This window comes from Populus alba, chromosome 16 (assembly GCF_005239225.2).
Source record: "Populus alba chromosome 16, ASM523922v2, whole genome shotgun sequence".
Classification (NCBI taxonomy): domain Eukaryota; kingdom Viridiplantae; phylum Streptophyta; class Magnoliopsida; order Malpighiales; family Salicaceae; genus Populus; species Populus alba.
Window position 1 is genome coordinate 4,568,601 of NC_133299.1, and position 119,580 is coordinate 4,688,180.

Here is a 119,580-nt window from a genome sequence, read left to right on the forward strand (position 1 = left end):
AACCCAAGTTGCGTGCATATATACCATAATCAAAACTAAAGTTGCAATAATATTAATCTCACATTATTTTATCTTATGGGCTCGTCACATACCACGTGGAGTGAACCCGCGTGCTGGCTACCCATATATACCTACCTGTTTAAGCTTTTAAATAATTTGAATCTCTCCGATCTTTGTTCACTTCACTTGTGCCTTCATGAAGATCAATGGCAGAACTCTGGCTGCTCTCTTCGTTTTGATTCTTGCTCACATCCTTGCATCATCCTCGCCATGTTTTTTCCATGAAGAGAGTAGTCTAATCCCAAGCGAAAGAAGCTCGTCGAGGAAGCTGCTCGCAACTCCATTAATGAAGTCAATATCTACGAGTGTTTCAAGAGAGAGCAAGTCGGGTGATGGAACAACGAAAGAGGCCAAGAAAGCTGTGGAGCAAAGCCTAAGGAAAGCGCCGCCAAGTGTCTCTAATCCTATACAAAACTAGTGATCTTCTTAAGACAAGCAAGAGGACTAGATCGATCTTGGCAAGAATGGAGAATTAATTTCTTGTTAGTTTCATTTTGTTTTTGTAGAATATTAATATTTGTTATAACATTTTGTGTTCTATAGTACTTTTTAATCAACATGTCTAGCTCTTTGATCTAAGTCTCAATTTTGTGTTTTGGAAAGAGAGTGCATGTGGAGAATTAATGGCTGTAGATAAAGGGTAGTGTTAGGCAGCATTAGAAGTTCCAATTTTTAATTATGTTTCTAGAAATTGTTCATGTAACTTTTGTTCCGCACTCTACACTAATGTCAAGAAATATTACTAATTGTGAATTGCATTTCCTGTCTTTTTGTTTCTTTCATCTGCACTTTTTAATTGTACCAAAAGATTAGGATAAATATTGTTCTTTTCAGCGTGCGGTAAATATTATATTTTAAAGTGTTTTTTATTTAAAAATTTATTTTTAAATTTTAATTTTTTTTTTGACAATAACATATCAAAACAATATAAAATTATCAAAAAATAATTTGAAGTTAAAAAATTAAAAATTTTAAAAATTATAATTATATTGTAATACCAAACAGTATCATAAAAAGTAGTAATTCATGAGTCGAATAGAGATACAAACTCACAAAATGGTACAATTTTCAAGTTTTCTTCTTTTTTGGGTGTGGATTTAAGGGGGTGTTGATTCTTGTGATTGAATTGAAAAGACGCTTTCCTGCATCTAAAATTATGTATAGTATTGACTAAAACAATAAGAAATTACTCCATCTTCAATTTATGAATTATAACGAATGTGGCATATTGGAAGAATCATTCCCCCTAAAGGGTTGAGCTGCAAGCTTGACCTTGCCTGCAGAAATCAGAATCCAAGTGAAAATCCATCATCTTTTGTGACAACCTTGATTTTAGCATCGAGAGTTTGAAGATCAAACCTAGGGTGAAATTATGATTCATGACCTAGAACAGCATCTTTTAAAATGCTAGCTATACAATGGATTTGTCCCCGTCGAGAGCCATGATTGAATGGAAAGTGACCTCAATTTCGGAGAAGGGCGTCCCGGTGCAACCGTGGGCAAGAAAAGCCTAGCAGCCACATGCATAGTTTGCTTTTTAAAATTAGTTTAATGCATTTCTTGGCTTTACACACCTTGTCTCAGGGCAAGCTTCTTGACTATGCGAGCCATGGACAGATGGAAAGTGAGAGCCGCACGTTCAACAGTCTTCTTACATGGTGTGGATTGCTAGCCATGAACCTTTTAGGTACAAGGGTTTGTCTTTACAGCGTTATATACCATAGTTATCATACCCCATAAATGATTGATCTGCTCAAAGAACTAGATTTCAAGTTATATAGATCCACCTGACTCAACCTGAATTAATTTAAAAAAAATTAAATTAGTTAAAACAATTTTAAAATTAATATTTTATATAAAAAAAAATCCATGTGAATATAGGTTAGACATATTATAAATAATGAAGTTTAAAAAATTATTTTAAAAGATTTTTTTATTTCATATTAAAAAGATACTATGTGAGCATGTTATCTTTTTAAATTGAAATATTTAAATCAAAAAAGTTTTTTTTATTCCACATTAAACAAACATAATTATTTTTTTTATGAACATAAAATATATATATGAAAAGGTTTCATATCTCACATTGAAAAAATAATTTTTTTCTTGTGAATACAGAGTACATATACTAAAAGGGTTTCAAATATTATATTAAAAAAAATAAAATATTTTTTTAGTATTTATACAATGAACTTCGAAAAGAGTTAATAATTAACTAAAAAAATATAAAAAAAGATGGGTTTTTGGTTAGGAAAAAAAACACATTTGAAAAAAAAAATATCAAGTTTCAACCGGGTTTTGCTGAGTCACCCAAATCATAGGTCAATTTGACAGATTAACCTGGTTTTACCGGATTTTTTTCTTATCCCAATTTTTTATCTTATAACCAAAAAGACTTTTTTTTTTTAATCTTTTATATATATATTATGAACATAGAGTATATATACTAAAAGACTTCATATTTTTGGCTGAAAAAAAAAACACATTTTAAAAAAAAATATATCAGATTTCAACTAGATTTTACCGAATCACCCGAATCATAGGTTAATCCAACATATTACCCTGACTTTACTGGATTTTTGTTTTATCTCGATTTTTTATCTTATACAAATTAGTTATGCCACCAAGTTAACTGTATCTCGAATGAACTTGTTATATCAGATAATTATGCTATAAACAGGGCGTGATATGTTTTTTCCTTCGCATCTTAAATGTTTTTTTTTCTAGTACGAGATTTTGTCTTTGTGAATGGATGCATGCAAGGTTGCGAGTTATTATAGCCAATTAGCTATGATGAACATAATTAAATATTTTTATATAATAACCACGAACAATTTACAATAATTTAATTTCTTCAATTTATTCTAGCTTTATTTATTCTTGTTTTTTTTTCCTTGTTTAAATGATAACTTAAGATAGTTGTGATGGACTGAAAATATTTTCTTATTAAAAAGGAAAAAGACTACAATATTTTTTCTTCTTCTAGAGGCTTAGTTCTACTCTAGGCTGGTTAAGCCCAATGAGAGCAAAAGCCCAAACCTTTATAACCAAGCGAATGTTCCAGAATAACTAGGCCAATCTGTGAGAAGAAACCAGGCCCCTTAGGATTGATACACAGACAAAACTGAGCCAATTGTAAACTCCAAAGATGACAAATGACAGGTCGTCTGTTAAGGAGCGGACGAAGCTTTCCATGATGAGAGCGGCTCTAATCACAGGCAATCGACTTGCAGTCTCCCAGGAGCAAACGACATGCATTTACTGTGAATTAAAATCAATTCATAGAATTAAATTATCTTTCGTGTTTGAAATCAGTATTCATTTAAATTTCAAATAGAATTTAAATTATTAAAAATATATCCAAAAGCAAATCAGAGAAGAAATCTCTGATTTGCTATAGTAATTTTAAATAAAAAATAACATTCTAAAAATACCTTTCTTTCTTTGCTCGTTGAAACCCTAAAAAGAAATTAGCTTCTTTCTATCTTTCCACTAAAATACCAGTTCTCTGATCAGATTAATGATGATCATTGATCAACACGGGTTTCAGCGCTGAAATCTCCAGGCTATTCTTAGATTTTTATTGGCCAGTACCACCAACTTGGCTCAAGAAGAATCCATGAACTCTCCTCGCTTATGTTAATTAATGGAAGCATGAATGATGCTTATGCGAAAAGTTTTTTTTTTTTTTTTTTAAAAAAAAGAGTTATTTTTCATTGTTTGAATGCATTAAAAAGGAAATATTTTCTTGTATAATAAATTAATTTGTATTTTTTTTTTTGAATGATTGTAATGAAGATTTGAATTAATGATAGAGGAGGTGATTATGAAAATAGTAGTTTTTATGTTGTTTTTACTGTGATTGTGAAAATAGTAGATGATTATAATGTGGGGACAAATGGTAATTATAGGATGATTATTGTGACAATAATGATGAGGATAATAATAAAAGTTATTATCATAGATATTTTGATAATAATATGGTTATACTAGTGGTTGTGAGTAATGGTGATAATTATCGTAGTAGTTATATTGTTGGAGTAATAATAAAAAGAAATAATAAAGTGATTGTTACTCTGGATGAGATAGTTGTTGTAATGGTAATATTAAACTGAATAAACTTTCTTCATTACGACACCGTATTTCCAAATTGATAATGTGTAATCCATCTCAATTGATAATGTCATGATCTATCACTAAAACTGTCCACTAAAAATCTAATTTTAAAAAAAAATCCATTAAGCTAAAATTGTCAACGCTTGGAAAAAAAAAATTTCTTCTTTAATTTTCTTTATCATTACTAAATATACTAAATTTTATTTTGCCAAAGTTTTTATTTTTTCTTTTTTCGTGAGGATGAGAGAAAAGAATTGGCTGCCCATATATCACTGGCATGGATGGGATAAGAATTAAGGAATATATTTTCCTTATTATTTTTTTTAAATATTAATCGGAGGACAACAATCGCTGCCATGCTGAACAACATGTCAAACTTAACTGACAAGATCCATGGAAGTCTAGTTGTTGCTAAGATTGTTTAATTATTCATGCTTTCACTTTCAACATGGGGATGATCTTTTTTTTTGATATACCAAATCCAAGTGTTCCCACACTCTTTATCAGCTTGTTACATTATAAAAATCTAATATTTAAAATTTTTTTTTTTTTTATTTCAAATATTTTTTTCTCTACTTTTTTAGATCATTTTAATATATTGTTATCAAAAATAAAATTTTAAAAATAAAAAATATATAATTTCAAATATATTTTTAAGAATAAAAATATTTTAAAAAGTTTCAGAATTTAAACTGATTTCATAGATTGGAAGGATTTCATAGAGTGTTAAAGGTGGATTAAAGTTATTAAACAGCCAAGGATAGCTGGTCAACAAAGTTAATAATACATTGTAAGGGTTTAAGAATGCTACGAAGAACATGTAAACTCTGGTTATTGATGAGGATTCACGTGGCTAATCACATGATTCTTTGTTTTTTAATCCATGTTTCGGGATTGCAGTGAGCTGATCAGTAACGGTAATAGAAACAATAGTCAACTCAGCATCACATGATTAGCGGCTTCCAAGCCCTGCACAGCTGCACTAGCTCCCGAGGAATATTAGATGAACCATAAATATTTCTACAATCATTGTTTTATATATATATATAAGAAAAATTCTTCAATTGGTTCCATCTTAACATAAATCTTGAATTAAATCCCTCTGCCTAGATCTATTGTAGTTTTTTTATAGAAGCGTTTCTTGATTGCATAAAATAAATATTTTAGACAGAAAGCTTTGACGATTGGATGGAAGAGCCATGCATTAAGGACTCAATTGTGAAAAAGCTTCCTTTGAAACCCAATTAATTAATAGTTAATGTATGGTTGTGAACTTATATAAGGTAACCTTCTCCTATAAGCAAAAATAATAATAATAAAAAAATCTATTACACCTCGTGCTTTACGATAGATGTAATTGTTCGAAATTGCACCTCTTGATTTAATTTTACGTGAGCATTTTAGATATGAAAACACTTTAATCATTAATAGTTTGAAATAATAATTAAAAAAACTCGAGCCAACCGATATAATTTTTCAAACTCATATTTTAGATTATAAAATTTAAATAACCTGACCTCATAAAAGTAAATTAAAAAAAATTATAAATTTTAATTTTTAATAAATATAATATTAAATAATAAAATTGAAATTGAACAAACAATATAGTTAGAAAAATAACCAAAAGAGATACAAAAAAGAAAAAAAAATACTATTTCTTGTTTCTTTTTCACTAACAGTGATGTGGTTCTTTTTTTTACTATTTCTTATTTAACTTTTTTGTATTTTTTTAATTTATTTTTTTTAATTTTATTATTCAATATTAAATTAGTTGGAAATTGAGTTATGTAATTTTTTTAATTTGTTTTGCATAAGGTTATATCGGTCTCATAACTCGAATCACAGGTATAGCAGGTTAACCTAAGTTGACCCGAATTGTTTTTTAAATTGATTTTTTTATTTCATCATTTAATATTAGGTTTATTGAGAATTACATTTCATAATTTATTTTAATTTGCTTTATATGAGGTTATCATAGTTTTATTTTCTAATTTTGAATTTAAAAGATTAATTTGAGTTAACTCAAGTAAATTTAATATGAAATTCTCTTAATATTTAAATAAAAAAATATTTAATATATCTTTGTTTTAATATTTAAAACGATATAGTTAATTATACATCATATTTTAGTTCATAATTAAAGGTTTGTTTTATTTAACTAGAAAACACTTAGCAACACATGATTTTTTTTCATGAATTAATGATTTATTAGTCTTCAACTATCCAACCAAAGATGTTGCTTCTCCTTCTCTATATTACTTCTTTCATCTCTAATGTGATCGGCAAGGGGGAATCGCACCCATAATTTTTTTATCTTTCCACTTTAATCCTTATATTGTTTTGTCTCTTTCATATAAATCCAAATAATAATACATTATTTTTTTTCTCATATTCTTTTCTTGTATATAAAAAAATATTCCCCCATTTACAAATATTCATGGAATGCAAACTCCCATAGCTCATGTACTACGTAGTTGAAGTAGCCAGCTAGGTAATTAACACTCATAGAATCAAATTGTTCCTCACAAGAAATTAGTCAATGTAAATAGTCTAATTTTCTTAAGAAATAATTTATTTTCTAAGTTTTTTTTTTTCCGGCATGAGTTCTGAGTGAAATTAAGGTTTTTCTTGTGTTTTGAGCCGTGCGATCTATTTTCAGGTCCCATGAATTTTCCAAGTACAAACTAAACAATTTTCTATAAGCAGTTGGAGATCAACCGTAGCTACCCAATCGATTATCACATTAATTGAAATCCCAAACATTTTCAAATGATAAGAAGCTGGAATGAAGCTACTCTTGATTATCATAATTTAAATAAAAATGAAAATTATCTTAACCATCCTATAGCTATTTTTTTTCTAATTTTTTTAAAACTACACTTTCTATCGCAAAAAAAAAAAAAAAAAAAAAACTAATAATATAATTTTACATCTTCTTCTCTCTTTTCATGTCAGCATCTCATCTTCCTCCTCCATCTTAGACCGAACCAACACAAACTACCAACTTAACCCCCCTCTTTCCTCATCAACAGTACTGCCTCTTTCTCCATCAACCCACCACCTTCTCTCTGCCGTTCCATAACCTAAAAATACAGCCGCTAGCCATCACAAACCGTAGAATTTATTAACTGAAGTGTCCTTTAATGTACTATGCATATCATGCTTAGACACCGTTTGGCATTGCGTTCCAAACGGTGTTTTGCCCAAATTTAATTTTTTTTTTTTTTTGCTAAAATTGAGTTCGGTTTGTATTTTTTGGATCGTTTTGATGTGCTGATGTAAAAAATGATTTTTAAAAAATGAAAAAACATCATTAACATGTATTTCAGCACGAAAAGCTATTTAAAAAGCAATCGCTATCACACTGCCAAACACGCTATTAGTGTTTAGAAGCTCGCCACCATTTTTTAACGGCAAAAGTTGATTCCCCCATAAACTTCTCTTCCCTGCTAGTTTTCTTGGTTAATTTGAATGAGAATTGAATTTATTGTGTCTGCACATGTGGGGCAGGCTATTAATGAGAAGAAACTTTCGCTTGGATTTGGTCAAGTCATGGTATAAATTGTTACATTTAATTCACAAGGAACTTGGTGGCAATTGTTTTTAGGTTTTAATAGCTTTTTAGTCTTTATTTAAAATATAATAGAAGTTTTGTAAAAAAATAGATATATTTATTGATTTTTTTTCGTCAACTTTCGAGAATGTAAAATATTATTTGTCTTCAAAGTTCCGAATGATGAAAAGCATCGTTTTTGAAAAATTAATTGTAAAGTGAAATAAAAAACTAATTACATAAATAAAATTAATTACGGCATCAACTTTTTTTTTTTTTTTTTTAAAAGGTGGTCGATAAACAAGAAAACAAAGAGACCAAGGGAACCGATTTTGATCTGCTAAAGCCTAAAAGCTTGCCTATCCATAGCCCCCTCGTATCTCTTTTCCTCACCTTAAAGCAGCAAAGGAAGTTTCCGAATAAAGAAACTTACAGGAGGGAGAAAAGAAAACATTATTGATGCCTAACCCAGCTTCGCTAATTAAAAACTCTATAAACAAAAGCTTGAAAACAGACCGGTCCTGGCTTGTCTAGCTACTTCTACTCTTAATTAAAGACCCCTGCCGCATTGACCTCAGATTATGGATCATCATCAATTCTAAAAACAAAAAAAAAATTATTAATTTACAACTTGTAAGGTAAGCACGCAGTTAGGTAGAATCTATGTCATGGGGATGTGTGTTGGAGGATGTATTTGCTTTGGTAGCTTATTTAACGTCAGGTACTCTGCGCTCTTGTCATTTGCATGTTCTTGAATGATCATACAAGATTCATCAAGATTTTCCCTTTATGTACTGGGCGGTAGCTATATTAATTTATGCCGGAGAAACCTATAATTAAACCAGGGTCAAAATAAAAGATTTATCAGCAGGGTTTCTCAATTAGGTCCATCGTCCACATCTGATGCATAAAGAAGGCATCGTCTTGAAGACAACTTGACAGGGAATGCTAACAAACATGGACAATTGATAATTGTTTTTGTTTTGGGATGAAATTGAAAGTTTCCCCGTTAATTGATTACCCATGACTATCTTATTCTAATCTTTCACGCATGTCCTTTCTTAAAGAAATTGAAGTAATTAAGCTCGGTTTATGCTGTCATCAATTTGTGACAGTGGGCTTATAAAGCAATTTGAATAAGGAATCTCACTGTCTGGCATACAATTTTAGCAGTGAGAGCATCTCCAAGGGGAGATGCTAGCTGCTACGTAGAAGAACCAACTTCCATGAAATTCTATAGTGGGAAACGAATAAATATTCCAGTATCCAAGGCATCAGCTGCTATGAAATTCAGTGTGCTGTTGGGAGTAGATGACTATTTGGCAATACATGTGTTAACAAATACACGTTTAATAGTCAAAAGATCTGGAAAAAAAGAAGATCCAGTATGCTTTTGCACAATCACAACTGTCACGACGTTTAATAGACAAATACACGTTTAAAAATCATCATCAGTAAACTTAATAATTTGGAAGTCATCACTGAGATCTTTCTTTATTATTTGTTTTGGTCTAAATTACTGATCTTGTACTAGATTCTGTAAGGTATCACATTTGGCTCCTCTTTGATATATATGCTGTGTTAATATATAGCTTAATTAGATCATCGTGATGGCTAGAACAGGAAGAGAGGGGAGCCCGAGAGATTGACCCTGTCCAAAACAAGGCTAAGCTAAGCACTGCAAAATGATCTGGCACGATTATCAACGCAGATAGTTACCTCTACTGATCTGAGATCATAAAGTGACACGTTACCCCAACATCTGCCATAGCAGGAGACATACTTGTGGTTAAAAAACTTAACCATCACTCTCATGACTAATGGGAACTGGATAAGCGCGCTTACTTTGACTTTTAAGATGATAATTATAAGCAGCAGCTTGGAGTCCTGGGCAAGCAAACAAGCCCTGGCCCGGGGTGGTTTTCGAATCGATAGATCATCAGTCACTTCGTCAACCAAACCGAATTTAATAATTGCAAGGCCTGTTTGAGATGCCATGTCTTCATATATTGAAGTTTGAAAGGGAAAAACTCTCCATTTACTCCCTAATCCCATCAATTCTAATGACGAGTTTCTCAACTAGGTTTCTCAAGTATGATACATTTCTCAATCGAGTCCCACAGTTTTACTCTAATCTGTTAGTATTTTATTTTTCTTTATTCTGTGCAATTATACTTAAAACTACGTACGTACGTACACCAAGAGGATTTGATGCTTGTCGTCGTGCATAAGAGGTTGCTGCAGTTCTTGATAAAATGAACTAATTGATTACAAATGCACGACCTGTTCAAGATGAACATGAAATTTATAGTTTCAAGTCAAAATGAACAATCACCCACTATATTATTGGCGACAATTAGGTTCCAACAGTTTTTAACTTTTCTCGAGGATACATGCATCACTATAGAAATTAAACCCTTTTATGAAAAATGCTTCTCAAATAGTCATTGGTTACTATCACGATTATAATCCTAAAAAATCCTCGTCTGATAAGACTTAATTTAACCTAAATTTACAAATTTCCTCTTATTTTTTTCTTAAGAAAATTTTTGTAGCCAGAACGCATTAAAGTCTTGACATCGCACAAGGATTCAGAAAATATAAGTTGGTAGGAGTATACCTTACTAAACTGTAGCATATCTGCATCACTAAATGACTATAGAGTACTCTGGACACTTTTTTCACCCCACAAAGAACTTTAAGCGTATGCTTCGACTCTTATGTTCAGGGATTTCCACGAGAAAAATCTCATATTTAAACCTTTGAGATGAACGGAGCTTCCAAAGAGTGGGGATTTAAAATCACAAGAGCACTATTTTTATCGTATAACATAAAATCCGTTGTTGGATTTTATGTTAAATTAAAAGGTTAGATGCTGGAGCCTACACTAAATTTCAAGAGCATAATCCTTTTCCAAGCTCAATGTGCATCCCATGATACGAGGACAATGAAAATTATGTCTTTTGAGATCGGACATAGAAATTCCAAAAATAAAAGAAAAAATCAGAAAAAATATTGCAATGATAGATTAAACAAAACACACTTCCACCCCTGCAACCTAAAAGTTGCCAGCATTATCATATACTTTGAATCGATCAGGAATTTCACAATTACTCCCTCCCCCTCCCCTTCTCCATATCATGTACAACTCTCTAGGCCTCCACCATTACAAAATAAAGCACAATATCGAAAGGAAGAAAGAAGAACCCAAAAAGAAAAACCCCTTGCACCCCAATATGGCCATTATGTACTTTCCTCACCCCACCAATGTTCTAGCATAGAAGAATGGGAAAGCAAAAGAAGAACTACAACAAGAAACAAAAAGACCCCTACATTCACATGCTTCTAGCCATCATCGCTTGGAATCTCCTGTAGGACTCTTGCTTCTCCAATATAAACTTTTCATGGCAGTTTGCAATGAACAAATCCGCTAGCCGATTGATATCTTTCTCGGTACCATTAGGACCCTCATCGCCAACTTTCTCGTCTAGCCAATGAAGGTACCCTGAAAGCTGAGACTCCGTGTTGTCCTCGCACTGCTCATTTGTAATTTTCGAGTTCCACGTAGAGTCATAGTAGAAATGGGAAGAAGAGAACCCATCAAGAACTGGTTCTGGCACTGGTAGCACATGTGAAGAGCACCAGTTATAGTGCAGCCTAAATGAGCCAAGGAATATCTTCCTATGCATCTGCTTCTTCTTTGAGTTCTTCGTAGGGGAAATGAAGAAGTGTAAATGCTGGTTCTCTTTAAGAATCTCAATGACAACGGATTTTGCTTTGGATAGAGCTCGAACGATGCGGCACACGTGTGAGATGATAAGGGTGTGGATAAGGGTTTTGATCTTCATGGAGCTTAAGGTAGAAGATGGGGGCTTTTTAGAGAAAACTTGAAGAGGGTGCAAGTTTCTTAGATAGGATGGAGAGCTAACCATTTTTCTCGAGGTCTTTAGGTGTGGTGGGGTTAATTTCTTGGGCATTGTTCGATGGCGTATATAAAGAGTCTTGATTACCTATTTGCCACCATGCTTTTATCATATTTAAAAGGAATGCCACCCACTTTGCAGATTTCGTAGGCAATTTCTCCTTTCTCCTTTTTCTCAGTCATGCAATCGATAAAGACTTGAAATCCTGTAGCTATCTGAAGTTCCCGCACTACATATCATGACCCGCTTACATTTTTCAAAATATCGTGGCACCTTCTGATATTGATCACTGTATCGAGGTCATGCCTATGACAGTAGAATTTAGAGTGCTAAGAACTAGAGATCCATGCCTCATCAAGCTAAGGTCATAGCGCGATTTTTTTAAGTTCGGTAAGAGACTCGAGAACGACGACCGAGGCTTAATCTTCGCCGAAACCACCAGCCCAATAAAATAATATAATGCGAGAATATGCTCTTCTCAAGCTAAACCATCAACTGCTCGAGCACTATGCGCATATTTTGGTTTATTACTGACGTAATTGTTGTATTTCTTTAACAGGGCTTAGCTTGTTTTCACATAGAAGAGGTCAAGCAGGTTAATTAGAACAGCCCTGAAATATGGGAGCCTTCAATATGAAGGTCCCACTGAGACCAATAAATTAGAGGTATATTTATGGAGAAATTAATTAATAGCATGTAGAGAGGGTGAGGCAAATGGTGAAATAGCATAGGAGCAAAATCAATAATATAACCTTGTAGATTTATTTAGATCTTAATTGGCCCATCGAGCACTGAACTAATATTTAAGTAAATTTTCTCAGAATTTAATTTAATGGCTTTTTCTGCGTACCACATGTTTTAATTAGGAATTGATTGAATTATAAATATACATAAAAACAAAAACTTAACTCTCCATGGAGTGCATTATGTCCAAGCAATTTAGTTAATTTGTCATACACTTTTGTACAAAAAGGACTTTTTAAGCAAGATAATGATTTCTAATGAAGATAGATGGCAATGGTAGAAAAATACAAGAATCAAGATTCAACAGCATTTCCTAAAATATAACAAAATATGAATAATGCATTTAATTGTTTTAGCATTTTAAAAAATTGTTTTTGAAAAAAAATTAAATTTTTTTTTATTTTAAATCAATATTTTTTATATTTTCATATCGTTTAGACTTGTGGATGTTTAAAAAAAATTAAATATAAAAAATATTATTTTAATATATTTTAAAATAAAAATAAAACAAAACGAGATTTGTTGTAGGTTTGAACAAATTAAAGAAAAAGAAAATGCCAGTTGAATGATTAACACACGAAAATAAAGAAACGTGATCCAATTAATCAATTAAAGTGAAAGATTAAAATATTAGGATGTCAGTTTCCTAGAAACTAGGTTTTAACCACTTCCGATCGAACACCTCTTTTCCTAAGAGATATGCTTGTCGGGTCTACTCTCCCATGGTTTTAGTTCCCCATTCTCTGTAACCTGTTCTCAAATTTAATATATATGAAAGAAAAACTTGCACTCTTCAACATAGACTAAGATTATCCATGGAGCTTTCTTTCTTAAGTTGCTGGTAAAGAATTAAGCAAATACGTTTTTCTATGATTGCTCAATCAATTTAATAACCGCCCCTCCAATGGTTTTGATCTCCTCATCAAAGGGAGGAAGAAGACACAGAGAGGAGGGAAAGGGAGAGGGAGAGGGAGAGGAGCCCGTCAATTAATTATCCTAATGTTTTCTATATTTGGATATGAATTAACGACTTACCATTAGGATTTTTTTCTTCCTTCCTATAATTAAATCAATTTGATGAGGCCATCAAGCCAACTGGCTTGGTAGAAATCTTTGATTAATCTCTATAGAATACCATGAGAAAATAATGGCAGAGTAATTGATGAAGCCAACTACACCTAAATAATAATAAATGATGAAGCCAACTTGCTTGGTAGAAATTTTTTATGCTCTAGATATTATTATGAGTTAATGATTTTATATTAAAGTATCCCCTCTGAGCACACAAGACTATCCCATAGTAAGATAGAAAGTGAGCAAAGATTATCAAGGTATATATAGCCTAATTAGACACTACAAGAAAGAAGAAGAAGAAGGAGTCATGTTTATCTGGTTGCAAATTTATGACTAATATTCAGTCACAAATTTATTTATTTTTTCAACTTAATTTGTGACCGATTTGTGATGGAATGTTACAATTACAAATTAAATCAAGCAAATTTGGTCACAACTTTTTTTTAATTTTATTTTTCTTATGACATCTGTGATCAATGCTGGTGTCATGAATTTTGCGGTCACAAATTTTTCACAAATCGGTTTACAAAACTTTAAATTTAAAAAATCTCAACTTTCCTTTTTGATTTTTAGATTTACACCAATTTTTTTTTCTTATTTTTTTTGTTTATTTTTTCTCTCATTTACTATCTATTTATACCTTTCCATTATTTAAATTAACTAAGAATTAATTTACAATTTTTACTTCATTATTTAAATTAAACATGATGATGGAGTTAATCTCCAAAGAAATTAAAATTTATAATGTTGTTAACAATTAATATTAATAGAAATTATTTATTCTATTTATTAAGATCAATTATTTTGGACTATACAATTTTTTTTAATTTTATAAATGTTTTAATATTTTTTGTCAATTAGTGACTGCAAATTCGGTCTTAAATTACCTTCAAAACTAAGATTTTAAATTCCCTTCAACATTCAGAATTTAAATTTACACCAAAAACAAAATCCAAATTTATGATTGAAAATCTGGTCACGATCTTTTTTTGAAAAAATAAAATAAATAATTTTGTGATCGAAATCAATCACAAAATTGAATTGTGAAGCACTTTTTGCAATTTGGTCACAAAATAAATTTGTGCATGATTTTAGACCTTTTATGACTGAAAACTTGATCATAAAAAACCTTTTTTTTTTCTTTTTTCTCTCAATATAGTTTCATCTTTCTTCTCGAGAAAATATTACAAGTTTGAAATATATCATCCCTCCATTAAGCAAAAAGAAACATTTAATTCAAATATTGTTTAGAACACTTGAATTGTAAGAAAAGTTGGGGATCTAATTATAATATATATACAAAATGACTGAAAAGATTTAGTAGAAGGAAAAAGTAAATGTAATTAATTTAGGCAAGTGACTGAGTTTTTTTTCAGTTTTGGAAATAGAAAATACCCTTGTGAGCACTCATTTTACCTCCTATTTCAATCACAATTTCAAAAAAATAAAAAAATTGTTTTAAATGCAATTTGATCAATTTATGATCAATTTATATTTTTTGACCATTTTGATATCATCTACATATTAACTAATTTTCAAAAACAAAAACTCAAAGAAAAATAAATATAAAATCAATGAAAAAAAACAAAAAAAAAAAACATTTAACGAGCATAGTGATAATTGAAAGAGGGGTGAGGGGCTAATGCGAACATTTCAAACCTCTTATCCAATCAAATTAAAATCATAAGATAAGAGAGAATAAAGAATAAAAGAGGAAATATTAGGTATTATAAATAGGGAACCCCATCACAAAAAGGATAGATCAAGAAAAAACAGATTTTTTAAAAAAATATAGAGACAAAAAAAGTGAGAAATAGAAAAATAGAGTGAAAGAAAAGAAAGAAAATTTGTTGGGAGAGAAAAATCAAGAGAGAAAAAGTTAAGAACAAATTCAATAAAAAAAAAGAGAGAATCAAATCTATGAAGGAGAAAAAAAAAAAGAAAGGGAGAAAAGGGAGAAAAACAAAAAAAAAATAAAAGCAAAATTAAAAGAAAGGAAAAAAAAGAAAAAGAAAGATCACTATCTTCATCATCTCTCCTACAAAAAACTAAGCCAAACCCTGGCCACCATTTCTATCCACCTTTACCACCATCCAACACCAATATAGCCTTTCATAAATGGCAGCCAACATCCCTCTTCCACCATAAACGAGCCAACCCATAGACCCCATCAATACCAATAAATCCCAAACTACTTGAAGCGGCCTCCTTTATGATGAGCAACCCTACTATGAACTCGAGCCTTCCTCTCTCTTCCACGACAATCATTTCCTTCATTTTAGCTACACAACCAACTGGAAAAAAAGAATGAGAGAGAGAAAAAGAAGAGAATCAATGGTTGAACCAATGGAGAAAGAAATTAGATTGAGACTTCCATAGCTTGATCTCTCTGCATAAGTGTCGGTGGATGACACCACCTTTATAGGAAGAAAGACTAAGAAATTGTGCACCTAACATAGTCACTCACACACCTTCTAGCCTTACCAGTACGTGAAACGATGAGCCAACATCATTGATAGCCTACCTACATGTGGCTTGCGTGCATCGCCACTTTCTCCTACTGTTTCAACTACTTTCAATCCACCACAACTACTCTACAAGATTGATTTCAAGCTTTAAACATTTTTTGAATAATAATTTTGATTTATTGTTGATTTTGTAGATGTATCGTAATGAGATTTTGGATTGAATAAATTTTAATGTGTTATTATTGATGTTTTATTGCAATTGTTTGTGATATTTGAAATGTTGAGATCTACACTATATTGTGGCAACCCTAAAGGTATGATGTCACTAATAAATTTATTTTGATGGTGGAAGGATGGAATCAATATCTAGCAATAAAGTTGAAAGGATTAGGTTACAATAGGTTTATTCAAAATGTAATAGTTTGGTCTCGGTGTAAAATTTGATCGGTATTGATATGTATTTTTAATATATAATTATTATATTTTATGAATGTTGTTTTCATGGTGTGGTGATGTTGTCTTGATTTTTCATGTTGATGTTTGTTTTTTATGATGTTATTGTTGACTTGTGTTGTGTGTTGATATTTTTATATGCAATTGTGTGTTTTAATAGTTTTATTATTAACAAATCGGTCTAGAATAATAAAAATTGTCATTAGTTGTTATCTTAGAGTGTTAATTGGTGGGTAATGAAATTACCTGATACATTAAATTATTGTATTCAAAATGTCCTAAAATATTTCTTGTTTTGCAATATTGTGATGTATTAATGGTTTTATTATGTACAAAGTAGCCAAGAATAAATGAATTGTCACTTGTCATTGTCCTAGAGTTTTGATCGGTGGATAATAATATCACTTAATATATTACTTTATTGTATTCAAACTATCTTTTAGATATCTTTCATTTTACAATATTGTGATGTATTAATGATTTTATTATTCACAAATCAACCTAGGATAAATAAACAATATTGTGATACATTGACTTTATTAATCACATACTAGTTTAGGATAAATGAATAGTTATTGGTCATTATCTTAGAGTTTTGATCAATGAGGAATGAAACTGCTTAGTACATTACTACATTATGTTCCACATATCTTTGAAATGTCTTCTTTCTTTTTTTTACAATATTATGATGTTTTAATGGTTTTGTAATTCATAGACTCATCTAAGATAAATGGATCGTCTCTAGGTGTTATCCTAGTGTGTTGATCAATGGATAATGAGATTGTTTAATATGTCATATTATTGTGTTTAGAATATCTTTTTAAGATGTTCTATATATATAGACTTTATTATTTACATACTAGTCTAGGATAAATAAATAGTCATTAAGTGGTCGTTGTCTTAGAGTTTTGATCGATAAGGAATGAAACTGCGTAATACATTACTATATTATATTCCAACTATCTTTGAAATATATTTTTTACAATATTATGATGTATTAATAGTTTTATTATTCATAAACCTGCCTTTGATAAATGGACATCTCTAGCCATTATCCTAGTGTGTTCATCAATGGATAATAAAATTGCTTAATTTATTATGTTTCAAAATATTTTTAAAAAATATTTTGTTTTTATAAAAATATATATTCTAAAAAAATATAATAATAATCTCTTTGTTTCCTAGTGTTGAATTTATGTTTATGTTCTTGTTTTGGGATATTTTGCTGAGTGTGATGAGAAAATTTAAGTCAGATTGGTGTGATTCCACTAAGTGTGAGTGGTGATATTTAGGCTTATAAATGTCATTTTCTCACCATCCATGCTAGTCCGAAGTTTATATTTTAAAAGTGAAGATTGAGCCTTGTTGTCATGCACATGTTCCAAGATATTTATCAGTTTAGGCCAATTCTTAGTATGTAATCACAACATTTATCTGTATCATTAAAAATAAATATGAAGCAACTTACTTCAAGTTTATTGTATGTGGTGATTGTCATCTTTTATATCAGATAATTAGTTTTTATTTAAAATATTTAAAAAACCAGTTAGGATTTTTTGTTACTATAAAACTAAATGATGTGTGTGTGTGTGTATAGTTCTCCTTGGTATCTCATATGAAAGTCATTACATCAATTTCAAAATCAATTAAGATTAAGTCCCTTTTTTTAGTCCATTTAAAAAGCATATCTCATATATCATTTTAATGCCCTTTGAAAAATAAAGTAATTTAGATTCTAGTTTCAATGTTCGAATTTAGTAAACAAAAAAAACGAGCAAACCTCCTTTACTACCACACCAGGCTTGCAGGTTTGATAGTGAGCATATTATATACATAAATGTTTATTGTCCCAACTTTACAAATCATAAATCCAAGTAAACAGTTTATAGGTACATGAAAACTGTGGTGAAATTATAGAAATAGGCATCGTATTCTTCAAAAAGTGGTCTACTGGAATGCGCAAAAGGAAACGTCGTCCTGCGTTGATATGTTTCTAAAACCAAGTCCTGGAAAGAATTGAAATCAAGTACAAGGCAAGATGATGCTGTAGCGAGTTTGCCTGACTGTAGCTGGTGTGAAGAGAATCTACAGAGCTAAGAAATAAAGCAAAGGCCAAAGGGAGAGAGGAAGGAGCAGGAAAATCTTAGCTCAACTTTAGTCATGTACCAAAAAGATACATTCAATGACGTTGAGAAGTTGGAATACATTATCTCCCCCTTTAATATATTCCCTCAGAATCACTTGTCAGCATCAGAGAAAGTCCCATGTAATTCAACATTTCAACTTTCTATATGCTCTGTGCAGGTTTTGAATTTCTGTTTTTGATTTTGTTCTCTACTGTCTGGCTGAGAGAAACTTCCTAGCCCTTGCTGACTCGGTACAAATCACCTACAGCCCCCAGAATCTTTATGCTATGCGTAGCCCCGGCCTGATTATTATCAATTGAGATTATTGAATATAGCTGCTGCATGCCATTTTTTCTTCAATATCTGTGTAATACTAAAATCCTTGCTCTTTTATAACAAAGCAAATTGGCTCTATAATGCTTACTAAATCACTGGCATCTTCTTTACTTCTTCTGAGAATCTTTGATGATGCATTTTGGTTTAGAAAGCAAGTTCCCTCTGCCAATTTTGCAAAATTAACAATGCTTCCAGAATTCGCAACATACTTAGCCTAGAGATTTATTCACATTTGAACCCCATGTTGCTAATTGCAAGAGCTAGGTACTTGTATACTTAGGCTTCAATTTGGACACGCCAACTCGTATACCTCTCTAGAGATAATTAACAGTGTTTTCATTGAAGCCTTCTCGATGAGTTTTCAACAGAAACAACATATTATCTTCAAAAGGCATCATGCTATTGTACAAAGGATACATTGATGGAAGGATCCAATTGAGGAATGTTTGATATGTTGACGTGAGGTGCCAAATTGAAAAAGTTTTAGTTCGAGGACCCATTTGACAATTGGCAAATACGTTAGGAACTAATTGAGGTTTCCCGAAAAAACATTTTGGAGTTGTGGGACAACGGGTTCAAATTTCAAAGAGCAGGAGCAAACTCGATCGAAAAATTCAGAGATGCTACTAGCTCGGTGCGCTAAATTATGCATGGATAAAAGGAGTCACCATCGATCCTCGATAGACTCTGAACTTTCTTCTGCATGTTTCGGTTTCAGGCTTCTGGCATCAACATGAGAATCACGAAATTTGAAAGCTACACGTATACGATGATGGGTTAACTTTCTTTCTGCCTGCTACAATGGCAGCGATGGCCCCAGCAGTGCTGATCATGGTCTTCAGCTCTTTAACTTTCATATATTCCTTTTTCTTTTTGCAAAGTTGGTAAGTTATTCCAAACCTACATATCAACACCTGTAACTCAGCCTCAAGAAAGCTATAATAACTTGTTAAATTTCAACTTCTTCAGCATGTAGTTATTCTGGAAGATTATTTGCTGTGAAGCACTTTAAGTAACAAGGTGGAGAATAAAGTTAATCACTCAAAAGTGAAAACTGTATAAAGGATGATTTGATTAATTAGTAGCACCAATAACTTCTAATTAATTCACAAAATTGTAAAAAGAATGATTTGATTCGAATAAGTCAATGATTTGATTCGAATAAGCCTAGAAGATACATGGGACCTTAAAAGATTATCTCTAAATTTTTCATTATATATATTTTGCATCAGGTTTTCTCAATCAGCTCAAAAATCAAACTCCTTGTATTATAAAATTGATTTTGACTTACTTGTTTAAGCCTTAAATGTAGATGATTTTTTGACCAGTAATTAATAAATAGAGTAGTTAGGTTACTACAATGACCATAAACACAATTTATAAGATCTTACATCGATGAGTGAGAAGTTGATAACTAGTCTTATTAATAGTGCTGATTACTAACTTGTTATATGTGTTTTTAGAGCGTCAGGCTCAAAAATAGACTCGTGTCTCAAAAAAAAAAAAACCGTGAGGGCAAGAAGGCCCAAAACAAACAATATATAGTAAGTTGGGCCGAACTGTTATATTTGGTATCAGAATCGACTACATTGGCTGTCCGGTTGCGCCGACGGAGTTGTCTGCTCCTTAAAAGGAGGTGGATTGTAAGATCTTACATCGGCGGGTAAAGAGTTGGTAACTGGCTTTATTAGTATTGTTGATTACTAATTTATCATACGTGTCTTGAGACATTAGACTAAAAAATAAATCCGTGTCACCAAGAACAAAACCGTGAGAATAGTAAAGCCAAAACAAACAATATATGGCAAGTTGTACCATAGTATTAGACAATCTCACTCTATCAGAAGTTTGTTGATACCTTGGACAGAGAATCCTTAATCATTGACAGAACTCCATGATTTCATTTTGAACAATCATTTGCACATGGCTGGGAAAGTTAAGGAGTAAGGACAACCTTCGATGATATAATCCAAATCGCAAGTTGTTCGCCTGTATAGATTTGATGGTTTCGTTCATAGAATGTGTGAGTGGAAAGAATATGCTTCTGCATCAGCATATATGAACTACTACTCCTACGTAAATTTCGAGTGCACGCAATGATTTTTCGTTTTCTGATTTATTGTTGAGGAAACTTTTAGCCAACTTTTGTATATCAACACTAATCGTATCTTTAATCCGAACAATGATAGATTATTTATTTGAAAATTAAGAGATTCATGATAATTTCACTTTTTATATTTTAAAATAAAGTTTGAACTGGCTCTAATAGTCAAGAAAACATCATGTGCTCTTAAACATCACGTTAATAGTGTTGATTTCACTATGGAATTTCAATAGTAACTCATAACTCGATTAACTCACAACTTGAAATATAAAAACAGGATAACTTTATTGAAATAATAAAATTAAAAAATAATAATTTAATAACAAAACTAAACAAAAAAATCAAAGTCAAATCAGATTTATTTTTAAAATTCATGCTCCATGTCATGATATCAGATTACCCTATAAAAAACAAACCTAAAAAAATCATCAAATAAAATTTTCAATCATTCAAAATTAAAAAACAAAATAAATAATAATTGAAAAAATAAAAATCAAATATAATAAATAAAAAAATTAAAATGGGATGAAAAAATCCTTACATTAGTTTAATGCTCGATTATAAAATAAAAAATTTACAACAAAAATTAAATTACAAGAATCAAAATTGACAAGAGACAAATATACAGGTTTTTTCCTTAACTTTTCATTCAGCGCAATTACTAAGAATTTTCTCCTTTTTTTTTGGACCCTTTAGTTTGAAATTTTTTTATTTTAATCTAAAAAAATATTTTATTTATATTTTATTTTCAAATTTTTTAAAGTGATGAGAGAGAAAGAGTCGTCAAAAATTATAGATGAGAAAGAAATGATCAATTAGCAAGGTTTCGCTAACAAATACGCTAAATTTGGAGCATTATATTCCTCTCTTAACAAAAAGAGTGTCATTGAAGTTTTCTTGAGCTTCCATTATCTTGAAAAAAGTAAACCAAGATTAATAAATATTGTTTTGGATTAATTTTGTGTTTTGAATGGTGACTTCAAATCATCTAGATTTTTTTTATGTTTATTCTAATTGCTTTTGATTTTTATCAAAAACATGTGACAAAAGAAAATATTTTTTCTTGAAAAGAAATATTAATAAGAAAATAAGAAATTGTACTAGAAAATCATTTTTTTCAATGGAGTTGAAATTGTTACTTTTCTTATGAAAAATAATTTTATTGTTTTGTATATATATATATAAAACTCTTATGTCATGAGATCAAGTATCTTAATATTTATCTTTCTCTCAACCTAATGACTTAATTTTTAATTGGTGTTAATATCTATTTTTTAAAATATTTATTAATATGTGTAATTCTTGATTGATTTTATTAAATACATGTACTAACTTTTTGGTTCATATTTAAATTTTAAAATATTTAATGAGGTTACGAGGGATTAAGGTGAACAAATATTCAAACATTTTATTGAAAGACACATTTTGTATATCTGCATTTGTTCATAGAACTTTTTTTTTTTAGATCCCACTCCATTGCAGCAATGTCACCTTCAAACCCAGAAAGTTGTTAAAAGGGGTGAAATTGCATGGAATTTGATAGGTTAAGGGTAACATCAACGCAATGTGATGGAGAGGGACCCAAATGAAATCTTCCCAACAAGTGGAGGGTATATCCTTAGTTTGTCTTTTCTCTATGCTATTTATGGGAGAGTTTTCTTTTTTCTTTTTTCCTCAATCTCTAGGATTTAGGGGTAATTAGAATTCTACTTGGACAACCATATTGAGATAATTATAATGTAATTCTTATAGTTTATCAAATTAAATTAATTAATCCCTGTAGAATAAAAAATAATTAAATATCTCTTTGAATTGTGTTGACTCTTCAGGTTAATTGTATTTTCTTCCAAAACAATGTTTTCTTTTCTTAAGTTTATCGGTTTTTTACCTTTTGTATTTATTAGAATAAAATAAATTGAAAAATAATATGAAATGGAAAAAAAAATATTAAGTTATATGTGGATTTAAAAATACAAATATTAAATATATATTTTAATAAAACACAAGGACTAATAAACTATTTTGTCTAAACTACAGGGGCTAAGTTATAATTAACTCAATCTACTTCTTCCTTGAAGGGGTGGGCCGGGTGGCTCTGCTGAGCCCATATCCACGGACGCTTTAATAGGTTAAGCCTTAGAAAGCTGGACGTAGTAGCCTGCCTAGCTTAATAGGCCAGGCAAGAGCAATCAGCCCACGGACGCTTCTCTTTTTTTTTTTTAGCGTAAAACCAAATAAATAAGTGCATTCGAGGAAGGAATTCATAAAATAAATTATGATGCATTTTCATATTAAATTTTTTCAATATCAAAACATAATACAAAGTATATGTTCATAATTATTAAAAAAAAATCTAAAAGCCAACAGAAAAACACTATAACACGAAACACAAAACACTATAAATTAAAAAAGCATTTTGACTTTTTTGCTCTACATAAAAAACCAATAACTTTTGCGAGTAAAGTTGTCTTTTTTATATGACCCATTTTTTATTCAATTTGATTTGGACAAATCAATTATTTTGTATTTTTTAATACAATATAATTACTTAATTACCTTTAAAATAAAATAAAAAATTAAACTAGCATCCAAAGGTTTATTTGTCTTTTTCTCTTTCTCAGCCTAATAAAATGACATAATTATCCTTAGAATCAACAATCATTAAACTGGCATGCATGGGTTTTGTTGTCTTTTAAGCTTGGTTGATTGGATGTTATCAAGTTGAAAGAGGGGTGCTTTGGTATTTTAAAAAATATAAAATTATTTGATGCATGTCACATGTTAGCTAGTGCGAGGGCATCCACACCATTTAAGTGGCACATGATGCATCCTACAACGGCCTAACAATGGCTTCCAAGGCATAATTCAATTCTTTTCAGTGACCTCTCCCATCCTAAGGCGGTGCATGTAGCCAAAAAATCTTTGTTTTGGTTTAGTGGTTTTCTTTCTCTTTTTTCTTCTTTTCTCTACCCTTATTGATTTTCCCACTCGCCCTCTAATTTTTCAAGGAAACCCTTGATTTATTTATTCATATTCTTTTTATTACTATTTGCTTTTATTTAAAATAATTCATGAATTTTTTTTTTCAATTTCATTCTATTTTAATTTTGTCATTTATTATATTTGGTTCTCTTTTTTTATATATATGTTTTGTTTTTTAATTTTGAATAATTAAAAATTAAGCTTCGTGATTTTTTTAGGTTTACCTTCTATAGGGTAACCTAGTATCATAACATGGGACACAAGTTTTAAAGATTAACCTGGTTTGACTTTTATTTTTTTTTAAGGTTTTGTTTTTAAATTGATTTTTTTTTAATTTCATCATTTTAATATAGTTATCTCGTTCTCATATTCCGAGTTTTAAGTTAGTCGAGTTAACTCAAGTTGACTTGAGTTTTTTTTCAATGTTTTTTTTTTGTTTTATGTTTCACCTTTTATTATTTAATTTTATTAAGAGTTGACCTTTATTGTTTTATTTAATTTTTTTTGTACAGGTTTATCTTGACCTCGTAAACAAGTTGTAAATTTAACATGTTGACTCAAATCAAGTTTTTTTATTTTTTTAAAAAATTAATTTTGTTTTTCAGTTCATCTTTCATCGTTTAATATGTTGCTAGTAACTAAGCTTTTGGCTTCTTTTTTTTTTTCTCTTTTTCTAAGGTTATTTAATTTTTATTTAATTTTTGTTTTGTTATAAAATGAGTTTTTTGAGACCTTTTAAAAATATTTAAAGGGATATTTCATCCATGAAGTCACATGTTTCCCAAACAAAAGAGCAAAGAGGAAACCAAAAACTTCATGTTCATAGAATAAAAAGAGAAAAAAAAAAAAAAAGCAGTCAAGATCCTCAGGCCAATACAAATCAAGAAGATTATACTAAATGAATGGAGAAAAGAACACAATTTAAACACTCCTTGGGCCTAATATTGAACCCCTTTGGATTTTCTCCTATATAAGTACTTAGTATCCATCGATCTCTTACCCATTTGATCAACTATACGAACTCAACCACCACTCTTCTTCTTGAAGTTAGGGCTGTGATGGAGCCATGTCCTGCAAATTGGCACCCTAACAATCCCATCAAACTTAATCGTAGCCTTGTTCCCTTCCTATATATATAATCTTTAGTACATGCTTGGAATGTTATCTTTGGTGCATTAATTCCCCCCTCAATTATTATAGAATAAAAAGATAGATTAATTATCGACTTTAAGGGAGAATATATATATATAGTTCTTCTCCGTGAAGCATGGAAACTGTACCGATGAAAGACCATCACTATTATTCATCTTCATCGTGATTAGTTTCCAAAGGTTATGCTTGCTTTTAGTGGGCACAATCTGAGGTCTTTGTCACACACGCATGGCTTACAAATACTGGCTGCTGGCTCAGTTTCAAGTTTCAACAGTTCATAAGCAATTAGTGCTTGGACTACAAAAAAAAAAAAAAAAAAAAGAGGGTAAAAATGATTATATATATATATCTTCTTTTATGAGTGAAAAGTTTAGAAGGTCAAATTTTTCCTTTTTAAAAAAAAAAGAAAAAAAACAAGAAAACTAAACCTATGACCTCGTATTTCATAAGTAGGGATGGTAACAGAAGTTCATGAGATCAGAAGATTATATTTTATATGTATCAAATAAAATTATATTAAATATATTTTAGATTAAATAAAGTATATCGTATTTTCAAAAAATATATATTTTATATGTATCAAATAAAATTATATTAAAAAACCTAAACAAGTCATTTTACAAATATGAGGAAAAATTGTAAATACAATAAATTATTTATATATAATTTTGGATAATATAGAGATCTATCGATTGAGAGATATCCCATTCATTTCCATACCCAAAATACTTTAGGGTATTTTTACCACTTTTTACCACCTCCAAGATAACAAAAGTCCCTCTAATTTTATTTTATTTTTGTCTATTTACTAGTTTAATTCTTCATGCTAGCTGTGGGATATAACAATTTTTTCTTAACGCAAATATATATATTTTTGTGTGTGTGTGTGTGTGTTTTGGGCATTGTTATTGGTTTTTTCACCATCAAGAATAAATTTAATTGCAAAACTGAAAAGTTTATAATTATATTTAATAAAATAAATTGAGAATTAAATATATCAATAAATAATAACAAATTTATTGATTCCAACCAAATATTAAGATGTGAAGTTAAGAAAAAAAAATTCTATTTTTTAAGGGGAAAAAAAGGTTAAATATTTGTTTCAATTTGAAATTGAGTCCTTAAAATTTTAATTGATTTGAATCAATAAAAATAAATTTTATTTTTATAAATTAAATATTAATTCAACATCAAGACTTGTTTTTAATATTGTGAGACCTCTTATAAGACTAATTAACATAAAATGTCAAATTCAATCCCAAATTAACTTAGTATGAAAGAATTAAATTGAAAATAAAAAAATCAAGTGGCAAAAAAAAAATTAAAAGAAAAAACTATGGATATCTATTGCACCCACAATGAATTATGTTTTATTTTCTATGCTATATTTCCATTGTTTTGTTTTAAATATTTTTTCTATCTTATATTATTTTGTGTTTTCCAAATACTATTTCATAATTTTTTTTATAATCAATTTTGTGAAAGAAAACTATAATTATTTGAAAAAAAAAACTCAATAAAAAAAAGACATGAAAGCAAAAAAAAAAAAAAAAAAAAAAAAAAAACGATGTATAGAGTTGTGCATCCATGTCCAACAAATTCTGACATGTTTTTCTCTGGGCCGAACTCTTGGCTCTTTCTCTTTAACTACAGGAACAAGATATGACCTATTTTCGTGAACAAAACAAGAGGGAATATGACCCCATCTTCCAAATACGTATATATCTACCCCCATAGAGAAGTATATAAAAATTTCTTCGAAATACGTATATATCTACCCTTATAGAGAAGTATATAAAAATGAAAATACACCCTTTCCAAGAACAGTTAGGGGAGCCTGCCATGGAGACGCAGAAGCTGAAATGTCTCTCCGAAGCCGCAAGGGTCAGTTTTAATTTCTTGTTTCACACAAAGATATGGGCGCCAGGAAATAATTCCTTTTTCTTTATTCATTAAACCATAGTTATTAAACCCGGCCCGGAGGTTGACCCGGCCAAGGGGCCGGGTCTCGGGTTTCATGGGTCAACCCGGGTTAACCCGGGTCAACCCGGATTATCCGGGTTGATTAAAAAAAATTAATATTTTATATGAAAAAATCCATGTAAAATATGGGATAAAAAAATTGGTTTAAATATTTCAACTTAAAATGATAACATAGTATCTTTTCAAAGTGGGGTTTAAAGCCCTTTCATATATATACTCTATGTTTACATGAAAAAATCATGTTTTTTCAATGTGGGATTTGAAACCCATTAGTATATATACTCTATGTTCCCAAGGAAAAAATCATGTTTTTTCAATGTGGGATAAAAAACCTTTTGGTTTAAATACTTCAACTTAAAGGGATAACATAGTATCTTTTCAATGTGGGATTTGAAGCCCTTTCATATATATACTCTATGTTCCCATGAAAAAAGTTATGTTTTTTCAATGTGGGATTTGAAACTCATTGGTATATATACTCTATGTTCCCAAGGAAAAAATCATGTTTTTTCAATGTGGGATAAAAAACCTTTTGGTTTAAATACTTCAACTTAAAAGGATAACATATTATCTTTTCAATGTGGGATTTGAAGCCCTTTCATATATATACTCTATGTTTTTTATCCCACATTGAAAAAACATAACTTTTTTCATGGGAACATAGAGTATATATAATAATGGGTTTCAAATCCCACATTGAAAAAACATGATTTTTTTCATGTAAACATAGAGTATATATATGAAAGGGCTTTAAACCCCACTTTGAAAAGATATTATGTTATCCCTTGAAGTTGAAGTATTTAAACTAAAAGGTTTTTTATCCCACATTGAAAAAACATGATTTTTTCCTTGGGAACATAGAGTATATATACTAATGGGTTTCAAATCCCACATTGAAAAAACATAACTTTTTTCATGGGAACATAGAGTATATATATGAAAGGGCTTCAAATCCCACATTGAAAAGATACTATGTTATCCCTTTAAGTTGAAGTATTTAAACCAAAAGGTTTTTTATCCCACATTGAAAAAACATGATTTTTTCCTTGGGAACATAGAGTATATATACTAATGGGTTTCAAATCCCACATTGAAAAAACATGATTTTTTCATGTAAACATAGAGTATATATATGAAAGGGCTTTAAACCCCACTTTGAAAAGATACTATGTTATCATTTTAAGTTGAAATATTTAAACCAATTTTTTTTATCCCATATTTAAAAAAAAAAAAAAACCCGGGTCTCGTCCGGGTCTCGTCCGGGTCACCCGGGTCCCGGGTCGACCCGCCGGGTCGCCCGGGTTTGGCCGGGCTGTTGCCACAGCCGGTCTTTTATTAAACCCGAACCGGTCCAGCCACCGGGTCGACCGGGTCCCGGGTTGACCCGCCGGGCCGGGCCGGGTTTAATAACTATGCATTAAACATGCACTTTGTTGTGTTGCGACTGTCGCTATTGTATTCTTCGTTAACACCTGTTAATTAGGAGATTACTTTATTTAGACATGCTAATCTGTTTGTAGCCCATTAAATAATTATCATAAATAAATCTTGTCTTTCCCTAATTTCTAATTTATTCTTTAGGTCCCAATGGTCAGATAAAAGAGTTATTGCATGCTGTCATTTTATCTCGAATTCGAACTGTCAGGAAATCAATTCAACTCAAAAGTTTAAACTATTAGGTGAGGTTTTAAGATATGATTTATATTATTCTCTAACACATCCCCTTAAATGAAAGCCCTTTTAGACTTGAAACTTGCATATGCTCATGTTCTCTCGTGTTTAATTTTTTTATCAAATAAATAAGGATGATAAGATTTGAATTCGTGACCTCTTGATCATCAAAGCTCTGATACTATGTCAAAGAATCATCTTAACCCAATAATTTAAGCTATTAAATGAGATTTTAAGATATAATTTATATTATTCTTTAACACGAACTGCATTTACAAAATGTTATTTCTATTTATGCAATTATATTTTTTTTATAGCATTGGATAATCAGATTGTTAATTAATTAAATATGCAAATAACAAATACTAAATTTGTCCGAGTCCGAATTAAAAAAAAAAAAAAAATTGGTGATTTCTTCATAGATTATTATCATTTTGGAAGTTAGCTGATTATTTTATGTATTGAAAGTAATTGTATCATTCGCTAAATTTAATGTTCATCAATATGCTAGCAGCACCAAAAGGTTAAATCAATGGTTACGTTAGGAAAGAGTAGCGTTCGGATTGGTTCTGCATGCCTTTGCCTTCCCAGATTTTTAAGAACAGAAAAGTACTTCTTAATTACATGAATCAATTATATGAAAGGTTTTTAACCGGATTAATTGAATCATTTTCTTTTTTAATTTTTCTACGAGATTAGATTCTAATTAATCCGTCAGGTCGATCTGGATTTTTTTGTTTTTATATTAAATCTAACCTTTAACCTACCTTAAACATGGTGGTAGAAATGGTTTTTTTTTTTTTTTTTTTGCGCTCTGAATGCATCTATTCCCTAACAATAAGTAGATGAGCATCAAACCATGATAATATTTTGTAAATGTTAGATAAAAAGGTGGTCGATTGAATGGATGGAAAGGATTGTCCCAGCATATCTATGGTGCCTCCATTTACAAAGACCAGAAAAAAAAAAAAAAAAAAAAAAAAAAAAAAAAAAAAACGTGTCTGCTTTTCATGCCTTGGCACTTCTATCTGATTGAGACATGGAACAAGGTTCCCAACTGTCATCTTGCACCATTCCCCTGCGACCTGCTTATGTCTGAACAAGTGCGAATTTTCTTAATGCAAACTTTGGCTTTTTGGGTGCAGTTCTATTCACTTACCTCAAATGCTGCACGTAAAGGTGAAAGCTTTATAAATGGTTCATGAACAAGACGGAATTTGTGCACTTTTTGACTAAATAAACCAATAATTTTTCTTTGAATATCTTTGTATATTAACCAATCCTTTTAACTGCTTTAACGCATATGACTTGGATATTTCTCTTGACAATGAAACCTGCAGACAGAATACATATATATTTGATATATAAAAATAATAATAATTAATAACTTCGTGACAAAATTAATATTTTTCACCGTAATGATTCTAACGATCCAAGAGCTCAAAGATAAATCGGGAATTCCCAAGAAGAAATTATGACTAATTGCTGGCTTTTAATAAATTAAAAGCCAGGCAATCTGTTCTAATTGGTTGCTTGTTTCATTGTTAGTAATCGTTTATTATTTCGTTGGTTTCGTCATAAAATATTTTACTATTAAATCGACAATATTCTTGCAATGAATAGAAATGTTTGAACAAGGCTTGAGGGATTGAGATGGATTAACTATCTTTCATGTGAAAAGCCATTTGCAGGTATTATAGCTTAACCAAATAGTATATATGTAAAAACAATAGATATATTTTTTTATTTTTCTAGTAAGTTTGTTTCAAGTAGTTCCATCCACTTTAATTAAATTATTTCAGTTTAGTCTTGTAAACTACATCTTTTTTAAAAAAAAAATTTATTTTATTTTCTGAGGTATTTTATTTATTTATTTATTTATTTTCTTGTATTTTAGAATTTTTGTTTAAATTAGATCTGTTTTAGCACCTATTTAAACAGTTTGTAAATATTCTTACAATAATTTTAAGAATTATTAAATTTCAAAATATATCAAAACAAGGTTTTATCGGGTTGTAAGCTTGAGAAGCTCTTTGTTTCATAATCAGTGCGCCAACAATAATATTTAACACTAGGGAAATATTAATGTGAGTAAAAAAATCCCAAAGAAAAATCAAGACTTCTTTTATTCTGATTTTTTATACTGCTGACCTTTCATTTTCTTGAATGAGACATGATATTCTTTTTGAAACCATTTGTTTTATATGAAGATAAATCTGTATCAACTTGTTTGTTAATTTATTGCTAAGAGTTCTGTTTCCTGTCGTGTATAAAATTCATCCTTCGTCCCTATCCATTTTAGGAATAACTATAAAGGCATGCGCAGTGCTTGGGAGATATATTTATATAATCATATATTATGCAAGAAATGTTTTAGAAGAATATCAGAAGAGAATTTCTTTTGCATTATGCATTTGAATTCAAATTTGCAGTGGATCATACCACTTATCTGCATCTTTCTTTTTCCAGATTTATCGTGTACTTTGCGTGGCTTGTAGTCTTTATATACTTCACAGAAGTACGAAACTCGATACACGTTTTGATGCTTGCCAAGAAACCTGAACAGGGACAGTATCTGCTCTATCTTGTTAGGAAACTTTGTGATTGGTGAGTTTGCTCATCTATCCTCACAATATCTCTTCAACCAACAGATTCGAAACATGGCATCTCGTTTGCAGCCGGCCGCTGTGGAGGCAGGATGCCAACAGCAGAATATTAGTCTTGAAAGATCACCCGGTAGCATGATGAGCCGGTTTGAATCTCCGGCTACGGCCTTTTATGCGACAGAAAGATACATGAGATTTCCGCAGTATGATTGTCAAGTTGGTAATTATTTCTGCTCCCAATACTCCAACTCCTACGATTCACATGTTTCTTCACATCAATCTTCTGGGGCAGACTATATTAACTCAGGAGAGCAAGCTGACCACAACTTTGGATTGAGGAGAACTTCGGAATCGGTTGTAAAACCCCAATTCTCTTGCCATAAATCCTTTGACAAGTCCGATAAAGGTCTAAGCAGTTCTTCAGGAAACAAGCTTCCTTCAGAACACCACAATAAGTTTCTGGATAATCCTGGTGTCTCCCTAGGGAATCACTTTTTAGTTCCTTTCCAAGGAAATCAAAATCGTCAAGTAAGTGTTCTCCAAGTTGGTAATTTAGTTTTACTACTTTTAGCCTCTTAACAAAAATTCATTTTGACCATGTCATGTTGTCTCTGTGCAGGTTGATTACAATCCATATAATTCTCCATTTTCAGAGCTGGGCCGCTTCAATTCTAGAGAAGAAAAGCGATCTCCAAGATTTTCTATGGGAGGTTTTCCTGTATCTTCTGGCAAAGATCTGTCTAATACACTGTCAAGTAAAACTAGGATAAGATGGACCCAAGATCTGCATAAAAAGTTTGTTGAGTGTGTAAATCGCCTTGGAGGTGCTGAGAGTAAGTGATTTCATTGTGAGCTTTCTATCCATTTGAGAAGAAAAATTTGTTCTTATATGTACCTATTGATTAATCAAATACAGAGGCAACACCTAAAGCAATACTAAAGTTGATGGATTCAGATGGATTGACTATCTTTCATGTGAAAAGTCATTTGCAGGTATTATTGCTTAACCAAATAGTATGGATTTTATATATATATTTTTGTAATCCATATGGGATATTCTTTCTAAGATCTCTTTTTTATTTCCTTTCTATTTGCTCTTGCAGAAATATAGAAGTGCAAGATACATGCCAGACTCTTCAGAAGGTAAACCTTCGTAATTATTTCTTATGATAAACGGTTCAATCCCCTCATCCCTTAAGTGCTTGAAAGTTGAAATTGATCGCATAGTTACTATTAGAACAAAATAATGCCATGAGGTGATTATGTGTTGAATTTGAATATGAATACATGCAGAGAGCACTTCATGGAACCTTTGAGGTTTTAATTCAGACCATCACTGCCATGTTAGCACCACCCTTTAAACACTTGAAGAGAGGAGAGAATTCTGTGGGCTTTCAGTTCCTGTCAAGTTCTTGCTGCAAGGAATATATCTGTATTATTTTTCTCAGTGCTTTAAATAGTGAAATGATGAGCAATATTTTTTACTTCCCCTGTGTCAACGGGTGTTGATGACCGAATTGAGAATAGTTTTCATTAACAGAAAGGTTTCTTAGCGTGACATAAGATGCAATCTTAGGTTTACATTTATCTTTTCAGTAACTCATTTACTCTGTACATAGTAATTGTGATGATGTTTACTGATATGTAATAATTTGCTATATTATTTTTTGGTGGTTTTGTCTGTGATTTGCTAGAAGTCCAGCTTGCCTGTAAAACACAACAGCAGAAATTATTATAAAACAAACTAGTTCTTGAATTTTCTGTTTGATGATGCAGTATGCATGTTTAACTTTTGAAGGACTCTTGCGTGCTTTCTTTCACTGTTCTTAAAATTCTGATTCAAATACCAATTCTATGGCAGGAAAGGCTGAGAAAAGAACTAGCATAGATGATGTATCACAGATCGATGTCAAAACGTAATCCCACAATGAATCCTTCTTCCTTGGTTATTATACTAATCGTATCCTAACAAGCGTTCAAGTTTCTGAAATTTGAAGTTGCCTTTCTTGTCTTCTTTGCTGTTTCTTCTTCTTAATGATGTGTGCCTATCCTCTCAGACAATCATTTGATCTTATGACAAATTGTTGACCATGTCTAGCAGTGGGTTTCAAATCAGGGAGGCACTGGAAGTGCAATTAGATGTCCAGAGGCGTCTGCACGAGCAGCTGGAGGTACTTCCAAATGATCTTTCACTGATGCCAACTGTTATTTCGTTTTTTGTCGATATTGGTTGGGTTGATTCCTGATGACCTCCAGAAAGGAGTGGTTCGGTTCATTCAAGACTTTTGAATGGCCTAGCCTTCAGTTTCACCTACCAATAATTACTAATTTCGCTTACATTTTCTTATGGCAGATTCAAAAAATTCTACAATTACGCATTGAAGAACAAGGCAAGCAGCTTAAGATGATGTTTGATCAGCAACAGAAAAAAACAAATAGTCTCTTGAATAATCAGAACTTGAACATTACTTCTCCGGATGAGTCAACATTTAGCCTCGAAGATATTGATGTTTCTATTGTAGAAGGCTCTAATAATAATACCCATTTCCCATCCAAGATAATTTAGATCTTCAAAGCACACAGGACTCATTTTCATGTGCAAGCACTCATGGCTTCAAGCGAAAGTGATTTCTAATCCCCAGCTACAACAGAATCGCAAATGATCTCTGCTCCTCTGTAAAGAAAGTGAAAGCGTTTGATTGTGCCTACACAGGAAGGGTAAATACATAGGAATACGATGTGTGTTCACAGCATAGCACTCTTTAGAGCTTGGAAGTTGGGATTCTTTGCAAAACAGAAAGTAATGTCGTTCTTGTACTGTTAATTCTTCCGAGTTCAGCATCAGCTTTAGAAAAATAGCCTTGCGTTATTATGTACTTCAAGTTCATCCTAATAAAAATGCACCAGAGTTTTGATGTCTTCTCTGTTAGCCTGGTGATATGAACCATCCTGTTAGCTCTGTGTGCTGCACTCAATCAGAAGGCAACCAAAAATCATAAAGCGTACAAGTTTTTCCATTTCATTCTGCTATCAGCAGAACATTTGGCTAATTAGAAAAAAACAATCTGGCCATTTTCTGGCGACTAGCTTCCAAAACCAATTGTCCATAAGATCCACTATCTGAGCTGGCATGTATAATGCTGTCTCGAAACCTTCACTTACGATGGTGGGACGATCTGACCATCACGGAAGGGTTTATACTGAAGTTTCCCAGAAGGCGATCCATTGGTTAAGAATCCTAGCCTTTTCTGTCTAATAAATAAATAAGCAGTTGAGCAGGGTAGAATCCTTGGCATGTTAGTGTTTCGTCATTCATTACCATCCTTTCCCCTAGACCTTGTAAGAATGTCGTCATTCTTTTCATTACCATCCTTACCCATAGACCTTGCAAGAATGTCGTCATTCTTTTCATTACCATCCTTACGGACCGTACCCATAGACCTTGTAAGAATGTCGTCATTCTTTTCAATGTTTTTGATGGTTGTGCTAGAGAGGTCAATACAAGGAAGATACAGATCCTGCAGAAAGGTGTACATGAACAAATTATCTTTGAATGTGCCTTTGACTCCTGATCATTTGACAAAAACATTAAACTATAGATTGAGTGAACTCTTTCTTATTTACAAGAGTTATTAAACCCAACTCAAAAGTTGACCCAGCACAAGGTTGGGTTACGGATTTAACCGGGTCAACCTAAAATTTTTATTGGGTCATAACTATTAAGGAAACTAAAGAAATCACAACAGTCACAGCAGTGCCGCCTCCAGTCTAGTTGTCACCATTTACGTCAATACCAAATCTTGTGTATTCCATGATTTTTGGATCAATTTTCTTTTTATTACATATCTTTGATTGCCTAAACTTATGCTCTTGGGTTATATAAAGATACAGAGTATATACAAAGACATATGTGTGTTTTTATAATAAAAACAATCATAACAGTTTGCATCCTCTATATGGTATCAAAGCTATAATCTCTAACAAGTATTTTTTTTTCTCTTCTACAACATGGTCGCCATCTTTACATCTACCCATCATCACCCTCAATATCGCCACCACCATCAAAGAAAAACTCACCCCTTCCACCTTTCCTTAGTGGAGGGCTTAATTTGAGACATTACTCATTGGTTATGATCTCATTGGCTTTGTCACTAGTGCAAAAGAATGTCCAATTATTGATACAACCAACTCTGCTACCTCTAAGGCCACAAACTCCTACTAGGTTCGCGAAGACAAACTAATCCTCCATGCTATTCTTGCCTCCACCTCCACAACTATCACCCCACTTCTTACTTCATACAAAACATCTCATGAAGCATGGACAGCACTAACTCGTCTCTATACAGGAAAATCAAGAACACGAACGATGCAGCTCAAGGAAGATTTAACCTTGAGCACTTTTAGAAATCGCACAGTTACTGAGTTCCTTGAAGCAATTAAAATGCTTGTTGACGAACTTGCAATCATCAATCATCCGATTTCAGATGATGATTTAACCCTCTACATCCTTAATGGATTGGGTCCTGAATTCAGAGAAATTACGGCACCCATTCGCATTCGTGAGACTTCTCTGAAATTTGAAGATTTGCATGACCTTCTTGTAGGTCATGAAAATTATCTTCGACAGTTGGAGAATCAATCGGCAACAACCTTTATTTCCACTGCAAATTACTCTCATCAGCAAAGTGGCGCCACTAGACAATATAAACCAAGCACTAAGCCTTTCTTTCACAAGACTCGTATCACAAATAGGTACAACAAAAATTGGCCCTCACCTTCATGCTATAGGAAATTTAAGCCTAAGTGCTAGTGGTGTGAACAAGTGTGCCATACAACAAAAAATTGCCCAAAAATGCCTTCTGCTAAATTCACTGTAAACTATGCAGTATCCTCTCAAGAGAAGAAACAAAAGTGGCTGGTTGACTCAGCGACATCTTATAATATGACCACTGATCTCTCTAAATTGACGATTAATTCTAAATATGATGGTACTAATGAGGTGGTTATTGGTGATAGAACATGTTTGCCCGTGGCTCATATTGGTTCATTATCTCTTGCATCATCTAAATGTGTTTTTCAATTACGTAATACCCTTTGTGTTCCTATAATTCAAAAAATCTTATTTCTGTTTATTATTTCACCAAACATAATAATGTATATCTTGAACTTATTTTCTGGTGAAGGATTGGATCACGGAGGCGACACTATTCAAAGGCGATTGTGAAAATGATGTGTACCCATTTCTAGAAGATTTACCTTCAAAAATTGTTCTTGCCTATGTCCATGAATGTACCACCACTAATGGATGGCACAAAAGACTTGGTCATCCATCGTCAAAATTGGTCCATCATTTAATTCACACTTTTTCTTTACTCACAAATAAGAACAAATCCTTATCTATATGTTCTTTATGTTCTTAAAATAAAGCCCATCGTCAGACTTTTAATAATCATGGTCTCACTAACACTACTCCATTGGATTTGATTTATACAGATGTTTGGGGTCCATCACATGCAGTTGGTATTGATGGCTCTAAATATTATTTTATTTTTGTTGATCATTATACCAAATACACTTGGCTATATCTTATAACTCATAAATCAACAGTTCAAATAATTTTTCCACAATTCAAAAATCTTGTGGAAAATAAGTTTAACAATAAAATAAAAGGTCTTTATTCTAACAATGGTAGAGAATATATTGGTCTCAAATCCTACCTTTCAATTCATGGAATTAGTCATTATACGACCGCTCTTCATACCCCACTGCAAAATGGTATGTCTGAAAGACGTCATTGACATATTGTTAATACTGGTCTCACCTTACTCACAGATGCTTACATGCCTCTCTCATACTGGCCATATGCTTTTCAAGTTGTGGCCTACCTTATAAATCGAATGCCCACCTCTACCTTAAACAATAAATCTCTGTTTGAAAAATTATTCAAACAACTTCCAAACTATCTCAAACTCAAGTAATTTGGCTGTCTATGTTATCCATTAACCAGACCTTATAATAAACACAAGCTGGAACCCAAGGCCACACCATGCACATTTGTGGGTTACTCGCTCTCTCAAAATGTTTATCTCTATCTTGAGCCCAAAACTTGAAGTTGTTTCACTCCCGACATGTCATCTTCCATGAAGGGACTTTCCCTTTTCAGACATCATCCTCTACCACCTCCATGCTCATCTTATCTTCATTAGCAATTAAAGACTCATCTGTTCAAATCTCTTTGTTGTAAGTTCCCCTGCCTTATCCTCATCCAACAGAATCTCTAGAATTAGATGATGTTACCTCACCATCGTCTGCGAATAGATCACCCCCTTAATCTCTTCCTCGCCAGGTAAGTACTCCATGCTCTCTTACTTTACTTTCCAACTAAATTCCTTTATTAGAAGTGCATGCCCTTGTTGTTTTTTAGCATATTGACGTGCGCACCTACAAAATGACCACTTGATCTATGAATGATATTTACAAACCAAAAAAATCCTTTGTAGTCACTAAACACCCTCTTCCACCCTTCTTAAAACCTACGAATGTCTCTGAAGCACTCACTGATTCCAACTAGTGCACTGTTATGTCCTCTGAATTGACTGCGTTAATATCTCACATTACATGGCACCTCATTCCACCTCCCCCTAATTGTAATATTATTGGTTATAAATAGGTGTTCCGGATTAAAAGATATGTAGATGGTTCAATTGATTGATTTAAGGCCAGACTAGTAGCTAAAAGGTTCAATCAGAGATCAAGATTGGATTATAAAAAGACATTCAATCCTATTGTAAAACCAGTGACCATTCATGATGTCTTAACCATTATCATTATGCAAGGTTGGTCTCTCCAGCAATTAGATGTAAATAATGCCTTTTTTCATAGGCATCTTACTAAAAAAGTTTAGATGCAGCAACCGTTTGGTTTGAAGAGTCTGGAAAATCCACATCATATTTGTTGTCTTACAAAGGCAATACATGGGCTAAAACAAGCACCTCATGCTTGGTATTATACTCTCAAACTAGCACTCTTAGAATTTGGTTTCATCAATTCCAAATCTGACTCTTCTCATTTTGTGCTTTCTGATGGTTTAATACTTGCATATTGCCTAGTTTATGTTGATGATTTGATCCTTACTGGAAACAATACGCCATTTTTTACAAGCATTATTGCCCAGCTTAGACAAAAATTCTCCAACAAGGACTTAGGGCCCTTACATTTTTTTTCCTTGGCATTGAAGTCATCCCTATTGTAGATGGCTTGTTTCTAAATCAGCATAAATATATTCGAGACTTGCTTGCTAAAACCAATATGAATGGCGCTAAGGATGTCACAACTCCCCTCTTTGTCTCGATTCCTTTAAAGCTAGCAGATGGTTCCTCAACAGTTGATCCCACAGAATATCAACGAGTGATTGGTGCATTGCAATACCTCACCTTAACTTGTCCTGATATCAGTTTTGTAATCAATAAACTTCACAATTTATGCATCGTCTAGCACAGATTCATTGGACCGCCACTAAACGATTGCTGCATTATCTAAAAAACACTATATTTCATGGCAATATTAGGAACACATCAAACCCAGCATTGACATGTTTCTCGGATGTTGATTGGGCTGGTAGCTTGGATGATAGAAAATTAACTTCAGCTTATATTATCTTCTTTGGTCCCACACCTATCTCATAGAGCTCAAAAAAGCAACATACCATTGCTCAGTCATCCACCAAAGATGAATACAGAGCTTTAGCCACAGCTACAACTGAGTCCATATGGCTACTCTCCCTACTTCATGAAATGAAGTTTTCCTTACTACACTCAACTACATTTTTCTGTGATAATTTGGGAGCCACTTAGTTAAGCTGTAATCCTATCCAGCACTCAAGAATGAAGCACATTCAAATAGACCTTCACTTTGTGCGAGATTTGGTTGAAAAAAAGCTTCTTCATGTTCGCCATGTTCACACTAATAACCAGCTTGCTAATTTACTCACCAAGCCGCTTTTTAGACAACGAACGGAATTTCTACGAGACAAGATCGGGCTAGCTGATGGTAGCTCGTTCTTATGGGGGCATATTAAGGAAACTAAAGAAATCACAACAATCACGGCAATGTCACCTCCAATCTAATTGTCACCATTTATGTCAATACCAGATCTTGTGTATTTCATGATTTTAGGATCAATTTTCTTTTTGTTATATATCTTTGATTGTCTAAACTTATGCTCTTAAGTTGTATAAAGATACAGAGTCACAGACAAGTGTGTGTTTTATAATAAAAACAATCATAATAGTTTGCATCCTCTTTAATAACGGGTCAATTTCTCTTTATTTTTAATGAAACCTGGCTTGGATCAGGTCCCAATTGACCTGTTTGGCTAGTTCGAGTTGCGTGATAATGATTATTAGTCAAATAAAAAATCTATATGCAAGATGGTATCTTTTTGGTGAGAAACAGAAAATGAAGTCATAGTTCTTGCATTGCTGCCACTCAGGAGGACATCCTGGTGTGCACTTGCATGCGAGCTAGCGCTGATGTCCTATCAATGATTAATCCATGGCTAGAACTTGTACTGTAATTGTGTACTATCATTCCATTGCTTAAATCTGTACAATAAGTACTACTTGCTTTGGTAATAGATTTAACATGTACAATTGTCCTAATCCTAACCAAATTGGTTTATGAACTGCTAAGAAGTTGACTAAATGCCCGATTATTTTGGATAATTTATTGGAAAATTACCATCAGAAAGGCGTGTCATTAAAATTTATAGCAGATGTTGTCATTTAGGTGGAATCTCATCAAAACCCTACCACTTGGAAGTGATATTTTGTTCTTCTAAAAAGATAAAAGGATGCCTGCATATTCATCACATCCTCTGCTGGTACACATGTATTATCAGCAGTGTACTAGGAAAATGAAAATTGATGAGCTCTTAAGAGCTAGTTAACATATATAAAAGAACAAAATATATATATATATATATAGAGAGAGAGAGAGAGAGAGAGTGGAGGGGGGGGATTATCTGCTTTGAAAGAGCAATATTATCAAGAGTGAAATTCTCAACTTCATAGAATGCTTACTGAGCCTTCCAATCATACGACAAAACATAATTGGAATGTGAGACCTTGCTTGCCACCATCAAGCATGGGGGAAGTATCTCAAAGGCAAGATCTAGAGACTGCAACATCAACTAACATCATTCCAAGTCAGTTCGATCAGCTAGCTCCGGCTTTTTGCATAAGTGAATGCTTGTTCGATCTTCAGCAAGATGATGATTATGAAATTGCTACTTTCCCTTCAAGCTCACAGGTTCCTGGGCCTAATGATGCAAAGATGTCATCATATCAATCATCCAGGGGCAACATTTTCGATGAATCCAGTTGGCAAACAGTTCTGAGACCTTATTTATCTAGCAACCAACACCATAAATATTGTGAAAAGACTCAAAAAAATCTTCCTTCCATTAATTTGCGGGGAAGTACATCCCTTTCACTTGAGCGAGTCCAATTACTAGGAGACAATGCAACCTTGATTGGAAGGCCCCTTCAGCCTACTTCTGATAGACAGAATGATCCCGAAGTAAGTTCTCTACTTAACTTTATTCTGATGTTCTCGTGTGCATACATCATGTCTGGTTTTCTTTTGTATCAAATGTGTTTATTTCAACTTCCTATCCAAATCTGGTATAAGCTTCTCAAGTCTCAACAACTGGAATCATCTACAAGACATTTGGGGGATGGTTCCTCTACTTCCAGCGGTTCAGGATCTTCTGGACCAATTTTCTCGAGTAAAAAACGAATTACATGGACTCAAGGTCTTCATGAGAAGTTTGTCAAGTGTGTCAATAGCCTTGGTGGTGCTGCGAGTAAGTAAATTGGTATGAGCTTTGCTCAATTGTTAAAGGACTACCTTTTATTGATTGTCTCCATTGATTGATCAAATAATAATAGAAGCAAAACCAAAGGCCATACTGAAGATGATGGAAACAAAAGGATTGACCATCGTTCAGGTCAAAAGTCACTTGCAGGTACTCAAGATCAGGTTGTGTTTTGGTTCCACCTAAGCTTATTTCTATTTATCATCCTTTTTCATAAATTTGTTTTGCAGAAATATCGATCTGACAAGTGCTTGTCAGAATGTAAACAAGGTAAATCTCTGTTGCATGTTGAAGTACTTTTGAAGGCAATCTCCTTGTAATTTTCACATCAATAGTGGTTTTCTGCAGAAAAACCTACAATCAACGACATACCCCAACTTGTCTTCTCTTCTAGAATTAGCATGGGAATCAAGGAGGCACAGCAACTGCAGCTAGATATTGAGAAGCATCTTCACGAACAGTTAGAGGTATGCCTTATGCCTTGAAATCTTGAAATATATACCTAGCAAACCAGTTGTTATGAGCTTAAAACTGGACAGAAGTAATGCTTCATATGCCTACGGAAAAGTGATCGAGCTCTTTTTCGGTTGAGAGGATTCCCATTTCATGTATTTTACCCATTTGGAACAGATTCAGCGAAATATTCTGCTGCAAAATGAGAAAGTTGGGAGGCAGCTGGAGCTAATGCTGGAGCAACAACAGAGAACAAGCAAAAGGCTACCCTAAACTTGAGGCTGAAAAGCCTGCGAATTGCAGCATCCATTAATCTACCATGAAGATGTTAGAATTTCAACCGCGGAATACCGGCTTCTCATTCTAGTTCGGTTTAATCAAGTTTGTATATGTGCAGCAATAAAATTCCAAAAAGACTCGCCATCTGCAAGGATTAACACTTGTTTAATGGAAAGCAAGCCTTATTTGGTCTGCTTTTACATATATCAGTTATGAGAAGTGAGATTCAGTAAACTTCCAATTCTATACTAGAACAGCTATCAGAAAAGAGGGAATGTATATATGCCTTGCTTCTTGTCGTAAGAGATTGAATTTTGAACTTGAGTCTTGACAATACAGTGATCTTCTTACGTTGCAGTTTGGAGTTTAAATTCCTGTTTTGCAGTCAATGTGCTGTTTACTGAATCATGGGATGCAAAATGCAAGAACTGACTGCAAAACAACTGTCTATATATATATATAACAAAACTTTTAATTGGAATCGAGGGTTAGTTTCGAGTTTAATAATAATTATTTTTTAAAGTAATTTTTATTTGAAATGTATTAAAATAATATTTTTTTTATTTTTAAAAAATTATTTTTGACATCAGTATATTAAAATGATTTTAAAATACCAAAAAAATATTAATTTAAAGTAAAGAAAAAAATTATTTTTTTTAATGCTTTTAAAATATAAAAATAAATAGACTTTGAATTTATCCATGATTCTTAACAACTTATACAGTGAAAATAAATGAAATTAATTATAACTAAAAAGGATCAGTGTTTCACTATAACGCGGGATATTGTCCACTGTGAGTGAATTTACTATATTGCATTGTGGCGTGTATATTATGCACTATGAGTGCTTTTATTGTGGATTGTATTATTGGTGGGGGCATGTGGGGAGACTGCAGCCTACAAGCCCCCAAGTGTTATGCTGGAAGCGCGTCCCTTAGGGCTGCGCAAATGTGGTGCTTGGGCTGCCTACTTGGGGCTGGACAAACACAACGCCACCTGGTGTTTAGTCTGCTTCCTATTGGGTGCAGGCCAAGCACCACATGGCGCTTGAGCTGTTTATATTTTTAGTTTTTTTTAGTTAATTGATAGTATTAGTATGAAAATTATTATTATTATTTTAGTATAATTAATAGTATTAGTCTCTAAAATATTATTATATTTGGTTTTATAAATAATATTATTTTTATAATAACTGATATTATTGCTACTAAAAATATTATTATTTGTATTATAAATATTATTATTTTCATTAAAATTTATAAGAATATAAATATTATTATCATCATTAATAAATTTTAAAAAACTGTTATTACTATGAAAAAAAACCATGTTGGGACACGTGGTGCATGGGTTCCCTTCTAAAGGCAGGCAACCCAAACGCCACGTGGCACTTAGCCTACTTGCTATGAGCTACAGTCCAAGCGCCAAGTGGCGCTTTGGCTGTAGCACTACCAAGCATGATCTAAGGCTAACCTTGGACCTGGTAGGGCAAGATCCAAAATAGCATTGTGTCCTGACCGCGAACAGACCAAGCACCACATGACGCTTTGTCTGCACCACCTTAGGCTGGTAGTATAACGCCACTCGGTGCTTAGTCTGCTTCCTATAGGATGTAGCCCAATACCACGTGGTGCTTGGACGGCCTATAATTTTAGTGTAATTACAAGTATTTGTATTAAAAATATTATTATTAGTTTTTTTTGTTATTCATTTTTTAGTATAATTAATTTTAGAGTATTAATAGTAAAAATATTATTGTTTGTTTTGTTGATATTATTTTTTTTGTATAATTAATAATAAAATAATTATTATATTTTTTCTTAATATATGTTTTTCATATAATTGATAGTATTGGTGTTAAAAATATTATTATTATTTTAGTCTCATTAATAGTGTTGATCTCAAAACTATTATTATTTGTTCTCTTAATATTATTTTTTTGGTATAATTAAAATTATTATTATATTTTTTTAGTATAATTAATAATATTAATATAAAAATATTATTATTTTTGGAGTTATAAATAATATTATTTTGATAATAATTAATAATATTAATACTAAAAATATTATGATTTGTATTGTCAATATTATTACTTTCAGCAAAATTTATAAGAGTATATTTTATTGTAATTAATATTATTAATAAAATAATTGATCAATTTGAAAGAAAATGTTACATCATTTACTAATTTTTTATAATAATAATTTTATCAAATTACATTAATTTTACATTTACTTTCATTTACAAATTATTAGTTACAAGTTCCAAAAATAAACTTAGATTCTGCCACATACACGACCAAAATAACCTTGGATTCTGCACAGCCTGACCAAGGTTAACTCAAGGTTAAATTTGAGTCAGGTTAGGCATGACCCAAAATAACCTTGGATCCTGGCGGCAACAGAACCTAAATATATTTGGGATTTAGTCTGACAGGATCTAAATAAATTTAAATTTTATTTTTAAATTTTTAAAAAAGTTAAAGGTAAGCGTGTGACTAACGTGGACCACCTAGCTATTTCACTCTAAAATGAATGAAATTGTTACCAAAATAAAATAAATTCTAAAAGAGTTTGCTCCATATTTTTTTATTTTGGATTTGAATTCAGAAGATGTTTTGAAAAATCTTATCTCCATTTATTCATAATACTAAGCTCGTCCTTCAAGATAATAAAAACATAAATATGTATATGTGTGTGTATATATAATTAGAAAAGTATAAATAAAAACATAAAAATAAATAAAATTATATACGTTTAAAATAAATAAAAAAATATTAAACACTCTCGATCACAAGACAATAACCAAAATAATGGTTCTAAAAGTAAAAGCTTTTACTATTTTTATATACAAAGAAAAGAGTCGAATATACTTTATTTGTTAGAGTGGTAAAATAAAGGCAGGAACACACCGGACAACATAAATTAAACAATAATTTGTTAAAAATCTCCAACGCCAGGTTTCACTTCACATTCCCAAAGAGACAAAACAAAACAAAACAAAAATGGAAGACATGAAGAAGAGAAAGATGGACGAGGGAAGTAACAATGGTTCTGGCGAAACATCAACCACACAAGATTACCTTCGTTCACTACTTGACCCTCTTAATAAATCCCAGCTTGTAGATCTTCTTTCTAGACTGTACGCCCCTCCCTTTCTCTCCCTCTTTCCTTTTCTTTTAATGGTTTATTGGGTTTTCTTTTCTGGGTTTTTTCATTTTTTTTGGATTCTATTGTGTTTCTCTTCGGTTGCCGGATATTTAACATATATATGGGTCTGTTTTGTGAAGAATGAATAGTGGGATTTTAGTTTATATTGATGTACTTTTTGCAATTAATCTAAGACTAAAAGTTGAGTCTTCTTTCTACAGGGTTGGTAGTAATTGTAGTCTGTGTTAGATTGAGAATTTTTTAGCCTTGTTCTGTTTTAGGCAAATAAACAGTGCCACGTTAATTTTAGATTGGTTCTTGATAGAGAAAGCCACTGGATTGTTGTTTTCCTTTAGAGATTTTTTATTTGTGTGTTTAATTAATAATACCCTTTGTCTTTTTATTAGAAGTTTGAGCTTTGTACATTGTAGTGCATTCTAGTAGATGCATTTAGAAGCTGTACTGTTGTTTCTTTTCATAAGTTATAAATTTTGGATCTTTTTTTTTTATATCCTCTGATGGTTCATGGTTCAAATGAATAGTTGAGATTTTTCATCGCGGTGAATTCTTAACATGCATTTACATTTTCTATGATTGTTTTCTTTGGAAAAATTAATTTTGGATCTTTAGATTTCTATATCCCTGATGTTTTAAATACTGTAAATTCATGTAAACACGTTTAGAAGCTCTTTAGATGCTACAACTTTCTATGAAGAAAACAGCTCTGGAACCCATATTTGTTGCTTCTTTGTTCTCTGCTTGTTTGTGCGCGCGCGTGAGTTTGCATGCACTGAATATATCAGTGCCTTTGTGGGAATGTTCCACTTGTCATGCTGATTGGGGGTTTGTGGGTGGTTCTTCATCTGTATGCTGTGTGATTGACACTGTGCATGTGTGTTTGCTTGCATGTTGAGGCATAAAGAGGGTCCCAATATCCTTCAATTGCAGAAGAAATTAAAGGTCTTGCCAGTGCAGATCCTGTCCATCGAAAGCTTTTTGTCCGTGGCTTGGCCTGGAACACCACTTCAGAAACCTTGTGTGCTGTGAGTGCATTGCTGGTTGCTGAGTGTCATTTTTGTGTGCCATGGTGATGATTGTCCCACATGATACAAGTTTTGCCTTGAGTTTTTTCACATGGAAAATACTCTTTTACACGCTCTTCTCTTTGATGTTTTGCTTACTATTCTAAATCTTTCTCGTGTCTAAGTGCTGTATGCTATTGTTCCAGGCATTTCAAATGCATGGCGAGATAGAAGAAGGAGCTGTGATCTATGACAAAGCGACTGGAAAGTCACGTGGCTATGGTTTCATTACATACAAGCATATGGAATCAGCACAAAGTGCACTAGGAGCACCCAGCAGATTGATTGATGTAAGTTGGTTGTTTTTAAGTTCTTGCATGCATGATTTGTGTGTTTCTTTCTGTGCACAATCCTGTCCTGCCTGCATGGGTGATCTGTTTGTAAGGGCATAGATTCCAAGTAATAAGTATAATTGGGTTATGGAAGATGAAATATGACATGATTAAAAGAACAGAATTATGAACTTAACACTCATGTCATACAGAGCTTCATTAGCACATCGATCTGCTTTGAGAAAATCTAACTCGGGAAATTTAATGAACTGCGAATTATCCTGTTGTTTTTTAGTATATAATATGGTCAAATGTTATAAACAACCATACTTGAGGTGAAATTTTAGAAATCATTGTTTAGATCTGTGACTGGTTAAGTTCACCCAAAATGTTGCTCTTCTAAGATGTCCTTTAAGTATGAAGCAGAGGTAGTGTTTGTTATCGCATGGCTGTCATTACACTCTGTAGGTAGCTAGGATATTGATTTTTGATGCCAAGGCTTTTTCTCAGCTAAGCAAGAAAGTCCCAGACTCCTTGTAACTTCTCTAGTTACACATTTGTGCTGTTTTCACACATTTTCTTAATCTTAAGATTTTTATAATTGGTTATCTGTGTTCTGATTCCAGAGTCGGATGGCTGTCTGCAATCTAGCTTGTGAGGGATTAACTGGTGCAAGCACTACACCTGATCTAGCCCAGAGGAAACTCTACGTTGGGGGTTTGTCGCCAGAGATCTCAAGTGAGATGCTGCTTAATTTTTTTGGAAGATATGGGGATATTGAGGAAGGCTCAGTTGCATATGACAAAGATACTAATGAATCACGGTAAAATGCCATTTTCTTTCTCTGTTCATCAAGAGATATTTGCTATTTTTAACTTTTTCCCAGTGCCTAAGTCTTCATCTAACTGTTGAAGGTTGTTTTCTTTTCCCTTTCATATACAGTGGGTTTGGTTTTGTTACATACAAGACAGTGGAGGCTGCAAAGAAGGCCATAGATGATCCACACAAGTTGTTTGGGGTAAGTTAACGATAATTCCCTAGAGGTGGTCATAATAGCGACCTTATTTATTGTTCTAATACATGAATCTTTAGAGGAGGAAAGTTCTTAAACATCATAAAATTGTGATTTTTTATTTTCATTGTGTGGCTGCTGGAATGTGTTTGTCAAGTTTGCTCTCTAATTCCTTATTCATGAGTTGTTTTTGTTTATATCAAAATGCCATACAATGAAGATGGGTTATAAGTGATGTTTGCTTCTCCCAGGAAAAGGAAAGAAAACGAACTTGATGCTTGTTGTAATGTCCAACAAGGAGTAAGATTCTCTAAAACACAGTGGTTGTGTTTGCTGAAACATTGGAGTTATGAGCCTACCCCAAGTAGTTTGGAATAAGTCTCTGTTAAATTGATTTAAGTTTTAGACCAGGACATGTTATAGATTAACTTTCCTACTGCATTTTAGGCAGCAATTGGTGTTCCTCCTTCATTATATATATATACACATACAAGGTCTTCAAGGCCATTCGATTTTTCCCTCCTGCTATAAATTTTGGTGGTGTCCACTCAACATAGAATGGGACTCTACTTCTGTTCTTATTAATTGATTCTGGTATTTATCAGGAGCTTCAAATTTCTAAGCAAGAGATCTCTTTTAAGTGTCTTGTTTTTGTCAAAGCGGGTTGTAAAGTGCTTGTCCTAGATGCAGGTCTCTTTATGTGTTCCTATCTGGAAAGGAGCACATGCTACATAAGTGACAAATTTTGATCTCTCGGTTGATCAAATTCTATGTTATCAAACTAACGTCTTTTTATTTGGTTGGCTGCAGGGAAGAACAATCATTGTGAAGCTTGCTGATACCCACAGGAGCAAAACAGTACAAACGCATTTACCAGCACCCATGGTTCCCCTACAAGTACCAATGGGAGCAGGTGGATATGCACAGCCAGGTAAAGCACCCGCCGGCGGTGGTGCCCCTGCTGGTTATGCTTATCCTCAAACTGTAGCACCATATCCAGCTTCTTCATACCCTAATCCTCCAGTTGCACCTGCTCCATACCCAACACAGTCTCGGATTTCCTATGCACCAGTTCCATCGAAGAAAGAACCATTAGGGCATTCACCAACACCACCTGTCGGAATGGGTGGATACGCCCCCTATTACTACCCTAAACAGTGACCTATTCTCAACGCAATTTCAGTGCTACTAAGGCCTATGCCTCCCTAATGTGGTACTTTTTATGTTGTTAAGTGGAGCTCTGGATGGCTCTATGAGACAGTAGTTGTTGAGAGGCTCAGAAAGGCAAGCAAAAGTGAAATTTTGATACTAGATGATTTTTATTTTTATTTTTATTTTTATTTCTCCCTTTTCCCCCGCCATTTCCAAGGACTCATTATACTTCATTAGTCACTAGCTCTCTAATATTAGATTGGAGGGGACAGGCATCTCCAGGAGACAGATGCCACTTATGGTGTCTCTCACTGGAAGTTGAGAACCAAGAGGGAGGCTTCTACAAACTTGATTAACTTGACTAAAAACCTCTACTGCGCATGTTGTTTTTCTTCTTGGGAACTCATATCGGCCCCCACTGAATGCAGTAATTTTCAATTTGGTGTCTGAACTAATTTCTCCCCCAATTGCATCCTCATTAAAGAATTCATGAATTCACTTATTCTGAATGTAAATAATTGACACATTAAGTGCGATATCTTCAAGCACGGATGTTATCTTAAGTGAGATACGTTGTGGACTCGTGGAACGTGGAAGCAAAGCAGTGAAGAGAACAGTGTGGTTAATTGTATTTTTTGTTTGAAAATTTATTAATATTTTAAAAACATAAAATTTGTTAATATTTTTTTAACACCAATACAGCTCATTGAAATTTTTAAAAAACATAGAAAAAAAATTGTTTTTTTAATTAACATGCGGCAGCAGCTCTGCCTCGCAGGAGTAGCTGAAGCCTGAAGGAAGAAATTTAGGAAAAGTAGGGTCAGGTTTATTTATTTATTCTTTTTATGTGACCTGGTGCAATCACCACCTGGTTCAAAAACTGACAGCCCCGAGACCGGCTTGGCTAGAGGTCGGGCGGAGCCCATGGGTCACAAATCCCTGCCCAGGCCCGCCCGTTATGCTCGGATCAGGACAGGCTGACCGGGTAGCCCATGAACAGGTCTAATCTCGAAGAAAAGGTCTCGATATGATACTACAATCTCAGAATATGTTTGGGTGTAAGAAATAATTTAGAAAACATTGGAGGGTACCTCTTGCAATTAACTAAGAATGCTTTTGACATTGGATTCATGGACACACTGTTTACTCTCTTGCACTGGCCGCTCAGCAACCAGAGCTCCATACTTGGCTCCAACCGAACCTATCGAAAGACAAGAAACCTTGCACCTGAATCTGCAAGTTTCACTTGTCAGTAACTGAACTCAAAAAACCCACCATTCTAACAAGGTAAGAAAGTCTACAAAAACTATTGTAGTCATTGGAACTTCTGTTGTGCTTATTTGTTGAATCTCTATCAAGCTCTAGACGTTATTTCTTTCAAGTTAGCCATGAACCATTTGCACAAACTCCAAATCCTGAAAAATGTTTCTCCCAATTTTGTTGGTAGATGCAGAAACCCAATATGGCAAGTGGGTTCTTTGTGCTACATTGTAGAAAACCCTAGATTCTATGGGACAAAAACAATGGTTCAAACTGAGAATTTGGATAGAAATTTGATAGGTAATGATCAAAGCATTAGCAAAATCTCTGATGCAGCTAGAAGGGAAGCCCAGGCTTCAACTGCACTACTGGAGTATTTGCACTCCACTAGAAGTTTTCAGTTTTTGGATGCAGAGCATATGAGCAAATACTCACCTGTTTTTGTTAAAAACCTACTAAAGAAGGTTAATATTGATGCAGATATTAGGCGGTCCATTGCCCGTTACTTGCGTTACCACCCGATTAATGAATTTGAGATTTTCTTTGAGAGTATGGGTTTAAAACCTCAAGAGTATGGTTCTCTTCTTCCACGTGATCTGATGTATTTGAGTGATGATGATTTGCTGCTTGAGAATTATCATGTGATGTGTAATTATGGGATTGCGAGAAATAAGATGGGAAAGATTTATAAGGAAGCAACAGAAGTTTTTCGATATGATTATGGGGTCCTGGCATTGAAACTCAAAGCTTATGAGAAGCTGGGGCTTAGCTCTTCTTTTATAGCCAAGGTGGTTGTCCGTAGCCCTGATCTTTTGATTGGAGATGCGAACATTGACTTTATCAAGATATTGGAGTTATTGAGGAAAGGGGGACTTGAGTACCGTAGAATTGAGAAGCTTTTGTCGGATAAGAGCACTTACAACTGGAGCCAGTTGCTTTCACTTCTAAACTTATTTGGCAAGGCAGGTTACAATGATGAGCAGTTAAGTGAGCTGATAAGCCAGAAGCCATGGATTCTGCGTGAGGATTCAGTGGATAGGGCTCTTTTGCTAATTGGGTTCCTGCTTAAATTTGGATCCACGATGAACCAGATATGTTCCTTGTTTCTGCAGTTTCCCAAAGTACAGGTTGAGAAATTTGCCTCAAATTTGAGGCATTGCTTTCTGTTCTTGAATGAGATCAATATGGAGGCATATGAGATTGGGAAGCTTTTTCGTTCTCACCCTATATTTATAGGTTCATTTACGTTGAAGAAAACCAACAGTTTGCTTTCTCGTCTGAATGCTGGGAAGAAGCGAATTTGTGAAGTCATCCAGGAGAATCCAGAAATTATGAAGAAATGGGTGAAGGGATCAAAAATTGAATGGTTACCAGACTCGGGTGAGGAACTAAGATCTCAAATGCTGAAGACTAAGTTCTTCTTAGACTTGGGATTTGTAGAGAACTCAGATGAAATGAAAAGAGCACTTAAGGTTTTCCGGGGCAGAGGAGCAGAGCTTCAAGAGAGATTTGATTGTCTTGTGATAGCTGGTTTGGATAGAAAGGATGTTTGTGAAATGATAAAAGTATCCCCTCAAATTCTTAATCAGAAAAAGGAAGTTATTGAAATGAAGATTGATTTTCTCATAAATGATTTGGGTTTTCCCATATCATCTTTGGTCAGATTTCCTTCCTATCTCTCTTACACAATGCAAAGAGCTAAGCTTAGGTTAACAATGTATAATTGGCTCAAAGAGCAGGGAAAAGTTAATCCTATGCTTTCCTTCAGCACTATAGTTGGCTGCACAGATAATGTGTTCCTTAGTCAGTATGTAGATCGTCATCCTAGAGGCCCAGAAATTTGGGAGGATTTAAAGAAAGAAATTTGTTCTGCATAGAAGCTATCTGCTGCACATAACTTGTATTTCCATGCTTCTGCCTCTGTTAATTGGCTAGTCTGAAGATGTTTGATTCTTTTATTCTTACAAGCCGGAAATTTTTATTGATGTTGTTGTATTCAGACATCTTATATTGAAGACAATACACCCTTTTTCTCTCCTGAGTTCTCCTGGAGCACCTTCTACTTATCCTGCACAATCTCAAATTTCCTATGTACCCGCTGCCATGGAGAAAGACCCCTTCTACTTTGACCAGCCACACCTCTGGGAATGGCAGGTAGTCATACTACCTTCATAAACAATGAGCTGTTTGCAGTGGAATCTTGAAGCTGGTTGTGTATTTGGTGGGGTGGTTTTAATTTGGGTTTTGTCTTGAATACTGTGCTTAACTGTAAACAATGCACACATATTTAACAGTGTTTTTATAAAACGAGGAGACAGCATTTATGCCTATTTATTCAACTGTGAATTTTTTGTTCATGATGTCATTACCTTATTTTCCCTTTTTGCATGCAGAGTTTGGTTTTGTGCTTTTGTTACAATGCAAGACAGTGGAAGCTGCAAAGAAGGCCACAGATGAGATGCACAAGGTGCTTGGAGTAAATCTGATAATAATTCGTCAACTGGTCCTAACAGTGTGCCATTTCCTTTTTTGTTGTTCTATAATGATGATTCTTTAGAAAAGGGAATTCCTCAATCAACATGAACTACTGATTTTTTTTATTTTCGTTTTGCCTTTTTTGCACAAATGCTTTTGTACTATACTTAAATTCAAGGCATCAACAAAAGGTTATATTGGAATACACAATCTTTCTCCATTTCAAATGCAGCAAGCCATAGAAGAAAGGTCAAGTATGATAATAAGAACATTATACTTGCAGAATGAAGTCTATAAGGAGTGAAAGGATTCTTCTTTTATTCTTATTGATAATGCAATATCTACCAACTATATTTAGAGGCTCTCAAGGTCTAAACAATAGATGTATCTTGAATGTCATGTTTTATAAATGAGTTGCGAATTACGCACATGCTACCCAAATGATCAACATCAGATTCCTTGTCGATCTTAATTTACTGCTACCTTCATAAAGAGAAACCTTTTTTGTTGTTTTGGTTGCAGGAATGAACTATTATTGTGAAGCGTTCCTATACCCCCAAGAGCAAATCTAGAGAAACGCAGTTATCTGCATCCACTGCAGCAGCTGGATGGATGCAGCAGGTCAAGCATCTGCTGACAGCGTCACCCATGTAGTGCCCTTATCCTCAGAAATTTGCATCACATCCTAATCTTTCTAATCCAAGCCCTCCAGTAGCAGCAGCTCTGCATTTTACGCGATCTTAAAATGAAGAGAACTCGTGCTTCCCCAATGCAGTGGTTAATGTCATCAAGTAGAGTTGTGATGATTTGATGACATAGTAAGTCCTGGGAACCTTAGAATGGCTAAGAAACCGAAATTTCGATTCTTGATGTATTCTTTTTTCCTTTCCATTTTACCCTCTCAATGCATTAGAATTATTAACGGGTAATTTTAGGCAACAAAATGAATTTTCCCATTGCAATGTGTCTTTATGCTTTCTAAACGGGACCTGTTTATTTCTGAACAATATTGTTGACAGTAAAATATATAGTATTCTCAAGTTTTTGCGTGTTAGTAACAAGATGAGAAAATTGTACCTGTTGTTATAAAAATGATGATATTGATGATCATACAAGAGTTGCTTGAGTCTACTTGGTGGATTCAAAATAAACATGAAGAATTAGTAAAGATATAGTCTGTTTTAAAAAAAAAAATGATATATATTTTTTTTATATTGAGACAATAATATATTAAAATGATTTGGATTTTGCAGTTTTAACTCACCAAACCTATAACTCGAATCATGGTCTTTACTGAATTTAAAAATTTTGTTTTTTTAAAATTTTGTTTTTTATTTAATGATATAATAACAAAAATAAATACTTTCAAAATTGAGTATTGATAAAAAAATAAAATTATAATGTTTGTTTGATATTGCAATAATTTCATTTAAAACAAATCGAGCTAAATTATAATAATAAATTCCAAATCAATAAAATGTTAAAAGAAAAAAATTAAAGGAAAAAAGAAAACAAGCATTTAATGAAAAAGAATAAAAAGAGAGATAAAATTTAAAAGGAAAAGAAAAGAGAAAGAGAACCCCAGTTTATTTTATTTAGTGTAGTAGTTAATAATTGGAGAAAAGATTGAAGATACCATTTGTTTAACCAAAAAATTACAATTTGTAATTCTCTCAATTATGTAGCATAAACTCTTGAGGAAGAGGGAAAAAAGAGGTGAAAGGTCGTATTTATCACCTGACTCTTAATTAGGTCCACAAACAGAAAAAAGCTCCCAATTTAATCCCCTACCAATGATGCATTTACCCCATAGACTCTAGAAATTAAAATCTTATGACAGAGATGATGAAATCTAAGACAGATAAGTCCACGTTTATTTTATGATTTTATTGGTATAAATTATTATTTATTATTACCTTGAATGAATTATTTTTTAATCTGAGAAATTGACTCATTAATATTTTTTATTATTATTGATTTTAGATGTTGTACCTTGGAGTGTTGCATCCACAACATTTGTAATACTATTACCTGTCTAACCATTGCAAAACCTTTCTCCCTTTTTAAAGATGAAATCTGTTTAATGGTTCTATTTTTTTTTTTAAGTTTCTATTAAAAAATTATTTAATGCATATGAAGAAAACTTTTCAATTTTTTTCACATCTTATGCTTATGTTCTTTTATTCTTCCCTACCTCAATGAATGAGTTTTATATAACTTAGTAAATGTGTCAATTTGTAATTTTTCAACATAAAAATATTTTTTTTTGAATGGTCTATTAATATTTTGATAAATTTCATGTTTGTTTGGCATTGTGGGTTTTTTGGGGTTGCAATTTAAATAAAAATATAGGTTTTAAAAAAATAACTTCAATTGCTTTTTTTAAAAAAAAAAAATAGGTTTAAACAAATATGTGTTGATTAAAATTGTTATAAGATGGATTTTTACATGCAAAAAAAAAAAACATGCATCTATGAATTAAAAAAAAAAAACATGTTATTTTACTTTCTATAAAATCAACGAAATTATACATGAAGCTTAATGCAATTGGTAGAAGCTATTTAATCAATTAAATGACTTTTTTATGTGATTTGGCAAAAAATATTTATCATAATACTAAATAATTTCTTCATATAGCTATATGAGTTGTCAGATCATATTAAATTCATCAATATGAGTTGTAGTATTGAGCTAGAATAAAAATTATTTTGTCCTCAAATAATTTGGTGAGTTTGTTATTGTGATGTTTGGTATTTTTTACTTAAAAATATATTAAAATAATTTTTTTATATTGTTTTTTATTTTTAACATTTGCATACTAAAACCAACCAAAAAAATTTAAAAATATATTAATTTAATATTTTTAAAATTAATACGTTTTTAAAATACATTTAAATATTTTTCCAAACGCAAAACAAACAGTGAAAGGCAAAAAATCCTTCTTTCTTCTCTCTCTGTTTTTTTTTTTTTTTAGCCTTTTAAAATTAGAAGTCTTAAAGTCATGGGGTAAAGTGTAATAGGAAAAAGGGTCAAGTGTAGGAAAAAAGTTTGAGGATGCCTTCATAGCTTAGTTTTATGATATTAAGGCAAAAATAGCCTCTCTCCAATCTCCATTTAGCTTTCATCCTCCATAAACCCTTGAGGAGTGAGGAGTTGCCGCTCAGCAGCCCCTTCCAAGTTCCATGCTTTGCTCCACTGAACCAGTTGGAAAGAAAAGAAATCCTGCCCCCCTATATCTCCCATCTCTCTTAGCAATCACTAAACTCATCAAGCCTACCACAGTAATAAGGTAAGAAACTCTCCAAGAAACTCGCTTTTATACATTTCTAGTGAATTTATCATACTCTAGCCTTTCTTTTTGTTTGTTAACTCTCTAGCTATCACCATTCTTCATTTCTCATCAAAATAGCCATGACCCCCTTTGGCAAATTTAAAATTTTCAAATGGGTTTCATCCAATTTTGTTGGTAGCAACAAGACCCCGCTGTCCTCAATGATGTCATTATTCAACATTGCAGAAAACCCTAGGTTCTATAGTACCAAGAGGATGGTTCAAACTGAAAATGGACAAAGCATAAGCCCAGTTTCTAGGACAGAAGCCCAGGCTGCGTTATTAGAGTATCTGCACTTCACTAGAAACATACAGTTTACGGATGCAGAGAATATGAGTAAAAATTCACCTCATTTTCTTGAAAAGTTATTAGCAAAGGTTGATATTGATGCAGATATTGGGCAGTCCATTACCCGTTACTTGTGTTTTCACCCTATTAATGAATTTGAGCCTTTCTTTGAGAGTTTGGGTCTAAAACCTCATGATTATAATCCTCTTCTTCCACGTGATCTGATGTTTTTATGTGACGATGATTTACTTTTGGAGAATTATCATGTTTTGTGTAATTATGGGATTGCAAGAAGTAAGATAGGAAAGATTTATAAGGAAGCGGCGGAAGTTTTCGGGTATGATTATGGGGTCTTGGTGCTGAAACTAAAAGCTTATGAGGAATTGGGGCTTGGCCAGTCTTTTATGTTGAAGTTGGTTGTCTGTAGCCCTTATCTTTTGATCGGAGAGGTGAATGCAGACTTTATCAAGGTATTAGAGATATTGAGAAAAGAGGGAGTTGATATCAGTAGGATTGAGGAGCATTTGTCTGAGAAGAGTTCTTATGACTGGAGCAAGTTGCTTGCACTGCTCAACTTATTTAGGCATGCAGGTTACAATGAGAAGCAGCTAGGTGGACTCATAAGCCAGCATCTGGCAATTTTCTTTGAGGATTCCGTGGATAGGATATATTTGCTAATTGGTTTCCTCCTCAAATTTGGATCCACGATGAATCAGATATGTTCTATGTTTTTGCGGTTTCCGCAAATGGAATTTGAGGAATTCTTTTCAAATTTAAGGCATTGCTTTCTGTTCTTGAATGAGATCCAGATGGAGGCACATGAGATTCGGAATATTTTGCGCTCTCACCCACTAATGCTTGGTTCATGTAGACTGAAGAAACCCAACACATTGCGTTTAGCCTTACATGCTGCAGATAAGAGAATGTGTGAAGTCATCCAAGAGAACCCACAGGTTTTGAAGAAATGGGTGATGGGATCAAAAGTTGAAAGATTGCAAAACTTGATACTAAAATCACGGATGCAGAAGACCAAGTTCTTGTTGGACTTGGGAATTGTAGATGACTCAAATGAAATAGGAAAAGCACTTAAGGTTTTCCGGGGCAGTGGAGCAAAGATCCAAGAGAGGTTTGATTGTATTGTGGAAGCTGGTTTGAGCAGAAAAGATGTTTGTGAAATGATAAAAGCATCTCCTCAAATTCTTAACCAAACGAAAGATGTTCTTGAAATGAAGATTGATTTTCTTGTAAATAATGTGGGTTATCCAGTATCATATTTGGTCACTTTCCCATCCTATCTTAATTACACAATGGAAAGAGTGGAGCTTAGGTTAGCAATGTATAATTGGCTCAAGGATCAAGGAAAATCTGAGCCCATGCTTTCCTTGAGCACTGTAATTTCTCTCTCAGATAAAAAGTTCATTAATGAGTATGTAAATAGTCATCCTAGAGGCCCTGAAATTTGGCAGAATTTGAAGAAAGAAATTTATGCTGAATAAAAGCCACTAGCTGGACCTAGCTTGCACTTCGTTTGTTCTGTCCATTGACAGGGAAGTTGCGAAGATCTTTGATTTTGTAACTTCTATCTTTGATTTTGTTACTTCTACTAGCAGAAAAATTTCTGTCTATCTTTGATTGAGGTGTCGGACTGATCAACAACAAGGGGAATTAAGCTTGCATAGATTGAAAAAAAGGAAAAAAAAAATAGGTTATGTTATGCTCTTTCATAGAAATATTTGTTAGTCTAAATGTCTTTAAACACCTATAGTTTATTTATTTTGATGATAACAAGTAGTGGATTTAATATGCATGTTAAAAGTTTTAATGTTGTAAGATTTTTTTTCACATCAATTTAATGTAATTTAGACTCCTTGTATGCAAATATGATTTGATGTTTAAGCTCAAATTAATATAATCAAGTCTTTATAGGATTTAATTTGGCATTGCAAAAATAAATTTTACTCTAAATTATTTTCAATTGCTGAATTTTACCATCCAAAATATTTTTATTGCCTAAACTTATATATAGTGAAAATATAGTGTGAAAAATTATTTAATCAAATTTTTTTTTATTATCAATCAATTCATTATAAATGAAAAGCTTCCATTCTTCTTTTCCATAATTCCTCTTTTCATTCTCCTAAAGGATTTAAACCCTAAATAGCATTCAGTCCCTTTTTCATATTCTTGAGCTATATCACATCTCTATAAAGACTTGTGCTTAATTCTTTGTAATCTTTTTTAGTAAAATATGATAATTCTTGCGAGAGGTTTAAATCTTGATCCTTGAAAAGATTATGATTGTAAAGTTTTCTAACCTTGATCCTAGAAAAATATTAGTGTAATCGATAAGGTTTTAACAGCTGAAAAGACTATTGATTGATAGCAAATACTTAAATAGAGATTTATATAGTAAAATAGATGGTTGTTCGAATTACTATAAAACTTGGTGTGTCTTTTGCTCATTATCTATCTTATTATATTTGTATCTTGATCAAAATTAAGGTGTTAGTTTTCTTAAACTATAACGAGTATGAGAATCACTTCCTCTTGAGTTATTTTAGACTTTCAATGTCAATAGTAAACGTTAGCCAAAAAAAAAAAAAAAAAGATATGATTTCCTTTTTCTTTTGAAGCTATAGATTTTTGTCTTTAGAATTGAAACTAAAAAAGTAAAAGGACCTTCACCAAATTTGTTTTGTGTTTTGTTTATAAACCTGGTAATGATTAAAAAATCAGATTTGTCTTGTACCATTGCACTTGCGAAGGTCAGCAGGTATAATGTCTGAGTTTCGCGGATTGTATTTTTTAAAGTAATTTTTATATTAAAATAATATTTTTTATTTTTAAAAATTATTTTTGATATCAATATATAAAACAATAAAAAATATATATAAAAAATAATTTTTAATAAAAAAATTAAAATTTAAAAAATACGCCAAATGATTATAACTCTTTAGCTGAAACTAAAAATGTTATTGCAAGTAAAGAATCAGGAGCCACTCTGTGTGGTCCGCAATGATTGCTTGCAGGGGCAGGAGAGCTCGCTGATGGGGGCCTCAAAGATGTTGTCGAGAATGTAGGACACCATTGATAGAAACATATATTAGCAATTAGTTGATGATACGAAGCTAGACTTGCAAGAACTTCATGTGTTGCGGTATAATTAGTGTTTTAAAAGTATTTTTTTAAAAAAATTATTTTTTATTATTTTTTAATTTTAAATTAATATTTTTTTTAATATTTTCAGATATTAATGTATTAATATCAAAAATAATTTTTAAAAATATTATTTTAATATATTTCTGAATAAAAAATAATTTAAAAAGGAATTATTACTATATTCATAGACATCCCTTTAATTTCTTATAAATAATTATACCATTTATGGATGATTTTTTTTGGTGAAAACAAAATTTTATTTATATATGTTTTGGGCAAAAACAAAACCACAACTGTCACAATTCAATTCACATGAACAAAATCTTTTTAAGGGTTATAGCGTCGCCAACATTACACAATGAAGTGCATTTAATTGCCATTAAAATGTAAGTCTCGATATAATCCCACAAACATGTCCATATATAAAGGCAACAATTGAATTACATATTACAAATCATTCAACGCCACTCGAATAACATGAATATTTATAATCCAATAGCAAAAATCATTCTACACATATCGCAAATTACTCCAAGCAATCAAATACACATTCATAAATCAAAACCCAACATTTATCATAAATAATTCTAAAAACATATAAATCACATATTCAAGGTTTAAAATTGACCTTTACGAGTTGCCATAGTCGACTGAAACTAGACAAAACATCTTCACTGAAGATGAGAGATCGATGGCTTGGAAAGTCTTGATTATTTTGCTAAAGATTTTCTAGGCTGCTTCTGTTGTGTTGTTGATGTTGCTGGTCTAGCAACTGGTTGTGGGGAAGAGGAGGACAATGGATGGTTGACTCTGAATGATATTTTTTTAATATGAGAAATTGACTCATTAATTTTCTTTTTATTGGTTTTAGATGTTGTATCTTTGAGTGTTGTATCGACAACATTTGCATTACTTGTATAACCATTGCAAAAGCATCCTCTGTTTTTAAAGAAGAAATGTGCTCAATAGTTTTATTTTAATTTTGAGTTTCTATTAAAAAAAATATTTAATGCATATGAAGAAGACTTTTCAATTTTTCACATCAAACTCTTATGCTTATGTTCATCTACTCTTCTCTACCATGGTAAATGTGTCAATTCTTTTTTCAATATAATAGTTTTTTTCCTTAACTTTCTAATAATAACCGATTGATTTCATGTGTGTTTGATATTAAAAAAAAACAGAGATACATCATCACGCATGAGTCGGATGGCATCCATCGAGCGAGAGTTACAAAGTACTTTCCTCCCTGTTTCTTTTTTTGGGCCTTTTAAGACTAGAAGTCTTAAAGTCATGGAGTAAAGTGTAATAGCTAGAAAGTTTGAGGATGCCACTATCGCTTAGTTTTGTGCTATTGAGGCACAAATAGCCTCTCTCCGATCCCTATTTAGCTTTCGTCCTTCAGAAACTCGTGAGTGAGGACTTGCCGCTCAGCAGCCCGTTCCAAGTTCCATGCTTTGCTCCACTGAACCAGATAGAAAGGGAGGAAATCCTGCCCCTTATATCTCAAAATCTCTCGTAGAAATCACTAAACTCACCAAGCCTACCACACTAACAAGGTAAGAAACTCTCCAAGAAACTCGCTTTTATACATTTCTAGTGAACTTATCGTACTTTAGCCTTTCTTTTTGTTTGTTAACTCTCTAGCTATCACCGCTCTTCATTTCTCATCAAAATAACCATGACCCGTTTTGGAAAATTTAAGATTTTCAATTGGGTTTCTTCCAATTTTGTTGGTAGCAACAAAACCCCGTTGTCCTCAATGATGTCATTATTCAACATTGCAGAAAGCCCTATGTTCTATAGGACCAAGAGGATAGTTCAAGCTGAAAGTGGAAAAAGCATAAACCCAGTTACTAGGACAGCAGCCCAAACTGCGTTATTAGAGTATCTGTACGTCACTAGAAACATACAGTTTACGGATGCAGATAATATGAGTAAAAATTCACCTCATTTTCTTGAAAAGTTATTAGCAAAGGTTGATATTGATGCAGATATCGGGCATTCCATTACCCGTTTCTTGTGTTTTCACCCTATTAATGAATTTGAGCCTTTCTTTGAGAGTTTGGGTCTAAAACCTCATGATTATAATCCTCTTCTTCCTCGTGATCTGATGTTTTTATGTGACGATGATTTACTTTTAGAGAATTATCATGTTTTGTGTAATTATGGGATTGCAAGAAGTAGGATAGGAAAGATTTATAAGGAAGCCGCGGGAGTTTTCGGGTATGATTATGGGGTCTTGGTGCTGAAACTAAAAGCTTATGAGGAATTGGGGCTTGGCCAGTCTTTTATGATTAAGTTGGTTGTCTGTAGCCCTTATCTTTTGATTGGAGAGGTGAATGCAGACTTTATCAAGGTATTAGAGATATTGAGAAAAGAGGGAGTTGATATCAGTAGGATTGAGGAGCATTTGTCTGAGAAGAGTTCTTATGACTGGAGCAAGTTGCTTGCACTGCTCAACTTATTTAGGCATGCAGGTTACAATGAGGAGCAGCTAGGTGGACTCATAAGCCAGCATCTGGCAATTTTCTTTGAGGATTCCGTGGATAGGATATATTTGCTAATTGGTTTCCTCCTCAAATTTGGATCCACGATGAATCAGATATGTTCAATGTTTTTGCAGTTTCCGCAAGTGGAATTTGAGGAATTCTTTTCAAATTTAAGGCATTGCTTTCTGTTCTTGAATGAGATCCAGATGGAGGCACATGAGATTCGGAATATTTTCTGTTCTCACCCACTATTGCTTGGTTCATGTAGACTGAAGAAACCCAACACATTGCGTTTAGCCTTACATGCTGCTGAAAAGAGAATGTGTGAAGTCGTCCAAGAGAGCCCACAAGTTTTGAAGAAATGGGTGATGGGATCAAAAGTTGAACGATTGCCAAACTTGAGACTTAAATCACGGAAGCTGAAGACCAAGTTCTTGCTGGACTTGGGAATTGTAGATAACTCAAATAAAATAGGAAAAGCACTTAAGGTTTTCCGGGGCAGTGGAGCAAAGTTCCAAGAGAGGTTTGATTGTATTGTGGAAGCTGGTTTGAGCAGAAAAGATGTTTGTGAGATGATAAAAGCATCTCCTCAAATTCTTGGTCAATCGAAAGATGTTCTTGAAATGAAGATTGATTTTCTTGTAAATAAGGTTGGTTATCCAGTATCATATTTGGTCACTTTCCCATCCTATCTTAATTTCACAACGCAAAGAGTGGAGCTTAGGTTAGCAATGTATAATTGGCTCAAAGATCAAGGAAAACCTGTGCCCATCCTTTCCTTGAGAAGTTTAATTTCTCTCTCAGACAAAAAGTTCATTAATGAGTATGTAAATAGCCATCCTAGAGGCCCTGAAATTTGGCAGAATTTGAAGAAAGAAATTTATGCTGAATAAAAAGCCTATAAAAAGTTCATTTATACTTTCCTTGATGAGTTTTTCTTGTTTGTTTTCACTTCTTCTGTCACTCTTTTCATAAGAACAGAATGTCTCAAGTGATTTTAGGCGAGGATTGTTGAATTTTCATGCATCCCTGTACTTTAGCATTGTACTAGATCTGTTGCCCGCGCTTCACAACAGGACTTGATCTTAGTTGTTTAGTGGTTGGTGCTTGGATAGAAAAGAACATCTTTTTATTTTCTTTCTTGTAATTCTAGTGAAGATGTCATCTTTTTAGGGCACTGTTTAGTCTACAATGAACTAAAACTATGTCGTTCGGAATGTTGAACGTGATTCATCTTTGAAAAATTCATGTGAGCCTAACAGAATAGAATTCTGTATTTAAAATATTTACAATTCAGAAAACAAAATGCATTGCAAGGATGCCACTCAAATTTTTAAAAACGTTGCTAAGATAGACCCAGAAATCAGTCTTGTCGCAGCAGCAACAAATCAAAAGGCAGAAACTTTTTGCATAGAAACTTGTTGAATGAAATGATCTTCCCTATGATTTATGATACGTATTAGCAAAGTGTTAGATTAAAAAAAAAAAAACTAGTCTAAAAATCATCTTATAGATTTTAATGAAACTCAGACATATGAAAGGAAACAACACACATGCAAGAAACACATGGCGATCTAAAAAGGCAAATGAAAAAACATATAATCATGCAAAAAAAATCTAAAATACTTAAATAATATAACATTCAAGTAATTAAAATCTTAAAATATATAAACATATTTCATCGATCTATCTATAATTTATGTGTCTATTAGATGATCGGACTCATTAGCAGAATAACTGGTCTAGCTCCTGTACCTGCTTAAATAGCCTTGTTCTTTGTTATAGCATCATTGAAAATTAATCTCGCTTTAAAGGTTTCAAGTCTAGTGAAGGAAGCATCAAGCATTGAAGCACGATAACATATAGGTGTACTTTTGTTTCTTCGTCAATATTACAAAACACAAATGCAACCTCTCAACCCTCCCATGGAATAAAGTCAACTTAATATTAATAAAACATTAATATTAAATTAAAATATCAATACATAAAACTCAATGTTCAACATAAATTAATTATAAAAAAAAATTAGATTAATTACAGTATTTTTAAATTTACTGAGCATGTTGTTCGTACTACATATATCTAGATAAAGAAGCTTGTTTAAGATCTAGAATAGTAACCCGACGTATAATACTCATGTATCAAGTAGAATACTCTTAATATATAATCACATGATGCATCTTTGTAAGTATTTCATTCATTTGTTCATCCTATTATAATTTATAAGTTTCATGGTGGCTTAACTAGTTATAATCATCATTTTTACCTTAATTAGTTATGACATGCATAGCATCACTTGACTGGAATGTGTTGTTTATAGTTGGACTGTTGCATTACTTCTTCAAAAAGTATTAGGGTAGCGGCGATAGCAAAGACGACAATAGATTTTGAATACAAAAACATCCAAGGATGTTTAGAGGCTAAGACAAGTTCGGTTTTTGGTTGTTTGAAGGGCAAAATAAAAATATTTGGTGAGTTTTTTAGAAAAATAAATAGCGAGGGTGTTGATTTGTTTGAAGAGAAAGGATGTTGCGTCTAATCTATGTATTCTTTAATCTGAATGAGACCTTAAATTTTAATTGATGTCATGCTTCAAAAGCACGACATGTTAAGTTATCGTGTTTAGAAATAATGATATTTAATAAATATTATTATTTAAAAATATGACAAGATAAAAATATATTATTTCATCAAATTTTTTAAAAAATTTTTAAAGGGTGATCAGAACTTTAAATTTGCCATGCTAAATTTGAGGGAAAATTTTTCATCGAAGAAAATTTTGGTCATATCTGACTGTTTAATGCCGAGTGCAATGAGTAAGAATACTGAAGCTGTAGACAATTTAGGGTAAATGGATTGGTCACATTTTGAATCTCTCCCGTTTATTATTTACAAAACCTCCTTTGATTTTTTAAATTATTTACATAAGAATATAAATACAAAACAGTAACCAAGCACACCTAAGTTATTAACTTACTAGGTGATGATGTTTGCCTTTCGTTCAAAAGTCTTTGTGAGCATGCTTGAATTGTGCTTCTAAAAATCTTGATTTTTTTTAAATTATTTTTTTTTTATGTTTTTAAATTATTTTAATGCATAAATATTAAAAATAAATTTTAAAAAATATTTATACCACACTACTAAAACTTGTTTGGAAGTGCGGTCGTGATTGCTTTTTAAAATGTTTTTTACTTGAAAATAAATTCAAAATAATATTTTTTTATTTTTTAAAAATTATTTTGATTTTAGTATATTAAAATGATCTGAAAATATAAAAAAATATTAATTTAAAATAAATAAAATAAAATAAAATTCACCATAATAGAGATTTAATAATTAGAATACGGAGAATTAATAATTGGAATACCTGGCAGATTATGGTTTTTAACATCATCAGCATGCTTGGAAACGTATATGCAACAAATGGAAATCATTTGGATTTTGATTAAAGCCAAATTCATTTTGTATTGCAAACCTGACCAGCAGCACATGTAGTGATTTGGGTCCCTTACCGGAGCTCAGATGTGACAAATTAAAGATGATGGAAATTTTGAAAAGACAAGAAATACCATTTTCTTATACCACCATTAATTTTCTTTTGTTTGGGGAATACCTTTGGCATGAGCTTATAAAAAGAGTATATAATATAATTTTTTTAAAAAAAAAATTATATTATTAAACCTTGTGTAAAATAAACTTTTGAATTCAATATGCATCCGTAGACAGCACTCTGGATGGAGCCAGAATGATGGAGGGCGGTTCTTACCTCGCTCGCAAGAGATAATTCAATCGAGTTTTTTAAAAACCTAACTTTTTATTTTTATTTTTATTTTTATTTTTATTGTTATTGTTATTTGGAAAAGGTAGCTTTCTTTTATTTTGCAAAATGAAAGAAAAATATGAACGTTTTTTTTTCTTTTAGAGTCTTGAAGATAAAAAGGTAAAGGAGAAAGAAAGCAATGTTAAGGTAATGAAGAGACGGATGGTTACTTTAGAAATATTGGCAGGGTGTATGAAAATGTTGGAATAATTGATTTTAGTGTATTTTGCTTGAAATATATTAAAATAATATTTTTTTATTTTTAAAAAATTATTTTTAATATCATAACATGAAAATAATTGAACAACCATTTAAAAGTAAATAGTTGAAAAGAAAGAAAGAGAAACCCCAAATCATCGCATTTCCAAAACAAGATCTTCTACTGTGTTTTATTTCATGTTCAACTTGGGTGGATCTTTTCCGGTTATAACACAGTTTGGTAAATAGATAATGCCAAAAAAAAAAAAAAAACTAAACTTTAAAGAAATAGCACAATTTAAAAAAAAATTAGTTTTTAAATATTAGTTTTTAACATAATCATTTAGAATAAATTAAAAGCTAAATTACATACCTCATATAAAGTAATTTACATTTATAAAGATTTTATAAGGATACAATGATAGGAAAGAAAATAGATAAATTGATGTGGCAAAAGAGAGATAAAAAAAAAAAAAGAGTAATTGATCTGAAAACACACGAGATTTTATTTTTAATGTATTTGATATCTTTAAAAAAATCTTAATAGAATGGTTTTAACTATGACTTAAAATATCAGCAACCAATACCGTAATTAATTAAAGATTTTGTTTTGAGTGAATTTAAGATTAAAATAGTCTACAAGTTTTATCTATGGTTAATTTTAGGAGGATCTCTAGGGGTGTTCGGGGCGTGTTTCACCTGGAGTTTTAAAAAAATAATTTTTTTATTTTTAAATTATTTGTATTAAAAGTAATTCTTTTAAAATTAAAAAAATATTTTAATAAATTTTTCAAATTAAAAAAATATTTTAATAAATTTTTCAAATTAAAAAATATCTTAACTCTGTTAAAGAAATAAAGAGAAAAAGACCGACCCCGGATCATCCGATTTCCAAAAAATAAGACCTCGTACTGCGCTTTTTTGGCTGTTCAACTCTGGTTTACTGTACACGAACCTAGGATGGGATGGGAGGTGTCATTCTGACCTCTTACATTACCGATGAGAGAGAGAGAGAGAGAGAGAGAGCCCCTTGGTGGTGGTATGGGCATCCTCACCTCGCCTGTGCTTCACTCTCTTATTTCCGCAGCCAAATCCGCCATATCCATCTTCATGGAGAGAGGAACTCCCCCTCCTTTCTGGGGAAGCCACGCGCTATCGGAGTTTTATGTAATAAAAAAGAAAGAAATTTTTTATTCTTTTTTATAAACGAAGTGTTTTGTTTATACGAGAAACCCCACTGTCGGAGGGGAAAATACTATAAATATATATCCTTCTAAAATGTGGCATATCGAGTATTTGAATCTGTCAAGAGGCTCGCAATTTGGTGATCCAACTGGGATAACAATTTTTTGGAGTTTTTATTGAGAATTGGATTATAATTTAGAAATGTTTTCAATATTTCATCAGACAGTGTTTGAGAATATGGTGGAATGCGAGAGGAAGAAAAACGAGGGAGAAGAAAGTGCACCTGCTAGTGGGTTCTAGAAGAATTAGCTCAACTTGATTTCATTTTTTCTGTATAGTTTTCAATTTATTCCCTTGAGTTTAATTACTCTCTACTTATTCTTAGATTTTTTTAATCATTATCTAGATTTATTATTTTAAAATATATCTCAATATAAACTAGTAAAAATATATCATGAAAAAACCACTAACATATCTATATCATGGGTTTAGAAGATTAGAAGGTTGGATTTAGTGTTTTTTAAAGTTTTATTTTGAATTTTATTTTTTAATGTTATATTTACTGGATTTGCATTTGTTATGTTTTTTCACTTATATTTTCATGATTTTATCCTAATTTCATATCTTAAGTCATGAATTTAATGAATTTATCAAAGTTGACTTGAGTTTTTTTATGGCATTGCTTTTTATTTTTTTTTAAAAAAATGTGCATTCAACACTTTGTTTCTTTAAGAATTAAGTTTTTTTATTTTTTTTCATGAAATTACTCTAATTTCATGACTAGGTCACATATTTGGCTTACTAGCTTAAATAGACTCAAGTGGTTTTTTTCTCTTTTAAAAAAAATTCTTCATTCAACATTTTATTTGTTGAAAATTGTGATTTATTTTTTTAATTTTACTTTATATGGGATCATTTTGTTCTCATTTAATTATTGTCTTGTTTACAAATGAGATTATAGAGATCTTTTAAGAAAACTGAATGAATATATTTTCATGATATTTGCATGCTTTTTTCTTTTGCATTAAATCATTGTCATTTTTTTTTTCTTGATTTGTTGTCAATTTTTTTCTCTAATCATATTATTAAATTAACTAAATATATCGAACTCGATTAAATTAATTACCCGAATCTTATGTTTTATTGCTTCTTTAAAAATGCTGGCATCACCTTAACATTTTTTTTAATGTTATTTTATTCATTATGGTTTTTATAGAGCTATTTTGATTTCACAACTAGGTCACAAATTTGACATATTGGCTCGGATAGACCCGAATTGTTTTTTTCCTTTTTATTTTTTGTTTAGTTTCATCATTCAATATTTTATTTGTTGAGAATTGAGATTCAATTTTCTTTTTATTTTGCTTCCATGCAACCATCTCATTCTCATTTAATTTTTATTTTGTTTACAAATAAGATCATGAAAACTTTTTAAGAAAATCAAAATGGTATATTTCCATGATATTTGCAAGCTTTTTTCTTTGAATCATTGTCAAATTTTTTTTCTCTTGATTTATTGTCGATGTTTTTTTTTTTCTAATCATGTTATTAAATTAACCAAGTTTATTAAATTTAATCAAATCAATTACTCAAATCTTGTATTTTCTTACTTCTTTAAAAATGCTAGCATCACTCTAATATTTTTGTTACATTTAAAAATATGTCTAGCTTGTGAGGTAGCGAGGGTCACCTATCTAGTAGATGCTATATAAATACCTCTTCAATTATCAAAATACTAAAAAAAATTAGTAAAACTTTGCGGGGCAAAACTCAATTTATAGTGTATTGCTATAGTGAATTGATGTTTTTACCTTCCATAGTGCAATCCAAGTGAGAGCAAAATAAGAGGTAAAATAGTCTTTTTATGAGGTTTAATTAGTATTTTCAAATTGAACAGGAAAAATCAGTTTCTTTATATTTTTGTTGCACAACATAATTATTAATTTACCATTAAAATAAAAATAATTGCATGGTTAGTAGGAGGTTCGTGGTCTTTTCCTCCTTTTTTTTCAAAACAAATAAAAAAAAACTAAACTACCCTTGAAAGAGAAAAAAAAACTAAACATGTTCTTAGGTGCTTTTTATCATGGTTTTCTTTTATTCCAAGTTTGCACAAGAATAAAATTTATTAAAAAGATAAAGTGATTGGCTTGTGCGAGCGGACATCATTTGCGCCTTTCAGGCATTGTGTTCGGCAAAATAACCAGTCACCATATCCCATGATAACATCCTGTGGCGGAGCAATTGATGGTGTGGTGGTTCAACTTGGGTTATTCCTTTGTGATTTGTTTTATTTTTATTTTCTCGGGATTATCCCGATCTCTTATTTTAGGCAGCGGGTTAACCTATGTTGACTTGAGTTTTTTTTCATAATATTTTTTTAATGAAATTAATTTTTTAAAAATTCATCATTAAGTAATAAGTTACTAAACTCAAGCTTTATAATGTTTTTTGTTTTTATTTCTACATAACCATGCCAATCTTATAAAGTTACATATCTTATGAAGCTACATGTCAATGAAATTATTCCGGTTTAATTGTGGTTATCATATGGCATGAATATTTTTTTTAAAAAATAGAAAATAGTTTAGCATGAGGACACCTCGTGGCACCTAGTATAATTGAGAGGGAATCACTATCCATCAGTAGAAGAACAAAAGAAATGTACTTCCAAAAACAGGAAAGAAAAAAACCAAGCATAAAACAACAGCTCAGTTGAGGTCAATTCCACCATACCCGAACCTCTAGACAGAGAGTTTTAATCGGACAAAAGAAAAAAACAGTAGCAATCAAGAACATCAAAGAAAAAGCCACTCTTATGTATAAAACGACAGTTGGAGTTTAGTTGCCTTATGTAACCCAAAAGCTCCCCACAAGAAGAACTCCTCGAGAAGTACCCCTCTCTCTCTCTCTCCCTCTCTCTCTCTACACATCTCTATCTGCCTTTTCTCCATTATTTTGGACAGACAATAATACATAGTGAGACTCTCCCGTCTCAAGTCAGCCAGTGTACTACAGTTTTCTGTGCTGGCATGGGCCATTGTCAAATGCCTTCTTTTCACTGCTTTTTATTCTCTTTTTTACCTCCCTCTCTCCCTCTCTTCTCTCTCACCTAAAAAAGAAAAGAAAAACTAAAAAATAGTACTATCTTCCATATCTTTCTTTCTACTAGGAGTTCTATCTTCCATATCTTTTCTTTCTCTGTACTTTTCTCTCCTTTTCTACAACCACAAAACACAACTCAATGACCCACTAAACATCCACACACCATGAATGAACTCTAGGCATTTACTAATGGAAATGGATTCAGGCTCCCTAAACGAGTCAGCTACTTCCAATGCAACGTCTCCGCCAGCCGAGTCTGTTAATGGATTGAAGTTTGGTAAGAAGATTTACTTTGAGGATCACGTGGGGGTCGGTGCTCCGGCTAAGAGCGGAACTGGGTCATCCTCATCCGGTTCCGGGTCAGGGTCATCTAGGAAGGCTCAGGGTGGACAGCACCAGCAGCCACCAAGGTGTCAAGTTGAAGGGTGCAAAGTAGATCTGAGTGATGCTAAGACTTACTATTCAAGGCACAAAGTTTGTAGTATGCATTCCAAGTCTCCTAGAGTTATTGTTGCTGGTTTGGTGCAAAGATTTTGCCAGCAATGTAGCAGGTCTGTTTGTCTATGTTTCTTTCTCTGGATGCCCTTACTTTACTTTTTTTTTTTTTTATTCTTTCTGTCTGTTGGGGGTTAATTTTGTTTCTGTTGGGGGTGCTGTTTATATATTTCTTCCAAGTTATAGCTATGGAACTTTGTTATGCTCTATTATTTATGTATGGTGAATTTTCTGTTCTGTTTTATTGAGTGTATCTTTCTCTCTTTTTTTCAAGGAAAATTATTTGGTGGGGAAACCAAGATTTTTTACATACAAATAGTTTATCTTCATCTTGTGGTAGATAATGTCCCCAGTTTCTTAAGCTAGCCAGGTTTTGTATTATGTTGATTGAAGTTACCTGTACTAGCTTTTCATGAATAAGTGGTAGCTTTCGTTGTTTTATCGTTGGCGTTTTTTTTTTTTTTTTTGTGTTAGTCAGTTTCTAGTCATCGCAGCTAGCTATTTGTAAGTTTGTAGCTTTTGATTTTGATGGGCTTTTGGACTTTTTGAATGTAAAGAAAATTTTTAATCTTTGGTAGGCTTTTGGATGTACTCGGCGACCAAGTTGGTTGTTTTACCGTAATTTTTTGAATATTGGTAGTTTTGTTGGATCATCCTCGTGAGGTTTTTTGTCTTTGGATGTCTCATGGATTAATAATTATTCTGGAAAAAAGTAAGTACTACTGTGGGTAATGCGGCGTTTTCATAGTTACTATTCTGGGAGTTCAGTAAGTATTCCCTTTCTGAACAATGTATCCATAAATGGTAAATGGTCCTTCCAGAGGAGACAGGAAAGCTCATAAATAGATGAAGAGGTCTAATTCTGTTTCCGAAATTGACCGTCTCGTTTAATTCTTGGATTTTCTTTTTATGGTTAAAGGAATTTGTTGTGGTAACAGAAACTACATTTTTGGTTGGGTACTTTTGGACATGAAGCTATTGAGCTTCTTCTTATTGGCAGCCAAAGTAAGAAAAACTGAAGAAACCAGCGGATACATGATGTTTGTGCTTCTGCCTTCGTTTCACAGTGCAAACAAACGTTTCCCACTTGCTCCTCAAGTTATTTTGGGCTCGATGACATGATTTAAGAAGAGGATGCATATCGACTCTGAACTAGTTATTCCACCAACTTATCTGTAGTCCTTGAGACTTCATGAATATGAAAGCGAAAGGTCAAGATAGTGTGAAATTGATGGCATTTGCTGCTCTTACACAGCCTGTTCTTGCCTTAAGCACTGACAGAACGAGTTGGTGAGATTTGTCAATTTTCTACAAACAGGAAGACTTGGAGGGTCACCTTGGGTGGAATTGTTAAGAGGATAAATTGTTGCAAATAGTGAAATTTGTCACAGAAATTGGTTTCTAACTCACAATAGTCATCTAGATGAAGTTCATGATGCGCATAAATAAGCTTCTCTTATCTACACTATCATCCTGATTATGAGACTTTCCTCAGTCTGGAGGCAAAATATCCTTACCTTATTGTCTTCCTTTTACTGCGAGTTCTAACTAGGACCTGTATTTCTGTTTGTTTGCCGTGCTGAGCTGAAGAAATTTGAGTTCTGGGAGCTGGTATATCTGTTATTTATTGTTTTGGATGTGCATGAAACTAATGTTTAAAAGTATTCTGAAATAAAGTATTTGGTCTTGCTCTTGCTACTGTCATTGGGACCATTACATATGCATTGAATTGTAACAATTATGAGGCTATACCCAGTCATGTCTATGTCTAGTCCTGGAGATTCTAGTTTTAATATCAAATCCCGTTTGTTCCTATTGTTATATGTAGCTTGATATTGTTGGATTCCTTTCTTGATAAGAACAACAGGATGTGTTCGATAATTGGAATTTCAATTTGAAAGATGCTTGTTCTACTGTGTGGTCTGCACTTGCAAATCTTTGCCAAGTTTATAAGAGACCTCTAAACTAAGGCACAACACTTCAACTTGGTAGGATAGAAGGTTTGTGCCTGCCCAGTTGTGTAAAGAATTCGACTGACGGGAAAGGAGTCTTAAATCTTCCCGATCCTAGTTTCAAGTTGATGCAAAAATCATATGCTATTGTGCTGAATCCTTGTATTGCTTGTTTGTTTACCAGTTTTTTCCCTGTGCAGAAATAGGTGGTCCTGGTGTTTTCCTATCATTTTCAGTACTAATAGCTTTGTTAGTCTTACCCAGATTTCATCTACTTCCTGAATTTGACCAAGGAAAGCGAAGTTGCCGCAGGCGCCTAGCTGGCCATAATGAGCGACGGAGGAAGCCACCATCTGGATCGGTGCTGTCCGCTCGCCATGGCCGATTTTCTCCCTCTTTGTTCGGTGAGACATTACCTGAAGATGTCATGTGCAACGCCTCTTTAGTTTACTTTCTTCCACTTTCTTAGTTAAACTTTCCATCTTGAGTCTATAACTCAATATTTGATTCTTGCAATGGCAGATAATAGCAGCAGAGCTGGAGGAGGCCTTGTTGTGGACTTTAGTGCATATCCAAGGCATACTGGGAGAGATGGATGGCCGGCAGCAAGGTCTTCTGAGCTTGCCCCTGGGAATGATACTGCAGCCCCAGGAAGGTCAATATCTCATATGTGGCAGATAAACTCCCAGAATCCTCCATCCAACCTTTGCTTGCAAGGCTCAACTGGCGGGACTGGCCTTTTCAGTTCAGGAATTCCTCCGGGAGAATGCTTCACAGGAGTTGCTGTTTCAGACTCGAGCTGTGCTCTCTCTCTTCTGTCAAATCAACCATGGGGCTCCACAAACCGAGCATCAAGTCTTGCGGTGAATGACTTGTTTAGTGCCGAAGAGGCACCCGTGGTTCAATCAACAGCTAACCATGGTGCAGCTGTCAATCAGTATCCAATCCCTTGGAGCTTCAAGAGCAATGAAGGAAGTAACAGTTCACATGAGATGTGCCCTGATCTAGGTCTGGGTCAAATTTCACTGCCTCTCAGCAGTCATCTTCCTGGTCAGCTCGAGCAGTCTCAACAGAGTAGGAGGCAATACATGGACCTCGAGCATTCCAGGGCTTATGACTCCTCAACCCAGCACATCCACTGGTCACTTTAAGTGGCCCTGCTTTATTGGTTATTAAAGGCTACTCGGATTAATAACGAGGAAGGTGAACTTCTGTCTGACCTTTTGTTTCGGTTAAACCCAGGATGATTACTCTTTGCCTCTTGCCCGTGTTTTGATTGTAACATATGGACAAGCAAGGTGCTGTACTTCTTATGCCAGCTTTAAAGATTGCTGTCAAGAATTATCTATTATGAGTTATGACTGTAGGAGTTCCTTCAAAGATTTTAGGCTATGATGATGTGATCTTGAACCGAGATGCCCTGCGCAAGGGAACTCGGTGGCTCGCGAGTTCCCATGGCAACTGGCGATTCGATTCTGTTATCTCGGAATGGATACGCCTTTAGCACGTTCTCATTTTCTGGTCGTCTGAAAGAGGGCAGACAGATAGGGATACCTGCAATGACAGGTGATCAATTACTTCAGCTGACGAGGTTAGCATGAGTTGGACTATAGTGCTCCTACGTGATCGATATCTCCGATGTATAAGAAACGTCACAGCCACAAACACGTTCTACCACTTTTCAAGATTGAACTCGATCTGAGAACTGTGCGAGGAAAGTGGAACCTCAAACCTTTTTTTTTAAAAAACAAGGTTCTTGACAGAAAACCATGATTTTGTATTGGTTGTTTTACTAGCCTATTCCGTGGGTGGTAATGATTTCAGCGCAGAAAAACAAATTCAGGTTTTTGTAATGTTTCTGGATTTTAATTATCAATTAAATGATAGGTTAGGTTGATTTGTGAAATCTGAAGAATAATATTGAAAAAAAAAAAAATTAAAAAATTTAATTTTAAATTAATTTAATGTTGAAGAATAAAATTAATAAAAATAAAATTATATAACAAAAAATAAAGTTAACCAAGTAAAATTACGATGAACGTCATGCATATAATTAAATTTAATAAATTTTTTAATTTAAAAGTTATTTTTTATTTAATTATACGATAATAAAATAAAAAATATTTTTATTTTATTTGAAACAATATATTTTTTTTTTTTAAGTAAAGAAATCGTGATAAACATATTGGGTTAAGATAACAAAGTTAGATTATTGATGATAAAAAGTGAAAATGTATTTTTTTTTATGTTTGAGTTAAAAATGCCATGGATTAACCTGCTATATACGGATAATGGACTCAATTAGGTTTAATAATTTGTTTTATCAATTTTTTTAAATAAAATAAAAAATAACAAAACAAAAAAAAATCCAAAAGGAAAGCTGCGTGAGTGTAGGCATTAAAAAAACAACAAACCAAGTGTATGGTCGTCCAACCCTAACCATTTGCCAAGTCTTAAAATACAATTCTAAGACACCATCTATTTAACTTTCTCTTTTCACTTTAGCCCCTAGTCTTTCAATTTAACTCTCTTCTAAAAAAAATCCAATTAAATACTAATTTATGCTCAAAAGAGCTCAATTGTGCCAAAATAATAATAATAATTCAAGGATCATTTTTAAAAAAAATTAACTAATTAAATTTATAATGATTTGTGAGAGAATAAACCGTTGAAAAAATTACAATTGGAGGATAACACAAATGGAGGACCCTGTCTATCCGTGGTTGAGGACTGGGCCTCCCTAGCTAGCATATGGCAACCCTATTTGAGTCTCTAAGGTAGCGAGTTGCACAGCTCTACCTCAACAAGCTTCTCAAGGGATATCCATGTCCCTCCCACGTCTCTATTAGTCCATTCTTGAGATCATCCATGGCTAAGCATATCCATCTCCTTGGAATTTGCCTCGTCGGAGAGGAGGAAGGCAGCCAGCCAATGTCTGCGCGTGGCCTTTATATAGGGGCAGCCCCCAATCGCGTGCAAAGCTGACAACACTATCCCTTTATCTTGTTCACCACTTGCAACATGACATGTCAACCACTGAAATTGCGTCCCTGGATTAACGGACCTTCAATTTAAAAGATACTTCAACAACATATGATGACTGTCTCAATCTGATTAAAGTATACAGAAGATGTTATACAAACATGTTACACAGGTAAGAGAACTAATACTTGTGATTTCTATCTTGGACATGTGTGTCTTGATTTAGCTGAAAATTGGCATCAAATTGCCGAAGGTGTAAGCATGCATATCCAACTAACTGGATGGTGTTTAAAATCCTCTTACATGCACAAACACTCCTGCTTCTCGCATATATTAGTAAATAGTGATCCAGCCTATGAAGAATGGTTGATATTGATGACCATAGATCTCATTCCCAGCAACATCCAAATAATAGATTTGAATGATTAGGCACCTTCCTTTTTTGACTCGATCCTCTCCAACAAGCACCATTACATCTGACCGAAAAGGACAGCCATTTGTGAAAATGAAAAAGAATTATATCAAACTCACTCGATTGTGAGCAAGCTCACGTGCAAGAGCAATATGCAAAGTGCAACTTGCAGATGTTGAACAAGTTTGCATTAGTGCCTCTTGCACTAGCCACATCTAGTGGTCGTCTTCGTTTATTCCAGGGCAGTTGGATAGGAGGGCTTCCACTGTTTCATACTGAAACAAACATCATGTGCATGTATAAACAGTCAGAAGAGCAAGAGAAGAGGTTAGTGCCACACACTGGCGTCTTTCAAAATGTGCAAAAAACATAAGTGCGCAGCCATCATTTTTGAATACTTCAGGTTCAGTGTGGATGTGGGATAACTAATAATGACACACACAGCTTACCTGAAAACCACAAAACGGGCAGTATTGATATTCATCTCTCAGTTTCATCAACAGTTCTTGCAAATCCTGCATCCAAATAAGAGCTTCAATCCATGCTCCAGAAGAAATCAAAGATAATACTTCTCAAAGTAAAGAAGATTGAACAAAATTATTATTGAAGAATTGTGAAGAAGGATATAGTTGGCAGTTGCGCTACTTCGAGGCTGGATTATTTATAATTTGTAGTCATATTGCATATAACCATATATTTGTTTCCTAGATAAGCTGCATTTATGGTCAGCTCTATGCATCCTATCAATCCCGTTAGTCAAAGCACAGAAATTTCAAAATTTGACTCATCCAATCAAATCCCAAAGGTAGACATAAATAATCCATACAAGACTGCACCAGATTTCCATATACATGTACCTTAAGGAAAAGATAAAAAAATGAAGCACAAACCAACTCTCAAATTGACAACTAAAAACTGTACATTGTGCGTGGAAAGTAAAAGAAAAGAGGATTCCCCAGAGTATCAAACAGCTGGGGAAAACAATTTTGTAGATGATGCTCTGGTCTTGATAGAGAAAAAGCAATCAAAGATCATCTGGCCGGCATTTTCTGGAGTTTTTATATACATTTCCGAAGCCAAAAAGCAATCAATTATTATAACATTTGCGCCCCAAAAAAATAAAATAGAATCAATTATTTGTAACAAGGTACTTTAGTAACATCAAAGGAGGTGCACATACAAGCTTAAACAACATAGATTCTTCATAAGACATATTTATATCATCGTTGACACTTTTTCTAGGTTACTGGTTAAATGCTGGGAGAAGTTAACAACCTAGCACTTATTACACCTAAAAGTGTGTGAATGTAGTTGGTGTTCAAGGCAAAACACAATAAAAATGACTATCCATCACGGCATTTTCCTTGATATGAGAATCTGAGAAGGACAAGTAAAAAGAAAAGGTCGAACCACAAAAAAGTTCTTCCTAACAACAGCCCAACTGGCATTCAAATGCAGATAAAATAACTTGAACCCAGAAAAATAAATCATGGAAATCAAAATTTGGTAACTGGTTCATAAATATTTTACTCACAAAGGAATTAACAAAACACCAGAACATTAATGTACAATAGCTACAGCTACACCTTGTGGCTACAAACACATTTGGCAAGTTAACACCAAAATGCATGTATGCCAATATCAAATAACATGAACTATGTGAGCTCAGGTTAAGCACATTCCTCAACAAAATGCAATCCCACTTAATTTACTAAAAAGCATAACTAACTAAACAAATGTTAAGTGCCGACAATGATTTTAGAAAATCTACCTCTTCTGTTATCTCTTCCTCTTCCTCCTCATCCTGTTCACCATCCTCTTCATCTTCATTCTTCTTTGGTTCCACAACTTCTTTGTTCTCCAATTGATCAAGAGCTGCTTTTGCTTTCATAAAATTTACTACAACTCTCCGACTTCGCCATTGAGACTTTTGCCTTGACCCAAACTCTTCCATTAAATCCCTCTCCTTCATTCTGTTCCTTTCTGCCTCAATCTCTTCTCTCTTCCTCTTCTCCTTATGTGGTTCCTCTCTTCCAATCCCTACTCGTGTCCGCCGAATCTGAATCCCCACTGGCTCAGCTCTTCCTGAACCCTCCTTACCAAGGGCTGAACCAGGGGTGTAACCCATTTGCTTTAACAACTTAAACCCAATGTTAGATGGAGGAATTGGAGCTTCTATTCTTGCCATGGTTTGCTCATCCTCCTCTTGTTGCTTTTTCTCCCTTTCAAGTCTTCTTTGTTCTTGCCAGCTAATGTTTTTGGACTTCTTATTGAATGATTGAAAAGTTGGTGTTTCCTTGTTGACGCTCTGCACAAATGATCACAATCTCACCAAAAAACCACAAATTAAAAACATGAGTTAAAATATAGAACACTATTAGCTTGTAACTTTTCACTTTCAACACATAAATATATACTTAGAAAGTTACAAGCATATTCTTTGAAAAACACTCCCCATAAATATATAGTTCCAATTAAATAAATAAAGCCCATGTACTTTCCTAAACAAAACCACAAGAACACACTTACACCGCTTTTTAGATGCAAAAACTACATTAACATAGCTATCTAAGTAAAGTTCTTTACCTTTATTTTTTTCTATATCACTCCTTCCACTAGAAAAGGAAAGCTTTACATTATAAATCTTCAACCAGCAGTGCTTTGAATCAATTCAGGTTTCGAACAGGATAACCAAATTGCATTAGGGTTTTTTTTTAATCATACAATGAAATACAAAATGCCTATTCTGAGTATCAAAAATCTCTACCAAAGCCTTGATACGATAAATTTTAAAAAAGTTAAATTTTTTTCTTAGAATGATAATATAAAAAAAATGCTTTAGAGACTTGATTATTACAAGGAAACAACCAGATACTGACCTTTTTGGCAGATGATTTTGAAGGGTTTGTTGTTTCAGGAGGAAGAAACTGAGACAGGTCTCCCATGTAATCTTCTTCATCTGCTTCTTCATGCTGTTTTGGTTCACTGTCTCTTTGCTTCCCTGTTGATTCTGCCATTCTTTGTTGATACACAGTAACAGAGAGCTCAAAACACAATTTTTCATAGGAGCTATATGGGCCACTTTTGGGCCCATATAGACTTTTTGGCAGCCCAATTCCCAAAGAGCCCAAAAAGAGTGCTACTTGATGCCACGTGTACTCAACAGCCATAACTGTCTTTGGCTGAAGTGGCTGATCTCAGTTATACACACATATGTCACGTGACCAATCACCTTCTTTATGACTCCCTCTCTCGCAGCAGCAAACAGAAAGTCAGAAACCGCTCCAAATTCCCTCCCTCTCGAGTCTCGCTCATGTAAGAATTTTCTGCTCTGTTTGGTCACTGAGAAAAAAAAAAGGAAAAGGAAATTAAGAATCTTTCCTTCATCTTTTAATTTGTTAGTCTTTGTAGTATCCAAGCGTTAAATTCATCTTCATTTTCTCGGGAACCAAACAGGAGCCAGAGAAAAATTTGTAAAGATTTGAGTGCTTCCTGTTTGTTTATAGGCGAAAGAAAGTGATGAAGTGTGGTTTCTTGGAGCTACAATGCCGAACCAGAGGCTGCATTCATGTTTTACAGTGATTGTGTTCTTAGCGATTCTTGCTTTGCAAGCTTGTGCTTCTACTAATCCTCCTGATGGTAAATCCTGTCAATTTCATTGTTAATCTTTCCCTTTTTAGTGATCTAATGAGTGTTCTTGTGTGGTTTTTGAGAATGTTGCTTTTCGTTTTTCTGGACATAATTCACAGGAATGCATGTTCTTTCTCGTCTGTTTGGATGCTAAGAAAATGCAGGGATTTAAGGGCAGGATTTGTAATCGGAACTATTATTTAGTGACTCATCAACAGGGAATAAAATTTTCTTTTTATGCTTTTTAATTCTTTGGAGGAGGAAGAGGATAGACTCCAGATTCAATTAAGAGTTTAATGTGATTTTCTTATAAAAATAAAGATCTTAATTCAATTTTCTTTTCTTCTTCTTGGTTTTCTCAGAAACCAAACAGAAGGTCAGAGACAAAAAAACATTTTTAGCTTCCTTTCCTTTTAGCGGGAAAATGCAAGGGAGAAAATTGGCGGGGAAAATAAGAGAATAGGATGCGATTCACTATAATCTCGACGTTTCCCATTATTTTTAGGCAATCATCTAGTGTTTTAAATTAAGTCTAAATAGTGATGATTTGGGCTTAATTGCATCATTTTGACTCGTTTTTATGTGTTTGTTTATCACCCAATAAACTATAGACTGATTATCCTGGATAAATAATCACATAGTTTTATTCTATTTTAAAGTGATTTTGTGGAACCTTATGAGCCCTGAGTAACCCCCCCCCCCCCCAAAACAGCTAAAGATTGACGAAAATCGGTTCTATGAAGGGGCAACTTATCCTGCCTGGAAACTTCCTTTGGATAATGGATCCATTTGGAAAAACTGTAATGGTCCCTCATCGACCGAGTCAAGTGCCATTGAGAATTATCTCAAGGTAAAAAGGACACAAGAAGAAAAGACTGGGCCCTGGTGGAAAATTAAGATTGTTAAAATGAAGGTGAGTGCGTGACTAATCTTCTCAGTTTTTTCGTTGTCACACAACATTGTAGGATACTACTGCGACAGTAGGCTGATAACGTGAAAAGTTTCTGACTTGTAAAAAAAACCCTAAAGAAAACACCTAGAAAAAAAGAAAAAAAAAAACATACTTATTATTTATCTTATTATCTGCTTTTCAAATACTTCAATTGTAAAAATCTATTTTTGTTTCCACATCATTAACTATGTTTTCTTATAATTTTTTCTCCCCATTTCAAAGTTTCTTTTCTTGTCAATATTATATAATTTTTATCAACTTGAATGGTCGGAAAACTAAAATACTTATTACTGTATTTATCTTATCTCTTTTACAAATAATTCAATTGTCAAAGTTTTTTTTTTCTACATCATTAACTATCTTTTCTTTATCATTTTCTTCTCTCTAGTTTAAAGTTTCATTTTTGTCAATATATTAACTAATATTTTCCTCATATTTTTTTGGTATTATTGTTATTGTTTTCTTACCATCCCAAATTAAGTTGATTAATTGCATTGATTAAAATATAGAAAGTAATGTGATGCATGTTTCTTTTTTATCTCAATGCAAAGGTATCCTCGAGTTGGTTGTGGTCTTAAGGCTGTGATGCATGTTTGTTAGTTTATTGATCGTTGAAAGACTGTGGTGTATATGGTAGTTGGGCAGTACGTAGAAGGTCGTTGCAAGCAACCCATGACGGAAAATAACTACATATAATGAGATTCCCCCTCCTCTCTCTTGCGTAAACAAAGCACTCATAGCCTGACAGCCATGATCTTGATGCACAGAGCGTTGAATATTGTGTTTCCTCTTGCAACACTCATTTTACTCCTGATAATTCTACCACCTTATCTTGTGTTCAAGTTGCTGAGCTACATTAAAAGATCCATATTCAGTGAAAATGTGGCCGGAAAAGTTGTTCTCATCACTGGAGCATCTTCTGGCATTGGTGAGGTCTGTATCAATCCCAAAGCACTTTAGAGTTTGAGGGTTTTTTTCTTTTTTGCCTCTACTTGATATATAGTATTAATAATGGTGTTATTGTTTTGTCTATGGCCTCAAATTAAGGATCTTGCTTACGAATATGCTGCTAGAGGAGCTAGATTGGCCCTTGTTGCAAGAAGAGAAGACCGTCTTAGAGCAGTTGCTGATAAAGCCTGTAATCTGGGTTCGCCAAATGTTTTTCAGGTCCGTGCGGACATTTCTAAGGTTGAAGACTGCAAACGAATCATTGATGAGACGTTGAACCACTTTGGCCAACGTAAGTATATGTGAATCACTTGCAAATACTTTAGGTCGATTGAGTCATTTATTAAAAAAACAAAAGTAATATGGTTTTTTCTTTTGTTATGAAAATTAAATATCTCTAGTATGACTATCCCGTACTGGAAATTTATTTTGTGTCTTGACATCAGTGCAAGGCATTAAACATTAATTTGTTGGCGAGGACGATAATTAATTTTGTTAGTTTTGATATCGCTCATGGCTTCTGGGTTCTGCGCTGCAGTTGATCATTTGGTTAATAACGCTGGGATTTCTCAAGCTGAGTATTTCGAAGATTGCACTGAAGTCTCTGATTTGACTCATATTATGGTATGAATCATCATCAACATGCCAGCACCCTTGGAAAACTGGATTTCTTATTGGTTCTAGACTTCAATCAAAACACTATATTGTCAATATATAAAAATATTTAATAACAAATTAACAATATAACCACACTCTCCTTCTGCTCTGATAGGATATAAATTTCTGGGGCTCTATATTTTGCTCGCGTTTTGCTATTCCACATCTAAGGAGAAGCAAAGGGAAAATTGTTGTGATATCATCGGTAGCTCCTTGGTCTCTAACACCAAAATTAAGCGTCTACAATGTATGTAAAACCCCAATTAGTAGTGCATGCTTTCCTTGATCAATTTCCCATCTCTTTATTTGCTTTTCTGATTTTTAGTGTTTATCCTTGGCGACTTCAGGCAAGTAAGGCGGCATTAATAAGCTTTTATGGCACCTTGAGGGTTGAGATCGGCTCCCATATTGGTATAACAATCGTGATGCCTGGGTTGATCGATACAGAAATGACCTCACCTCCTTCGCTAGCCAAGGTAAACACTCCAATAAATGAACTAGTTTTTGAAGTCTAAGCTTCACATTATAGTTGCAAAATGTAGCTGCTGCCAATAATTAACATTGTTTAGCCATAACTTCTGTGTAGTATTCTGTCAGGTTTTGTCCACCATATGAGCCGGCAAATCAATGTGCTAAGGCAATTGTGAAGAGCACCTGCCGTGGCGACAGACACTTGACCGAGCCATTTTGGTGGAACGCTTTGTTAATGGTCAAATCGTTATGTCCAGAAGCTTTGGATTTGCTTGTGTGCTGGAATTTTATGGCTAATGGAGCACAAAAGGAAAGACGAATATAAGCAGCTGTTATTGTTTTTCAAGATGAACCACGAAACATCAAATATATCAAGCTTCTATCAAGCTGCATTGGATTTGCTCGTGTGTGTGGACTCAAGATCTTAGAAAGCCTGAGGTTTTTTTATGTTTTCGGTCTATATCTACTGAAGTATGAAGAGAAGATTTTACCAATACTTATGTAAGCGTGAGTGCTTGTAATTTAATTGAATATTAATAATGAGTTTTCCTTTGTTTCTATTGTGTTAGATTAACAATTGAATGTTTTATTTATATATAATAATCGAAATTTTATACCAAATTGAAAAACTAAAGAAAGATGGCTTTGATGCCCCATATAGAAAAAATACTCCACATTTGTGCATTACGAAAAACATTCCCCAGTACTCTAGTTGGACCCAGAACAAATTTGAAGATATGCTTTCTTCGCTTTTTTTCCAGAAAGTTTCACTTTTTAATCCGAGGACTGATACTCCTGTTCATCAAATAAGACGCTCTGTACCGGGAAATGACTGGACATTATAACCAACTGGGCAATAGGGGAAACTTCAAAGTTTAATAAATAAAGAAAATCTAGATGGTGAGAGCAAAGGTTGGGGGGAGCAACGGAAAAATTCACAAGATTGTGAACCTAAATCAACAAATATTACAGTAAAATTTCCTTTCAAAAAATATTACAATGAGATTAGCACAGACAGTGCATTCTCTGCTCCAACGTCACCGGATAAATAATGTCCACTCCAAAGGATCAAAGTACACGGTTGATTCTCAGCTGTCTCTATATACTACCATTTGATTTGATATATCATTAAGACTGAAAGAACAACAGAAAGCTTCCTTCTGAAAACACCCTTGATTGCACCACACAATCATCCATCATTAATCACCTTGTAGGCAGTAAAGTTGTCTGATATTTCCTGAAGCTGTAACATCATAGGAAAGGCCAATGACAACTCAGTTAATATTTTAGAGCTTCTCATAGAAAATCTACGATAATGTATATGCATTACGAGTTCTGGATGCACAGTTTCACATTAGATAACAGACAATAACAAATGCAGAGTTGCAAGTGGTTAACATTAACACAGTATCGATATATGGTTTATACTCTTATAATAGATGACGCGGGTATAGATAAGTATTGCAAGGTTGGGGATCAGTACATCCCCGCCAAGCTCTCCATGACAAGAGAGTTCTGACTTCAATTTGTCACGTTAGAATCTTATCTTATACCCTCAGACAGCAAGATATTCCATTCATTGCACATGATTTCTTTTTTTTAAAAAAAAAAAAAAAAAAACAAAACAAAACTCTCTAATGCTACCTTCTTTCCTAGAGCGGCGAGTCTTTTGTAAAATCAAATACTTGATGCATAACTTTATAGCCCACCTTCTAAATAACATAATCTGACCTAATAAAACTCATCCATATTCTAGAATGAAGAATTGATGGAGGAAGTATTACTATCTACCACTTATTCCCTATAACAGGAAGAATTTACCTATCTACAGCCCCACAAATTGTCCTACCAATATGTTCCCAGCATATGTAAATATCCTCCACCAATTTGCAGGCAGGCAACACACACTGGGTTGAAACAAATGTTATAGAGATTCAATGAATGGCAATTATGACTTGAAGGGCTGAGATTGCTATAACAAGCTGAATTGCAATTCAAGTAATCAGTGGAAATTTAACCAATAAAAATGATTCAAAAGGAGGATACATGATCACAGCAACCATATTTCCTCAAACAAATAAACCATGCAAGCTATAACCATGGATCCTAAAAATAAAGCACTAGTGTTTTTTTTTATTATTATTCAGTATCAATATACACAGATACATAGATCATTAAAATATCCATGCATTGATATTACAGACTTTTAACATAGATATGTAAAAATCATGTACATAAATAAAGTTAAATGTAGGAAACAAGATGCTTACATGCTTGTGCACACCCATGCACCCAACATTAGTGTGTGTGAGTCTATTCCTATACATCAAATTTTGATTCCGAAGGTTTATAATGGTTGAATCAAACATCTACATTCAATCACATAAACATACACATTTCTAGCATTTTACAATATTAATGAAGAAATAAAAAGAATTAAAGTGATGATTACTACCATATAGCCAGTCTTTAAATAATAGGTGGAGTGCACTTGACAATTCCCGCTTCTGATTTTCTTCAAGAGGAACTTCCCTCAATAATTGCTTTATCTCTCCCAGATTCTTTTGCTGGAAAAGAAAAGGAGGCATTACACTAAATCAAACACCAAAACCTAGCAATTATTGTACATTGGAAAGAGGCAACAAAGGCAGAATCCAGTCTCATGAACTATATGCAGCACAACCAAAATACAATTAGATAGCTCTCCTATCATCTTATTATAAATGTTTCTCCAGAAGAATAAAAAAAAAAAGATCATCCTGTTGTAATCAGTTGAACACTAGTGCACATACATTTCTCTGCTGAGATGCCATATAAGCCTCGGGTAATTGAAACGGGTTATCTTTTGTTGACCCTGGGGATTCACCTCCAAACCAGTTTGGAATCTGTCAATCAAGCAGGGGTAAAAAAGCATATGAACTTTTGTGCAAGTAAAATTAACTCAAACAAGAAAAGGAAAAAAAAAAAACCATGAAATTCCATGTGATGGGTGCTCAAAGAGGAAGAGACAATAAAGAAAGAAAAAGGAGAGAAAACACAATATGATAATTTCAAATAATCCGGACAGGAAACTTCACATACATGCAAAAGATCAAATTAAAACTGCAAAATTCAACTGAAAATAAATAATGATATCAACAAGGAAATTAAAACAAACTAACAAATGGAACATTTCAGTAAATTAACACGGGAAAGTATTATTCATACCAGAAAATTGGTGAATTGGTCAGGGTCCAGTCGTGCAGCTGATTCAGCTTGAACATCAGAGACACCAGCAGAATGGGACAATGAATCATGGGGATCAACCACTCCCAAGGCTAAAGTTTCATCCCATCTGTTGATATTTGCATCTATGCCTACGTCAGCCATGTGCTCCTCCAATTCTGAATAAAATGTATTGTATGGTGCCACCTGATTAAAATTTAACAGAAAGCTAAAGTTAATCTTCATTAGTAGTTGAAAAATAAAAGGGAGAAAGGATGTTCAATTATAGCCAATGAACTGCCTACAGGATTCAAAGGTACAGAGGTTTCATTTTTTTACTTAATTAACAAATCACATCATTGTGATATACATGTTTTTTGAGAGTGAGGCTAACGAGTTCAGCGAGGCCTTTCACACCCACATCTAGCCATGACCAATACTATGAAATATCAGCAAAAAGCTCCAAAACCTTTTTTTTAAAAAAAAAAAATTTGAGGTTCAAGCATAAGTTTCCTTATGTTCAAAACCATACATGAAAGGTAAGTGGACACTTGCATCACCATGAGAATTCTCTGCTCTGCAAGTCCTTATATGATGTAGAATAATATAATAGCCACGACAGCTAACGGTTTACTGAACAAAACAGTCAAGCTCACCTGTAACTTATGGTTATCACCGACCATTAATGGTCGTTGATTTACCCCAAGAAAGAACACACACTCACGACAATTGGCAATGCAGACTCGTTTTGCTGCTGTAATAACATGAACTCGCTCACAATGTTCAATCCTCACAGCCTGTAAAAGACATCAAAAAGACATGCACACCGTCATTTTTCATCCAGAAAAACCCATAACACATGAGTTGATGATTAAATAACAGGAAAATCATTCGTAGGCTGACAGAGAAAGGGGCATCAATTTATGGGGGGCAAAACAGAAATTCACAACAAAGCATATATGTTTCCAACAGAAAAAGCACACGCTGCAGGACTAATCACTCAGCAAAAGTAACAACTACTATGAAAAAATATAGCAGATGAAGGAATGTGGAAAGGTACCCTCTCCATACATAAAGTTGGCAACCATAGATTCCTCAGTAGATGTTCTTCACACAAATATCAAGTGGTATGTCCACACAGGAAGAATTAATAGATGCACAAAAGATGCTAATGTAATATATGATAATGCTATATGCACTTGCAGATACACTTGTAGACAGCAATGTGGTGAAAAATCAAATTATAAAAATTTAAACCAATCAATTTCTCGTAAGTTAAAGGAGGTGCACTTGGTAACTAAAAAAACTACCACTAAAGAAAGGTTTCCAGCTGGACCGAACACTAGGTACTGAAACAGTCCATACTCAACAAAAATCAAACATTTGTTACTACCTTGCCAACAGCTCCAAGAACTATAGTGGAATCAGAGCATCCATAAATGGTAGCATATCTCAAAGGTGCTAAGATGTAAAGGATGGAATCATGACAATTCAGAACCTGCAACCACACAACAGTGTCAAAATGGCCAAAAAACAATACAAACTTGAAGCAGAAATATTTTAAACCATGCTGCATGGACAAAGCAAGCAAAGAAATGTTCACCAAAACAATGGTCAAAAAAAGGCAAGGGCTCTTTTCTCTTCATGAGGTAGCTCACATGACAGATAATAACAAATTGGCATGGTGCAGACTGGTCCAGACAACACATAAATGTCAGAGAAAGCCAGGCATATCCATGACCAAAGTTCATAACCAAATTTCTAAAGTCGGATCCCATCAGCATTGCAAGCAGATATAAGTTTAAATGTGATTTACATGTTAACAAAATTAAGGATCAAGCCTGCCATGCATTTTAAGAAAAAAACATGCTTTTGAGTCAAGCAGAATGATATTGAACTAAGCACAAAAATCTGCCAGATATCATTAAATAATCACTATTAAAAGTGATAATTTCAAAATAGGAAATCATAAATTCACATAATGCTACCTAGTTATTTTTAAGGAACACAGACACATATAGATGAATATTCGTTTCAATGCTAACCTTTACAGAAGAACAACCTTTAAGATCCAATGCTTGCTTTACAAATGATGACTTAGAGATCCCCTCAATAAAACATGAACCCCTAGCACTAGGCGAGGTCTTGATTGAACTTGTACAGGCATCAGCCATAGCAACATCAGAGTCAGATGAATTGGCTGGTCCATTTTCTTTTGCAGAAATTCTTTCAGTAATATGTTCCAAAGCAGATGCGATATTCTGTGAAATCCAATCAAGCACTTGTGTGGCAGGAACAGGAACGGCAGGCATGTCAGGATCAGAATTGGCAAAAAATGGAGCAGCTTGGCTTAAGGTGACTACTTCAGATCCCTTGTCACCAAATTGAATCAGAAATCCAAGGTGCTCAAATCCTTCCATGGATAAAACCTAATACAGTGTAGTTAAACTAGCAAATTAATACCATGATGAAAAAGAAACCAACAAGCAGAAAATAAGTTATGAAGTCACCAAAAGATCCAACCATTAATATGCGTCAATAAAACTCCACAAGTTAAAAGCCTTAGAACATTTTTAAAATCATATTTATTCTGGAAATATACTCTCATGAGCAGAAAGTTATAATTCCTAAAGCATGCGTGCATAAAAGAAAACTTTTCTGTGTAAACCTAACCAAATGTAGAGACAACTGAATTGACAAACCAGAGACTCTTCTCCTTCTCCTTCTCCTTCTCCTTCCACAGACTCTGCCAAAAGAGAGAGAATGTTAGCCATGTGTTTTTGCAGGTAGGACAACTGATGAGCCTCTTCATCTGCCTGCGATGGCATAAACCGGCGGCTGTTGCTACGCACAAGCTGCAATCAAAGGAACGCTAGCTAAAAATCAACATGAACACATTACAATCAAAATTTCCAAAAATAGCAATTACAACAAGCCACAAAACGTTAAAATGAGTTTTAAACTACATTATGTACATGCAAACACAACAAACAAAACAAAACATAATCCCTATAACATCTGTCAAATTGGTATTGTTTGCAGCATTCTAAGCATTGAAGGCATTAGCAAAAGCTGATGAATCCAAGATTGTAGACAAGCGTTTAGTGTCAATGCTGTGTAAACTCTGGTTAGCTCACCATAAAAAGCAAATACCAGGAGCATCAGCTAGCCAGAACTATAGTTCTACAGAATGAAGCTGTGCACCAGATAATGTGCCAAAACCTATCATCCAATCTCCCAAACCAGAAATTCAGAAAACAAAATCAGTATCTTAAAACCCCGAGAAAAATTATCCAGAAATGGAATCATAAGCGAATTCATAGCCCGTTGAAATAACCCAGAACATACAACAAAGAAAAAGAAGGCGCATTTTCTTGATTGCGATGATCATTATGATATAAAACGCATTTAACTCTTTCCTAAATGTTATCACATTGTATAATTATCAACCTAATCAACGATGAAATAAAAGATTTCCATCAAATTAATCACAGACAAAACATTTACAATCCCAATTAACATCATCAACATAAAAAAAAACCAGCATTTATACAATTGGCCAAGTTAATCTATCTAATTACGAAGAAAGAAATACCTGAAGCGGCGATAGAGCCGATAAGTAGCCATCGAAAGCTGAGGTCGACGGCCAAACATCAGCAACAGCAGCAGCATCTTTATGCGTTCTCGGCAACAACTTCTTGTAAGACTGGATGTATAGAAACAAAATCAGATCACGCAAATCGGCACCAGCTGAATCAACCTCATCGGGCAGAGCTTTCACAAGCGGGTCGGACTCGGAATTCAGGACCGATGCAAGCGTGTCGAGGATCAGCCTCGCGTGGTCGGCGGAGATCTGGAGAGAGTCAGCGAGTAAGGATGAGTTGACTCGGTTGTGAGGAGCGAGTTTTTGTTTGAGTTGTGTAAGGATTTGTGTCGTGTCAGGGAAGATTAGTTTGGGGATTGGTAAGAGTCCGTGCTCGAATGGCTCCCGTCGTGGGTGGATGAGGGAGCTTGAATTCGGGTTTGGAGTCGGAGCCGGGTCTGGACTCGGGTCGGCTGTGGACGTTGTCTCTGTTGACATGGTTTTTCAGAGAGAGAGAGAGAGAGATTAGTTATTTTGTGTTTTAGAGATCTTGGAGAGATGATTAACGGTGGTTTTGTGAGAGAAAGAAGGAGAGTGAGGGTTGCGGTTCAGTGTGGGTGTATGCATGGGGAATAATTACGTGCCGTGAGGTGATTAGAAGATTTGACACAGAAGGCAATCAGATTATGACATGTTTTGAGGTTGTTATGGGAGCACGTGGAATGAGGTTTCCTATGGGATCTGCTTTCTATTTTTGTGATTAACTAAATCATTGACCGAACAAAGAAAAATAGTAATATGTGTTATGCTACAATTCAGCTCAAGTTTTTTTTTTAATATAGAAAAATATTTAAATATTGATTTTATTTTTAAAATATAAAAAAAATGTGACAATTAACTTGATATGATATGATTAACTTTGAAAATTTAAAAATAACCCAGATAATCTATAAAAACATAGTTTAGCTAAAAAAAAAATTAAGATGACATCTTTTTTTAATATTAAGATAACAACATATTAAATTAACTTTGATCAACCTGAGTTAATATGTTAAATCTGCAACCTGGGTTATGAAACTATAATAACTCTATAGAAAGCAAATCAAGATAAATTATGAAATCTAATTTTTAGTCAACTCAATATTGAATGATGAAATTGAGAAAAAAAATCAATTAAAAAATGAATCAAAAAAATAACTCGAGTTAACTTGTCAAGCTCATGATTCGGATCATAAGACTAAGATAATCTTGTAGAAACAAATCAAAATAAAAAAAAAATCAATTCTCAATTAGCCTAATGTTGAAGAAATCAATTAAAAATAAACATAAAAACAACATAAATCAATATGTTAGGCTCATAACCCAGGTCATGAGACCGAAAAAACTTCATAAAAATAAAATTTTAAAAAATAACATGATTTTACTTGGATTATTATGTCAAATCCACGACTTTAGCTATAAGATTAAGATAACCATATAAATAGCAAATTAAAATAAATTATGAAGATCAATTCTCAAACGACCATTTTTAAGCTCCAATGTTGAATGATGAGATTTGTAAAAAAATAAATTAAAAAAGTGGCATAAAAAATGAGTCAGGTTAACCCGTTAAGTATTATTACAGGGTTATGAAGCCAGGATAATCTAATAAAAAAATAAATTATAATAAATCATGAAACCTAATTCTAAATCATGATATTAATTAATGAAATTAGGGAAAAGTCAATTAAAAAAAACTAAGTTAGATGGTTTAACTCGTCAAATTTGCAACCTAGGTCATGAGATAATAACAACCCAATGAAAAATCAAATCAAATGTTGAAGGACTTGTGACTCGAGTCATGAGATCGAAATAATCTCTTAGAAAAAAAAAACAACACAATTTAACAGGCGTTAAAATACCAAAACTCTTAAACATGATCATGAGACCAATATATTATCATAGAAATCAAAACAAAGTAGATTATAAAGCTCATTTTTCAACTGATTCAATGTTGATCGATAAAATTAAAAAAAAATAATTAAAGAAAAAGACTAAAACAACTGGAGTTAACTCAATAGCATTATTCTCTAGTCATTAAACCAGAATAACCTTATAGAAAGCAAACAAAACAACTCATGAGTTTAATTCTCAATCAACTCGATATTAAATCATAAAATTAAAAAAAAAAATTAATTATGAAGAAAAAACTGAATCAATTGGGTTAACCTGTTAAACTCACGATTTATGTAATGTGAATGAGATAACCTAATAAAAAAAAATATATAATATTAAATGATTAAATTAAAAAAAAAAAACATTGATTGAATAAAAAATCAAAAAAGTAAAAAACAATATTCATTGGAATAATTCTCTGTGAATAGGGGTAAAATAAAAACTCCACCTTAATGTTAATGTTAATTTCATGATTATTATTTTATTTCTTTTGGATAAGTACATGTCAGTACCCAATTTATGCAATGAAGGACAAATTAGTCCTTGATCTTTAGAATGTTTCAATATTTTCCTAACCATGATGTTTAAGCTCTTTTGGCCCGCCACCAAAGATGCATGCATTAGAAATTTAGTTTTTTTTTTTTTTTTGAACATGACAAAGCTAAGGGATGTTCAAAGAACACCTTTAAAGAATATTTAGTAAGGCTTTGGACCATTTATTATGTTACATAGAGAAGGTAACATATTGATCGTAACTTGTTTAAAACCATTTAAGTTTACTAGACCAACCCTTTTATATCTCTATAAAAAAAACTTTATTTTCATGTAAACTACTTAAATTAAGACTTATATATCATTAATCCCATAACCATTAAAGATATGATATTATATAAAAAGAAATTAACCAAATTCCTGAGTTGAACAAACTATTTTTAAGATTAGGGGATTTATATTGCTCATTGAAGATTGCCAATTATTAATCAACTTTATTAATGCCATGTCAATCCTATAATGACATAATATCACAAGTTTTAATTAGGTTTTTTTATGGGACAAATAACATTTAATACCCTGAAAGTTGAATATGAAGGGATAATATTATTATTTAACGAGTAATTACAGGTGATTATGGTTGAGGGGTAATTAAAACATTTCACATGTTTTGAAAAATTGCGTGTGTGTGTGTTGCAGGGGGGTGGGTGGATTTAAAAAATTAGTAATAATAAATAATATAATATGATTAGTTAGAATAAAAGGATAAAAAATTAAAATAAATGAAAAATTTTGTGTGGGGGGGGGGGAGTGGGTGGATTTAAAAAATTAGTAATAATAAAATAATATAATATGATTAATTAAAATAAAAGGATAAAAAATTAAAATAAATGACATGAAAAATAAATGAGTCTTCGTATACTTTTTTGCCAGTAAAAGGTTAACACTTGGAATGATATATTCAAGATATCTTATTATAAACGCAAGAACTCATCAAATAAAAATTAACCAATAAAATTATGTCATGTGGTATTGAAAAAGTATATGAGAATCCTATAAATTTTTATAAATAGAGGGTCTAGAAAAAAAAATGAATTTTTGAAGATATAAATTTTTTTCTAAACAAGTTTTTCAAGCAAAAAACAATCTTTTCTTCGAGTAAATTTTTTTTCTTTCAAGGTAAGCTCTTCAGGCAATTCTATAAATTTTACTGCGCGTTTGCCTACTGTAATAGAAAGGTGTTTTCATTAGTGGCTCTTTTCATAACCCGCCTTTAATTTCCAGGCCATCTTTAAACCATACTTAAGCTTAACAAAGGAGAGAATTTGCCAGAGGCCACTTTCTCTACCGCTTCCCAAAAATTATTTGGGCCTAGATCCAGGCCAGTCCAATGCCGATGGGCCTCAAACTAAACCCTCAAATCTCTTTAAAGCGAGGCAGCCCGACAACAGGAAGGATCCCTCGCAGGCCGTGGCAATAGTTGTCTTTTGTTTTTTTTTTTTAAATACCTTTTATTTTATTTGTAACATTATTATATTCAAATAATAAAAAAATATTAATTTTAAATTTTATAAAAAATTTCAAAGACTTGAAAAAATAAAGTCAAACCGAACTCCTAGACATGACACAAGGCTCCAAATCCCCTGCACAGCATGGGCTTTTTTTTTAGTAGTTCTGTCTCAAGTACAAATGTGTTTGTAGCTTCGATAGGCTTGTCTCTTCTACTCCCCAACTATGCTAGCCAGTAGGCAGTGAGAACACACTCTTCCTTGAATCAGAAAAGCTTCAGTTCATTTTCTTTCTCAAAGCTTAAAGGTGATAGCTTGGAATTTTTTGACGCTATTTATATAGAGAAGGACCTCGACGTCAACATGAAAGGCAGAAAGGGTGAGATTTGGAGCACGCAAACTGCTCCATGGTGTTCAGAAACATCAAGCATACTGAACTCTCCTTTGATTTTGCTCAAATTAAAACCATGGAGGTGATGGGAAGATCAACCATGTCTTTCTCCGCCATTTACAAGGTCGTGCTGGAAAAGTTGGAAGGAAATAGCAAAATCTATCCCAGCTGTGTCTTGCATGATGATGCATGCGTGAGGCTTTGATTTACACTTTTAAAATAATAAAATGAACACGGCTAATAGCGACGGCGACACAAAATCTCAGGCAAGTGAGTGATAACTGATGAACTAAGACAGAGAGGTCAATTACTTGCAAAAGTCACCCTTCCATGGCACACGGAGACTGGTTAACAGAGATATTCGGTTATTATTGACAGTGAGGGATCGATGGAATAATCTAGAGAAAATGAAGGCAGATGATTGCTTGTAGAACCCACCACGCCAAGTGTCTGCCTTTGATTGCAGATCCCGTCAATTATGTCGACAAAAAACATCGAACTTTCCGTGGATAAATCATCAAAGGTTGAATGAGGAATAACACCGTATAAGTTCTTGACGACACTTTGCATGCATGTCTCCATCTATCTATCACTGCATTCTGATGAAGTAAGTTGTTGCTAACGATGTGCAGGAGAATAAGCCGAATAATAATGGACTTGTAATTTTCTCTCTCGAACACAAAACTGTACTCCTGTAGCCTGTAGGGTCAAAGCATGCCTTTTTTTAAAAGAAACATTTGGTATTTTGGGTCAATTTTCAGACTTTTGTTTATCATTTGGTGGATTTAAATACATCTCATCTTTTTTTTAAAAAAATTATTTTTATTTTATTTTCAACGTTTTCTTTTTCACCATTTATTAGCCTAGTGACTACAACACTCAATTCAAACCCACCCTATGCAGGTTCGAACATGCTCTTTAAAAAGCATGCGATACATCTATTCCATTTTAAGGTTGATTTTCTTCTTCTTCTTCTTCTTTTTTCTTCATAAACCCATATTCAATTGTTAAGAGTGTATTTGACAGATGATCTCAAACGTAATTCAATTTATTTATTTAGTAAGCCAAAAACTTAGGTGACTAATGATTTGTTGACTAATGGTTTAATTGAATCGGGTTTATTTTAAATTGTATAAAAAGTTAACTCTATTAAATTTAGGTGGCTTGATTAAAAATAGAGTGAGATTCGACACCCGTCTTCATTTTTTCTTAAGAAAAAAACCCACCAAAATGGCATTGATTATTTTTTAAAAAATATATAAATTAATATTATTTTATTTAAAAAATCCATTAGACTCGGTTAAATCCATCATCCCATAAATTTACCCATCTAACCCACAATTCAGCTCTTAAAACTACGAGCCAATTTGCACCTCTCTTCATTTATTTTTTAAGAAAAAAACCCACCAAACTGATATTCTCTCAAAACATTGAAAAAATGTTTTCTCAAAGCAAATATTATACCTTAATAAAAGAAAAAAACGATTATACCTAGCTAACAAACGAAAGAAACACGCTAGGCAAACCTCCACAACCATGGCTCAATTGTAGGGAAGTTTTAATTTGTCTTGTTTTCTTTGATGAGCAGCCAAGTACTCCACTCTTTGGACCATTATCTCTTGTGCGAAATGGACTTTTTAGACATGCTCTTGCCTGCAACGCCGTCTGCGGTGGTGTTACAAGCTAGCGGGCGTCCAACGAAAGCAATGCAATATTTCTGTTAGAGAGCATGAACGACACCGTTTTTAATTTTTTAATTTTTTAAAAAACTGATACAGTTAGAAGAAAATTTTAGGGGAATGATATACTTTGAAAAAGTTTTGGGGAGTGGTATAGTAAGAAGATAATAGTTTTTTTATTCTCCTTGGCCACTACTCTTGCTAAAAGAAAAAACTGAGTCAAAAATCAAGAATAAAATCAACCTTAACTCGCTATAATTAATCAGCCTCTAATCACACTCTCAATTACAGGTTAGAAGTTTGATAATTTATATTTTTTTTTCTAAGGTTGTGATGGTTTAATGTTTGTTTTATGTCAAATTTAAATATTAAACTGAAATTATACTAGATAACACAACAATTATTTATATTAGTATAGTATATTGAACAACCATTATTATTATTAGCGGTTGTTTAATACAGATATTATTAATAATAGCAATTTTTTAATGTAACCACTGTTTTTATTAATAATTTATTGATAAAACCATGATTTTCATTAACAGTTAAATTAAAATATGCTATTTTTCCTATATATTTTTTTATCATGTGATATAACCTTAAATCTCTTACCAAACTGTCCAGTTTGATAAAAGAGCCCAAGACACTGTTGAGAAAAAAAAAAAAAAAACCCAAGCCAAACATTGAATTTACAAAATAACCCTTTTGTCCGTGTACGGCATTTATATTACCAACATTACCGCCAGCCGCAAACACTTACCATGAAGCCTACCTCAATGAAGGACACGTAACCCTTAAGCATGCTTTGAAACTTCGACCTTAAAACAGACGTCAGGGATGCAAGTATCTGCGTACTCGACAAAGGTGCACGCTTTCCTACGTTGGAATTCCATCAGAGGACAGCAAAGCTTTTGTCACTGTGAACTGTTTGGTAAATATGCAATTCACATGCAAGGCAACTTTTAGAAACACTGTTGGCCTCAAGGCTACCCTTTTTCTTTTTTTCTTTCTTTCTTTTCTTTTTCAAATAAAATACAGCCTATATAATATTCCCAAATTCACTTGGAAAAATGGCTTTAGATAGAGGATAATTAACTTGCCTAAGCTGTAATTAATAATTCTAAATGTCTTTTTTATTTCCGATGTGCAATTCCAAATGCAATCTACCAATACTTTTGTTTCGGAGTAATTTGAAATTGTGTTGAATATTTAATTTTTTATTTAAATTTAAATTTATAAGATTTTTAAATATTTAAATATTTTGATTTTAAAAATATTTTAAAAAAAATAAAAAAAAAATATTATTTTAATAAACTTCCAAACAAAAAAAATTATATTTCAAAACAACCATTACATATTCTCCAACACATTTTCCATCCACACATCAAAAACAATACCGGCACCGTACGTAAATGTATCAACTCTTTTAATAAAGGGACTTAAATATGGGTCCCTTTGCTCCTCTTTTCCAGCTTTTTTCCTCAAGAAGCATTATTACTCTATTAATCAAAGTAATTTGTCTTATTTTAAACTAAATTTGATGCAAAATATTAATATTATGACATAAAAACAAATATCTAATTAATATTTATAATAAATACGTATTTTGTATTGGTATCATGGAACCATAAAATCCACATCAATATATGTATGGATATTTAAAGATTCAATTTAATTCTAACTTCATTTAATTTAAAGTTTGTCGGACCTTAAAAAATAATTAAATTTATTGTGATTTCAATTACTTGGTGCCTGTTTGGCACTACTATAGTTTATGGTTTTGAAAATGTTTTCCAAAAAAAATATATTAAATTATTTTATTATATTTTTAATTAATAATTTTTTTTTAAAATAACACTAAATTAACAAACACACCTACACAAATAATAATTTTTTTTTTTTATCATTGAATCTCAAGCTAAAAAGTTCACACCATATCCATAAGGAGTATATTTCAATTCAGTTTATTCTTGCATTTTAAAATGAATTTGATTTTTTTTATTTTTATATTTTTTAAGGTGTTATTAAAAATAAATTTTATAAAATAAAAAAAATATCATTTAAATATATTTTTAAATAAAAAATATTTTAAAAATAAATTGACATGGCTATTCAACTCCAGGCAATATATAATATAACTATAATCCATCTCCAATGCCTTAACTAACACACAAAATACAAAAATAATAAAATCGTACAATATCATTTTCATCACCAATCCAATCACAGAACATGAAAAGACTCTCTGCTTAACTTGCTACGAGGGTTCCTAATATATCCAATTCACCCACCCAAAAAAAAACACCCAAACGCCCCCACAAACAAAGCTCCTTGAAAAATAAACGGTCACTAAACGTGCGAGCCCCGACCACAGTCCTTTACACGCTTGATTGTGGGCCCCACGTACCTCCCCTCCCCTCTGTACACAAACAGAGACAAAACAGCAGAGAACCCAAAAAAATAAATAAAGCAAAAGTGAGAGAAAGAGTATGTTCTGTGTGTATTCTCTCACCCAGATTCATTAAAGTGAAAAACACAAGCACTAATAAACACAAATATTAGAAATAAACACTAAAAAAAAAAAAAAGCAAAAGCAAAAGCACCGCTACTCCCCCTCCCCCTCTTGATTCTACCTGTCTATGTAGTTGTAGGAGCGCCGGGGTTCTTTCTTTGGATCTTCTTCCTCATGTTCTCTAAGGTATATTGCTGATAATCCTTTTCTTTCTTTTTAGTTTTGAGCATTTTTGTTCCATGTTGGACGTTACTTTTTGCTCTGGTTTTTCAAGGTTGTAATGTTGCTGTTTTGGTTTTGGTTTCTTTGTTTGTTTGTTTGGCGCTTTTATTTTCCTTGAAAATGAGTAAAAGTGAAGGAAAATAAAATGAAAAATCTCAACTATATGCAAACGTTCTGATAAACCAAACAAAGAGTTGTTGAATGTGCTTTGTTATGAGTTGATGAGAAGGAAATGGAAAATCTGTGATAGTATACGGTTTATTCTCGGACATTCCTGCATTTTCCGAGCAACCAAACTGGAAAAGAAAGTCTATGGTACATTTCGAGCATTTTGTTTCGTTTTTCTTTTTTGGTGTAAAAGTCTTGATTTAATAATTTCTGGTTTTGGTTTTTTATGACTTCCGATTTTTGGTTTGTCTGTGTTTTTTCTTTACAGCGTTGAAGCGTTTCAGATCTGAAGATTTGAAGGTTTGTTTGCACGTAACAGTCATTTGAAGGATCTGATGAAATATTAGAGTTCATTCTGTGTAGTTTTGTTTTATATTAATGTCGTTTTGAGTTCATGGAGGTTTGTTTAACTTCTTATTTTTAAATATTCCCTTTCATATTTGTTTTGTCAAGGTTACTTTTGGTTCTTTCAATATTTGGATTTTGTTAGTTTCCTATTATCAAGTCTCCTTTACTATTTAAATTACTTAAGTTTGGTATTACTAACGGCTAATTGGATCTTTTGTTCCTATATTTCAGGGTTTTTGAATTGAAAGATTGAATTCAAAGCTTTTTTTTTTTTTTTGGTTCAATAGAAGACAAACTCTTCAACTTCAACTTGAAGATTGAGTGTCTCTCCTTTGAGCCAACAAGATGCAGAGGCCTCTACATGAGGATTTTCTATTGAAAGAGACCAATCCCCATCTGGGAGGGGGGAAGATCACCGGTGACAAGCTTACAAGCACCTATGATCTTGTGGAGCAGATGCAATATCTTTATGTCCGGGTCGTAAAGGCCAAGGAATTGCCTGCCAAGGATGTTACGGGTAGTTGTGATCCTTATGTGGAAGTTAAACTCGGAAACTATAAGGGTACGACTCGGCATTTTGAGAAGAAGTCGAATCCAGAGTGGAACCAGGTGTTTGCATTCTCAAAGGATCGTATTCAGGCCTCGATGCTTGAGGTTACTGTTAAGGATAAGGATTTTGTGAAGGATGATTTCATGGGTCGGGTTTTGTTTGATTTGAATGAGGTCCCAAAACGGGTTCCTCCTGATAGTCCTTTGGCACCTCAGTGGTATCGATTGGAGGATAGGAAGGGAGATAAAGTTAAGGGGGAATTGATGTTAGCGGTGTGGATGGGGACACAGGCAGATGAAGCTTTTCCAGAAGCATGGCATTCAGATGCAGCTACTGTTACTGGGACGGATGGTCTTGCTAATATTCGTTCCAAGGTATATCTCTCCCCAAAATTATGGTATTTAAGGGTCAATGTGATTGAAGCTCAGGACCTGCAACCAAGTGACAAAGGCAGGTATCCAGAAGTGTACGTTAAAGCTACCCTGGGAAATCAAGTCTTGAGAACAAGAGTTTCTCCTAGCAGGAGTATTAATCCTATGTGGAACGAGGACCTTATGTTTGTGGCAGCAGAATCTTTTGAGGAGCCCTTGATTTTGAGTGTGGAAGATAGAATTGCGCCCAACAAGGATGAAGTATTGGGGAGATGTGCGATTCCAATGCATTATGTGGACAGAAGGTTGGACCATAAGCCTGTGAACACTAGGTGGTTTAATCTGGAGAGACATGTTATTGTAGAAGGGGAAAAGAAGAAAGAAACAAAGTTTTCCAGCAGGATTCACACGAGGATCTGCTTGGAGGGTGGTTATCATGTTTTGGATGAATCAACACACTATAGTAGTGATCTTCGTCCGACAGCTAAACAGCTGTGGAAGAACAGCATCGGGGTACTGGAAGTGGGTATTCTCAATGCTCAGGGATTGATGCCCATGAAGACAAAGGATAGTCGGGGAACAACTGATGCATACTGTGTGGCAAAATATGGGCAGAAGTGGGTTCGTACAAGGACCATTATCGACAGTTTCACACCCAAGTGGAATGAGCAATATACTTGGGAGGTTTTCGATCCCTGTACTGTCATAACAATTGGGGTCTTTGATAATTGTCATTTGCATGGAGGTGACAAGCCTGGAGGGGCAAGGGATTCAAGGATCGGAAAGGTACGAATCCGTCTTTCCACACTTGAAACTGATAGGGTTTACACACACTCCTACCCACTGTTGGTCCTGCATCCTAATGGTGTCAAGAAGATGGGAGAAATTCATTTGGCAGTCCGTTTTACGTGCTCATCCTTGCTTAATATGATGCACATGTATTCACAACCTTTGCTGCCGAAGATGCATTATATCCATCCACTGACTGTCAGCCAGCTAGATAACTTAAGGCATCAGGCCACTCAGATTGTGTCAATGAGGCTGAGCAGGGCAGAGCCACCATTAAGGAAGGAGATTGTTGAATATATGCTGGATGTGGGGTCTCACATGTGGAGCATGAGAAGAAGTAAAGCCAACTTTTTTAGAATCATGAATGTTTTTGGTGGGCTAATTGCTGTAGGAAAATGGTTTGATCAGATATGCAATTGGAAAAACCCAATCACTACTGTGCTGATCCACATATTGTTTATAATCCTAGTTCTTTTTCCAGAACTTATCTTGCCCACAATTTTCCTGTATCTCTTCCTGATCGGTGTTTGGTATTATAGATGGAGGCCAAGGCATCCTCCCCACATGGACACTCGTCTCTCTCATGCAGAGTCTGCTCATCCTGATGAATTGGATGAGGAATTTGACACGTTCCCTACTTCGCGGCCTCCTGATATTGTAAGGATGAGATATGATCGCTTGAGAAGTATTGCGGGGAGGATTCAGACTGTTGTTGGTGATTTAGCTACTCAAGGGGAGAGGCTGCAATCTCTGCTGAGCTGGCGAGACCCAAGGGCCACAGCTCTGTTTGTGCTTTTTTGTCTGATTGCTGCCATTGTTCTCTATGTTACTCCTTTCCAAGTTGTGGCACTTCTCACTGGGTTTTATGTGCTGAGACATCCTAGGTTCCGCCACAAACTTCCATCAGTTCCACTCAATTTCTTCCGGCGGTTGCCAGCTAGAACCGATTGCATGCTGTGAGCAAAGCCAGTTTTATCCGCAATTGCATTTAGCGTTTGTCTTGCCCTCCTTTTCAAGTCAGTGAAGAAGATTGGTGGTTCTGGTATAATGAAGGTAGTGGATTTTGTGGATTTGCGGGTTATTTAAAGTTGTTTTAATAGGATTCCTGTTTCAAACTTCTGAGCTTTATGGTAATCAATCCATGTTCATTTGTAATTTTGTAGGATGTGATTGGAATTTTACCTTTGGTGAACCTTCTCTATGCTTGACTACATCTAGTAGATATTACCCATTGGGGATTTCTGATCTCAACCTTGTTAAATTCATGCAATGGAATGACTTCTTTTTCCCTCACTTGCGCTTATTCCTACTAAAACATTGCCTCTTTAAGCTGTTCTAGTCTAATTCTTACCATCTGAAGTTTTGGATCTCACTGTCTGACGGACTGAATCAGGGAGTAAAAAGCGGATCTCGAGAGTACCTGCCCTACCTGGTTGATTACTTTAAATGAAAACCTGATTAGATTGATGTCTCAACTTGTTCTTTTCTACACTGAAATGTGAAATGTTCTGTCTTGCTTGTTTGGTATCTCTATCATTCCAGGACATCCTGTCTTATCAGTGAGAGAAATTTATGTATCTATTTTCTGCACTCTTGTCTAACTTATTTTATGTGAAGCTATGCTTATTTTGATCAATTATTCATACTAGTTTATTTTACTAGATAAATTATTCTAAGATATGGAGGCAGGCAAAGATTGCATTCGTAATTATTGGGGTATTTTTATTGAACAAGAGCATATAATAAATGCTATTACTGAGAAAAGATTAGATCTGCATGTGCATTATGTTTTATTTTTTATTTTTCTTTAACCTTGTGGCTGTGCATAAAAATGGTGCATCAAGAATCAACCCATGGTGGTACCATCTGAGGTGAAAGTATGGTAGAGGAGGACAAGGTAAAGAAGCAAAAGTTACTAGGGGTGGCTGCTTTTGCAGTTCAAAGTGGATCGTCGATTGAAGTGCCTTCTATAGCGGAGTGTTGTCTGATTTTCAACAGCAGTTTTTGACTGCTAGGAAATATCAAAAGGGTCAGCAAGAAAAAATAAAATAAAATTCTTGCCCATGTTCATTGATTCTTGTAATTCCATGGCAGTGTATGTATTCTAGGGAGGTGGGGACCTTATCTCTGCCTTTTTCTTTTTTTTCTTTACAGCCTGTAATCAAGCCTCTTCCTCTAGTGATCTGTCTCTGTCAGCTTCTCCTCTCTGCTTGTGGGGGCGAGAAGTGGTGTTTATTTTAGGCCAATGATGTGACTGTGCATGGGCGGAGAATTAATGTCATGGTGGCTCTTGTTCCTTTGGATTTTAGAAGTCCTGTTGTTAATTTGTTGCCGTCACCTCCTCCATCGCCTGTAATGTAAAAATGATTCAATTCAGCAAAAAAAGATGCAATAAATGACAGCTGACATGGATGATACACACGAAAATGAAAGCTTTGAGATGGTTTTAAGAACGCTTCAATTTATTGCTTTGATAATAAATGTACGAAGTATATGCATTGACCTTGAATAGGAAAAGCTGTACAGTGTTATTATTAGGTTTTTGTGAGAAAGCAATGCTTCAAGAGACCATGTTTGCAATGGACATGTCCGTCTGTGTGGACTATGAAATGGCTTGGGTAGCAGATTACTGGAGATGTTTTAACAATGGAAAGGAAAGGGACATCTTTAGTATCTTGGGGCTCCATGATCGTAGCTTACCAACCCACTTCAAGACCACAGAATTCAGATTCTAGAAATGAGAAAAATAAGCTCCTAGCTCATGGAGTACTCTTTAATGGTAGCTGGTGAGCAACTTTTTCTGAACATTGTCGTATTCGACAAAATGATGATATAATAACTTAATACTTTGTCTTATCAAATAAATTTGCTTGGAAGGATAGCGAAATCGAACCGCCATTGCTAAAGGGAAGTTTTACCCAGATCCTTAATGACAGAAAGATGAGGTGAGTGGTATTTTGTCAGGGAGATGATCATGATAGGGTGGAGAACTTCTAAAACGAATCCTCTTCTGTGAGTTAGAAAAATAACAGAGTTTTGAGGTCAGAATAAGCTCCGAGTGAAAGAAAAGAGATGATGATAAGAGGTTGAAGACGAAGAATACCAATAAAAATAAATAATAAACTTATTTTTTCAGGGATTTTCATACACAACTTACAGGCTCAATTACATAAGAGGCCATTGAAAGCCCACATAACATTTTCTAAATGAATTTGTTTTACAACTTCATCAAATGTCCTTAGATGACACTAAAGCTCTATTATTTTCTTTTCATAGAGTTTTACTTTAGATTGGTTTTCTGATTATGATGTAAGAAGTTATTTTGTTTTTATTTTTATATCAATGAAACTTACATCTTTGTAAACAAAAAATCTCCAAACTTTTTTAAAAAACCCAGATTTTATATTGCTCTTGCTCACCAATAATTTGGAAATATTTTATGTATGCTTAGACAGATGACAGATAGACTAGACTAGAAAAAACAATTAACATGCTAAAAAAGAAGTCAAGCCACCAAGACAATGATAGTGTACCCATCTAACAGCATCTCCATTAGATGATGCTAATTTTTTTTTAAAATATTATTTTTGTTTTTGAATGATTGTTTTACTTGTTTCGAGTGATTGCTAAGCTAAATGTTATTTTCTAAAAAAATTATTCCTCCATGTCCGGTAAAAATACTAAAATATTATTCATTGTAATCATTTTTTTTCCTAGTTTCTTTTTTATAAATTAATTTCTTTTAATTTTTTTTTCATCCTTATCTCATGACTGATGTTAAAAAGTTTATTTAAGTTAATTCAAGTTATTTTTTATTTTTATTATTTAATATTAACTTAATTAATAACATCTAAGTTATTTTTAGACCCATCAAATTAATAGAATAATATCATATTATTAAAATAAATGTATATTAAATATATTCAAATATAATTTAACTCTTTTACGTAAATTTTGATGACTGGAATACCCATAAACAAATAAAATTATATTAATATTATTTTAAAAATTATATTACTGTCCGTCTTTTACTGCAAATCTACCCACGATGTAAAATTTTTGTAAAAATTCAGGTGAGAAGGGACATCACACTTAAAAGCCCATATTTTTACTTGGCAGGCCATGAAAGGGCAGAAGGTGACAGCCACACAGTAGGACCGGCTAAAACACAAGAACATAGTATATACCATCACGTTGTTTTCCCATGCACACCTACCTCATCATGCCCTCTAACTTTAATTAGTTTTTGTTTTCATGGTTTAACTGTATTAAAAAAAAATCAATTTTTTTTTTATTATTTTGATATATTAATTTTAAAAATTATTTTAATATATTTTTAAATAAAAATATTTTAAAAATAACTACCCCAACCAAACTGTATATCGTCTGAAACAGACATTAAGAAAGAATCTGACAAGGACACAACAAAGAAGAAGACTTGAGTACGTGCGGTATAGAAAAATAAAAATTCCACTGTCATCTAAAGTCTGTTTGTTTATATAATTGTTTATGTGTTTGAAGCGACCACAACAAAATAAATATTTGATTATATAAAAAAACACAATTTATTTTTTATAGGACCCACTATAATTCACGTTTAAAATACAATTTTGCCGAAGTAGCTCCACGCTGCTTTTCTTAAAAACAATATTTTAATGAATAATGCAATTCACATTCATTGTTCACTTAAAACAATAAACAATGCAATTCACTTGCACTGTTCACGAGTGAATTGCACTATTCACTTCACGAACAATTTTTTTTCTTTTTAGTATATTAATATTTTTAATAATTTTTTTTTAAGAAAACTAGTTTAGAGTGAATTAAATTCACTCGCACTGTGATGTGAATAATATTTTTTTTTCCCGAAAAACTAGTGTAGAGTGAATTAAATTGATTCGCACTGTAATATTAATTTTATACCTCATAATATTTTATCTAATTTTATTACACCCTTAAAAAATTATAAAAACTATAGCTTTTATCGGATGAATTTTGCACGTAATGGAATTATAGATGGTTTAATGAAAAAATAAAAAAATATTGTATATAAAGCATTATTTATTTCATGATGTAATAATAGCAATTAATTCTATAATATTTAAATTTAAAACCATCAATATATATATATATATATATATATATTACTTATTTTATAATTTTAATTTTAACCATAATTTTAACCAAACATATATAAATACAATACCAACCTCAACTAAAAGTACTTTTTATAAAATACTTTTTTTTAAATCACAACCATAAAAACTACCACAATACCAAACATACTTAAGATAAATGTACATCATGAAGATTTTTAACATCGTTGTTTGTTCGTGTTTTTTTATTTTTTTTAGTTTTAAATTATATATATTTTTAAAATTTTAAAATTGCCTTTTCATACTAGTATTAAAAATAAAATTTTAAAAACAAAAAATATTATTATAATACATATCCAAACAAAAAAATATATTTTCATCCAAGTACAAAATCATCACTGCACACTAAGAAAATCTTTCAAACCCACTAGTCCTAACCATAGTTTTGAAACACGACCTGACTCGGCAGCGTGATCCGGCGACCTGGTTAAAAAACCCGGTTTTAACATGTTGATTTTTTTTTTTTTTACTAAAACAATGTTATTTTAATTTTTTTAAAAAAAATTTAACCCAAACAACCTAATAATCAAATTAAAATCTAAAACCTAGATATTAAACTGAATCAGATATAAAAACTATGCTCCTAACAGTTAAAAACTGGTGCGTCTACGGTCAAGTAATCTTGTGTTTTCGAAATTAATTAATATTTAGGGTAAGATAAACAAGTAATATTAATTGTTTCAATTATTTTATTTATTTACCAACCAGATTTAGGCCTTTGAGACAGCGAGTACGCTATAAAGTGTCCATCGTGCAATCTGGGCTTGAAAGTAGTTGGATCATATGTTGGACTTGTTTTTATTTTGTTTCAGAAAACTTGGGTTTCAGGCCCATTTCTACTTATATTCATGAGACATCGGCCCAAAATTGATTTTTACAAATGTGTCATGCGAAAAAATTATTACGAGTTGGATTTATCATTGCCTCATTTACATAATTATGTGGGAATTGTCATAAAATGATTGAGGGACTCCTTGTTTTGTATACATGAATTAATGATGATGGGTCTCATAATTGTTTTTTTTTTTTTTTTTTTTTTTTTTTTTTATGGATCTCACATAATTATTGCTGAAAATTTCCTTTTTTTTTTTTTTGAAATTATAAATTTTTGTGATTTTTTTTTAATTTCTTATAAATTTTCAAAAAACATAATGCCGAATTTTTTAAAATATTTTTGAGCTTTTTATTTTCTATTTCTTAATAATTTTTAAAAATATTAGTTTTGTCATTGTAAAAACTAATTTGTCAACTTCTGTTACATTTAAAAATAAAAAAAATAAAAATCAGTATTGTCAGAATTTTTTTATTCTATAAAATAAGTTTTTAAGATATTTTAAAGTTGGTAAACATGGATTATAATTTCACCAACTATCTTTTTATAAGAGATTATTTATTTATCGATTTGATATAAAAGATGAGAAGATTTTGATTATTCTTACTCTGAAAATTTGTGTAAATAGAAAATTCCTTTGCGTTCATCATGATTAGTGGCTAGCGTTTGTCATGTTTTTTTTTTTTCATAATGTAATTTTCTATAGTCTTATACAAGTTTTGTTTTTTAAAAGTAATTTTTATTTAAAATATATTAAATTAAGAAGTTAACTAGCCGAGTAAAGATTTCTAATTTATGACGTACGTTGTTCCATGTTATGGGGTGCAAATTAAGGCCACTTTTCTGGCTTTATGCTACCCAATATTCACAGAGAGTGGGTAGATTGTTTCCTATAAACTCAGAGCACAAGGTCATGGCAATATTGAATCTGTGTGCTCAGGGGCGGAACAAGAACAAAATATTAGGGGGGTCAAATTAAAAACCTTCAGTTACTTTTATTAAAATCATAAATATTTATAAGAGAGAGGCTGAAAAAAACATTTCTTTGCAGGGGCCAGGCCCCTGCCAGCCTCCCCCTACCTCCGCCACTGTGTGTGCTTTCCCTGAACAATGTCGAGTCGTGCTCCAAATCACTGTCAATCTAAAACACATACAGGCAAGCTTACTCAATCAACTTTGACCCACCATTTATATATTTTGCATGAGCATTCATATATATATATATATGAAATTGCATGCAAACCATTAGGTTAATTTGAGAAGGAGACCAATTAAAGCTCAGAAAATGCTCCTGTGGGTAAGAATTCAGACAGTCGTAGAACGAAGGAAAGAGTACATCGGAGGTGCAAGCACAGATTCCATTATTGTGTGAAACGTTTGAAAAATTTATTTCTACTGAGCTGGGCTTCTAACGTAATGCTTTAAGCATGGTGTATCAGTTTTTTTAATTTTGATATTTTTTTTCAGTTATATATTTATTGATTTTTGTTTTTGTTTTTAGTGTTTGTTTTTTATTTTTGTAATTCTCTTTTCTTTTATTTTATGATTTTCTTTCATATATATATATTTTTTTGTTATCTTCTAGTTAATCCTTTCAATATATCAACTTCTTTCAATTATTTTTTTTATTTCTACTGTCATTTTCAATAAAAATATAATTGTCAAGTGAAGCCAAGTCAAGGTAGACCTTGTAAGGGATAATATTCGGTACTTAGGTAGCTAAAATCAAATTACTCACACTAATTGGTTTTTTTTTTCTTTTTCAAGTGGGACGTCAATTCACAATAATAAAAAAAGAGAAGAAAAGGTAGATGAAAATCACAGGGAGTAAATTACTTTGATGGACTGGGAAAACCATTCAAGAAATGCATTAGATTAATTTGTTCTTTCAATCTGCCTTGAATCTGCTAAGAAGATTTTCCTTCGAGTTCAATTAGGTCATTTCTTTTGTAATTCAATCCCCAACCAATATTACTCTCAATTTCTCACGTTCTCTTGCAGCTACGCCCACCTCTCATTTAAAACAATCTCACAATACACAACTTCCCACCTATAAATGAGTGTGGGATCAATAATGTGGCAAAGGACGTGCATCTATTAATACGGCGGTTATGGATGATATATGGCAGCTGCTGCTTCTGCCATGGCCAAGAGGCAGGAAGGAGGTGGGCATTATCCTGCTTAAATATGAACGTGGAAATTCAGGGTAGGCCAAAACATATAAAGAATGTGGTTGACAGCTGAAACAGCAAACCCTAGAAAGGATTTCTCCCCCACCTGTTGAATCTGTACAATGATTAGAAACTGGGAAAGGGACTCTTGGACCCTCACATGAAAATCTCCAAGTCCATATTGACCGGCCCCTCCCTCAAACTAGGGTTCCATTCTACGATAGAACGAAGCAAGATCGCTTAAAACCATGCTATACATCGCAAGATCTCTATCTCCACCATCCCCTTTATCCCAGAAATTTAATGAACTCTGATCTCTTCACTAAAAAGATGCTTTATGAGGCATTGAGGTATGTGACCCAGCGGTGAAAGGGTTTTATTTTTTTTTATTGTACATGAGTTCAAACTTTATTATATATGTCTGTCATCTTCATCTCCACAGTATCATATATATTCATTGAACTTGCAAAAAGTTTAATGGATTTTGAAAATTAATTGTAGTGCGTGAAAACTGCCTTCACCCCATTTTCGGCTGACGAATTTCTGTTTTCCGTACAAGACATAAATGGGTATGGATGTGTCCGCCTAAGGGTTACCCATCCCTCCAAGAAAAGGGTGACCCTTTAATTCTTTTATCTGTTGCTTGGAAGTTTCAAATTGATAATTAAAATTCCCCTTTTATGTTAAAATAGATGCTCTCCTAACGTGTAGAATTGGCAATCGTCGCTTTGAACAGGTAGTACTGATCTAGGTACCTCACAAACCTCCAGGCAGCATAAGAGTTGATCATGACAAAGGAAAAAAATAATAATTTAAAGGTAATAATGAGCATAATTAGATTTTCTTCACATATAATTTGGTGAGCGCGGATGTATGTAATGACCCCCCTTGAGTAGAATTCCAATACAATTCTCGAATATTTCTATATTTATCCTCCATATGTTTTTTTTGTAATCTGATTTTTTTTTTAGTTCAGATTCAAGAGATTTGGAGAAGAGGGACGTGGATGCCGGCCATTAATGGATCCAAATTTTATGAAGTGATTGAGGAATTCAAAGCATACATTTATTTTTTGTGACCTCAAAACATATAACTCAACACCTGATTGGAGCCAGGTTATTAGTTAAATTACAAAAAAATTGATCTAATAAAATATAATTAATTAATTAAATAGGTTTTACTCATTATGACCTGATGAATTGTTCAACCCAAGATTTTTTTTAAAAAATAAAACAATTTTTTTTTTATAAAAACAATTGACCTAAATTAATTTGGTGACATGTGAGTTAACTTGATAGCTTAAAGATGTAGGTTTTTTTCATGTAATTCCATGAACCCAGTCTAACAACCATGCTTATAAGCATAGTTATTAAATCTGGACCGGCCTACCTGGTCGACTCAGTGGTTGGACCGGCCCAAGTAAAATAAAAAATTGGAATGAGAAAAAACCCGATAAATCAAGTTGACCCATGACCCGGGCTGACGGGCTCCAACAAAACCAAGTTGAGATCCGTTTTTTTTTTCAAATATGTTTTTTCTCCTAGCAAAAGACTCATCTTTTTTATATTTTTAATTGGTTATTAATCCTTTTCAAAGTTCACTATATAAATACTAGGATAATATTTTATTTTTTAATGTAGAATTTAAAACCCTTTAGTATATATATTTTATGTTCACGAGAAAAAAAATTATTTTTTCAATATGAGATTTGAAGCCATTTAGTATATATACTCCATATTCCCAAGATAAAGTTATGTTTTTTTGACATGAGATAATTTTTTTTTATTTAAATACTTCAAATTAAAAAGATAATATACTAATATAGTATCTTTTCAATGATGGATAAAAAATCTTTTAAAATAATATTTTGAACTTCATTATTTATAATATATCTAACCTATATTTACATTAATTATTTCTTAATTTTTTCATATAAAAAATATTAAAACTTCAAAAATATATTTTAATTTTTTCTGGGTTGACCTGAGTTAACTCATGTAACCCGGGACCCAGCTAAACCTCCGGGTCGGGTCTGCTACCCATGCTAATGAGTAGCCAATTTATGCAACTTTCTTTAAAAAATTACCAAAATGAGGGCGACTTCAGAAATTTCTCAATCTTTAGAGGGCCATGGCCGTTTCCCGCGTCCTATAAATCCATAATTGATACTTGTTGAGCTATCAATTCTTTAGGGAAATAACACACTTTTTTAGACAATGATTGCGTTTATATATAGGTGAGGCACCGAAAATAAGATTGGATAAATTTACCAAAAAAAAACACAACATATTTTTACGACAAGCATCAAAGTGGAACAAGCACTGTTTCGCAATCTAAATTTATGACTTGCCGAATATAATAAAAGATGGACACAATAATTGTACGATAGAAGAAACACAACGGAGAGGTCGCATGGGAAAATTAGGTGAACTTGTGAAAGTGGGTTCAGACACCTGAATTTTATTGCCATATGACTTGTGTTATTATTAAAATTAAATTGATCATAAATTAATAGGGCTACAAATCCCAGATAATATATATATATATATATATATATATATATATATGGGAAGCAGGGTTAGGCATACCGTATAGCATTGGGTATGATATTGTTAAACAACCTAAATCATTGAGGAGAGGAGAGTCAAACGATAAATTAAGCAGCAAAGAAAGCAGAATCAAGAGGGAGTTCCCTTACAGAAGGACGAGGAAGTGGCAATCTTCACTAACTCGAAGATCCCAGCTTTGATAATGTCAATATTCTGCTGTGCTAACTTGTGATCTTTTAACCACGACTGCAACAACCTTGAAGCCTCCTGCAGCTAGTATATATTATCTTAGCAAATACTTCCTTTTCTAGCTTATAAACTTATAAGGTTAGTTGACCAAAGGCTTAATTTCAAAAGTCAACCAAAAAAATAATGGTAATGTGTTGCATTTAAATATATTGGGTGGTTCAAAATAATGAGTAAAAAACTTTTCGATGAAGGGAAGATTCAATGAATCTGATGTTGTTGGTGCCCATCATTATCATTATAATAAGCAAGCGATAAAACCCTCTTATAGAATAATTAAATATATATATATATCTCTCTCAAAATCAGCTCTCTCCCCATCCTTTCTCTAAACTATTAGTTAAATTAATGATAATTAAGCTTAGTTTAAATATAAAACACATTCAAAACATTTCCATACAACTGCATTTTCCACACCTCTCTGCCAAAAGTCAAGCAAAAGCAAAAAAAGATGAATATATAGACTCCATTTGGTATGCCTTATGAGGCAACTTTTAATTTTTAGTGATAATTTAAAAGTTATTCTCATTATAAATAATTTACCGTAAAATAAGTTAAAATGCCGTAAAAGCATGTTTGATAAAAAAAATCAAATAAACTTTTTGAATAAAATATGTAATATAATTCATAAACCAAAGATAAAAAAATATTACCTTTTAATTAAAACAAAATTTTGAGTTGTCTCGCATGCACAACCTGAGATTAATTTTCCAATAAATACCTGACAAGTCCCAGGTTGCATAAGAAAATCAAATTATACTTCATACAAAATGCATATGGATCTAACTTGGAAATTGGTATATATATTAATAATTATTGCAAGTAGATAATATTTACTATATGTATTAGACATTAAATTAGATTGATATAGGCGCAAAAGGAAAGAAGGGGGTATATGAGATTGAATACATCTAAGCTGGGGCCAGACAACAGTACCCAACCTATATACAATCCTCCAGTCTTCTTACGTCTGTATCGACCATGAAGCTGCGGCACACCATTGTTTTCTTCTGCAACTCGAAACGGATCGATCGAGCAAAAACAGTAAATTCATTTTTCTTTGTGCTATAATTAACAATATATACTTCATCGGGGGCCTAATCTGCAGTAACTATTTCTTTTCTTGGTAAGCCAAGAGCGATTATATAGAGAAAGAGAGAGCACCAAAGGGGATAATTTGCAGTAATTATTAGAAATACCAATCTAGCTAACGAGAAACACTATGCTAGCCAGACGAACAAAGAAGAAGATCAGCATAGCAGAGTTTGGATACAAGTACTGCACTTAGGGAAAGTAGATAAAACTTTCTTAAGCAAATCTCTAAAACAAAAACAAAAATGTTTTTTTTTTTTTTTTTTTATCATAAATATTTTTTTTATTGAAACAAGAATTGATAAAAACAAATGCGAGTCAATGCCATACGTGTCCTGTCAAAAATGTTTAAAGTTCTGGTAAGCAAATTTCTAGATCATAATAGCACATATATCTATAAGCTAGCTGATCATGTGTAATTCGAACTGGAATTAGGGTTTCCTTTTGCATACGTTGTCATTTTCAGGTTGGAAATGTTGACTTTGCCAAAGATAGGAGTTGGTGAAGATCATACCCACTTTAATGGTCTTGATAAGACACATATCATATGATTATAACAAATTTAATTTATTTTACTTTATGTGTACACACCTAATCCAAATATTCTGTATTTTTCTCTCGTTAATTTATGTATTTATTGGATTGTCTTTCTCAGGAGAGGGAATTGAAGTGGGGTTCAGGAAGAACCAAAAACTATAAACAAATAAATTTCAAATCTTACTTTTGTATATTAATGTAAGAGTTCTTTGTTTCTCTCGCTCTCCTTCTTTATCAATATTGTTAAACAAAAAAACTGCTTCGATAATGACAGTTCATTTTAGAAATAGTTGTTTTTAACTAGATGATGTACTACATCCATACATATAATACATAATATAACTGAAAATTATTAGTTTATTTTTTTTTACAAAAAACAATGTATAATCAATAATTTATAACCATATTAATTTACCATTTGAAATTTACCAATTAACACATGTTTCAGTTAAATTTCATCATTATTATTATTTTTCCAAGTTCAAGAATAAATCTACTTTAAGATTGATATGTGATATGTTGAAAAAACACACACTAAATCTTTGTATATGTGGTATATAATAAATAAAAGAATTGATGAAACATAACATATTTGCAAATCAAGATCTCCACTTGAATTACAAACTTTTTCAATGTTTCTATGAATCAAAGGGATGAAACCAATCTCGTTTCTAAGATAGCTACCAAAGTCACCTAAATAAATAACACATTACCAATCCCTAAATTAAACTTTGATGGTGTTCTAGATAAAACAAACATAAATATTATGAGAGAAAGTTTTCTTTTCTTGATCGACAAATTAAATATTAGAAAATATTTTTTCTATTAACTATTTGTATTCTTATATAAATAGAGTATCATGAGCTTATTAAGACTCTTTCAAATAAAAATCCTACGTCAAGTTGGCTCTCCAAACTTAATCATGATAAAGCTAGACTCTATCCCTCAAACAAAATAACTATATGAACAATTATCTATATTTCTCACTTGTACATATCAAGCATTCTAAAATATAACCTCATCCTTATAATAAGATAACTCTTTTGCTCTCCTTTACATGCGGGAAATAGAACATGCGATAAAATAAGAAAATCATACAAGAGTAATGTTATATTAAACCACTATGAAAAGTAAACAATATCACAACTTATATCTCGTTTATACCACAAACTAAATAATCATACTAGATCAACCATCTTTGATCCTCTTAGATAATATCAACAGTTATGCATGATCTCTCATTATATGTCTTTGTACTTGTAATCATGTCAAATACATTTATCTAACATAATCGCCTGAGTAATAAGTCATAAATCATCAGTTTGATTCAAATAGGTATTTCTTAGCCCTTAATATCAATTAATTTTGATTTCATTGTTTTTCTATACATGCTTTATTGGACTGTATAATTCATAACCCTTAGATAAAATGTTAAATTAGCAACATCAAATTTCCATGTCCTAACATATTTCTAAGTCCTAAAGGTTATAATTATGGATTTAAAAAAAGAACCATATGACTCACATAATGATGAAGAAGGGATTAATTATATCACTTCATTTTACTGAAAACTTAGCACATATAACTTGATATTGTATGCTATGGTAGAACTCTCACTACAAGAAATGTCACACTTATATATACACGATAGAACCTTGGTTTAAAAGTTATAAAAGCTCATAACTCGAGTATCTCAAAACAATCACTTTTTTAGTGTCTTTTTGAAATTCATATATTTGATTGTATAACAGGATTTATATAGACATGAACCTCTTCATTTTCAACTTATAAGTCTCATGTTAGCTCTAATTACGGAGACATAAAAAAAAGTATTTTCTTTCTAACTCATTAAGTGCTAGTATATCATGAGCATAATAAAAATACATTATGATAGGAATATATCTCATCCCGCTCGCTTTCTCAGCGTCAGGGAAATTTCCTGTATGAAAAGGACAATAATTGCTTGGTGATATTTACACTTAATATGATAATGTGCACTAATTTAAATTAATAAATTTACACAAGAAAAAAACCCTCTTAGGAGAGGTTTGGTAAATGTTTCAACAAAAATCTCATGAGTGGAGATATGTTTAATGACAATTTGAACCTACACAATGATATCTCGAATAAAATGATGTTTGGTATAATATACTTTGATTTGCCATGATACATGGAGTCCTTTGTATAAGCTATTTTTTCAATTTTATTCTTATTTTGTTTAGGAATTTTATTGTTTTCTTTTATTTTTTAGTTTTGTCATTGGTTTAGACAAGTTTTTAGGTTTATTTAAGGAATTTTAAACCTTCTAAAAAGATAGGCTACTTGAAGATAAAATATCTAATAATAAAATTTTGAATTTGAGTTTCTGTGTAATCCCTATTAGACATAATTATATGTTCTTATGCTTAATATTTTTCTTGTGTTGCTTCAATCTATGTCACTCTTTCAATTCATATTAAATCATGATTAATAAGCTTTTTAAGAATTCTATCCTTTACACTTTCACTTATTTTTGGTACGAGGGTAATGGAAGTTAAAAATTATCTCTATACAAATTAGTTTTGTTTTATTTTTAGATAGTAGTTAAATTTTAGGAGTAATTATTACTTATTTTAGGGATTAAATTTTAACCTAGGAGGTAGAAATTTAACCTCCCAAGTTTTATTATTATTTCATTTGTTTTTGACATTAAAATACATAATCAAACAATTTTAATTTCTTCCTCTCCAGTCATTGTTAGTATTTTTATCATTTAATGCACCAAATTTTTTTTTTGAAACAAATTTATATATTTTTAAAAATTATTTTATAATGAGTACTCTTATAATTTTTTAATCTCATATCAAATGTCACTTTACAATATTCTTTGCATATCTCATTTAATTTCCAAATTTCAAACTATGGGTTGAATATGGCAGGAAAAAAAAAAACCACCCTCGAGATATTAAATTTCAACATAGGAGTATAAAATTGAAAAGTTCAAATCTTAAGTCTAATATATTTTTACTTGACAATGTGTCGAATCATAATAATAAAAAGTGTACGTTCTTCACACCTTAACTAGAATGCACACCTCACCAAAATGAACTTTCAAACGTGTCACTTCATTTGAACTTCTTTGAAAAATTAGTGTGTTTAAACTGAAGAACTTTCAAATGTTGAGGGCCATGGTCCTTCCTTACGGGTGTGTTGGGCATCGTGGCTAAAATAATGTTTGTTTAATTTTTTTTAATTTTAATTAAAATTATTTTTTAAATATTTTTGGAATGTTTTAATACATTAAAAATAAATTTTAAAAAATAAAAAATATTATTTTGATCTATTTCTAAACAAAAAGTATTTTAAAACAAAACTCTTATCACAATTCTAAACAGGCACCACACGCTTTAAAAATATATATAATAATGTGATGAATAATGCTTTTCAAAAATGTTTTTAATAAAAAAACATATAAAAATATTTTTATTTATTTTTAATATCAATACATTAAAATAATTAAAAAACATATAAAAATCAATGAATTTAATGTTTTTCAGCAAAAAAAATTAATTTGATAAATATTTTGAAAAACAAGTATAGCTATAAAAATAATGACTCTAAATTCTTTCTTGATTGTTTCATATTATTATTATTATTATTATGAGCATTAGCATGTTTAGCAAAAAAAAAAATTATTTGGTGTAATTATGAATGATTAAGAACTTTTAGAAAAAAGAGAGACCGAAGAAGTTGGAGCCCAAATCGTTCGCTTGGCATCCAGAAATATAAAACAACCCTTGCGTGTAAGATAAAGAAAGAAGAAGAAAAAGACTTTGTCCATTTAACAACACAAACCTGAAGAGATATTGAATAATTTAAATTGAATTGGTCCAAATTAACTCTTTGGATATTATGGGGCTGTAAATTTTATTGACTAATTTAAATTGAATTGGTCCAAGCTCATTTCAATTTTAGTGAAACTTAAGCATGCCAAAATTGAATTAATGGCACCTTTAGTGAAACTTAAGAAAAAGTCTAAGCTCATTTCATACATGATTATATGAATTAATGGCTATATTAGGATTGACCATTGATTTTTATTACGAGTATAAATATATAATTAGATAATTATATGATTAGCACACAACATGATTTCTATATAATAAAAAAATAATAATTCAAATGATTTTCGCATAAATAGTATCATCACCAACAACAATTGTTTCACCATCTTTCTAGCACTGGGAAAATAAACAGCCACCTTGTGTCTTTTCAGGTTTTTTTATTAATAATTTTTTGATAATTTTATTTTTTAAAATTAAATTAATTGAGAATTAGATTTTTTAATTGAATCAGAGTCAAGAATTTAACAGGGTATGACTTTTAAATATTAGACCAAGTTTAAAAGATTTGCCAAACTTGTTTGTTTTTTTTTTCCTTTTTCTAAATTGATGTTTTCTTATGTTTTATTTTTTTTTAGTTGTGTTAAGTTGCTTTTTTTGGTTTGATTCTATTATGTTAGCACTCTACAATTTTTTTTTCTATCTCACCTCAATTATTTTTTAATCTATAAATAATCTATCATATTATAAATAATTTTTAATTTTCACCTCCTATGATTTTTTAATCTTTCAAGTTTGGTTCTAATTTTTAATTGAAATTTATTTTATTTGAGATCATTTTTTAAAAAAATTTCATCCTTAATGAGTTTTTTTTTTTCTGTCAAATTTCATTCCCATTGTTTTTATTGTTGTATTATTTTCGTTAGCAAGTTTTTTTTTTCTTGATTTCATCATTCAAAAATAAAATTGTTGAGAGTTAAGTTTTTTAATTGAACACAAATCTAAGATTTCACAAGTTGCAGGTTTTGGAGATTAGATATGGTTTAGGAGAGTCGACTGAGTTTGTTTGGTTTTTCTTATGTTTTCTTAGTCTTAATCCTTTATTTTATTTTATTTTTATTTTTTGGGCTTGGTTCTATTGAGTTAACAGTCTATGATGTTTTTTAATTTTACCCCCTACTATTTTTTAATTTATACATAATCTGTCAAATTATAAATGTTTTGTAGCTTCATCCCTGTAATTTTTTAATTTTTTTAAGTTTAGTACTCATTCTTTTAATTATTTTTTAGTTTGTTTGGGATCATTTCCTTTTCTTTTGCTATTTTTTATTAGTATTTTTTAATGATTTAACCCTTCAAAATTAAACTATATGATATTTAAACTTTTTCATTGAACTCAGATCTAGGATTTAATGAGTTACAAGTTTTTTAGATTAGACCATGTTTATAAAATTTATTTGGATTTTCTTGTTTTTTTTTGTGGTTTTTCTTTATTGAGGTTAGCACTAAGTTGTTTGATAATTCAAATATATTATTATTATTTTTTATTGTATTATTTAAATTTACACCTATTCGGGACTTTAACCTATCACGTTTTGACATAAAAAAAACTAGGTCGGCATACCGGGAAGCATAGTCAACCTATCTAGCTCTTTACTAAAGTAATAATTGAGAGGAAATTCATAAAAAATTGTCTTGGTGTAAATGTGGTATGATGCTTGAGAAATTAAGAGCCCACGTCATGCTTTAAGTTCCGACTTCTTATGATCAATGTGCAAGGTTGAATGGATTATTCTCTATGGTCGCCAGTAATTTTCACCATGAGTCAAACGCCAAATGTCTTTTCAATTGACAAGCTTTTTACGCCTTGTACAATGACTTGCTCCAATGGCAACTTCCATGACTTTCAAATGTTGGAATTTAGAACCTTTAACCCTTTTTGGTTTTAGGATATATTTATTTTTGTTTTTGTGTTTTAAAGAGTATTTTTTAAAAATTAATTTTTATTTTTTATTTTAAATTAATATGTTTAATGTTTTAAAATTATTTTGATATGTATACGTTAAAAATAATTTTAAAAAATATAAAAATATTATTTTAATATATTTTTAAACATAAAATACTATAAAAAAATACTACTATCATTTCTAAACTGCCTTTAAAATCCATGGGTTTGACAATAAAAGTTACGAAAATGCTTCTTCTATCATTAAAGAAATCTCCCAACTGCACCCAAACCTTAAATATAAGGCTTAGGACTTAGCTTAGCAACATCACTGATTATGTCTATTAAGACTCTATTTAGTAGATATTGAGGCTCCATTTAGTAGCGTGGCTAATCACATGATTTGACATGCTATTAAACAGGTTCTAAGATATTTTGTGAATAATCTATAATTTTATTTTAATTCAATATAATTCCCTTAAATTGAAGCATCTTGTTAAAAATAGAGATATTTTATGAGTATTTTATAGTAATATTAATCAAGATAAAAAACGAGGGTTAATGCCCTGCTTATAAGTTTGATTATGGTTTCTTTTCAAAGTAATTTTTATTTAAAAATATATTAAAATAATATATATTTTTATTTTTTTTTAATATTAGTATATTAAAATAATTTGAAAACACTAAAAAAATATTAATTTTAAATAAAAAAATAAAAAATTTTAAATTTTTTAAAATTATTTTTAAAATACAAAAACAAATATAACCTAATTTTCCTCAAGAAATTAGTAACATTTGCAATGGGTGCAATTTGTGGCTGTGGGATATATTCTTTTCCTCTAAAAAAAATTGACAACAAGAAAAAAAGAAAATAAAAAATAGTTGGCGGGCCTCTATAAAAAAAAAATGTGGGGGCCCACACTTAACAAAACATCCACGGAGTTTTTTGATATCCTCTTCTTTTGTAGTTACGGGTTGGAGTAGTTGGAATTACACAAAGCTCTTGTTTAAAGGTGTACAAAATATAATGTTTTTTA

The 119,580-nt window shown here is 32.5% G+C and overlaps 12 protein-coding genes across 27 annotated transcripts; 9 read left to right on the forward strand and 3 right to left on the reverse strand.

Annotated features, from left to right (window-relative positions):
- Window positions 1-10,757: 10,757 nt before the first annotated feature.
- Window positions 10,758-11,705, reverse strand: LOC118052291 (uncharacterized). Its single transcript, XM_035063226.2, has one exon. The coding sequence runs from the start codon at window positions 11,659-11,661 to the stop codon at window positions 11,065-11,067; it is 597 nt and encodes a 198-aa protein (XP_034919117.2). The 5' UTR covers window positions 11,662-11,705; the 3' UTR covers window positions 10,758-11,064.
- Window positions 11,706-31,054: 19,349 nt separating this feature from the next.
- LOC118052238 (myb family transcription factor PHL5) lies at window positions 31,055-34,271 on the forward strand. Of its 4 annotated transcripts, none has more exons than XM_073405217.1 (7): window positions 31,055-31,879; window positions 31,971-32,184; window positions 32,268-32,343; window positions 32,451-32,494; window positions 33,213-33,267; window positions 33,450-33,522; window positions 33,705-34,271. In XM_073405217.1, the coding sequence occupies exons 1-7, from the start codon at window positions 31,406-31,408 to the stop codon at window positions 33,915-33,917; spliced, it is 1,149 nt and encodes a 382-aa protein (XP_073261318.1). In that variant the 5' UTR covers window positions 31,055-31,405; the 3' UTR covers window positions 33,918-34,271. The 4 variants fall into 4 exon arrangements, with proteins under 4 accessions (XP_073261318.1, XP_034919051.1, XP_073261319.1 ...); XM_035063160.2 differs by having other exon boundaries at window positions 31,056-31,879; window positions 32,268-32,344; window positions 32,455-32,494; XM_073405218.1 differs by having other exon boundaries at window positions 31,057-31,879; window positions 33,453-33,522.
- Window positions 34,272-40,340: 6,069 nt separating this feature from the next.
- Window positions 40,341-42,311, forward strand: LOC118052261 (uncharacterized). 2 transcript variants are annotated; one of them, XM_035063188.2, is made up of 6 exons: window positions 40,341-40,930; window positions 41,042-41,216; window positions 41,302-41,378; window positions 41,459-41,498; window positions 41,577-41,695; window positions 41,859-42,310. In XM_035063188.2, exons 1-6 carry the CDS (start codon window positions 40,424-40,426, stop codon window positions 41,952-41,954), a joined length of 1,014 nt encoding a protein of 337 aa, XP_034919079.1. In that variant the 5' UTR covers window positions 40,341-40,423; the 3' UTR covers window positions 41,955-42,310. The 2 variants fall into 2 exon arrangements, with proteins under 2 accessions (XP_034919079.1, XP_034919071.1); XM_035063180.2 differs by having other exon boundaries at window positions 40,341-41,216; window positions 41,859-42,311.
- A 2,572-nt stretch (window positions 42,312-44,883) lies between these two features.
- Window positions 44,884-48,839, forward strand: LOC118052283 (UBP1-associated protein 2C). Its single transcript, XM_035063213.2, has 6 exons — window positions 44,884-45,104; window positions 46,035-46,155; window positions 46,341-46,484; window positions 47,093-47,289; window positions 47,409-47,484; window positions 48,289-48,839. The coding sequence occupies exons 1-6, from the start codon at window positions 44,968-44,970 to the stop codon at window positions 48,637-48,639; spliced, it is 1,026 nt and encodes a 341-aa protein (XP_034919104.1). The 5' UTR covers window positions 44,884-44,967; the 3' UTR covers window positions 48,640-48,839.
- Window positions 48,840-49,705: 866 nt separating this feature from the next.
- On the forward strand, window positions 49,706-53,405 carry LOC118052211 (transcription termination factor MTEF18, mitochondrial). 2 transcript variants are annotated; one of them, XM_035063108.2, is made up of 4 exons: window positions 49,707-49,917; window positions 50,371-52,044; window positions 52,284-52,357; window positions 52,888-53,405. In XM_035063108.2, the coding sequence occupies exon 2, from the start codon at window positions 50,442-50,444 to the stop codon at window positions 51,765-51,767; it is 1,326 nt and encodes a 441-aa protein (XP_034918999.1). In that variant the 5' UTR covers window positions 49,707-49,917; window positions 50,371-50,441; the 3' UTR covers window positions 51,768-52,044; window positions 52,284-52,357; window positions 52,888-53,405. The 2 variants fall into 2 exon arrangements, with proteins under 2 accessions (XP_034918991.1, XP_034918999.1); XM_035063100.2 differs by having other exon boundaries at window positions 49,706-52,044.
- Window positions 53,406-55,776: 2,371 nt separating this feature from the next.
- On the forward strand, window positions 55,777-57,480 carry LOC118051267 (transcription termination factor MTEF18, mitochondrial). The gene has a single exon (XM_035061902.1). It carries the CDS (start codon window positions 55,777-55,779, stop codon window positions 57,478-57,480), a length of 1,704 nt encoding a protein of 567 aa, XP_034917793.1.
- A 2,984-nt stretch (window positions 57,481-60,464) lies between these two features.
- Window positions 60,465-62,563, forward strand: LOC118052224 (transcription termination factor MTEF18, mitochondrial). Its single transcript, XM_035063120.1, has 2 exons — window positions 60,465-60,702; window positions 60,931-62,563. The coding sequence occupies exon 2, from the start codon at window positions 60,939-60,941 to the stop codon at window positions 62,526-62,528; it is 1,590 nt and encodes a 529-aa protein (XP_034919011.1). The 5' UTR covers window positions 60,465-60,702; window positions 60,931-60,938; the 3' UTR covers window positions 62,529-62,563.
- A 7,271-nt stretch (window positions 62,564-69,834) lies between these two features.
- On the forward strand, window positions 69,835-74,126 carry LOC118052234 (squamosa promoter-binding-like protein 9). The gene is made up of 3 exons (XM_035063131.2): window positions 69,835-70,494; window positions 72,655-72,794; window positions 72,913-74,126. The coding sequence occupies exons 1-3, from the start codon at window positions 70,112-70,114 to the stop codon at window positions 73,539-73,541; spliced, it is 1,152 nt and encodes a 383-aa protein (XP_034919022.1). The 5' UTR covers window positions 69,835-70,111; the 3' UTR covers window positions 73,542-74,126.
- Window positions 74,127-75,019: 893 nt separating this feature from the next.
- LOC118052207 (uncharacterized) lies at window positions 75,020-78,818 on the reverse strand. Of its 4 annotated transcripts, none has more exons than XR_012168158.1 (5): window positions 78,664-78,818; window positions 77,556-78,092; window positions 76,234-76,299; window positions 75,904-76,059; window positions 75,020-75,440 (listed from the first exon to the last, which is right to left on the reverse strand). XR_012168158.1 is itself a non-coding variant. In XM_035063077.2 (4 exons), the coding sequence occupies exons 1-4, from the start codon at window positions 78,799-78,801 to the stop codon at window positions 76,000-76,002; spliced, it is 801 nt and encodes a 266-aa protein (XP_034918968.1). In that variant the 5' UTR covers window positions 78,802-78,818; the 3' UTR covers window positions 75,420-75,999. The 4 variants fall into 4 exon arrangements, 1 of the variants encoding a protein (XP_034918968.1); XR_012168157.1 differs by having other exon boundaries at window positions 75,418-75,454; XR_004688149.2 differs by having other exon boundaries at window positions 75,418-75,454; window positions 75,561-76,059.
- A 186-nt stretch (window positions 78,819-79,004) lies between these two features.
- LOC118052199 (11-beta-hydroxysteroid dehydrogenase-like 4A) lies at window positions 79,005-83,209 on the forward strand. 4 transcript variants are annotated; one of them, XM_073405235.1, is made up of 7 exons: window positions 79,005-79,099; window positions 79,291-81,299; window positions 81,414-81,606; window positions 81,853-81,938; window positions 82,087-82,218; window positions 82,319-82,447; window positions 82,558-83,209. In XM_073405235.1, exons 2-7 carry the CDS (start codon window positions 81,117-81,119, stop codon window positions 82,765-82,767), a joined length of 933 nt encoding a protein of 310 aa, XP_073261336.1. In that variant the 5' UTR covers window positions 79,005-79,099; window positions 79,291-81,116; the 3' UTR covers window positions 82,768-83,209. The 4 variants fall into 4 exon arrangements, with proteins under 4 accessions (XP_073261336.1, XP_073261337.1, XP_034918954.1 ...); XM_035063063.2 differs by having other exon boundaries at window positions 79,026-80,327; window positions 80,918-81,299; XM_073405236.1 differs by having other exon boundaries at window positions 79,021-81,299; window positions 82,569-82,720.
- Window positions 83,210-83,355: 146 nt separating this feature from the next.
- LOC118052189 (uncharacterized) lies at window positions 83,356-89,808 on the reverse strand. 2 transcript variants are annotated; one of them, XM_035063053.2, is made up of 9 exons: window positions 89,242-89,808; window positions 88,349-88,501; window positions 87,692-88,075; window positions 87,040-87,144; window positions 86,303-86,443; window positions 85,650-85,853; window positions 85,235-85,327; window positions 84,898-85,009; window positions 83,356-83,685 (listed from the first exon to the last, which is right to left on the reverse strand). In XM_035063053.2, exons 1-9 carry the CDS (start codon window positions 89,725-89,727, stop codon window positions 83,642-83,644), a joined length of 1,722 nt encoding a protein of 573 aa, XP_034918944.1. In that variant the 5' UTR covers window positions 89,728-89,808; the 3' UTR covers window positions 83,356-83,641. The 2 variants fall into 2 exon arrangements, with proteins under 2 accessions (XP_034918944.1, XP_073261334.1); XM_073405233.1 differs by lacking the exon at window positions 83,356-83,685 and adding an exon at window positions 84,055-84,349.
- Window positions 89,809-97,715: 7,907 nt separating this feature from the next.
- Window positions 97,716-101,487, forward strand: LOC118052164 (FT-interacting protein 3). 4 transcript variants are annotated; one of them, XM_073405352.1, is made up of 3 exons: window positions 97,716-98,283; window positions 98,405-98,436; window positions 98,716-101,487. In XM_073405352.1, the coding sequence occupies exon 3, from the start codon at window positions 98,830-98,832 to the stop codon at window positions 101,152-101,154; it is 2,325 nt and encodes a 774-aa protein (XP_073261453.1). In that variant the 5' UTR covers window positions 97,716-98,283; window positions 98,405-98,436; window positions 98,716-98,829; the 3' UTR covers window positions 101,155-101,487. The 4 variants fall into 4 exon arrangements, with proteins under 4 accessions (XP_073261453.1, XP_073261454.1, XP_034918900.1 ...); XM_073405353.1 differs by having other exon boundaries at window positions 97,716-97,932; window positions 98,100-98,436; XM_035063009.2 differs by having other exon boundaries at window positions 97,716-97,932.
- Window positions 101,488-119,580: the final 18,093 nt, after the last annotated feature.

Bases quoted from the DNA above. Each gene is read 5' to 3' on its own strand.
- LOC118052291 (XM_035063226.2), bottom strand. From the start codon at position 11,661: ATGGTTAGCTCTCCATCCTATCTAAGAAACTTGCACCCTCTTCAAGTT.
- LOC118052238 (XM_073405217.1), top strand. From the start codon at position 31,406: ATGGCATCTCGTTTGCAGCCGGCCGCTGTGGAGGCAGGATGCCAACAG. The intron at 31,880-31,970 runs GTAAGTGTTCTC...GTCTCTGTGCAG, and splicing joins AAGGAAATCAAAATCGTCAA to GTTGATTACAATCCATATAA. The intron at 32,185-32,267 runs GTAAGTGATTTC...AATCAAATACAG, and splicing joins TCGCCTTGGAGGTGCTGAGA to AGGCAACACCTAAAGCAATA.
- LOC118052261 (XM_035063180.2), top strand. From the start codon at position 40,424: ATGCTTACTGAGCCTTCCAATCATACGACAAAACATAATTGGAATGTG. The intron at 41,379-41,458 runs GTACTCAAGATC...TTTGTTTTGCAG, and splicing joins AGGTCAAAAGTCACTTGCAG to AAATATCGATCTGACAAGTG. The intron at 41,696-41,858 runs GTATGCCTTATG...CATTTGGAACAG, and splicing joins ATCTTCACGAACAGTTAGAG to ATTCAGCGAAATATTCTGCT.
- LOC118052283 (XM_035063213.2), top strand. From the start codon at position 44,968: ATGGAAGACATGAAGAAGAGAAAGATGGACGAGGGAAGTAACAATGGT. The intron at 46,485-47,092 runs GTAAGTTGGTTG...TTCTGATTCCAG, and splicing joins CACCCAGCAGATTGATTGAT to AGTCGGATGGCTGTCTGCAA. The intron at 47,290-47,408 runs GTAAAATGCCAT...TTTCATATACAG, and splicing joins AAAGATACTAATGAATCACG to TGGGTTTGGTTTTGTTACAT.
- LOC118052211 (XM_035063100.2), top strand. From the start codon at position 50,019: ATGAACCATTTGCACAAACTCCAAATCCTGAAAAATGTTTCTCCCAAT.
- LOC118051267 (XM_035061902.1), top strand. From the start codon at position 55,777: ATGACCCCCTTTGGCAAATTTAAAATTTTCAAATGGGTTTCATCCAAT.
- LOC118052224 (XM_035063120.1), top strand. From the start codon at position 60,939: ATGTTCTATAGGACCAAGAGGATAGTTCAAGCTGAAAGTGGAAAAAGC.
- LOC118052234 (XM_035063131.2), top strand. From the start codon at position 70,112: ATGAACTCTAGGCATTTACTAATGGAAATGGATTCAGGCTCCCTAAAC. The intron at 70,495-72,654 runs GTCTGTTTGTCT...AGTCTTACCCAG, and splicing joins TTTTGCCAGCAATGTAGCAG to ATTTCATCTACTTCCTGAAT. The intron at 72,795-72,912 runs GTGAGACATTAC...TTGCAATGGCAG, and splicing joins ATTTTCTCCCTCTTTGTTCG to ATAATAGCAGCAGAGCTGGA.
- LOC118052207 (XM_035063077.2), bottom strand. From the start codon at position 78,801: ATGGCAGAATCAACAGGGAAGCAAAGAGACAGTGAACCAAAACAGCAT. The intron at 78,093-78,663 runs GTCAGTATCTGG...TCATTTGTGCAG, and splicing joins CAAAATCATCTGCCAAAAAG to AGCGTCAACAAGGAAACACC. The intron at 76,060-76,233 runs GTAAGCTGTGTG...TGTTTGTTTCAG, and splicing joins GCCCGTTTTGTGGTTTTCAG to TATGAAACAGTGGAAGCCCT.
- LOC118052199 (XM_073405235.1), top strand. From the start codon at position 81,117: ATGATCTTGATGCACAGAGCGTTGAATATTGTGTTTCCTCTTGCAACA. The intron at 82,219-82,318 runs GTATGTAAAACC...TGGCGACTTCAG, and splicing joins CAAAATTAAGCGTCTACAAT to GCAAGTAAGGCGGCATTAAT. The intron at 82,448-82,557 runs GTAAACACTCCA...ACTTCTGTGTAG, and splicing joins CACCTCCTTCGCTAGCCAAG to TATTCTGTCAGGTTTTGTCC.
- LOC118052189 (XM_073405233.1), bottom strand. From the start codon at position 89,727: ATGTCAACAGAGACAACGTCCACAGCCGACCCGAGTCCAGACCCGGCT. The intron at 86,444-87,039 runs GTAGTAACAAAT...TGTCTTTTACAG, and splicing joins TTCTTGGAGCTGTTGGCAAG to GCTGTGAGGATTGAACATTG. The intron at 85,854-86,302 runs GTGAGCTTGACT...AATTTTAATCAG, and splicing joins GTGATAACCATAAGTTACAG to GTGGCACCATACAATACATT.
- LOC118052164 (XM_073405352.1), top strand. From the start codon at position 98,830: ATGCAGAGGCCTCTACATGAGGATTTTCTATTGAAAGAGACCAATCCC.